Source organism: Elephas maximus, chromosome 17 (genome assembly GCF_024166365.1).
Source record: "Elephas maximus indicus isolate mEleMax1 chromosome 17, mEleMax1 primary haplotype, whole genome shotgun sequence".
NCBI classification, from domain to species: domain Eukaryota; kingdom Metazoa; phylum Chordata; class Mammalia; order Proboscidea; family Elephantidae; genus Elephas; species Elephas maximus.
Genome location: NC_064835.1, coordinates 65,145,823 through 65,286,106, shown reverse-complemented (window position 1 = coordinate 65,286,106; position 140,284 = coordinate 65,145,823). Strand labels below are relative to the sequence as shown.

Here is a 140,284-nt window from a genome sequence, read left to right as displayed (position 1 = left end):
AGGAGAATGCCCTTGTTTATTGGAAATATACACAAAATTAAGGGTGAGGGGGTATCAGATTGACAACTCACTCTCGAATGGTTCAGGAAAAAAGTTCTTTGTTCTGTACTCGCAACTTTTTTATAGGTTTATTATTGTTTCAGAATAAATTTTTCATTTTAAAAAAGAATTATTTAAATGTAGGAGGCTAAGAAACCCTTGACAAAACTGAGGAAAATCCCTGCGCTCTTACCGTCAGGTCTTGGAAGACAAGCATGAGGTCAAGGATGCTTGACAGAGTTACAGACTCGTACAGAAATCTCAAATACTAGATCCAGTCTTTGTTCATTCCCAGAATTAGCATACTCTACCAATTAATCACTTAAACTTGGTTAGATAAAAGATTAAAAATTGAGTGTGTCTTGTTCCCTCTTTTTTAAAAGACAATTCCACTCAGAACTTTCATTTTTTACTTAAAACTGTTAGTCCTCATTTAAATTGCTTTACTACAGATGGCCTATTCTCAGGGTTGATTATCCCTGGAAACAAGGACCCCCAGGACATCCTGGCTGCTGTTGCAGAGAGCAGGCCTGCTGGGCTACTGCTTAGGTTCCTCACCCAACCCAGGCCCTACAGGACTGGCAAGAAGGTATAGCCTCGTTGCTCACCACAAGAAAGAAATGGTAATACCGACCTGATAAGGATTTTGTGGTGGTTGTTAGGTGCCGTCGAGTCAGTTACGACTCCCAGCAGCCCCACGAGCAACAGAACGAAGTACTGCCTAGTCCTGCGCCACCCTCACAAACGTTGCTATAGGATTGGTAAGGATTGGTGAGGACTAAATGCAATAAGATCCTTACCTTAATATCTAGTACATATGAAAACCAACATTTGTAGAAGCATTATTGTTATTAACTCACACAGCCAAGCTCAAGGTTCATCTTGGGTCATTTCTTCACTCTTTCTGTGTGCTCAGAGCTGATATAGAGTCATGTCAGCTAATGTACTAGCCTGTTGTCAAGTTGATTCTGGCTCATAGCAACACCAGGGGTCCAGCTTATGTACTAGCAAGAGGAATTCTGTCCCCTAAGAGCTGACTGGACCTCTGGTGGCGACATGGTTAAGTGCTATGGCTGCTAACCAAACGGTCAGCAGTTCGAATCCGCCAGGCGCTCCTTGGAAACTCTATGGGGCAATTCTACTCTGTCCTCTAGGGTCACTATGAGTCGGAATTGACTCGATGGCACTGGGTTTGGCTTTTAAGGGCTGACTGGACCCCTGGTGGCGAGTGGTTAGGAGCTCAGGCTGCTAACCAAAAGGTCAGTAGTTTGAATCTACCAGCTGTTTCTTGGAAACCCTATGTGGCAGCTCTACTCTGTCCTAGAGGTTTGCTACGAGTCAGAATCGACTCAGTGGCACACAACAAAAACAAGGGCTAACTGGCTAGGAAAGGTTTATGTCCCAAATGGCCAGAATGTGACAATCTAGACTGAGCATAGCAGGATCCTTAGAAAACAGTTATCAAAATCAGAAATGAGAGCCAAGGCTGGCCACCCAGCAGGAAGCCTAAAGATCTCAAGCTGGAGTGGAGCTTTGGTGGAAGCCAAGTGAGAAAATCCAAAGCAATTGCTATAAGCAGAGCTGAAGTATCTATGGCTTATTATTGATTGCTCGCTAATCAATATTGATTTCTCATGGTGAGTCAAGCAAATTTAATAATACCTGTTCCCCTACAGCTGCTAACCAAAAGGTCAGCAGTTCGAATCTACCAAGCACTCCTTGGGAACTGTATGGGGCAGTTCTACTCTGCCCTAAAGGGTTGCTATGAGTCAGAACCAACCTGATGGCAACAGGTTTTTTTTTGTTGTTGTTGTTGTTCCAATGGAACATTGACATGCCAGGTACTGTGTTAGACAATTTACTGACAAGACGTCATTTGAAACTCACAGACATCTTATGTGTGAGGTAGGTATAATTATCATTCCCATTTTATAGATGGGGAAATTGATGATCAGAGAGATTAAGTAGCTCACCCAAGGTCATACGGCTAGCAAGTTTGGTTTGAACCTCCGTAGTCTGCTCCCAGCCCAGAGCTTACACCCAAGCTACTGAGGCAGGCAGGCTCCGAGTACAACCCTTCTGAGAGACACCTGCTCTGGTTTACCCTCCTACACAGAGCCAAAACAGCTGCACGTTCTTCTAAAATCGTCCTTGACAAGATAACCACAGAATGGGCCATAGATGGTCTCAACCCACCTCTGAATACAGACTTTACATCCTAATGAAAGAAAATCAAATTCTTCCTCCATCTTGGGGATCGAACCCTTGTCTAAAGAAAATGCATAATCATCCCCAAGCTCTGAGCACCTGCATGAAGGTCAATCCTGAATATTCGTGATGAATTTGCATTTCCTTGTCTGCTCTCTGTAAAAGCCCACCTCCCCAAGATGCCTGTGAGCAGTCTTGAAGGCAATAGCCTCAGATTGTTCCTTTCCTTGTACAATGAAATAAAAGATGTCTTTCTGATCTCCCACCTCGGCCTCTTGTTTATTGGCTGTAACAAGTCACGCCAAGCAAAACCTGGGTTTTTCACCAGGCAACACTATTATTCTAAATCTCTTCCCACCATCCATCATTTATGGCTCCACAGGGTTCTCCTCCCCCTTACATAATCTGCTTGTTAAATTCACTTGGTTCCCCATTCCTACAAACCTTTCTTGTTTCAATAGCCATCATGTTGCAGGGTCTCATTTGTGTAACACTGAGCCATAGTGAGGGCAACAAAGTCCAACCTTCTAGCTTTAGAGAACCATGTTGCTCTTCCAGGTGCCTTGTCAGTTTAGCAAAATAATAAGAGCTGCTACAATAAACTCCTTTGTTATTATTGAGAAAATAAGTAACAACGCTGTCTGCCAACAGCCAGAACAACCACTGCCATCATGTATCTTTATGTATGGCCAGCTACTTTTTTTTTTTTTTTAATTATCACCACAGAAGTCCAGAAAATCTTAGAATGTATTAATTAGAGTCATTAAAATATAAACTCAAGTCTGTGGGGGGTGATTCTGAGGAAGTTTTCCCTCCACTTGAACATCGTGCCAACTAATTTGGAAACATAATAACAGAAATAATAGATTTCCAGACTAGCAAGCCACACCTTCCCCAGAGAGGTGCTGTCAAAAAAAATTATCTTGTTCTAATCATGTTTTAGCATGGAGATGCCATGCCTCGAGGTATACATTCTGAGTTTTTTTTGACATCATTGTGGATAGTTAAGAAAGAATACTTTACCGAACTCCTGATGGGGGAGATAACAACTCCAGTTGTAGACATCATACTCTGGTGACAAGTGTAGGTCCACTCACCACTGCCACCATCTGCCCAGGGCCCTTCCTCCTCTTTCTTCAAGCCTATGGCACAGTTGGTATGTTGGGTGATGTTTCTCGATAGCTCTCTAACCAAGGACACATGTGGCTCAGAAGTGTTGTTGCTGTAGTTCTGATCATCTGTATCTTGTTTCTAGAAACCGTATTTGCCAGACAGTATGACAGTCAGAGGATTAAGATTTAAAATATACTTCTAAGTTTTAACTGATGAAGTTTCATTTAAGTGATAAAGGCAAAGTTTAAGTTATTATGGAGTGAAGAGTATTGTTAAATAGACCTTAACCTTAAAATGTTCTGCAGGGGTCAGCATTAAAAGGACTATGGCATGGAACAGATCCTGCATTTTATAATGAATGCGGAACAGGAAAAAGTACTTCTGTTACACAATTAACAGGCAAGGAAAAACTAAGGCAGCCACCTGCACGTGCCCATGCCACAACGCAACTGTCTAATTTGGCCACTAGAACAATCCGTCCACCTTTGCAGGATGTACTCACCCAGCAGACTCCTGACTAGGACTATTGGACAAGTAGAACAAAAAAACAATTCATTAGCACCACCATATACCTGGCTCAGTCTGTCCTAGGTTCCCAGAATGATTCTGCTCCTTTTCTATCTTCCCTTCTCTTCGGTCCTTAAACGCGATCACATCACTACTTCTTTTGATCTAACGGCTTCCCTTTCTTCCATTCTTTCGATCCCTTTCTCATTTCTCAGACTTCCAAGTTGAATGGGCTTGAAGTTTGCCAATTCCCTCTATTTGACTCCAAATCTTAATAATGCTCCCTCTAACCCCTACAAGTTGACTTCTAGCTTTCAAGTGCTAGATCTAGTTGCCTCCCCCTGGCCTTCCTTGGTCTCTCTGTAGCTTCTCACGATACTTCCCACCCTTGGTTTCTCAGGACCCCCCTCTGTGGCGTTATGACCCCATCTTACTCCTTCCTTCCAGCTTCTCTCTGATGGCACCTTCTTCCTCTTGCCAACAGGTGTCCCAGAGGACTCACTTCTAAGGCCCCTACTCTTGTCTCTTTACATCTTATCTCCCCTGGTGATTGATCCATTTTCATGCCTTCGATGTTTACTTCTCCATAAAACGCCAGCATGCACCTTCCACTGCCGAATGGACTAACCCTCCCCCTGCAACAGTGGTGTTACTATGGTCCCTCAGTTTGCAAGGCAGGTTCATTTACATTGTTCACCTGAATGGTCACAAATTCCTGTGAGACTGGTATTATCAGGCCTCTGGCTGAGCTCTCCAGCAGAAGTGATTCCCCAGGGAGGGCTTATGGGTGGGCCCCTTAGAGAAAGAAACACCTCTTCCTTTCTGTGTCCTGTCTGATGTGTGCCCTATTAAAGGGCAACAACCACCACAGAGCATTTTAGAGAAGCCTCCCCTCATGCCTCACCTGTCAGAATCCTATTAAAGATTCAGCAGTTAGGGTCTAGGTGTCCCTGAACTTGTTTGCTCAGAAGCGTATAGATGGTTAGGAACTTGACTCCAAAGCTCATACAGACCTGGATTCAAACCCCAACACTGACACCTTAGCTGTGTGTGGTCTTTAACTCTATTTTGCTTTCATCCTCTATAAATAAAATGGGGATCATAAATAGCTCAGGGTCATTATAAACACTAACTGGAAAGTACATGTAAATTGTTTGTCAAGTGCCTGGTACATAGAAAGGCTCAATAAATTGTGACTATTGTTTGAAATTCTTAAACCTTTACCTCAGAGTCTTTGGTTTCTTCCAAAACATCACTGAGAACTTGTATGTACTCAGTTGCACCTTTAAGGATATCGACTTTGCTAGGTTTCCTGCTTTGTGGAAGAAAGGGCACAAGTGCCTTCAGTTTGGCAAAGCCATGATTGAGGTTTTTTATCTAGAAAACAAAAAGGCACAATGACACAAAGAAAAGCTAATTTATATGGATATCCCCTCAAACCACAGAAGGGGTTGTGAAGGCATGTTTCTTTTATCTAGGTGGCGAATCTAAACAGCATACACAAAGAGTTGTCCTTCCACTGGCAGAGCAGTTCATGGCAATGAAGAAGGGGTGGCATAAGCTTGGCACAGTCGGTGGTTGGGCTGGAAGGTTTACCCACATTGGCACTGACCTCCCCTCCTCCTCCTTTGAGAGATTACTTACTGCATTGTAATGTAGCAGCAATAGGGAAAAAAAGTAGTGGTTAATAGCTCTGCATCAACTACACCCAGGGTTAAAACCCTGCTCCACCATCTGCTGGAAACCCCGGTGACGTAGAGGTTAATTGCTACGGCTGCCAGCCAAAAGGTTGGCAGTTCAAACCTACCAGGTGCTCCTTGGAAACTCTATGGGGCAGTTCTACTCTGCCCTATAGGGTCACTATGAGTCAAAACCCACTTGACGGCAATGGGTTTGGTTTTTGGTTTCCACCATTTGTTAGCTTTACAAGAGTGTGTGGGATACTAAATATCGCTAAGCTTCAGTTTGTTCATCTGCAAAGTGGGAAATACCCATCTTGTAGCTTTGTGGTGATTAAGTGGTGCAATGGACACACAAAACACTTCACCCTGACACACAGAAGTCCTCAATAAGTGCTACTGATGATGATGATGAAAAAATGTACAAACACTTGTCTGCTCAAGCACTGTGCCATAAACCCTTCGATCTCTTTCCTAGCTGAGTTAATGATATGCAGTCAAGTATTAGAGTCCAAAGAGTCAACACGTTGGCGAGACTTGAAAGGTAGAGGGCGACTTCTCATGTTTTTTGTTTGTCAAACAGGCCAGAGGCCCTGGGCCGTCAGCACCCCATTCTCCAGGGTCTGACCCCCAAGTTCTGAAGGCCTTTAGCTCTGGTGACCCTCCCCATAGGGGTACAGGCTCTAGAAGAACTGATCCCCACTGCACCATAAAGCCAACAGACTCACTTATAATGAGAGCTCCCTCCAGCCCCAGAGCAAAGTGGAAAATGGACATAGTCAGCCAATTCACAGGAGGACACAATGACCAACACATGGATGAAAATGCTTAAAATTTTAACAATCAAAGAAACATAAATGAAAACAGGAATTAGACTCAATTTTTCATCTGCCAAGCTGGCAACATTTTTGTTTTGTTAATCACACCCTGCATTGGGAAGAGCATGAAAAAGGAAACAGTCCTATAGGCTGTAAAAACCAAAAAACCCATTGCCAACAAGTCGATTCTGATCACCTATAAGATGGATAAAAATTGGCACACCTTTCTAGAAAGTAATTGGGCAATTTGTATCAAAAATCAAAAGATTGTGTATGTTCCGTTGTTTGCTGTTGGTGGCAGTTGCCTGTGAGTGGATGCCAGCTCATGGTGACCCCATGTGTTGCAGAGTAGAACTGCTCCATAGGGCTTATTTGGGCTGTAATCTTTTTTTTTCTAATCTTTACAGGAGAAAATTGCCAGGCCTTTTCTTTCACAGTACCACTGAATGATCTTGAACCACCAGCCATTTGTGTCACCTAGGGACCTTGTATATTTCCTACATCCCAGTAATTCCCAGCATTTTATTCCAAAGCAATTGTCAAGATATGCACATAGGTTTATGTACCAGCAAAAAAGCTGCGAACAGTGTACGTGCCCAACAACAGGAGACTGGATAAATTATGTTTCATCTAGATGACAGACTTCAGTTAATTGTTGCTCTTTGAAACCCAAAACTCATTGCTGTCACATCAATTCCAACTTATAGCAACCTTATAAGACAGGGTAGAACTGCCCAACAGGGTTCCCAAGGCTGTAATCTTTATGGAAGCAGCTGCCACATCTTTCTGCCATGGAGCAGCTGGTGGGTTTTGAACCACCAACTTTTTGGTTAGCTGCCAAGCGCTTTAACCACTGCGCCATCAGGGCTCCTTGTTCTTTGAAAAAAATACTTAACATGAGAAAATGTTTTTGACAACGTGAAATAAAAAAAATGATAAAGATGTACCGGATGATCACAGGTTTGTAAAGTAATATACGCACGCATACACTAGGAAAAAAAAGACTGGGAAGTTATACATAAAAAATGTTTATGATAGTTATATCTCTCTTTAGTCATTCTATGTTTTCCAGGTGGATTAGTTTTATCATTATAAAGGAGAACAATAAAGGTCAATAGCTTTAAAATAGTAGACAAAACCAGGACCAATTCTCTGCAGAAGGCAATTCTTTCCTGGTGGGAAAACCCACTTAAAGCACAAACTATTGGATCAGAATCTCATTTTAGGGCCACCAAACAAATCACAGGATTATATTGATAAAGGCTCTACTGCCTAGTAAGAGCACGCTTCTCACTCTTGCAGTTTTCCTAATTTTCCCCTAAGTCTTCTACTCTCCCTCCGTTCTCCTCACACGTTAACCCTAACACAAGCTCCTAGTCGACTCACGTGCTACATTTCTAAAGGACCTGGGGTGTTTAGAACAGCCCTCAGAGGAACTGCTCCAAGTTCCAGGCCGAAGAGTGCGCTCCCCCACTCTTCCACTAGCTCACCCTTCGCTCTCTGGGATCCACCTCTGCAAACACCTGAAAGGAGAAAACAACCTAGTTTGGGACCGAGCTTAAAGATACTAAAAGCTACCAGCAGATGTCGTTCAAACAACAGCTCACAGGACCATTCCAGTCGGTGAGTAATGGCGTGTACCCCATCTGTTCGGGAAACAGTCTCTGTCTTTCACTGACAAGTGATTGAGTGGAATCCTGGAGGCATAACGGGGCGTGGTGGGTTCCTTATTTAAAAATAAAAAAAAAAAAGGAACTGCCGCTAGCCTTCCTTCTTCTCCCACCTATTTGCATTTATGATGAGATGTAGAGGACAGGGGAAATAAGGGTGGGGGTCCCCTTATGCCCCAAATACTCTACCAGCACATGGTGTTAGGAGATTTAATCCAACTCCTATGCCTGATAGATAAGCTTTTACAAAACACCTGCCAACGGAGGCATTTTTGAAGTTGTCAGGGGCCTCCTCTGCCAGCGTCTCAGACCCGGTTCCCGCACAAGTCCAGGTGCTTAAGCAGCCGAGGAAACCATCCCAGCAGCGCGCAAACGAGTGGTTGGACGACGGTGGAGGGTGACAAGGCCACTGACATTCCCCCAACAAGCTAAGGACAGCAGTGGGCTGTGGGCCCCGAGGGTGGGCGGTGAGTGGGTCCACCAGGTATTCACCAGGTGTTTGGTGGTGAGGGAGTCGGCACCCTCGGGGCGGGCTCGAGGGGCTGCCGGGCAGAGGTGGCCCTGGGGGCCCACGCCGGACAAGGCCTCACCCGCTCGCGCTCCTTGGCGTTGGCCGCGCGCCGCCGCTCCAGCACCAACTGGAGGCCCTCGGTGGACGAGTAGCCGCCCGAGGGCAGCCGCTTGAGCCGGCAGATGGCGGCCAGCTGGTGCAGCGGCCCGAACTGCTCCCGCAGCACGTCCTCCAGCACCTCAGCCTGCGGGGCGCACAGAAGGCTGGGCAGCGCCCGGCCCGACCCCAGAGGTGAGGGCGCAGAGTCGTCCATGGCGGTGCGCAGAGGCCAGGGCCGCCCGGCCTTTCACCCGGCACCTGCGCGGCGCACGAGGCCGGGGGCGCACGGGAGGGGCAGGTGGGAGGGGTGCGGACCGGGACCACCTGCCGCCTATTCCCGGCTGGGTTAGAACAAGCGCACAAGCCCGGGCCCACCGGATCCGACTCTTTGGAGCCTGAGTCCAGGAATCTCTTTTTTTACCAGCTCCATAGCTGATACTATCCGCACCGGATTACAGCACCTGACTGGACACTGGAGTCACCTGCGGTTCTCAAACTTGATTACACACTGGAATCACCTCTGGAGTTTTTTAAAAGACCACCTGCCTGGGTACCAAGCCCCTAAAATTCTGATTTAGCCTAGGTTGAGGCCTGAGCTCCTGGATATATGTATGTATACACGTGCAAGTAAGTATATGTACGCAAACACTGAACGGCGCCACATAAACCTTTAAAAATTCATTTTGAAATAAACAAAAATTGCAGAAAAAGTTGCAAGGACAATAACAAAGAGCTCCTGTGTCCCCTTCACGGAGATTCTCACTTGTTAACATTCTATCACATTTGCCCCATCACCTTTTTCCTATGAATATTCTCATGTTTCTTCTTCTGAGCTAGTTGAACTATTTCTGAACTGTTTAAGTTGTAAACATGATGTCCTAACATCTCTAAATACTCATTGTGTATTTCCCTCTAAACAAGGCCACTCTCCTACAGAACCACAACAGAGCCATTTAAACTAGGAAACCAGCATTGATACAGCCCTGCCATCTAGTCCACAGGCCCCATCCAGACCCCAGCAGCTGTCTCAACAATGTCTTTGTCTTTTCTGGTCAGAATTTAATCCAGCATCACATGTTTCATTTGGTTGTCAAGTCTCTTTATCCTCCTTCATTCTGGAACATTCCTCAGTCTTGCCCTGTCCTCATAATCTTGGGAGTTTTTAAAGAGTACAGGCTTTTCATTCTGTAGGATGTCTCTCAGCCTGGGTCTTTCCAATGTTTCCTCATGTCCAGGCTCAGGTCATGCCTTCTTGGTGGTGATTCCATAGAAATAATGCTGGCTTATCTCCACGCACCACGTCATCCGGAGATGCATGATGCTAACCTGTCCCGCCAATGGTGATGCTGACCTTGATCACCTGTCAAGGTGGCGTCTGCCAGGTTACTTCACCCTAAATTAACTCATTTTTCCATTGTAACTGATAAATATTTTGTGAGGAGTTACTGCTTAGCATCCATTGTTGACTCCTGCCTGAATCAGCCACCACCCTGATGATGGCCAAATGCTTCACATTCTACCATGAGGAAGAGCTTTCCCTTTTTCCCACTCATTTCTTCATTTTTTATTTATTTCAGATGCACTCATAAATTTTTATTTATGAGTATGAGCTTTATTTTATTCAACAGATTGTAATCCATTCAAAACATTTTTTTTATTGTGATGCTCAAATTCTCCCAGATTTGGCCAGTGGGAGCCCCTTCAAGTTGGCTCCTGTGTCTTTTGACATGCCTCCGTCATTCTCTGAGCACTTGTTTACTTTCTGGCACAACGTGATGTTCCGGACTCATCTTGAACTTTCCCAACCCCAGCCCTGGAATCAGCCAATTCTCCTTTTAGTAGAAGATGGAATTTAGAAATCAAGATCTGGATGCTTTATTGTTCATTCCTTTTGGGATATCATTGCTTCCAAGCCCTTATTGGAAACCCTGGTGGCGTCGTGGTTAAGAGCTACGGCTGTTAACCAAAATGTCAGCAGTTCAAATCCACCAGGCGCTCCTTGGAAACTCTATGGGGCAGTTCTGCTCTGTCCTGGAGAGTTTAAGGTCGTTATGAGTCAGAATTGACTCGATGACAACAGGTTTTAAGCATTTATTTGCAAGCAGTTAGGAAATATATGTAGGTATGCACACAAGCTTATACACACATACAGTTATATTGATATATCCATATCTATCTATCTATATAAAAATATATAGTTTTTGAAAACATAAGTTTACATTAATACTTCCAATGCCAATCCAACACCTTGGGTTTGTAGTCCTTCCCCTTTCCTTATTTTGTAATTCACTTCTCGAATAGTGAAAAGCCCTACTCCCGTTATCCTCAATATATTTATTTTCCCAATCCCTGTGTATAACTAATATCCTAACTGCACTAGCCCACTCCTTGGCCCCCTACCCCACAGCCATCTCTTTGACCTCACCTCCTCCTCAGATCCCAGCCATGCCACTGCCTCCAAGAGAAGGGCAAGGGGAAGAGAAGAAGACACACCAAATGTTTCACAGAGGTTCCCCTGGGCAGTGGGTCTGAGAGTGAGGAGGTGAGATCTGTGTATCACAGCTTCTATGTTGTTTGCATTTTTCACAAGAAGCATGGATCATTTTTGTAATTTTTTTTTTAATTTTAAGAAGAAAAACCATTTTGTTTTCTCTAAGTTCATTTGGTGTTGTCTGCTGGCAGGCAGATAGAAGGCAGCCAGAGCAAATGTGTGAGAATGAAGCTTAAAATGGAGATAGTTTACATAGTCACTTTACTTTCCTCAAGGGTAGCAAAAAGGACATTATTCTATTTTATTGCCAAATCCCGAATGGGCAAGCTGGGGTACATCAGGAGCCCAGGATGAGAGCCCCAGACTTTATTCCTTCATACCTGCTCCCCAGTGGTAACTTTCTGGCCTCTTGTCTATTGGATTTTGTTATTAAGCCCTCAGTTCTGAGGGACAGCAATCACGTAAACTAACTCGAACTAAGGCATTAAACCTGATACTGACTTGGAGCTGATATCTTGCCATCAGATAGCATTTTACAGTTTACACAACATTTTAATGTCTATAAATCTCACTGGTTCCTCACCACCTCGTGCTAAAGGCAAAAGAGGTACTGTCACTTATATCTAATATATTCATCCATTCAATGTGTTCATTGATCAATTATGTCAGACATCGTGTTAGCATGTGGGAACACAAAGGGCTATTAACCCTGCCCTTGAAGAGTTTGAGGTCTACTGAGAGAGGCCAACCTGTAACTGGTAATAACCCTTTGACATGATGCAATCTTCAAGTGACATAAATAAGGAAGGAAGGGACTGGTATCCTTTGTGCATAGGAAGGGAAGTCAACAGTCAAAACCTATGATGGGTAAAAGCTCAGATTCTGAAGTCTGACATTAGCCAAGTGACCTCAAACAAGTCACATATTCTCTCTGAGCCTCAGTTTTTTTTCCTACAAAATGGACAGTATCACCTACCTTGTAAACATTTATGGGACAATGTGCTGTAGTAGGAAACCCTGGTGGCGTGATGGTTAAGTGCTATGGCTGCTACCCAAGAGGCCAGCAGTTCAAATCCACCAGGTGCTCCTTGGGAACTCTATCGGGCAGTTCTACTCTGTCCTCTAGGGTCGCTATGAGTCGGAATTGACTCAACGGCAGTGAATTTTTTTTTTTTTTTTTTTGGGTGCCGTGGTGAGTGCCTAATAAATGATAGTCCTAATGGGAAATGAAGAAAGGCCTTGCCCTGGAAACCAACAATCCTTAAGCAAAGTAACAAACTGACACAGGCAGGAAATTGTGGGCTGTTTCTGGCTACCTGAGAAATACCAACTCTGTATCTTCAGCCTAAAGCCCTGTCTTGATTTTCGGATGCCTAAATTCAGCTGCTCCTGGGCCCTCTGGCTTTCAGTTGGATTTGACCAATGATGGGCCCTGTGGGTCCTGGAGGAAAATCCAAGGGAGAAAGGAGGTGAGGTCAAGGAACTTGCTCTCCTGGCCCTTCCTTGAGGGCTCTCCTTTAGCTGGCTATGTCCCTTGACTGAAGTTCACCCCTCCTTTCAAGCTGGCCCACTCCACGTGATTCTTTTTCTTCCTCCTCTGGTTCCAGCACCATCAGCCCCAGAGTGGTAACAGGTCCACCGCTGCTAGCCTCTTTCCTGCGCTGCCCCTTGTGGTTAGCCCATACCCCACCACACCTTTGTAATTAGTCCTTTTCTAAAGAAACCCTCCTCAAACTATCTTAAGTGTGCCATCTGTTTTCTATTGGGACCCGGACTGGCACAGATGTCTTGTATCACCTCAGATCCACTATGTCCCCCCACCAAACTCCCTGTACTCCAACAGGGTCTGCCCTACCCCACAACCTCAATCTGCTCCTCCTCTGGGGTCCCTGTTCAGTGACCAGGACCACCATACCTCCAGGAGTCCAAGCCAAAACCTGCGAGTCTCCTGCACTTCTCGCTCACCTTCCCCCTGACATGCATGCATTCCCCTGCCCTCCATTCTCTGCCACATCCCTTGAGTACCACACTCACTCAGATGTATTCACCAGGCTCCTTTCTGGGCTCTCCACAGCACTGCCTTTCCAGCCCAGCCCCCTTATGCAGCCAATACTCTCTCTTTTAAAGTATAAATTGGACCTTGTCATTCTCCTGGTTCCATGGCTTCCAAGGCCTTCAAGACCTGACCCTGACACCCCTTTGCATGCCCATCATTCCAAGGCCACCCTTGCTCTCAACGTGTTCAATTCTGAAATCACTGGATCTCTTACCTCTAGGCCTTAATACACACTAGACATTATCCTTCCCACCTAGCCCCACCCTCCCATAAGTAAGTGCTCTGTCTTACAGTTTCAGCTTAGCTGTCACTTCCTCCAAAATTGTTTCCCAGACTCCTCAAGGCTATGTTATTCAGGTAAAACTAAGCTTCGGTACAAAGAGACCCAAGAATGCAATGGCCTAATGAACAAAGTTCATTTCTCTGTCTTTTAACAGTGTGAAAGGTGTAAGCAGTAAGGCTCTGCTCCCCATGGTCACTCAAGGGGCTCAGGTTCCTTCCAAATCATTGCTTCTCCATCCCCCGGAGTCAATGACCCAGGGCATTGTCACCATCTCCATGATTGAGGCTGGGTAGGTACTATGTCTGGGTTCTAGCCAGGGAAGGACTAGGATATGCCACTGTCTTAAGGCCCTGACCAGAGGTGGCACAGATCACTTCCACTCACATTCCATTGGCAAGAATTTAGTCACATGGTTTTACCAACATCAAGGGAGTTTGGGAAATGTACCCTAACTGAGTAGCCATGTACCTGGCTACAATTCTATTAGAATGGTGTCATGAATTTAATTGTGTCCCCCAAAAATTGTGTTAACTTGGCTGGCCATGATTCCCATTATTGTGTGATTGTCCACCATTTTGTCACCTGATGTGATTTGCCTATGTGTTGTAAATCCTATTTCTATGATGTTAATGAGGTAGGATTAGTGGCAGTTATGGTAATGAGGCAGGACTTAATCTACAAGATTAGCTTGTGTCTTAAAGCCAATATCTTTTGAGATATAAAAGAGAGAAGCAAGCAGAGAGAGACAGGGACCTCATACCACCAAGAAAGCAGTGCCAGAAGCAGAGTGAGTCCTTTGGACCCAAGGTTCCTGCTCAGAGAAGCTAGACCAGGGGAAGATTGATGACAAGGACCTTCCCCCAGAGTCAACAGAGACAGAAAGCCTTCCCCTGGAGCTGACATCCTGAATTTGGACTTCTAGCCTATTAGACTGTTAGAGAATAAAATTCTGTTTGTTGAAGCCATTCACTTGTAGTATTTCTGTTATAGCAGTAGTAGATAACTAAGACTAATGGGGAGAAAGTTTTTGGCTAACAACAGCAGCCTCTGTTGTAGTGGCCTCCTCTGGGCTCCCATCATGCCCTTAAAGCTGCTGTGAAGGCACTTATTTCTGCTCCTTGAAGGAAGAGCATGTCTCATTGGCCATGGCATCTTTAGCACCTACCACTTGGCCTGGCATATGGTAAACCCACTGCCATCGAGTCAATTCCAACTCATAGCGACCCTATAGGACAGAGTAGAACTGCCCCATAGAGTTTCCAAGGAACGCCTGGTGGATTCAAACTGCAGACCTTTTTTGGTTAGCAGCCATAGCACTTAACCACTATGCCACCAGGGTTTCCACTGGCACATTGTAGACACACAATAAACATTGGTTGAGTGAGTGAGAGAGTGAATGAATGAATGATGCTTGCAATGAAATAGAAAAAAATCTGCTTTGGCATGAGTAAAACAGGAATTTGATTGTTTAGGCACTCTTTTACCTTTTGTCACAACTACCCTGGACCTGTAATATGTATTTGTTGAGTAAATGAATACGTAAATAAACAATGAATGAATGAGGCATACCCAAGAATACATAGACAGTCGGAAGGCTTCTCTGCCATGGAGAATTGGAGGGTAAGTATCCTCTTATATGCTGATGGTATAATTGGGTTGAGTACACATGTCCTAGCCCAGTTACATTCATTGTACTGATCTACTGGCCCAGATGGATTTTCTCCTTTCCAGTCAGCGTGAAGTAAAAGAGCATCCCTAAACCCCAGAGTGCATTTCTTTCCTTGTATTTGCTCCTGCCAATAGCTCTCGCTTTGTGGGACCGGACCTCTCAGGATGCAATTGATGCCATCCTCTATTACTGCCTTTTGTTTTGAGTCCCTGAGCCCCTATAGCCAGGTTGGTGGAGTCCATTCTTGAAGTAAGTATGGGGACACAGCTATCTCAAAATACAATGCTCTTGCAGAAAAGAAATAACTGCCTAGTTGGCTGGTTGGTATAGATGCTGGGTCTCCCAGCCAAGGGTGCAGAAAGCAAGGCAAGGCCAAACATCTTTTACTTAATTTTTTGATCTGCCAGAGCTGCTCCGTTTCAAAAAGGAAGACATGTGTTTGCTCTAAATCATGTTTCTTACTCCAGCTCCACAGTTGGTAAAATTTCTTTGGCAATTGAGTTACTGCCTGTCTTGGCTTCTGTCGCTGCTGTCAGCTTTGTCTTTTTCTTTGTCTTATTAGGTATTTTAGAGAGATATGAAAAGACTGCTAATCAGATGCCGTTTTAAGCAGAAAGTGTCCCTAGCACAGACTTTAAATGACACCTTTTTCATTTAAAATTAAGAAAACTGCATCTTCATTTAGGTAGAATTAGGAGGCAAGCAGTGAGACATAACCCTAGGCCTTCCCTGGGGTGAGCTGATGAGTTGGGCTTTGACACGTGGCGTTGTCATTATTAATTGCCACTGAGTTAGCTTGGACTCATGGCAACCTCATATACAATAGAACAAAATGTTGCCCAGTCCTGTGTCATTTTCATGACTGTTGGCATATTTGAGCTCATTGTTATGGCTATTGTGTAGTGCCTTCCAGCCCAAGGGCTCATCTTCCAGCACTTTATTGGAAAATATTCTGTTGTAATCTATAGGATTTTCAATGGTTAATTTTTGGAAGTAGATCACCAGGCCTTTCTTCCTAGTCTTAGCCTGGAAGCTCCTCTGAAATCTGCCCACGTGGGTGACCCTGCTGGTATTTGAAATACTAGTGGCATAGCTTCTAGCATCACAGAAAATGCAAGCCACTGCAGTACCACAAACTGATAGACAGGTGATAGTGGCACATGGTAGAACTCGTTGCCATTGAGTCAATTCCGACTGACAGTGACCCTATAGGACAGAGTAGAACTGTCTCCACAGAGTTTCTGAGGAATGCCTGGTGGATTCGAACTGCTAACCTTTTGGTTAGCAGCCGTAGCTCTTAACCACTACGCCACCAGGGTTTCCTGGCACATGGTAAACACTAACAAATGTTACCATTATTGTCATTATTTCTCTTCCTAAATAAGCTGTTTTTTCTATGCTTATGGACATCTAAAGAAAGGTCAAGATTGCTCTCTTTACTCAGGGACAAATAACCAATGTCCCCTACTCCTCCCCAACCCTTACCCTGGGAGGAGGGGTCAGGAACAGAAGGGAAAGAGAGAGAACCTCAACATTACGAGAACTCATGCTCTAGGCAGAGGCTTTAATGTCAGAGGCAGAGAGAGGAAGAATCTTTGAAAAGTCAGGGAATTAGACATCTGAATTTTAAGAACTTGAATTTTTGTTTGTTTTTTAAGCTGTCAGAAATTCTAGCCTGTTTCATTCAGAGGGGGCTATGACTGTATCCCTAAAGCCAGGAAGGGAGTGATCATGTTGAGCACAGTCAGAAATTTCCAGGTGTTATGGATTGAATAGTGTATCACAAAAAGATATATTGCAGTCCTAACTTCTGTGAACATGACCTTGTTTGGAAATGGGGTCTTTGAAGATGTTATTCCTTAAGTTAAGAAGAGGTCATACCAGAGTAGGGTGGGTCCTAATCCCGCCTGAGTGATGTCCTTATATAGAGGACAGCAGACACAGAGAGACACACAGGGGGATGATGGCCCTGTGAAGATGCACCTACAAGCTATGGAATTCCAAGATACGAGAGCATGGCCCTGTCTACATCCTGAATTTGGACTTCCAGCCTCCAGAACTATAAGCCAATAAAATTTGTTGTACCCACAGGAGCCATAGGAACTAATATACCAGGGGTTTGATTTTTTTTAAAGCAGAGAGCGTCCTTAAAAACCACCCCTTCCCACTGGAAGTTCCTACTCCAGGTGCCCTCATCTCCCCAGCCCTTTGAGAAGGGGGTTAGGGTGATGAGGTAAGTTAAATGTCATTTCTGAAAATGGAGCTGTCCCCTTAGAGGCCCTCTGCCATTGTCGGTGACTGACAAGGACTTTGCTATGCAGCCACAAAGTCCTTAGGCCACTGAACCCAGTCCAGATTCAGCACAGGATCAGGAACTGCCCTAGTTATTTCCAGCAGATTCCAAGGGATTTAATACCAGGATCTCAGTGCCTCCCAGTCATCGAAAGAGCTGGGGGAACTGGCTGCCGCTGGAGCTCTGAGCTCAAGAACACACTGCCACAGCTGCGGGCCTGGGATCAGGGAGCCATTGCCACTGCAGCTGCTGTCGACACCCACAAAGCTGGTGACCAGTACCTGGAACACTGCTCTGAAGAAACTTCCAGTCTCCACCACCTTGCTCATCCACAGAAAACAGACAAAAGGACAAGGGGATAAGCTCTGCCTCACATCTACCTTCTCAATCTCACAAACCAAACCAAACCCACTGCCATCACGTCTATTTCGCCTCATAGTGACCTTCATAGCTGTAAATCTTTATGGAAGCAGACTGCCACATCTTTCTCCTGCAGAGCGGCTGGTAGGTTCAAACCACTGACCTTTTGGTTAGCAGCCAATCGTTTTAACCACTGTGCCACCAGGGCGCCTTCAATCTCACAAAACTGCTACTAATTAAATCATCTTAATTGGCATTCAGAACTCTGGTTACAAGGGATTCTGGGAAACAAGCTTTGCCCTTCCTGCCTCTGCAGCTCAGAAAGGCAGCCTACAGTGGGGGAACTGAGAAACACAGCCGTGCTGTGGACACCCTGCTGCTTGGGGCCTTGTTCTGCAGAGGGAAGCTGTGTAGCCTCCACGTTTTCCTCCATCTGGAGACACAAAGAGATTCCTCCTCACTCCATCTCATGCCACAGCAGGTAAACCCCATCAATCATTCATGACCCTGGGCCCAGCTAAGGAACACTCCCGTGCTGTGTCTGCCATCATGGGTGCTCTACAGCTCCTCATCACACTGACCAGAACGTTGCTCAGATATATTCCTTCCTCTCCTTAGCTCAGTTAAGACATGAAAGAGCTTCTAAAAGTCAGCTTCAATAAGGGACTCCAACAGATACTTACACACCAATGCTCATTGCTGCACTATTCACAACAGCCAAAAGGTGGAAACAACCCAAGTGTCCATCACCTGATGAACAGATAAATAAAATGTAGGATATACATACAATGGAATGTTATTTAGCCATAAGGCAAAGTGAACCCCTGATACATGCTACCACATGGGTGAATCTTGACAACATCATGCTAAGTCAAAAAAAAAAAACCTGCCATAAGAGCACAAAGACTGTACGATCCCACATATATGAAATATCTAGAATAGAAAATGAATAGAGTCAGAAAGTACATTAGAGGTTACCAGGGGATGGGGTGGGGAGACGAGGAGTTACTGCTTAATGAAAACAGTTCCTGTTTGGGGTGATGAAAAAGTTTTGGAAGTAGATAGTGGTAATGCTTGCACAACATTGTCAGTATAATGAATGCCACAGAATTGTACATGTGAAAATGGTTTAAATGGCAAATTTTATGTTACATATATTTTACCACAATAAAAAAAAAAACTAGCTTTAGTAAGAGAGGGCAAAAACGACATAGAAAAGGAATTAAAAACAGAAATACATCTATATTGCCCAGAATCCCTATCTAAATCTGTCTGGCATTTCATATTATTATTAACATATTATATATTTTATTTTACACCACTATGCCACCAGGGTTTCCATATTATTTCATTTCACCTCACCGCATTTCTGAAAATTAGACTTTATTTCCAAAATGCAGATGAGGAAATTGATGCCGCAGAAGTTAATGACTGGCCCGGATCACAGCGCTGAACAGAGGCAGAGCCAAGTCTAGCACTCAGGTTTGCTGTCTCCACAGCAGCTCTTTCCCCTACGAGACCTGCATGGCCTCCATTCCTAGATCACTTGTCCACCAGACACACGGGCCCTGCTCCTCCCTCGGGCCCTGCTTATCATGCTCCATATCTCACTCCCTTGGGGCCTCTTCCTTCTCCAATACACCAGGCATGAGCAGGGCTTAATGTCTTGGTCATACCACCAGCAGGGTTCACAGTGGGTCAAAAGAACTTCTCCACAAAGAACAGAGAAGAGAAACAGACCCAGAGGCACCCCCCCTTGGTCTTCATCTCCAGGAAACTACAAAGGTTATTTCTACACAGAGACCCTCAACTCAAGACCTTCTCATGTTTGCTGCCCTGCTTCAGCAGCAGCCAGTACACCTCAAGCCCTGGCAAGACGCAGATAGATACCTGGCAGCCCCAGGAAGAGGCATATGGAAGCTTGGAGCCCCATGTGTCGTGGAGGCCTTGCAGAATAGCTGAGACTTAAATAGGGCTGATGACATAAAACAGGGCTACAGAAGGTTCTGTTTGTGGCACAAACAGTTTGATCTTGGCTACTAACTAAAAGCTTGGAGGTTCAAATCCATCCAGTGGTGTCGCCTAGAGATCTATTTTCCTAAGATTACAGCCACTGAAAATCTTATGGAGCAGTTCTCCTATGACACACGTGAGGTCATCACGAGTCAGAATTGACTCAACAGGTCTGGTTTGGGGCTACAGAATGAAGGTTATAACAGAACCTTCCTCAGAGAGTTGTAGCAAGGAGTCAATTAGACTATCAAGGTAAAGGTAATAACTAACACCTGTACACTGGGGTCCATGTGCTAGGCACTGTCCTAAACTTCTCATATACATTAACTCTCTTAATTCTTACAACTGCCCCCAAAGAGAGGTACTATAATTATCCCCGTTTCACAGAAAAGAATACTGAGACACAATGGTCAAATAACCAGCTTTCCCAGCTAGTATTCGGCAGAGCTGGGAATAGACCTAGACAGAGCCTGAGTCCACAGCCACCAATCACTCCTGCTTCATGGAACCTTGCCTTATTGTAAGTGATGGCTACAATAGTTATGACAATTTATAAACTAGATAGAAAGTCCAGAAACCTATTTATTGTAGAGATAAATCCCAAGAGACCCAAGCAGAGAGATGGCCTGGCAATAGTGCAGAAGCTGAAATCAAAGAAGGTTGAGGGGACATGAGATGCGTGACTCAGTTCCCACGACCCCATAGAAAAGATGTGATGAAAGGCTGCTTGGGATCACCTTGAAGAGGCCTGGAATCCCAGTCCTGGGTCCTTTACAAGTGGAGTGGAAAATGCTTGTCAGATCTAAGAATGACAAGAACGCGAAAAAAAAAAAAGCAAGGCTTTGGGGGAGATTCAAGAGGCGGTGGGGCAGAGGCTGCTCTCGGAGGGCAGGAGGAGCTGAGAAAAAGAGCTGTGCTATGGACACCCTGCTGCCTGAGGCCTTGTTCCGCAGAAGGAAGTTTGAAATGACCTCCCTCTTGGGGCCTAGCTGCCAGAACCTTCTTCTCTTCTAAATCATGTGGGCCCTTGCAGCCCCCAAGAGCATCCCAGGCCTCCTCACTGGGGCCTGGAGCTTCACTAGGGGGGTGCGAGGCCCTGGAGTTTGTTGGCTTTGAGCTGCATCAGGGATTGCTGGCAGCAGAGATACAGCCCCTGGCTGTTATATGTGAGAACAATACAAAAAGGAGAGGGCCCTTCTGGTAGCCATGGTACAGCCATGGTATAGACATGCAGCCAGTTTCCTAGGCTGCCTGGAACTTGCCCAGGCTCAGATTTGGGTGTGAGGGAAGCAAGTGTTGTAAGAATTCTAGAGCACTGAGGGCTGAGGCTCAGGTGGCAGAGGATATGCAAAGTTGCTGACTATAAGTACATGCACATTTTCCTCTAAACTAGTGACCTCCCTCATCCTCAAAATGAGTTACATCTTCCTCCAGAATGTAAATTTCCTTTACTCTCTTGACTTAGAAGCTGCTCCCTAGCCCCATAAAACCAGGCCTGGGAGGTCATTTCATGTCAACTAAAAAGTCTATGCCTTGTTTTTCCTCTGCTAGGGTTAGCCTTCCCCTAAATCATAAAGTGTTTCTATCAGGTTCGGTCCTCATACCAAGAAAGACTGAAAACCATGGCTTTGGAAGAAAAGACTGTGAGCACCAAGGTGTCAACAGCACACCCGATGTGGTGGAAACTGACACAGTCAAAGCTGTGACAAGGCTGTGACCTGTCACTGCCAAAGCACTCCAATGTCACAGAGAATGGCAGTCATTCCCACAGAGGAGGCAGGGTGGGGCTGGTGCTCCAGAGTGACAAGCTGACCACTTCCTCCTAGGTCAACTGAGAGCTTCACTCTGCCTCCCCAGATGGCTCCAGTCAGTCTGTACAGAACTTAATTCCTCTGCTTCGCTGACTTTCTCTTTGGAAGTTGCCACCTTTAGAACCTTCTCTGAGAATTGGCCCTGGGCTGTCAGCAGGTGGGAGTCTTGTTTACCTGTGCCTGTTCCATCACTTCTCCCTTATCTCCAGGCCACAAGCCATGGTCGGCTGGATCAAGGATGAGAAGCGGCCTGCTACTCCAGAATTATGCTACCCCAGGCTTCTAGCTCCACAGGCCTCCTTCCTGTGGCTATGTGAAGGGACTGGATGTCCCAACTACATCCTCTCCCTACTAGAATGTGGCTTCATGAAGGCTGGGCATTTTATCTGTTTTGGTTCACCGTTGAATCCCTAGGACATAGAGGAGTGCTTGGTACATAGTAGAAGCACAATAAATATTCTTTGGATAAATAAATAGTGATAAAAAGTAAAATTAAGTAGATTTAATGTTTATATACCTGCAGACATTAAACAAACTGACACTGAAATATATAAAGCAAAAGCTATTAGAAGTACAAGGAGAAAGTGACAAATCAATAAACATAGTGGAGTTAAAATATCCTCTCACAGAAATTGATTGACTGAGTAGTGTTGGGAAATGCTACACAGCTATATGCATCCCCTCCCTAATGCAATCAGCTTTGCTCTTCCCTGAAGCGTGCTGGGGATGAATTCGGGATGGACTCGGGCTCAGGTACAAGGCCTGGAGTGGCATGAGTGGGTCAGTAGCCAAGGCCGAGGAATGCATTAGCAACAAGAAGGAAAACATCTGGGCCTGGATGTAAAGTCCCTGGGAACACTGACTGCCCAAGGGTGTGGGAGAAAAAAGATGAGCCTTGGTCCCAAATAGAATGGTATATAAGTTTGGGTCCCTTACTAGGCGGTTGTGGAAAATACTCCACCCGGCGACCGCTGGAGAGAGCAGCTGTTTGCCCCTGTCAGTAAGTTTCCCTGAACGCATGAATCTGGAAAAGGCTATGTGTCAGTTCTTTGGATTATCTGCCAGGACGCACAGTGAGGGCCTTTCCTTGCTGGGGCTGTCCCCTGACAAGTGGCTTAGTCAGCAGGATTCCGGAAAGCACACCACGCCTTCCCAGATGGGTGGGGAAAAGCGGGCTCTGCTGGGGGAAATCCCAGAGTGGCCAGGGACGCTTGCCCTGGGACCACTAGCCCTGGCTGTTGATGCCTGGGGACCTGTGCGTGAGAACAAGGATGCCCCGAAAACGCCACAGGGATTGTTGCAGTTACTAGAGTCCTTTTATGTTGAGAAAGAAGGGTGTTCGTGTTTTTGTTGCGGGAGTTCTGTGGCGGCTGTTGTGGGCATGGCAATATTCATGGGAGACCCCAAAGCAAAAGCCAGATTGCTGTGCTGAGGCAGTTTGTGTGGCGTGGCTTCCACCGGCAGCATTGAGAGGGGCGTCCCAAGTGGAGCCAGCCGCTAGGGCCCTAATTAGGCAGCTGGGAGCAGAGCTGCAACTGGAGGACTTGGTGCGGCATATTCCTCCTCCACTGAAACATTTGTGCCTGGTGTTTGGAGCCAAAGAGGCATCTTCGGGGGAAATCCCAGGGTGGCCAGAGACCTCCATGTGGGGAGGTCTGGCCCATTTGCTTTTCTGTGGGAGAAATCCCACGGTGGCCAGCGAAGCCCTGCTAGCTCAATTGGTAGAGCACGATACTGAAGCTAGTTGGAGGGCCTAAACAGGTCCCTGGCGCTAAGAACACCGTGTAACATCCAGTGCAAAGCAAGAGTTAAAACAGCAGGGAAAAAAGAAAAAAAAAAAAAGAGTAAAAAGCCCTTCAAGATAGCTTGTGTTGGGTGACCTTGAAGAGACCTCAGAATTCTCTGAGAGCTGCCCCAGCCAAGGTAACTGAACAGCAACCTAGTTGCAGCTGCAGTGGTAAGCGGAAAGTTAGAAGGGGGGGCCACCTCCAGGTTACCAGGCAACTGGGCTGGACCCATGCTTGCACTTGGTGTGGTGGAGGCGTGGCCCCACAAATGAGTGAGGGCTCTGCCAACTTTTCCCAGATCTTCTTTCAGAAATAATCAAGATTGAGAATTAAGCCTAATTTCTCTGTCACCAGTGAGGAGCAAAGGCCTTGTGTTACAATTAAAGTCCAGTGAGGTACACTTGGGGTCTGAAGTCACTATCATTGAGACACTTGCCCCAGCCTGACTATGGGTAAGTTCCTTGGGGCCCCTACAAATCCTTAATGTATGTACTGATGAAGTTAATGTACTAATGCACACCTTTGTAAACTTTTGCCTCCAAGTCCTGATGGGAATTGCTGCAGTTAGAGCCGTTTTTAGAGGGGCACAAGGAAACTGTGACGTGGGCTGCAGCTAATAGCCTGGCCATTCAATCTGGCCACTGGCAACCCTTGGACTGACATATAAAGCAACCCCCTATAGAAATGACACATCTGGACAAAAAGTATATAACAAAATCAGTTCTGCTCCTGAGAAGCTTTTGTTACTTGTGTGGATAGTCATCAGAAAAGCCCGTATGCTGAGAGTGGAAAACAGTCAGTGAGCAGACTGGTCTTACCAGCTGACTGCAGAGGCTGAAGCACTGCCTGCTCCAGAGCAAAGAAATGTGGAATCGACTACCTTCTGGATTTAAGAGAGGACCATGGAGATTCACACACCGTCCTAGACTGGACCTACATGCATGGACTGCCACTTGTCATCAGAAAACGCTGGACAGCACAGGAAAGCTGACCCGCTTACGAGACCCTGGCCAAGGCTAACACCTGTGCAGAGACACCAGGGTATTCTCGGCATGTAAATCATGTTGGGGCTTTTTATCCCATACAGAGGCTTCCACTGGATCTTGAATGAACTCTTCACACTCTTTATCACCCCAAGACATAGGGGCAATTGAATACTTCAACGGATAGGTTTAAATGGCTGATGGGAGGGCACAAGACAGCCCCAGCCTGGACCATGTATCTCAGACAAGCAGTCTGGGGTCTCAATGCAACAGTTCCCTGCAAGGACATTTCTTATTTGTGCCGTATGTTTGATCAAACTGTCTATCCTATAAAATGTGTTTCTTTGGTGTAGAATTGTTCCTGATAAAAGATCTGGTTTCCACAAAGGCACTGACTGGAGCCCATGAGAGGAGGACAAGTCTACGGCTTCCCTCACCGAGGGGTGGGAGTCTCCTTCACCCCTCAACTAGAGGTGTGGCCAAGGTGTACCACAGGTGCAGGAAGCCCTCTGCTGGGTGACAGGGGACGAGAGGCCACACATTGAAATGATCATACACTGGAGCTTCACAAACAACCATTGATGGGTATGAGGGTGGGGCCAGCGGGGTGTGCCAAATCAAACTAGTGCTGCAGATTAGAAACTACCCCCAAAGGCCTACAAAGTATACCTAGCCCCGATACCAGAATACATTCTGGGCAGAGATATCTTGTTGACGCTGGAGTTGCAGACCTCCAGTGAGTTCCACCTGCAAGTGAGAGCCATAAAAACTGTAGCACAAGGTAATGCTAAATGGTCCCCTGTGCAGTTGCACTCCCCAGCTTGGGTTCTGGCCCTTAAGCAGTACTGCCTCTGTGGCAGGCACCAAGAAATCACTGAGGCCGTGCAGGAGCTACACCCAGTGGGTGTTTTGAGATCAGCCAAGAGCTCCTTCAAGAGTCCTGTCTGGCCAATGCGTAAGCCAGACAGCTCCTGGAGAATGATGGTAGACTACTGGGAATTGAATAAGGTGACTCCCTCTTGTTTGCAGCTGTACCCAACATCGCACAGATGATGGGGCAAATGGGGGAGGCATTGGGCACTTACCGCTTTGTACTCAACTTGGCTAATGCTTTCTTTAACATCCGTCTACACTCAGAGAGCCAGGACCAGTTTGCTTTAAGTTGGGAGGTGAGGCAGTGGACTTTCACTGTGCTTCCACAAGGGTACTTGCATAGCCTCACCATACGCCATGGCATGGTTGCCACAGACCTCAAGCGGTAGATTCCCCCTGCTGAGGTGGCTGTATTCCACTATACTGATGATGTCTTGCTGACCTCTGACTTGTTTGCTTCTTTGCAGACTGCAGCTGGTGAAGTAGTCACACACCTCCAGTCGTGGGGATGGGCAGTGAATGGGGGAAAAACTCAGAGGCCTGGTTTGTTGGTCAAGTACTTGGGTGTTATCTGGTCGGGTAAGATGCAAGTGATGCCTGAAGCGGTGATAGATATAGTCCAAGATTACCCCCACTCAGAAACTGTGAAGCAACTACAGGCATTTGTCGGGCTCCTAGGGCATTGGTGCCCCTTCATACCCCATGTAGCCCATACCCTACAGCCCCTATATAGGTTAGTGAAGAAAGAAAGTGAGACTGAAGGAGAGAGAAACAAAAAGATGGGATGAGAAAGTGATATGGGGGGTGGCTAGAGGGGAAGAGAATGAGTGAGAGAGAGAGAGACAAGTGAAACTGGGGAGAGTTCTAGAAAGTGAGGGTGTGAGAAGAAGAGAAAGCCCATAAGAACAGAGACAGAGAATGTGAAAAAAGGAGCAGTGTGGGACTGTGAGACAAAGGGGGAGGCCTTCCAGCAGGCGAAGATCGCTGTAAAACAAATACAGGCTTTAGGAGAGTTAATACAAGGTCAGCTGTGCCAGTTGGACACAGCCTGTTATCCTGAAGGGTATGGGCAGGGCCTGCGGCCATGGCAAAGCAACAAGAAAGTGCCACTGGGATTTTGGTCCCAGTTGTGGCGAGGAACAAAGGAGAGGTACAGCATGTTGGAGAAAGTCACGTGCTGTATACAATGCCCTACTGTAAGTGGAAGCAAGTTCTTATAAAGGGCCAAGTTCCTCTTTATTGGGAGTGTCATAATGGGACTAACACCTCTTGTCCTCTCAGGGTGATGAGTTGGAACCCTGACAACAGTGTGCTAGAATCCTGCTAGTTGTTGCCAATAGTTGGTTAGGGAAGCAAAAGCAAAAGCATACCCATCGCCCAAGGGGTGGCTTTGGACATATGGCTTGCATGGGTAGCCATACCAGCCCTGCTACTGGGTGGGGCACTGCACCTGGGGGTGGCTGTACATAGCTGCTAATATTTATACCACCCTTTCCAGTGTTCCCAGCAATTGCCAAACTGTAACACCCCAGCACAGATACCAGCACACATCATGGTGGTTTTGCCCTTGTCCCTGTTCTTGCCCCAGGCCACCACTATAGATGTGCAGTGGCAGGTAGAGGTGCTAGCCAGATACACCACAGCTGCACTTAACAACACCAGGTGGGCTAACACCCTTCTGGATGTGGAGACTCAACAAATACAGAAGTTTGTCCTTCAGAGTTGGATGGCCCTTGACATCCTGACTGCTACGCAGGGTGGCACCTGTGCCATGATAAAAAACTGAATGCTGCAGGTATAGCCCTGATGCCTCTAAAAATGTGTCTTTGGCTCTGCAGGACTTGCAGCAACACATCACTGCTGGCAAAAAATGATGCCGCTGACCCTATCTCCAGCTGGCTACAATCCCTGTCGTCCTCCTGGCAGACAGGCTTCTGGGTGATATTGGGACTCTTTTTCCTGTGTTGCTGGTTATACGGAGTATGTGGTCTGGTTTTGCAGTGCTCCTCTGCATACCAAGTCCAAGGGCTATTGCAGAAGAGGGGGCAGTAAGATTATAAGGTCATTAGGAGGGTATGCAGGGGTGGACTGTAGGGTAATGCTATTCAGCTATATACATCCCCTCCCTAATGGGATCAGCTTTGCCCTTCCCCGAAGCATGCTGGGAATGAATTCGGGATGGACTCAGGGTAAGGTACAAGTCTGGGAGTGGCATGACTGGGCCAGTGGCCAAGGCTGAGGAATGCCTTAGCAACAAGAAGGAAAACTTCTGGGCCCGGACATGAAGCCCCTGGGAACACTGACTGCCCAAGGACGTGGGAGAAAAATGATGAGCCTTGGTCCCAACTAGAATGGTATATAAATTTGGGTCCCTTACTAGGTGGTTGTGGAAAATACTCCAGCCGGCCACCACTGGAGAGAGCAGCTGCTTGCCTGTATCAGTAAATTTCCCTGAACTCATGAATCTGCAAGTGGCTACATGTCAGTTCCTCAGATTTTCTGCCAGGATGCACAGTGAGGGTCTTTCCTTGCTGGGACTGTCCCCCGACAAGTAGACAAAATATAAATGAGGATATAATAACAAATACAAATAACAAAAATTAAAAGCCTAATCTAATGAATAGGCCTGCGGAATACTTATAAACGGTAAATACGTATCCATACTCATGCCATCGAGTAAGTTCCAACCCGTAGCAACCCTAAAATAGGGCACAAAGAAAACCTCAATAAATGCTCAAAAAGTGGGACATGTTATTTAACGCCAGCTCCTGATGCTACAAAGCTAGCAAAACCCTAAAACAAAGAATAGAAACACATACAACGAAAATGATAAATGCATCTCACTTATGGCTATATATGCAAAAATCAATGAATAAACTATCAGGAAATCAAATCTTGCAATTTTTAAGAAGAATACCGTGACCAAATAGGTGTCTATTCAAAAAATGCAAAGATACTTGATCCTTAGGAATTTTTTGTGTGTGTGTGCTTTAGTGCAAGTTTACAGTTCTAGTTTCTCATACAAAAATATACACACACATTGTTATGTGACCCTGTTGCTCTCCCTATAATGTGACAGCACACTCCTCCTTGCCACCCTAGATTTCCCATATCCATTCAACCAGCTTCTGTCCCTTTCTGCCTTTTCATCTCACCTCTGTACAGGAGCTGCCCGTTTAGTCTCATGTATCTACTTGAGCTGAGGAGCACACGCTTCACAAGTACCATTTTACCATTTTATGTCTTAGAGTCCAGTATAATCTTTGAAGAGCTGGCTTCGGGAATGGCTTTAGTTTTGGGCTAACAGAGAGTCCAGGGGCCATGTCTTCCAGGGTCCCTCCAGTCTCAGTCAAACCATTAAGTCTGGTCTTTTCACTAGAATTTAAATCCTGCTCCCCACTTTTCTCCTGCTCCATCAGGGACTTTCTGTTGTGTTACCTGTCAGGGCGATCATTGCTGGTAGCTGGGCACCATCTAGTTCTTGTGGTTTCAGGCTGATGGAGCCTCTGGTTTATGTGGACATTTCTGTCTCTTGGGCTCATAGTTTCCTTGTGTCTTTGGGGTTCTTCATTCTCCTTTGCTCCAGGTGGGTTGGGACAAATTGATGTATCTTAGATGGCTACTCATTAGCTTTTAAGACCCCAGATGCCACTCACCAAAATGGGATGCAGAACATTTTCTTAATGAGCTTTGTTATGTCAGTTGACCTAGATGTCCCCTGAAACCGTAAGTCCCACCCCCCCATCCCTGCTACCCTGTCTCTCTAAGTGTGTGGTTGTATTCAGGAAACTTCTTAGCCTTTGGTTTAGTCCAGTTGTGCTGACTTCCCTTATATTGTGCATTATCCTTCCCTTCACCTAAGATAATTCTTGTATACTATCTAGTTAGTGAATACCCCTCTCCCTCCCTCCTCACCCTCATAACCAGCAAAGAATGTTTTCTTTTGTGTTTAAACCTTTTCTTGAGTTCTTGTAATAGTGGTCTCATACAATATTTGTCCTTTTGCAACTGACTAATTTCACTCAGCATAATGCCTTCTAGATTCATCCATTTTATGAGATGTTTCGTGAATTCATCATTGTTCTTTATCATTGTATAGTATTCCATTGTGTGAATATACCATAATTTGTTAATCCATTCATCCGTTGATAGGCACCTAGGTTTTCTCCATCTTTTTGCTGTTGTGAACAGAGCTTCAATGAACATGGGTGTGCATATATCTATTCGTGTAACAGCTCTTATTTCTCTAGGATATATTCCAAGGAATGGGATTGCTGGATTGTATGGTAGTTCTATTTCCAGCTTTTAAAGGAAGTGCCAAATCAATTTACAAAGTGAGTGTACCTTTTTACATTCCCACCAGCAGTGTATAAATGTGCCAGTGTCTCCACAACCTTTCCAACATTTATTATTTCGTGTGTTTTGGGTTAATGCCAGTCTTGTTGGGGTAAGATAGTATCTCATTGTAGTTTTGATTTGCATTTCTCTTTTTTTTAATGGCTAATGATCATGAGCATTTCCTCATGTATCTGTTAGCTGCCTGAATGTCTTCTTTGGTGAAGTGCTTATTCACATCCTTTGCCCATTTTTAAATTGGATTATTTGTCTCTTTGTTGTCGAGGTTTTGTAGTATCTTGTAGATTTTAGAGATTAGACACTGATCGAATTTGTTGTAGACAAAGATTTTTTCCCAGTCCGTACATTGTTGCTTTACTCTTTTGGTGAAGTCTTTGGATGAGCACAGGTGTTTGATTTTAAGGAGATCCCAGTTATCTAGTTTCTCTTCTGGTGTTTGTGCATTGTTAGTAATGTGGTATATTCTGTTTATGCCATGTATTAGGGCTTCTACTGTTGTCCCTATTTTTTCTTCCATGATCTTTATCGTTTTAGATTTTATATTTCGGTCTTTGATCCATTTTGAATTACTTTTGTGCATGGTGTGAGGTATGGGTCTTGTTTCATTTTTTTTGCAGATCTATATCCAGTTATGCCAGCACCATTTGTTAAAGTGACTGTCTTTTGCCCAATTAATGGACTTTGGGCCTTTGTGGATGAATAATAGGTGGATGAATTTACATCTGGATTCTCAATTCTGTTCCATTGGTCTATGTATCTGTTGTTGTACCAGTACTAGGCTGTTTTGACTACCATGGCAGCATAATAGGCTCTAAAATCAGGGAGTGTGAGGCCTCTCACTTTGTTCTTCTTCAGTAATGCTTTACTTATCTGGAGCCTCTTCCCTTTCTGTATGAAGTTGGTGATTTGTTTCTCCATCTCATTAAAAAATGCCATTGGAATTTGTATCAAGATTGCATTGTATCTGTAGATCGCTTTGGGCAGAACAGACATTTTTCACAATGTTGAGTTTTCCTATCCATGAGCAAAGTATGTTTTTCCACATATGTAGGTCTCTTTTGGTTTCTTACAGTAGTGTCTTTCATCAAGAAATTATTAATGTGATTTATTATGTTAACAGATAAAAAGATAAAGGTTTTTATTAATATTCTGTTAGATACTGAAAACCATTTGATAAATTCAAAATCCAGTATATAAAAAATAAACTCCTGGTGATTTGGAATTGGAGGAAATTTCCTTTACTTTGTAAAGAGCAATTATCAAAAATCAACAGCAATCAACATAATAAATAGTGCAAAACTAAAAATAGTCTGTTAATGTCAGGACCAAGATAATAATGACTGCTTTCACTACTACTGGTAAGCTCTGGTATACAATAACAACAACAACAATAAAATGGTATAAATACCAGAGCAGAACCATTACAGTTATTATTACTTACAAAAATTTTGTTCACCCAAAAAACTCAATGCAATTAACTAGAAAAAAATATAAGAACTAATTAAAAGTTCTTAGATATCTATTCATAAGGTAGCTAAATACAAAATAAATACACAAAAATTAATAGTTTTCCTTAATATCATAATGTCTTGTTAGAAGATATAATGAACTTCCAGCTAAAAGATGTAGATTAAATGTACACATTCATCTCTGCTTCCTCTCAAAACCCACTATAATGTTGGCAAAAATAAAAAAGAGAAAAACTCATAATGACAAAGAAAATGTAAGAAGAACCAAAAGCAGACAAGAGAAGTCAACAAAAATTAAGAAGCTGTGGAGATGGAGCTTCAGACCATATGCAGCAAAGACCGGAAAAATTAAGTAAAACAGATACAAACGTCAATCTTGGAAAAGGCTCATGCAATTGTAGAGGCTGGAACGTCCCAAGTCCATGGATTAGGATGGAGGCTTCTCTTGATTCACATAACTGCAGGGGCTGGCAAACCCAAGACTGGCAGGCCAGAGAGGAGGGCTCTCACTCTCAGGCTGTGAAGATTGAAGAATCCCAAGGTCTGTGGATAAGCTGGTAGCTCAAGTCCCAACAGCCAGAGGTCAGATGAACAGGAGGCAGCACAGGATCCAGAGAGAGCAAAAAAGCCAGAATGTCTGCTTATATTTGGATGCATGCCACACCCCCAAGGAAAATCCCTTTCAACTGATTGGGTACTTACAGCAGATTCAATCATGGGAATGATCACATGTAAAAACTGAGAATCATGGCCCAGCCAAGCTGACACAGAATCTTAACCATCACAGTATAGGAGAGGAAGTCAAGGTAATATCAAGTAATAAAAAACTCGTTCAAACTTAGGAAGATAAGCGTAATTTCAAGGTAACTACAAAGAAAGTTAACAAACCTACTCATCAAAATAAAAAAGAAGAAAAACATAAAGACTCAGTAAACACCAAATCTATAATAATGAAAGAAAAGAAAATCCACAAACAAAAGGAACTCAGGAAAGTAAGAGGAACAAACAAAACATCAGCACCACAAAAAAAGAAGCACAACAATATGACAGCAATAAACTCATATCTATTGATAATCACATTGAAAGTAAATGGCTTAAATGCACCCATAAAGAGACAGACAGTGGCAGAATGGATTAAAAAAACACAACCCATCATGATGTCTACAAGAGACACAGCTTAGACACAAAGACATAAGTATATTAAAAATCAAAGGATGGGAAAAAATATATTAAGTGAACAGTAACAAAAAAAAAAAGCAGTAGTGGCGATACTAATCTTATATAAAATACACTTTAAGGCAAAATCAACCATAAAAGACAAGGAAGGACATTACATAATGGTTAAAGAGACAATTGACCAAGAAAACATAACCTTGATAAATATCTACACACCCAACTACAGGGCACCAAAATACAATTCAAAAACATTGAGGGCATTGAAAACAGAAATATACAGTTTCAAGATAGTAGGAGAGTTCAACACACCACTCTTGGTAAAGGAAAGAACATCTAGAAAGAAACTCAACAAAGATATACAAGACCAAAGGCCACGATCAACCAATATGACCTCATAACCTATATAGAACAATCCACCTAACGGCAGCAAAGTATACACTCTTTTCTGACACACATGGAACATTCTCCAGAATAGACCACATTTTAGGCCACAAAGCAACCCTCAATAAAATCCAAAAATTGAAATAATACAAAGCATTCTCCCTGATTACAATGGCATTAAGTAAAAATCAATAAAAGGAAGAGCAAGGAAAAATCACATGCATGGAAACTAAATAACACCTTGCTTAAAAACAACTGGGTAATAGAAGAAATCATAGAGAGAATTAAAAAATCCTTAGAATCAAATGAGAATAAAAGCACATCATACCAAAATCCTTGGGACACAGCAAAGGCAGTGCTCAGAGATCAATTTGTAGCAATTAACACACACATCAAAACAGAAGAACAGACTAAAATCAAACTGTTAGCCCTAAAACTCAAATAAATAGAAAGAGAACAGCAAAAGCCCACAGGCATCAGAAGAAAGGAAATAATGAAAATTAGAGTGGAAATAAAAGAAATAGAGAACAGAAAAACAGTAGAAAGAATCTACAAGACCAAAAGTTGGTTCTTCGAAAAGATCAACAAAATCAACAAACCATTGGCCAAACTGACAAAAGGAAAACAGGAGATGAAGAAAATAACCCAAAGAAGAAGTGAGAAGGGGGACATTGTAACAGACCCAACTGAAATAAAAATGGATCATAATAGAATAGTATGAAAAATTGTACTCCAACAAATTTGAGAACCTAGAGAAAATGGACAAATTTCTAGAAGCACACTACCTTACCTAAACTAACAAACGGAGATAGAAAATCTGAACAGACCTTGTCTTAGTCATCTGGTGCTGCTATAACAGAAATACCACAAGTGAATAGCTTTAACACAGAGAAATTTATTCTCTCACAGCCTGTTGTTGTTGTTAGGTGCCGTCAAATCTGTTTCAACTCATAGCGACCCTATGCTCAATAGAACGAAACACTGCTCGGTCCTGAGCCATCCTTACAATCTGGTAGGCTACAAGTCCAAATTCAGGGTGTCAGCTCCAGAGGAAGTCTTTCTCTCTGTGTTGACTCTGGAGGAAGGTCCTTGTCATCAGTCTTCCTTTGGTCTGGGAGCATCTCAGCGCAGTCACCTCAGGTCCAAAGGACACGCTCTGCTCCTGGCACTGCTTTCTTGGTGGCATGTTCCCCATATTTCTCTGCTCGCTTCTCTCTTTTGTATCTCAAAAGAGATTGGCTTAAGACACTATCTGATCTTGTAGACTTCATCAATATAACTGCCACTAATCCATCTTATTACAGCTTAGTGATAGGATTTACAACACAGGGAAATCACATCAGATGACAAAATGGTAGTCAATTATACAATACTGGGAATAAAGACCTAGCAAAGTTGACAGATATTTTGGGGGGACAAAATTCAATCCATGACAGACCCATAAGAAGAGAAGAGATTGAAGAGGTAATTTAAAAAGCTCCCAAGAAAAAATCCCTGCCCTGGATGGCTTCCTTGGAGAATTCTACCGAACATTCAGAGATGAACTCCCACCAGTATTACTCAAACTATTTCAGAGCATAGAAAAGGAAGGAATACTCCTGAATTCATTCTATGAAACCAGCATAACCTGATACCAAAGCCAGGCAAACATACAACAAAAAAAAGAAAATTACAGACCAATATCTCTTATGAATATAAAAAATTCTCAACAAAATTTTAGCCAATAGAATTCAGCATCATATCAAAAAAAAAATAATACAGTACAACCAAGTGGGATTCATACCAGGTATGCAAGGATGATTCAACATTAGCAAATCAATCATTGTAATCCACCATGTAAATAGAACAAAAGAAAAGAATCACATGATCATCTCAATGATGAAAAGGCATTTGATAAAATTCATCACTCATTCCTGATAAAAAAATCTCAATAAAAGGAATAGAAGGAAATTCCTCAGCACAATAAAGGACATCTATACAAAACCAACAGCTAACATCATTCTCAGTGGATAGAAGCTGAAAGCATTCCCCCTGAGAACAGGAACAAGACACAGATGTCCTTAACCACTACTCCCATTTAACATTGTACTGAAAATCCTAGCCAGAGCAATAAGGCAAGAAAAGAAATAAAGGGCATCCAAATTGGAAAGGAAGAAGTAAAACTGTCCCTATTCACAGTTGATATGATCCTATACATAGAGAGCCCCAAAGAGTCCACAAGAAAACTACTGGAACTAATAGAAAGATTCAGCAGAATAGCAGGATACAAGATCAGAAAAAAAATCAGTTAGATTCCTATACACCAATGGAGAATTTCAAAAAGGAAATAAGGAAAACCATACCATCTATTGTTTTCTTTTATCTAAAAAGATAAAATACTTAGGAATGTATCTAACCAAGGATGTAAAAGACCTATACAAAGAAAACTATAAAACACTATTGCAAAAAACCAAAAGAGACCTGCATAAATGGAAAAACACACCATGCTCATAGATAGGAAGACTCAATATTGTGTTTAATGCATCAATTCTATTCTTGAGATGGTCTTTAAACACAGGTGGGATATATTCAAAGTTGTGCTTTGGCTCTCATGGACTTGTTTTAATTTTCTTCAGCTTCAACTTTAATTTGCAAATGAGCAATTGATGGTCTGCTCTGCAGTCAGCCCCTGCACTTGTTCTGACTGATGATATTGAGCTTCTCCATCCTCTTTTTCCACAGATGTAGCCGATTTGATTCCTGTGTATTCTGTCTGGGGAGGTCCATGTGTACTGTTTCCATTTATGTTGTTGAAAAAAGGTATTTGCAATGAATAAGTCATTGGTCTTGCAAATTATATTGTGCAGTCTCCAGCATCATTTCAATCACCTAAGCCATATTTTCCAACTATTGAACCTTCTTCGTTTCCAACTTTCTCATTCTAATTACCAGTAATTATCAACACATCTTGATTGCATGTTTGATCAATTTCAGACTGTAGAAGTTGGTAAAAATCTTCAATTTCTTCATCTTTGGCCTTAGTGGTTGGTGCGTAAATTTGAATAATAGCCTTATTAAGTGATCATCCTTGTAGGCATATGGATATTATCCTACTGTTAGTAGCTGTTTCTTCTTGTTTTGAGTCGTTCCACAGCAGCAAATGCAGGTCCGAAAGCTTTACTCCACCCACATCATTAAAGTTGACTCTACTTTGAGAAGGCAGCTCTTCCTCAGTCATATTTTGAGTGCCTTCCAGCCTGAGCAGGTGGCTTATCTTCTGGCACTATATCAGATAATGTTCTGATGCTTTTCATAAGGTTTTCACTGGCCAATTTTTTTTAGAGGTAGATCGCCAGGCTCTTCTTCCTATACCGTCTTAGTCTGGAAGTTCCACGAAAATCTCTTCACCGTGGGTGACCCTGATGGTATTTGAAATACTGGTAGCATGGCTTCCAGCAACACAGCAACACACAGGCCACCACAGTACAACAAACTGACAGACGAGTGGTGGTTAATATATTGTCCTCCTATATAGGGGATGTATCAGACTTTAAATTGATAAGAACACATCTTACACTTAGTCTTAGCCAAAAGGCCAAGAAGATTATGATTTAGATTTCTATTTTCTTTAGTTCTGTACATCAGTTACCACTCATCCAATATTGCAACTTCTAATTTTTTTTTTTTTTTTTTTTAGTTTCAGGTGAATGTTTACAGTGCAAATTAGTTTCTCATTCAAAAATTTATACACAAGGAGAGGGGTGGCCAAGATAGCGGAATAGACAGACTCTTCTGGTGAGCCCTCTTGCAACAAAGACCTGAAAAAACAAGTGAAACAATTATATTTATGACAAGTTAGGAGCCCTGAACATCAAATGCAAAGTTAGAAAATGGACCAAGTGGTAGGGGGAGGAAGAGACGGTCCAGAAGCTCGGAGGAGTTACGGACCTGAATCACCGGGGGCTCTCAGGCACCATTCCCAGGAGTGGCTGCAGTGGGCTGGTACTAGCGTTCGGTCACAGTTTCCTCAGGAAGAAGCAGCCAGCCATACAGACTACTAACGCCTCCGGAACCAGAGAAGAACGTGCTCTCGGCAAAAGCTAAGTACTTGGGTATATTTTACCTTGCCCCACCCCCCAAGCTGGCTTCAGTGGCTGTTGATTTCCCTGAGCCTGAGATAGGCCCTGTTGAGCACCTAGAGCCATCCTCCTGGCCTTGGAAAAGAATAAATTTGCAATTGGGGGGAAAGATAATTTGCCACCTCCACTAACCTGGGGCACACAGTACAGAAGTGGCTCCTGTCCAGACATAAATGGTCCGTGGACTTTGAGTACCTTTTTCCCCTGCATGGACCTGTGTGGGCCTATTTCAGGAGAATAAGCCCTTGTTGGCAGACTACAACTGTTTCAGATGTGTGGTAGAGAGGGGGGAGTTTGATGTTTGACACCACTTTGCCTATCAAACAGGGTCCTCACCTACCCACATCATGGGCCTAAGGACTGGTAGCTCCACTCAGGTCACCCAGCCACCAGCGACAGGGGTCCAAGGATAACTGGTACCCCCCAGTCCTTACAATCAAAAACATTGGGTGCCCATGGTCCATCTGCAGAACCCACCCACTTGTAAGCTCTAGGGAACAGAGGCCTGCTTTCCTCAGAGACACTTAGGGGATGATTCTCAGCCCCCTGCCTTGTTCAGAGTGTGACTCCCTGTTGCAACCAGATACCAGTACCTACACCAACCACCACTGCCCCTTTAAGACTGTACAAGAGAGCCTATTCCACACAGTTGATGACCAGCTACCTGGACACCTGAGCTGGATTAATACAAGAAAAGTGAATGGACTTCTAGACTGATATACCTGATAACAGCTCTAGCCATCTAGTGACAGGACGTCAGAGATTCAAAGGTGAAAATAATCACGCTAGCTCACTCAAGCAACCCAAAGCAAGAAGCTATGATACAGTAAGCAAACATGAAATAAACTAATACAATAACTTATAGATGGCTCATAGACAACAGTCAATATCAAATCACAGACCATGATCGCTTCAACAAGCTCTCAAAACAAAGAATCAAGAGATCTTCTAGATGAAAGTCCCTTTCTAGAATTACCAGATGCAGAATACAAAAGATTAATATACAGAACCCTTTAAGACATCAGGAAGGAAATCAGGCAATACGCAGAACAAGCAAAGGAACACACAGATAAAGCAGTTGAAGAAATTAAAAAGATTCAGGAACATAATGAAAAATTTAATAAGCTGGAAGAATCCATAGACAGCAAGCAGAAATTCAGAAGGTAAACAATAAAATTACAGAATTAGACAACTCAACAGAAAGTCAGAAGAGCAGAATTGAGCAAGTGGAAGGCGGAATTGATGAACTTGGAGATAAAGCACTTGGCACCAAGATATTTGAAGAAAAATCAGATAAAAGAATTTTTAAAAATGAAGAAACCTTAAGAATCATGTGGGACTCTATCAAGAGAAATACCCTACGAGTGATTGGAGGACCAGAACATGAAGGGATAACAGAAAATACAGAGAGAATTGTTGAAGAGTTGTTGGCAGAAAACTTTCCTGGTATCATGAAAGATGGAGAAGATATCTATTCATGATGCTCATCGAACTCCACATAAGGTAGATTTTAAAAGAAAGTCACCAAGACATATTACAATCAAACTTGCCAAAACCAAAGATAAAGAGATAATTTTAAGAGCAGCTAGGGATAAACAAAAAGTCACCTACAAAGAAGAGTCAATAAGAATAAGCTCTGACTATAGGGTCGCTATGAGTCAAAATTGACTCAACGGCAATGGGCTTGGTTTTTTGTTTGTTTGTTTACTCGGCAGAAGCCATGCAGGCAGGAAGGCAATGGGATGAATTATATAAGAAATTGAAGGAAAAAAATTACCAGCCAAGAATCAGGTATCCAGCAAAACTGTCTCTCAAACATGAAGGTGAAATTAGGACATTTCTAGATAAACAGAAGTTTAAGGAATTCATAAAAACCAAACCAAAACTACAAGAAATGCTAAAGGGAGCTCTTTGGTTAGAAAATCAATAATATCAGGCATCAACCCAAGACTAGAAGACTGGGCAGAGCAATCAGAAGTCACCCCAGACAGGGAAATCACAAAAATAAATCAAGATAAAAAAAAAAAACACTCAAAACAGGGAAACAGCAATGTTATTATGTAAAAGAAGACAACATTAAAACAATAAAGACGGGCTAAGAAATGTAGTCATATATCTTTCATGTGGAGAGGAAGACAAGGCAATACAAACAAATAAAATTTAGATTTAAATTTAGACAAATAGGGATAAATATTAAAGGTAACCAAAAAGGAGACAAACTATCCTACACATCAAAATAAAATACAAGAAAAAAATAGAGACTCAGCAGAAACAAAACCAACAACAACGAAGAAGAGGAAAAGACAATATATAAAGACAAACTACTCAGCACAAAAAATTAAGTGGAAAAAAGAAACTGTCAACAACACACAAAAAAAGACATCAAAATGACAGCACTAAATTCATACCTATCCATAATTACACTGAATGTAAAGGGACTAAATGCACCAATAAAGAGACAGAGTAGCAGAACGGATTTAAAAAAAAAAATGATTCATCTATATGCTGCCTACAAGAGACACACCTTAGCCTTAAAGACACAAACAAACTAGAACTCAAAGGATGGAAAATATATATCAAGCAAACAACAACCAAAAGAGAGCAGGAGTGGCAATATTAATTTCCAACAAAATAGACTTTAAAGTTAAATCCACCACAAAAGATAAGGAAAGACACTGTATAATGATTAAAGGGACGATATACCAGAAGGATATAACCATATTAAATATTCATGTATCCAATGACAGGGCTCCAAGATACATAAAACAAACTCTAACAGCATTGAAAAGTGAGATAGACAGCTCCACAATTATAGTAGGAGACTTCAACACACCACTTTCAGTGAAGGACAGGACATCCAGAAAGAAGCTCAATAAAGACACAGAAGATCTAAATACCACAATCAATCAACTTGACCTTATAGACATACACAGAACACTCCATCCAACAGCAGTCAAGTATCCTTTCTTTTCTACTGCACATGGAACATTCACTAGAATAGACCACATATTAGGTCATAAAGCAAGCCTTAGCAGAATCCAAAACATTGAAGTACTACAGAGCATATTCTCCGACCATAACACCATAAAAGTAGATATCAATAACAGAAAATAATAGGGAAAAGAAATGAAACACTTAGAAACTGAATAATACCCTGCTTGAAAACGACTGGGTTATAGAAGACATTAAAGATGGAGTAATGAAATTCATAGAATGCAATGAGAATGAAAACACTTCCTATCAGAACTTTTGGGACACAGCAAAAGCAGTGCTCAGAGGTCAATTTATATCAATAAATGCACACATATAAAAAGAAGAAAAGGCCAAAAGCAAAGAATTATCCCTACAACTTGAATAGAAAGAGAGCAACAAAAGAAACCCTCAGGCACCAGAAGAAAACAAATAATAAAAATTAGAGCAGAACTAAATGAAATAGAAAACAGAAAAACAATTGAAAGAGTTAACAAGACCAAAAGCTGGTTCTTTGAAAGAATTAACAAAATTGATAAACCATTGGCCAAACTGACAAAAGAAAAACAGGAGAGGAAGTAAATAACCTGAATAAGAAATGAGATTGGCTGTATTACAACAGACCCAAATGAAATTAAAAGAATTATATCAGATTACGATGAAAAATTGTACTCTAACAAATTTGAAAACCTAGAAGAAATGGATGAATTCCTAGAAACACACTACCTACCTAAACTAACACAAACAGAGGTAGAACAACTAAATAAACCCATAACAAAAGAAGTGATTGAAAAGGTAATCAAAAATTCCCAATTAAAAAAAAAAAAAAAAACCCTGGCCCAGACGGCTTCGCTGCAGAGTTCTACCAAACTTTCAAAGAAGAGTTAACACCACTATACTAAATGTATTTCAGATCATAGAAAAGGACGGAACACTCCCAAACTCATTCTATGAAGCCAGCATATCCCTGATACCAAAACCAGGTAAAGACACCACAAAAGAAGAAAATTAGACCTCTATCCCTGATGAACTTAGATGCAAAAATCCTCAACAAAATTCTAGCCAGTAGAATTCAACAACATATCAAAAAAATAATTCACCATGACCAAGTGGGATTCATACCAGGTATGCAGGGATGGTTTAATATTAGAAAAACAATTAATGTAATTTGTCATATAAATAAAACAAAAGACAAGAATCACATGATTTTATCAAATTTATGCAAAAAAGGCATTTGACAAAGCTCAACACCCATTCATAATAAAAACTCTCAGCAAAATAGGAATAGAAGGAAAATTCCTCAACATAATAAAGGGCATATATACAAAGCTAACAACCAACATCATCCTAAATGGAGAGAGTCTGAAAGCATTCTCCTTGAGATTGAGAACCAGACAAGGATGCCCTCTATCATCACTCTTATTCAACATCGTGTTGGAGGTCCTAGCCAGAGCAATTAGGCTAGATAAAGAAATAAAAGGCAGTCCAGATTGGCAAGGAAGAAGTCAAAGTATCTCTATTTGCAGATGACATGATCTTATACACAGAAAACCCTAACGAATCCTCAAGAAAACTACTGAAACTAATAGAAGAGTTCAGCAGAGTATCAGGATACAAGATAAACATACAAAAATCAGTTGGATTCCTCTACACCAACAAAAAGAACATCGAAGAGAAAATCACCAAATCAATACCATTTGCAGTAGCCCCCAAGAAGATAAAATACTTAGGAATAAATCTGACCAGAGATGTAAAAGACCTATACAAAGAAAACTGCAAGACACTACTGCAAAAAACCAAAAGAGACCTACATAAGTGGAAAAATATACTTTGCTCATGGATAGGAAGACTTAACATTGTAAAAATGTCTGATCCAAATTCCTACGGCATTTTTTAATGAGATGGAGAAACAAATCGCCAGCTTCATATGGAAGGGAAAGAGGCCCCAGAGAAGTAAAGCACTACTGAAAAAGAACAAAGTGGGAGGCCTCACTCTACATGATTTTGGAACCTATTATATCACCACAGTAGTAAAAACAGCCTGGCACAGATACATAGACCAAGGGAACAGAATTGAGAATCCTGACATAAATCCATCCACATATGAGCAGTTGATATTTGACAAAGGCCAAAGTCAGTTAAATGGGGAAAAGACAGTCTTTTTAACAAATGCTGCTGGCATAACTGGATATCCATCTGCAAAAAAAATGAAACAAGACCCATACCTCACACCATGCACAAAAGCTAACTCAAAATGGATCAAAGACCTAAATATAAAATCTAAAATGATAAACATCATGGAAGATAAAAAAGGCACAATGTTAGGAGCCCTAATACATGGCATAAACAGTATACAAAACATTACTAACAATGCAGAAGAGAAACTAGACAACTGGGAGCTCCTAAAAATCAAACACCCATGTTCCTCCAAAGACTTCACCAACAGAGTAAAAAGATTACCTACAGACTGGGAAAAAGTTTTTAGCTATGACATTTCCGATCAGCACCTGATCTCTAAAATCTACATGATACAGCAAAAACTCAACTGCAAAAAGGCAAACAACCCAATTTAAAAATGGACAAAAGATATGAACGGGCACTTCACTAAAGAAGATATTCAGGTAGCCAACAGATACATGGGGGAATGCTCACAATCATTAGCCATTCCAAAACCCACTGTCATTGAGTCGATTCCGACTCATAGCGAACCTGCAGGACAGAGTAGAACTGCCCATAGAGTTTCTAAGGAGCGCCTGGTGCATTTGAACGGCTGACCCTTTGGTTAGCAGCCATAGCGCTTACCCACTACGCCACCAGGGTTTTCCATTAGCTGTTAGAGAAATGCAAATCAAAACTACAATGAGATTCCATCTCACTCAAAAAAGAAAAAAAACTTACTCAAAGGCTGGCATTAATCAAAAAAACAGAAAATAATAAATGTTGGAGAGGTTGTGGAGAGACTGAACTCTTATACACTGCTGGTGGGAATGTAAAATGATACAACCACTTTGGAAATCAATTTGGCGCTTACTTAAAAAGCTAGAAATAGAACTACCATATGATCCAGCAATCCCATTCCTTGGAATATATCCTGGAGAAATAAGAGCCTGTACACGAACAGATATATACACAGCCATGTTCATTGCAGCACTGTTTACAGTAGCAAAAAGATGGAAGCAACCAAGGTGCCCATCAATGGATAAATAAAGTATGGTATATTCACACAGTGGAATACTACTCATCGATAAAGAACAATGATGAATCTGTGAAACATTTCATAACATGGAGGAATCTGGAAGGCATTATGCTGAGTGAAATTAGCCAGTTGCAAAAGGACAAATATTTTACGAGACCACTATTATAAGAACTCGAAAATAGTTTAAACAGGGAAGAAACTATTCTTCAGTGGTTACGAGGAGGGTAGGGAGGAAGGGAGGGAGAGGGGTTTTCACTAATTAGATAGTAGATAAGAACTATTTTAGGTGAAGGGAGACAACACACAGTACAGGAGAGGTCAGCACAACTGAACTAAACCAAAAGCAAAGAAGTTTCCTGAATAAACTGAATGCTTTGAAGGCCAGCATAGCAGGGCCGGGGGTTTGGAGAACATGGTTTCGGGGGACATCTAAGTCAATTGGCATAATAAAATCTATTAAGTAAACATTCTGCATGCTACTTTGGAGAGTGGCATCTGGGGTCTTAAACGCTAGCAAGTGGCCATCTAAGATGCATCAATTGGTCTCAACCCGCCTGGAACAAAGGAGAATGAAGAACACCAAAGATACAAGGTAATTATGACCCCAAGAAACAGAAAGGGCTACATAAGCAGAGACTACATCAGCCTGAGGCCAGAAGAACTAACTGGTGACCGGCTACAGCCGATGACTGCCCTGACAGGGAACATAATAGAGAACCCCTGAGGGAGCAGGAGAGCAGTAAGATGCAGACCCCAAATTCTCTTAAGACCAGACTTAATGGTCTGACTGAGACTAGAAGGACCCCGGTGGTCCTGGCCCCCAGACCTTCTATTTGCCCAAGACAGGAACCATTCCCAAAGCCAACTCTTTAGACAGGGATTGAACTGGACAATAGAAGATGATACTGGTGAAGAATGAGATTCTTGGAACAAGTAGACACATGAGCCTCTGTTGGCATCTCCTGTCTGGAGGGGAGACGAGAGGGCAGAGGGACTCAGAAGCTGGCCAAATGGATACGAAAAGAGAGAGTGGAGGGAAGGAGTATGCTGTCTCATTAGAGGGAGAAAAGTTAGGAGTATACAGTAAGGTGTATATAAATTTTTGTATGAGAGACTAACTTGATTTATAAACTTTCTCTTAAAGTGCAATTAAAAAAAAATTTATACACAAATTGTTTTGTGACATTTGTTGCAATCCACATAATGTGTCAGTACTCTCCCTGTTTCCCTTTACACCCCACTTCCTCAAGTCCATTCATCCAGTTTTCCTGTCCTTCCTGCCTCGTTGGCTTTTCTTTTGGACAGGTGTTGCCCATTTGGTCTCATTTACTTAATTGAACTAAGAAGCATGTCCCTCGTGTATGTGATTTTTTGTTTTATAGGCGTTTCTAACTTTTCTAATCTTTGGCTGAATGGGGGACTATGGGAGTGGCTTCAGTTCTGAGTTAGCAGGGTGTCCTGGGGCCATAGTCTAAAGAGTTCCTCTGTGTCTGTCAGACAGTTAAGTCTGATCTTTTTTTGTGTGTGTGAATTTCAATTTTGTTCTACATTTTTCTCCTGCTCTGTCAGGGATTCTGTATTGTGATTCCTGTCAGAACAGTCAGAGGTGGTAGCCAGTCACCATCTAGTTCTTCTTGGCTCAGGCTGGTAGAGGCTGTGGTTCATGTGTCCCATTAGTCCTTTGGACTAGTTTATTTGCGTTTTTGGTTTTCTTCACTCTCCTTTGCTCTGGATGGTATGGAACCAGTAGATGTATCTTAGATGATAGAATTTTGCAAGACCGAAGACTTATTCATTGAGGACTGGAGAAAGACTCATTAACAACCTGCCATATGCAGATGACACAATCTTGCTTGCTGAAAGTGAAGAGGACTTGAAGCACTTATTGATGAAGATTAAAGAATATAGCCTTTAGTATGGATTAAACCTCGACATAAAGAAAACAAAAACCCTTACAATTGTACCAATATGCAACATTATGATAAATGGAGAAAATATTGAAGTTGTCAAGGATTTCATTTTACTTGGATCTACAATCAACACCCATGAAAGCAGCAGTCAATGACTCAAACAACATATGGCATTGGCCAAATACGCTACAAAAGACCTCTTTAATGTGTTAAAAAGCAAAGATGTCACTTTGAGGACTATGGTACACCTAACCCAAGTCATGGTATTTTCAATTGCCTCATATGCATGTGAAAGCTGGACAATGAATAAGGAAGATCAAAGAAGAATTGATGCATTTGGATTATGCTGTTGGCAAAGAATATTGAATACGCCATGGACTGCCAGAAGAACAAACAAATCTGTCTTGGAAGAAGTATACCCAAAATGCCCTTAGAAGCAAGGATGGAGAGGCTTTGTCTTACGTGCTTTGGATGTGTTATCAGGAGGGACCAGTCCCTGAAGAAGAACATCATGTTTGGTAAAGTAGAGGGTCAAGTAAAAAGAGCAATACCCTCAACGAGATGGATTAATACAGTGGCTTCAACAATGAGCTCAAACATAGCAACAATAGTGACGATGGGGCAGGACCAGGCAGTGTTTCATTCTGTTGTACATAGGGTTGCTATGAGTCAGAACCAACCTGATGGCACCTGACAACAACAATAACTGGCAGTAGTTGGTGAGGGAGGCAGTGAATTAAAAGCAGAACAACTCGTGCTGTAGGACCCCAGTAAGCTCACAATTCAAAAGTACCTGTTACCTGTAAAGGCAGGAATGCAGGGCAGAAGAGAGGAGAACTGGCTGAAAGTTTTATGCATACCATTTAGAGCGTACCCATCCCCTCCTCCATCTCCTGTAAGCAGGCAATAGGCCCTACAGCTCACTGGAGGGAGGTTTATATCCAGAGAGGTTTGCACAGCCAGACAGAAAGCAAGGAGATCCAGGGGACACCTCTATAACAAACAGTGAGATGCCAGCCCTCTTCCCCCTACTTGGGTCCCTAGAATGCTGGCAGCTGAGCTTCTATTTCCCAGGCTTTAAAGACAGAGATTGGAGAATTCCTTTGTGAGGAAACTGGCTTACGAGAAAAGACCTATAGATGATGAAACATGGGTACGTTCCAATGAAAAATCCAGCTAACCACCTTATGCCCTTCAGTGAAATTCACCAATCACCGTGCCCTGTACTATAGAGCTAGGAGTTTTTTAAAAAGACAAAGGAGGACTTGTCATACTAAATAACAAAACATACAAAGCTACAATACTTATAATAGTGTGGTTCCAATAAAGGAAAAGAGAGCTCATTGGAACTCAATCAAGAGTCCAGAAAAAGCTCATAAATTTAATATTTGATAAAGTTGGCTTTTCAAATGAGTGAAAAAGAAGAATGGGTTATGATATAATGATAAGTGAGAAAAAGTACATGCCTACTTCATGTTGTTGTTGTTATTAGTTGCCATTGAGTCAATTCCAACTCATGGTGACCCCGTGTGTGCAGAGTAGAACTGTTCCATGTAGTTTTCAAGGCTGGGAACTTTCAGAAGCAGATCACCAGGCTTGTCTTCCAAGGTACCTCTGGGTGGATTTGAGCTGCCAACATTTCAGCTAGTAGTCGAACACGTAACCATTTGTACAACCCAGGGACTTTTTTACCTCATAATAGTCTCAAAACATGTTAATATTAATCCCAGATAGATTATTTATGGAAATATAAAGAATACAATATAAAAGTGCTTATTTTTTATAACTACACCAGTACCAGTTGCCCTCGCGTCAACTCCAACTCATGGTAACCCCATGTGTGTCAGAGTAGTACTTGTCTTCAGTGGCTGATTTGTTTCAGAAGTAGATCACCAAACCTTTCTTCTGAGGTGCTCGAGTGAACTCAAACCTCCAACCTTTCGGCTAGTAGCTGAGTGTATTAACCATTTACACCACCCAAGGGGAGTTTCTAAGACTGATAAAAATTTAAGAAGCCATAAAGGAAAAGGCTGATAAATACGAACAGGAAAGAGTTAACATCCTGTTCAGCCAAAGATATCTTAGAAGATAGAACAGAATTCCACTTCTGGTCATGAGGAGAAGGTAAACCAGCCTTTTAAGCAACTAGAAAACTAGACCAAAAAAAAAAAAAAAAACCATGAAACAATTGTTCCCAGACATGAAAACAGGCAAAGCAAAACAGTAACTCCTGAGTTGCTGAAACAGGGAAGAAGATGGTGGGTGGGGGCAGGGGAGGTGGTTTACTATGACCCCCTTGGTTTCTTCCTGGAGGGGCCTTCTAGACCACAACACAGGAAGGGGGTCCCAAACAAGGCATGACAAGCTTGCTGAGCTGAGCAGAGAGATGAGCATTTGGGGCGACAGAGAGTACTAGACTCAGGGCAGAGTGTGAAGGAAAGAGCTCTGTAGAGAAAGAGCTCTAGAAGTCTGCATCAGGTGCCCTGTGCATGCACAGGAAGGGATCCACAAGGCCAGGCCAAGAACTGCTCAAGGAATTCCCATTCTAAGCTGAGTTGGCAGAAAGCTGAGTTCCTGGAAGGATAAATGGAGAGCCCAAAGCCAGAGACCCAACTCTGGGAGCTAACAGTGTGAAGATATGATAAGGCCAACCCACATGACAGAAAGAGAAATAGGTCTTTGGAGTGGATTAAGAGTCTCTGGTTGGTACAAATGGTTAACGCACTCAGCTACTTACTAAATGATTGGAGGTTCAAGTCCACCCAGAGACACCTCAGAAGAAAGGCCTGACCATCAATTTTTGGAAAATCAGCGTTGAACCTCTATGGAGCACACAGTTTTACTCTGGCACATATGAGGTTGCCAAGAGTTAGGATCAACTCAAAGGCAACTGGTTTACTGATTGGAGTGGGTTAAAGGACTAATAAAATCTAACTCCAGTCCATCTGCACACAAAGGAAATCCAGGGAGCAACCAGGGTGGCTAAGACTTCCTGGAATGTCATAATCCCTACTACTTGTAGCTTGTCAAATCTCTGCTGTTTTTCAAGGAACTAACTAAAAGTTACTAGCTGTGAAGCCCTTAAATAAAGGCATGCCCATTTCAGGACAGAAGGGATACTAAGGGAAGGAGAACCAGTCCAGGCAGAAGACAGCGGTAACCATCACAGAGACAAGCAAGCACAAAGCTTTCATTAATTCAACAAGTATTTATTGAGGGCCTGCTGTCTGACAGGCCTGTGCTGGTTGCTGAGGGTATTCAGAGAGGTTCAACACGGTCTTCCCTTGTGGAACCCATGACCCCTCTGGGCTACAAGGCAGGAAACACAGAAGACAAGTGGAATGTCCCAGTAGACAATTCGAGTCCAGGGGCTCCCAAGGCTTTATGGAAGAGGGAGACCTCTCACCCCTGCCCTGCCCTCAGATCACACCCTGGCCGATGGGCTTCTTGCAGACCCAGTGGTAGGCGGCATCACAGTACATGTCATTCCACATCTGCTGAATGTGAACACAGTCCTCTGTCTGCCCATTGTGGTGTAGCCAGTTGTCCGGCTGATTTTTATCCCAAAACCTGGAAACCAAAGGGCTTTATTTAGCTAGATGAAGGAAGTGGCCCTTCTCCCTGCTGGGGCATATAGAGCTAAAGTGACGTGGGTCCCCAACTCCTTGTGGGCACAAGATGGGGGAAGAACTAGGACCAAGAGTGTCTTGAGGGTGACTCTGCTGAGGTCACCCTCAGCTACTGAGGACCCAGGGTCAGGGAGTGGAAGTGTGGTCTATGAAGCTGCAAGTTGGGAAAAGGAGACAGTGTGGGCCCTCCCTTTCAGCCCCTACCCTGGACTAGCACTCAGATTTCTTCAGACAGGGCCCTTTGCAAACAGGCCTGAGCAGGTAAAAGGATGGGGGGCAGGAAGATTCACTCACAGGCTTCCTGCCAGCTCCACTCCTAGAACCTACCTCCTCCTGACACTTCTCTGGGAAAAGGTCCAGCCGAGGATCACACTAGGCCTGTGTACACCCGCACATGCATGCACATACACATGCATACACATATGCATGCATTCATTCATGCAAGCACACATACACACTTATTGGGCAGGGATATACACAGAGGATAGGAACACACACCAGACAGCACTGGACTCACGCTCTGCTCTGGATGGCATTGAATGGAGTCCCATCTGCCCAGCGCCAGGAGCCTTCCGTGCCTCTATCAGTGAGGCCAATCCAGTGGTAAGAGGTGCTTGTGGACTTTGTCAGGAAAGCCTGGAGAGAAAGGCAGGGTTATTGCCTGCTAACAGTATGCGAGGAGCTGATTCTCTATATGGTATGGAAGAGGAGTCAGTGCCATTCACTCCCTGGTCCTAGGAACATGAGCCCACATCTCTGCAGCCAGGCCCCTCAGGGGAAATCCAGGTTCTCCCGTGTTGACCGTCCCTTGATAATCCTAGCCCTTGATGAGGAGTGCAATTTTACTGGGAGGAGACAGATCTGGCCACAGCTTATTAAGATGTGTTTGACAAAGTAGCATATCCTTTGACAGACCTGTAACAACAGTCTCAAGAGAGTCACAAGGGGTGAGCAGTTTGGGTTGAACTGGTCCTTTTATAACCCCAGCAAGTTCTGATGAGGATCCTCAGCAGATGGGCCTTCCTGGGACTATACTGCCTTTGGTGGTCCTCAAACTCATATCCGTGTGCCTGGCATTCCCAAGAAGCGTGGATCTCCTGCTCACAGGCTCTGCATGGCTACTGGATTAACCAACATTAAAATCAAGATTGCTGACTGGAAAGGAATCCTGAGAGGAAAATGAGGGAGTAGGGGGAAACACATGCTCCCCAGTACTTTAAGGGCAACTACTCGGCTCCAATTCCTTTTGCCTTTCCTCAGTGCTGACATCTGTTGCCCTCTGACTATCTCCCTCATTCACTGAGGACATTGGAGTTTGCTGTCAGTGCTTCTACCTCTAGTGCAAGACGTTCAAAGGAATTCAAAAAATATTTGCTCCCTGACTGACAGAGGAGACATGGAGGTCTCTGCTGTGTCCTCTCTGCAAGAGAAAAGTTGACAGCACCAAAGTCTCTCATCACACACCAACTCCATCGGAATCACCTCAAGCCCTCAGCTCTGACCTGCTCTTCCTCAGACGTCACTGATGCTAGGTGGGCTCCCTGGGACACACAGAACTTCTCAGCCTCATTCCAATACTTCTTGTCATTAGAAAAGTAATACAAGCTCCTCCCGTAGGCCACCCAGCCTTGCAGGATCAGCTGGAGAAGTTGATCTGGAACAGAGGTTGGGGAAGGGAGGGAACCAGGGTAAAGGCAGATATCTGAAGCTGACCTTCCTGACCTCTCCTGGAGCTGACCACTGAGATTCACAATCCCGTGCAATCCTTGATGCCCAGTTCTCCAGGGGCAAGGCCTGCTGAGGCCATACCCCCATTCCACTACCCAATACTCCAGGGAGCAGCAGCTCCAAGACATGGGCTCAGTCACTCCTGGGACACTCAGACAGCCGTGATACCCAGACAACACTGTTTTGAGACTCATACTTTCTAGCCTTCCCACCCTCTTTACCAACTCATAGCTGTCACTTTACAGTCCTCTCCACCTCAATTCCTGTCATCTTTCTGGGAGATTTTACATCCATCCCATAGCCTCGTTCATTTCATTGACTTCATCTCCATCCTCTCCAGCTGCTCACACCCATGACCATACCTGAAACTTTGTTATCACCTAGTCTGCCTAACCTCACAATTTCCAAATTCTAATAGCTCATTCTGTGAGCACAAGCCCCAATTCTCTCAACTCTTTCATCCCTCCCTGCCACTCTTTCATATCACCTATACCACAGCTATTTGAAATGGGGCCACAACAGACTCACTGATTCATTCAGTTGTTCTTTTGTTTAGCATTTCCCAAGGATGCAACCCTACCCAGCCCAGCCCCCTGCCCACCACTTACTTTGGGTCTTTTGCAGCTGCTCCTGCGAAGCAAAGGCAGTGCTGAGCATCTCCAGGCGGCTCTGCTCCCCCTGGATTTTGGCAGTGAGATTTTTGGTGTTCTTTAAGTCACCTTTTAGCCTCTGGATCTCAGCACTGGCATTCTGCAGGCTGCTTCCTAGGGTCCGGGTCTGAGCTTTTAAGGCCTCAGTATCCCTCATTCCTCGTTTTAGAGTCTGTATTTCTCTGCTGGTGTTTTTCAAGCGATCATTTAACACCCTAATCTGAGAATTTAAGGCTTTGGCAACTTTCAGCTCTGCTTTTAATACTTGTACCTGAGCATTTGTCTGCTCCAGACTGCTGTTTGCCATTTGGCACTGGGCTGTGGCCATTTCCAAACCTGTTCTTATGGAGTAAATCTCATCACCAGCCCTTTCCAATCGACCTTTTAGCAACTGAATCTCAGCACTGCTCTTCTCTAAGCTGTTACTCTTTGCCAACAAGATCTGGGCATTTGCCATTTCCAAGCCTGCCTTTAACATCTGAATGTCAGTGCTGGCATTTTTTAAACCTCTGCTTAACACGTGGAGCTCAATGCTGGTGCTTTCTGTACTGCTTTTTAAGAAGCTCCGGGTCTGGGAGTTTAAAGCATTTGCATTTTCCAGATCTCCCTTAAGCCTCTGGATCTCAGCACTGGCATTCTGCAGGCTGCTTCCTAGGGTCTGGGTTTGAGCTTTTAAGGCTGCAGTATCCCTCATTCCTCGTTTTAGGGTCTGTATCTCACTGCTGGCATTTTCCAAGTGACCATTTAACACCTGGATCTGAGAATTTAAGGCATTGGTGACTTTCACCTCTGCTTTTAATACTTGAACCTGAGCATTTGTCTGCTCCAGACTGTTATTTATCATTTGGCTCTGGGCCATAGCCTTTTCCAAATCTGTTTTTAATGAATGCATCTCATCACCAGCCCTTTCTAAATGACGTTTTAGCAACTGAATCTCAGCACTGCTCTTCTCTAAGCTGCCTCTTACAAAGGTCTGAGTCTGGGAATTTGCAGCATTTGCATTTTGAAGACCTCCCTTAAGCTTCTGGATCTCATCATTGGCTCTTTCCAAACTACTTCTTAAAGCCTGGCTCTGGGTCCTTAAAATGTTGACACTGTTTAGATTGCCTCTCAAAAGGTAGATCTGAGCATTAGCATTTTTTAAACTACTGTTTGCCAACAAGATCTGGGCATTTGCCATTTCCAAGCCTGCCTTTAACATCTGAATGTCAGTGCTGGCATTTTTTAAGCCTCTGCTTAGCATGTGGAGCTCAATGCTGGTGCTTTCTGAACTGCTTTTTAAGAAGCTCTGGGTCTGGGAGTTCAGAACATTTGCCTTTTCTAGATCTCTATTGAGCCTCTGGATCTCATCACTGGCTCCCTGTAAGGAACTCCTTAATACCTGGATCTGGATAATCAAGGAGTTGGCATCCATTAGCTCTCCTTTTACCGTCTGGATGTCAACACTGGCATTCTCCAGGTGACTGCTGAGCATCTGAATCTGAGAACTGATATTGACCATACTGCACTTCAACATCTGGATCTCTACACCCCAAGTGCTGAAGTTCTCCACATAGCCTTTCAACATCTGGGTAGCCTCTTGCACATCTGCCACCCTGGCAAAATGGTAGGGACCTGGAGTGGAGGAAATGGACAAGTCAGCCAAAGAGAGTATTTACATAGGGAACTGTTGCATAGGCCAATCAGAGCATTCTCAAGATTTCCAAGGAGAAATGTCTACTCCACAGCCCTGAGCGCTCCTCCAGTGGCCTGTTGGTCACTGCAGCCTCTCTGACCCTGGGAATGGGCCACCTGAGAATATGGGCCCAAAAAACAAGACTAATTGGCTATCACATATAAACTAAGGAGTCTGAAAGGTTGAAATATTTACCTACTGTAAACCAGCTAATCATCAAGAGTCATGCTGGTAAGGCTTTGAGTATTTTGCCATTGTAACTGAACTTGAAAGTAACTCATTATATAATTTAGAGCTATTGAAGTTTAATTTCACTGAAATTTTACCATTAAGTGGGTCATTATGAAAAAGAAAATAGATATGGATAAAATCCATGTTTAGGCCTGTACCAAGCATGGACTCTTTTGGTTCATCTTTGTTACTTCCTAAAAACTATATAGATTTTTTTTTAAAACATGTAAGTTTTCTGATCACAAATTCCATGGGAAAAAAAAAAAAGGTGCCTGTGGGTTCAACCCACAGGGCTAGGATGAAAGCCCACCACACCCTCCAGGAGACACTGGGCCACTGAGCTGAGCTAGCCTTTTAAAGGGCTGCCTGTCCCCACCACATATTACATAGGGCAAGAGTCCCTACAGAACAGTTTGGAGATATGGGAGCTCTGGGTGAAACACCTTGTTCACTGGGGTCATTCGAGGTAACTGCAGCACCTTTCATCTGTAGAGTCTTTCCCACCAACCCCACCTGCAGCTGTCCCTGGTCCTACTATCACCCTTTGCTCACCTCATGAGCTAGCACTAATCTCAGATATTTGTGGTTACCTCCTGATTCTAGTATCCCCTCAGGAATAGAGACAAGAACCCAAGTGGGTAGGGACCCTTTCTGGAGGATCCCTGTCCTGTTCCCTAAGCCTCGGCTAGGTGGGTATATGAGATCTCAGTCACTGTGCTGAAGTCAAGCCAGGCAGGGCCAGATAACCTTTAAAGGTGTGGAAAGTCCAGTCAAAGATTCTGCCTTGTAAAGATAGACAATTAGATTGATGGAAGAGAATAAAAAGTCCAGAAAGAGATCCGCACATATACAGACAATTGATTTTCAACAAAGGTGCAAAGGCAATTCAATGAAGAAAGGGTAATCTTTTCAACAAATGGTGCTGGAATGATTAGATATTCAAATGCAAAAAAGATTAATTCAGGACAGACATTTTATTGTTAAACAAAAATTAACTCAAAATGAATCATAAACCTAAACATAAAACTAAAAACTATAAAATTTCTATAAGAAAACACAAAAGAAAATCTTTGCAACCTTGGGTTAGGCAAAGATTTGTCAGATATGACACCAAAGGCATAATTCATAAAAGCAAAAAGATTGATAAATTGGACTTTACCAAAATTTAAATCTTGTCGAGAATAAAAACACAAGCCACAGATCGAGAGAAAATATCTGCAAATCACATGTCTGACAAAGGACTTGTATCCGGAATATATTAAGAACTTTAAGAACAGACTATATTAAGAAATTTTAATAAGAAGAATTGAATAATAAAATATGAGCAAAATATTTGAACAGACACTTCACCAAAAAAGATTTACAGATGGCAAATAAGCACACGAAAAAATGTTCAAATCCTTAGACAAATGCAAATTAAAATCACAGTGAGATACTACTACACACCTATTAGAATACCTAAACTTTTTTTTAATGACCAAGCCACGCGTTAGGAAAGATGTGAAGGTACTGGAACTCTTATACACTGCCAGAAAGAGTATAAACTGTACCGCCACTTTAGAATTTGACAGTTTCTTAAAAAGTTAAACATACTCCTACCATGTGATCTAGCCATTCTATCCCTAAGTATTCACATCTGAGAAAAGAAAGGTTATGTCCATGAAAAGACTTGCACATGAATGCTCACAGAAGTTTTATTTGTAATAGCCAAAAACTGGAAACAATCAAAATGTTCATCAGCAGGTGAATGGATAAACAAATTGTGACATATTCCCTACAATGGAATCAAAACCAAACCCGTTGCCGTTGAGTCGATTCAGACTCACAGAGACCCTATAGGACAGGGTAGAACTGCCCCATAGGACTTCCAAGGCTGTAATCTTTACAGAAGCAGATTGCCACATCTTTCTCCCTTGGAGTGGCCCGTGGGTTTGAACTGCCAACATTTTGGTTAGCAACCGAGTGCTTAACTATTGCACTTTCAGGACTCCTCACACAATAGAGTACTGCTCAGCAATAAAAAGCAATGAACTACTGATACGCACAACATGGATGAATCTCAGAATAATTTTTCTGAATGAAAGGAGCCAGACTAAAAAAAAAGAGTACCTGCTGTGTACAACTTTTTTACATAAAACTCTACAAAGTGCAAACTCATCTATAGTGACAAAGTAGATCAGTGGCTGCCTGGGAATGAAGGGGGGAAGGGAGAAGTAGGTATTACAAAGGACCACAGTAAACTTTGTAGAGGGAAGGACGATGAATATGTTCATATCTTGATTGCAGTGATAGTTTCACAGTTCATATATATGTCAAAACTTATAAAATTGTACAATTTAAATACGTGCATTTTAATATGTATCAATTATACCTCAATAGAGATTTAAAAAAAAAAAAAAAGATTCTGTGAGGAGGGTGAAATCCATTCAGGGGCCTGGAGGTGGTAGGTAGAGGCTTGTCCTCTTCTGGGCATCCCAATGCCCCAGCTCCCTCCCAGCCCCCACCCCACCATGGCTACTCACTGTCTGGGCCCACAAGCAGCTGTCCAGTGGTACTGTACCCTTCTTGAAACTCTTGGAATGATGGATCTGCCTCTGGTGTAGGTCTTGGGTGCTGTAGAACTGAGCCCCCCCCCCATTCCTGGTCAGCACAAACTCTCAGTCCTGGGCCTGGGGTAACAGGCTGTCCCACGCCAAGTTAGGGTTCTAGAAGGAGGGAGTTGGCACCAAGGCCCCTTTCAGAGTCTTCTTTCACGGGCCCTAAGTTCTGGGGAAGATCCTTGGTCAGTGACCTCTGTTTGGTCCCAGGAAAGGTCTGGACTGGGCCTGGGGCTGGAGGAACGGTGACCCTCTCAGAGCAGAGGGCCCCAGAGGGTGTGTGTCTAGGTCACTTTTGGGGCCTTTATGCAGAAGGAAGGAGGAAGAGTCAATGGGGTTTGGGTTACCTAGGAGCTTACCCACAACAATGAAAGCCACAAGGAAGGAGACGATGATCACAGCCAGAAATACCAGGGCGGCCTGGGCAAGCCTTGGCATCTTGGGGGCTGCAGGACCCACTGCGTCAGAGTCCATGCCTTCAGAGGACAAGAGTGTGCTGTATCACCTGGGACACCTGGCACGCTTATCATAAAGGGTGGTTATGGAAAACGAAAAGGAGACACCTTGAAATGCTCATGAGGACTAATTGTGGGGTACTGTAGCTACTCAAAGCCAAGTGGTACAGCCAAGACCACAGCTCTCAGAAAGTGGAGGAGGGTTCAGTGGTGCACAGGGCACAGAACCTGGCACAGTTTTATTCCAAGGGAGGGAGAAAGAAGCGAGGGACGGAGGAAGGGAGGAAGGGAGAAAGGAGGAACAGAAGCCCTGACCCTGGAGTCCAGTGCCAGCCTCACTCATGGATCCTGACCAGAGCAAGACTCACAGTCTTTTGGAGCTGCTGCTTACATCACCAACTGTCATGGGATCCCTGAAATGCGAAAGGGTGCTTTTCTCTTAAACGGTCAGTCCTGGAGCTTCGCTCTGTCAGGGTCAGAATGCCCACAATAGGTGGTCTGAGAAGATCTGTGCCTGAGGGTTCTGAGGCTGTGTACAGGGAATCCTCTCAATGGTGGAGAGATCTCAGCCCAGAGGCCTCATGGTCCATCCCTGTGTACAGAGCTGGAATTCAAGGCCAGGTCCTTCTGAATTCAAAGTTCATCCCTTTCTTTTGCCAGGTTGTCTTCCCCAACCTGGGGGATGGAGAAGAGTTCAGGGGGATTTCTTGTGGGGACTGAGGATCCCCATCCTCATTCTGACCTAACTTTGCCTTTGCCTATTTGTTCTGGAGGCAGGGAGAGCTACAAGCAGAGCTCAGGCCAGCCAGGGAGGGGCTCAGAGAGATGGTAGAGGACAGGGCACAAGAAGTCCAGTCCACAGTTTTCTTACCCCTGGGATGCAGGGAAACACATTGGTTGTCTGTGCAGAAATAGGCCTTGTCACCATTCATCTCTCCTTCCTTCATCCTTCAGTGCTGCTCCCTGCCCCTCAAAGTGCTGTCCTGTGGGCCAGTAGTAATGGGAGGCAAAGCTGAGATATCACCAGACTTATATGCTCCTGACATAGGTCCTGACCACCCCGGAAGCTCTGACTCCCTCCCCCTGCTGACTCTGTGGAAACTAGTCTCGGCCTTGATAGTCCCTCCTCTCAGAGGCTCCAAGGCGCCTGTCTGCCCAGGGCCCTATCGTCTTCTGCCTCCCATTGGCACCTGCCCCTCCTCCTCCCCTCAGTCTCATCATCCCAATCTCTGCCTCATCCAGCATAGCTCCCAAACACCAACCTCTGCCTCAAAGTCACAAACTCATCATTTCTCTTCCCCTTTTCGTTGAAGCTAATATAGGGTACAGAACCCTCCCACCACATTACAAAAGTGAGAGGAATTAATGTACATAAGCTGCTTCCAAAATTGAACACACATTTCATAATACATTTGATAATTACAATTATTATCAGGATAACTCTTCTGGTTTTCAATAAAGTTCTCAGCCATGATCCTATTCTTTGTGGTAACTAACAGAATAAATCAGAAAATGAAGGTACAGCCACAGAAGGAATGAAGTGAAACAAACTGCTTGTTAGTGTGCTTTGTGAATGTCTTCCTCCATTCTTCCAGTGGTGTTAATAAAAGAGTAATAGGGGGTTCCTCCTATAGATTGAGACAATCTGACAAGGCCAGAGCCCAGAAGTTCTTCCTCAGCTTTGCAGAGAAAACATCCTTGTGACTGTGACTGACCCTTTGTCCTAGCCCCAGTCCCATCCCTCTTAATTAAAAGGAGGTCAGAGTGAGGGAAGTGTGGCTGGGTCAGTGTAACAAGTGTTTGCCAGTCAAAGGTAGGGTTAGGATGACTCACGGCCCACTCAGAACCCCACAACTGGCATTGCAGGAAAGGCCCAACTTGATCCAATATCTCTCCTTTAGCTGAGTAGATCCTTACCCCTCAAATTGATCAAGTTTTCAGGGACTAACTCAAAAGAAACTTATGGCTAAGACAGGACCAATGTGCTACGTTTCAATGAGACCCATAACTTCAGGGAGTTCCTGTGGCATAGTGGGCCAAGAATTAGAATAAAGTGAGGAATCAAATGGACAACACCAGGAGTTGTGCTGGCCTGATGCCTCATCCCCACATCAGGGGTAACCAGCAGAACAATGTTTCCGTTGGTGGGTCAATGACCCCACCTGTTATAGGAGAAAAGACTCCAGACTCAAATTTAATTAAAAGAGATTTTTATTAAGCCAAGGCAAAGACAAAGACAATCATTGCAATGAGGAATTCTGCCAGTGTGCACCAGGCACAAGAGACTAGCTGAACACACTGAATCACAATAGGGAGTTTCTAATATACTGTTACAGAAGGAAGTAAAGACACATGGTTGTCAAAGGCAAGATAACAGAAAAGTAGGACCTTAATAATGATTGGTTTACAGAGCTTTGTTGACTAGTTACCAACTTAGTGTCATTACATTGATTGGTGGCTTACAGGTTTTAAGACTCCTTGAGAATGAACAATAGGGACAAGCTATTTGGGTTAAGATTCCTTTGGAAATAAGCTAACAAAATTCTGATTGGTGCTTGGTGAGGTCAGATAGCTTCTACTTAGTGATATGGATGTTTTGTTGAGTAGTTGCCACTTAGTTCCCATAAATAGTTCACAGAGTGGTTACAGTTACATAAAAACTCCTTGGCTTTGTTACAAGGAAAAACCACATTCTTTTAGATATCAGATAACAGACAGAACTGACCTAACCAGTTAAGTGTTTTGGCTCTACAGGTTTTCTTACACAGAGTGAATTTCAAGCCTGGACCTCACTTTAGCTTTTCTTTCTCAGAACAGACACCTCAAAATAATTTTTAGAAACCTTATATCACTCCCTCCTTTTGATCAAGTATTTTGTTGAAACATCCTTTGATCACACTTATGGGCAAGCTTTCTTCTGCATGGGTTTTTGCTATGTTGCTTCCAGAGGGTGACCTTCATGGTTTATGCTCGTTTTCTTACTGGTGTTGAGCCTTTTCTACATAAAAAAAAAATTTTTTTCTACATAGTCAGGGAATATTGGTTCCTTGGTTGTAGGGCAGCTTCAGGAATTTCCCATACTATGTCTGAGCAGATGTCTTCAGTAATCTTATTAGATTATGTCCTTAGTATGGTCTTTATATCCTAGAGAGTGGTCTGTCCAGCTTCAGGCCTTCAAACTCACGATTTTAAACTTATTTATTTGGATACCATCTGGTTCTTTGCCATGCGTCTTGTCTGGATGTTGTTAGCTGGGAAGGTAATGATTCAGAGACCTAGACCAAATTGGAAGAATATTTGACCTTTTCATTGAAGCTAATATAGGGTACAGAACCCTCCCACCACATTACAAAAGTGAGAGGAATTAATGCACATAAGCTGCTTCCAAAATTGGACACACATTTCATAATATATTTGATAATTACAATTATTATCAGGATAACTCTTCTGGTTTTCAATAAAGTTCTCAGCCATGATCCTATTCTTTGTGGTAACTAACAGAATAAATCAGAAAAAGAAGGTACAGCCACCGAAGGAATGGAATGAAACAAACTGCTTGTTAGTGTGCTTTGTGAATGTCTTCCTCCATTCTTCCAGTGGTGTTAATAAAAGAGCAATAGGGGGTGTCTACCATAGATTGAGACAATCTGACAAAAGTGTTATCTTTTCAGGCCTCAGTGGTTATTATGAAGCATAGTAACAAAGAAATTAAGAAAATCTTCATAATGGAGGAAAACAGACTTGAAGAAATAAACAAGAGTAATTAGCATATATTAGACCCTTTTAAACAAGGTCATATATGAGTAAACAAGAATGGGTGCACCAAATAACTTAATGATTATTAAAATACTAGTAAGAAAAAATATAAAGGACAGTTTTTTAAGTTAAAATACACAGAAAGGCTTACCTGTACAAATCTTCCTTAACAATTAATAAAACGTAATTGACAAGTCAAAACTACTTTAAAACAATGAGGGTTAGGCAAGAAGCAACAATTTCAATAACATTCACTCACCCAGGGAAAGTTGTTAGCGCACAGACCTTAAAAGTATGTAAGACAAAAGGATAGCAAATACTAGAATAAGAAATATTCAAAGTTCAAGAAATGTATTTCTATTTATGTGTTGCAGTGTTTGGGAATAAACTGTTTATAGGCCTGGTCCTGGATAAATTGTCCATGCCAGATTTTGTCTTGTTTTTATTCTGGCAATTTTTGAATTTTAGTTTGAGTCCTTCAGTTGGTTGAACTGTCCAGGTAGGAGCAGCAACTTTATTTAATTGGGAGAGGAGCATCCAGGTCTTAACTCCCTGTAATTTAGTGGCACAAGGATTAGCAAAGAGAGCTATGTATGGTCCGTTTCAATGAAGCTCCAGGGAATCTTTTAATTGATGTCTTTTCTAATATATATACATACATGTATATATATATATATAGTCATTTGGAACAATATTAAGCAGATTTGGGGATTTGGGTTTTTGGTTGTCAAAAGTTCATTTAACCTGTGAAAACATTCTTTAGAACTAGCATAGTGTTATTAGTTCTTGATATAGCTGCTTCTTATATTGAAAGAGGAAAAGAAAAATAAAAATGGTTTCCTATATCTAGAAATCAGAACACTGAACATCAATAATATTTTCTTAAAAACCTTATGATAATTCTGTTAGTTTACTCAGTCCCATATAGATAATTTTGGTTCCATATTATTCTGGATCAGCAGTAACTTGAAAAACTCTGTCAGTTTCTACATAAGAGTTTTAAAAGCTTGATTTAGTCCAATTGCATTTATGTTCAAAGTATTATAGTCCTCTTTATACATCTGATACAGACCATTTTGTTGCATTTTCAGTGAATTAGTAAGGTAAAGCTTATCTCTGAATTATAAAGTTAAAATGGTTATGTTAATTTATAATAATAATTCTTAAAAGTGAAAAACTTGATTGGCATTAATTACAAAAGTAATGTAAAACCAAATAAAGTTAACTAAAAATTTTAGATAAAAATATCTTTAAACAGAACGATCATTCTTATTTCCAAAGAGCTTTAGATATAACACATAATAATTTTGAGACATCCTACCATATAACTATGACATATTAAGACTATATTAGACTAAACATGTGAATGGTAATAAAACCTATGAGTAAGCTGAATTCTTTAGTTGAAACAGTCGGCTTTGATGATGCCAGATTTAAAAGGAAACAAAGTTGTGACCAAGTTAGTAACTGAAATAATAAAATTATATCATAATATCATGTGCAGCATTAGGTAAATATTATTGACATATAAATTTTTTAATTTAAAGAAAATGTGACACTTTTCCTGATTTTGACAATACATTTTATGTAATTTATAACATATTAAATAAATCCTTTTTTGCATTTTTCTTTTTTATGAAACAGAAAAATTATTTATGATTTTCTGTGAAGCTTCCAAGTTGTCAAGAACTTATGAGAAGTAATACTTAAGCTATTGAAAGCAAAGATCTTAAAGGTTTAAACCTTAGCTTTTTTGTTTGTTTGTTTTTTGTTTTTTTAACTATGCGGCTTTGATTCAAGAATTAATTTTGTTGAACCTTTGTTTTTGAGGAAGATTGCAAAAAAAATTACCCTTTCAACCTATTAAAAAAGGAAAATTGTTATTTTAACTGTGAGAAGCCTGATTCGTCGCTTTATATGTTATTTGACATCAAGCTTTTAAAACTTTTTATGAATTAATCCATTAAATTTTACTTAAAGTAAGCCAGAACCTTGATTATAATAAACAAAAATCTTTAATAAACCTTTTAAATTTCTTGTCTTTGTTGCATATTCCTTATAGTATAAGCCTTTAAGTGACATAAAATGAGCATATTTATTATCAGATCTAAATATATATATATATCCTTTTTCTGTGGCATGCAAGTAAGGGTCCATTAACTCTAATTATGATGAATGCCTATTAAATTAGTTTAATATTAATAAGTTAATTTAAGTTTACATATATTACTAATATATAATATTAATGTATATATTACAAAATATAATTGTTGTAGGAAATTAAACCTTTCTTCTCATTCTGGAATTAATGAAATTATTCCTTTTCTCTAGAACATATTTTATATAATACTTAGCTTAAATTACTTAGAAAGGTTTTGCTTTTAAGATTGACATATTACAAAACATAAAAATCTTAATTAGAACAAATTTTCCTTTATTAATTCTTGGAAATATTTGGACTATTAAACTTATACAAATACTTATTTATTATTAAATCAATTACAGTAAGTTCTTTGAGGAAATATTACAACTGAATTTAATAATATCATCTGGAAGTAAGAAATTATTATATTTTCATAATTCTGGAGTTTTTTGACGCTTCATAGGATCCTTTAGAGAAAGGAATTTAGAATAATTTGTTTCTTGTTATATCAATCAAAATGAACAATTTATCTTTCTTAGTGAACCTTTTTTAAAATAAACTAATTCATATTAAAGGTTTTTTTTTTTAGAGTAGCTACTGAAAGCCTAACGCGTAACACAGACACAAAAAGTAGTTTTATTTGGAGCCAAGATTTTCAGTGACCTCAAGGTGGCTCACAGAAGGAAAAAAAAAAAAGGAAACCCAAATTGAATGCACTCTCTAGATTAGAACCGAAATCCTCAAGGCAGAATCCTATGCACCTTTCAAGGTGACTTACCACAGATTTTGTCCAACCGGACATCGTCTTGGTGAGAATTACACATTCAGTGAGTCTCTGGAACCAGTTCAAATAGCAGGCTTATAAGATCTCTGCTTGTGTTTTTATTTATGATTTTCCATTTTATGATGATCGACAGCAGCATAACATTCTTAAAACAGTACAAGACAAAACACACATACACATAATTAAGCTACACAGTTTCAAGCTGTTTCAGTGAGGTTGACCTATCTTAAAATTACCAGACACCTCCCTCTGATCTTTGCCCCAAACTTGGAGAAGTAACCTTTGCATCTAAACCGGAGCAAGTATTTTCTGAGGCCCTTCTCTGCAAGTTAGAAATTTTAAAACCAGTGTCCCAGACCAAAACATCTACAAGAAAGCAGACAGAAAAAGAAGTTAAAAATGCTTGCTAGAGCACAAACAGAAACAAAACCCTCCTTAAGCTTTACTTGCCTCTTTTCTTGGCAATCAGAACAATGAGAAATTACATAGAAGGTAGGTTCAAAGGATTCCTTATTTTACCGGTATTTTTCTAACAAGAGAAATACTTTATCTCTTCTTAAATCCAAGGATAAGCGAAAATTCTGAATTATGGGACGGCATAAATAATTTGGTGAACAATTTTCTATTAGGTCTTCACTAACCTTTAGTTGTTGAGTGCTGGTAGTACACAACTTCCTTCTAAATTATGAGTTCTTTAGGGATTGCTTGTTGATAATTAAAAGAACCCACTGTTTAAAAGCCAAATTAGTAATTCCTTCTTTGTTTAGTCTGTAACACTTGGATTAAACTAGAGTGTTCAGTAAACAGTTTGGCTAAATGATGAACAGTTTTCCTTTCTTCTCTTGTTTGTAGTTTTGAACTCTTGCCAATTAATTTTTCTTGGAAAAAACCTTAGGGAGGCATTTTAAAAACTTAGCTACTGGCTTTGTTTCATATAGTAATTCAGTGCTTGGAGCACTGGGTTTAATCATTAATGACTTTTCAGGGTTTTTTCTTTTTTTAATGTGCATCTTCAGCCTATTGTTTGGCTTTTCATTTAGCTGCTAACCAAAAGGTCAGCAGTTCAAATCCACCAGCCACTCCTTGGAAACCCTATGGGGAAGTTCTACTCTATCCTACAGGGTCACTATGAGTTGGAAACAACTCAACGGCAATGGGTTTGGTTTTGGTTTTACTAACATATTAGTTAATTAAAACAAATTTTGATAAACTAGGTTTACAAGTTTTCATACAAAGGTGCCATATCTACAGGTGTTATAACTGTAACTATTCCCTCCTCTTTATCGTGACCATGAGTGGAATTATGCATTCATAAATGAGGTGGCATCCTTAAAGGGTGATTGGGAACCTTTTGACAACGCAGGGGGCTTTGCTTTGACCAGAGAGTAAAAAATGACTGTAGGAGGTTTATCTTTTTTTTTTTAATGGGTATTTTATTTTAAAATGCATTTCAAAATGAAGTTTTCTCCCTTTCTTAACAAGGCAGTCAGGTTTAGAGTCTTAATAGAACTCATTGCTATTTCTAGGGCTTATTTAAGTATTTCTTCAGCTGTTTTGTTTTAAAGTAAAACTGGCCTGGGCATCTTTCCAGCCAGTGTGTAATTTCTCACTTGGCTGACTTTGTAGTTGTGACATGCAGCTGTAAGTCATTAACTTACTTGTCAAGAGTTTCTTTGGCTGGAGATAGCTTATGAGTCAAACTTGTTAGTCTTGGCAGGTGGAGTGATTTTTCAGTAGACAGAAAAATGGGAGGCAAAGACACAAAAGAGAACTTTTAATAGGTACCTGAAAACTTGACTTTGTTGATTATTCTAGGGACTTTTTTTTTCTAAACAACTGCACAGAAAAGTTAATTTTTACTCTCAAAATTTTCCCAGACTTGCCACTTGGTTTGAAACCATCTTTGGTAAGGGCATGCCATTTTAATGTTGCCCATAAGCAACATTCCCCCATCTTACGAGAGTTTCAACATATGCACTACTCAAAATGGAGAAATTGCATATACAACTAAGTGTCACTAGATGGTGTGCAAACTTTGCCTTTGAGCAGTCCCAGAAACACCTTGTACAAATAATTACCTACAGCTTCACACAAACCACACTGAAATATTCCTTGAAAGTAGATTTACCTTTGTATTGACTAGGATGCTCAAATTTAGACAACACAAACAAGTGAAAGCTTACCAAATGTCTGAGAGAGCCCAAACAGAAAAAAAAAAAATGAAAGCTTACGAAACATCTGAAAAAATCCAGACAGAAAAACAAGTGAAAGCTTGCTGGGGTGTTCGAGAGATTCCGAACAGAAAAACACAACACGTGAAAGTGCTGAAATATCTGAGAAAAGGCAGGCAGAACACACACAAAAAAAAAGCTTAATAAAAAATCTCAGAGAACCACTCCATAAATTGCAGGGCTCAAATCCAAGAAAGCTTACCAACCATGGGGTCCTTGGGGTCCAAGGAAATGGTAGGGAACAAGAGGCCCTGTTGTTGGTGCCTCTTCCAGTCCTCAGTTCCTCAAGGATCCTGTTGGAGGAAGGCAGCTTTGAATCCCTTCCTCATTACCAGAATGTTGTAGGGAGAAATACCCCAGACTCAAATTTAATTAAAAAAGATTTTTAAGCCCAGACAAAGACAATCATTGCAATGATGAATTCTGTCAGTGTGCACCAGTCACAAGAGATTAGCAGAATACATTTAAAAAAACCACAATCAGGGAGTTTCCAATATACTCTTTCTTAAGCTGAGTTCTGTAGAGAAGGAAAGCCAGTGAAGAGGACAGAGAGAGAGAGATTTATGTCAAGGAAATGGCTCATGTGGTTGTAGAGGTTGGGAAGTCCCAAGTCCATGGTCAGGCTGGAGGCATCTCCTAACTCACATAGCTGCAGGGTCTGGTGAACCCAAATCAGCAGGTCAGATGGCGGGTCTCTGGCTTGCAGGCTGCAGAGGCCAATGAATCCCAAGATTGACAGGTAAAATGGTAAGCCATAGGCTACAGAGGCAGATTAATCCAAAAAACAGCAGGTGTGATGGTTAAGGATGTGTGTCAACTTGGCTGTGCCATGATTCTCAGTGGTTTGGCATTTACATTATAGTCTAACACCTATGTAATGATATGATCACCTCCATAATAAGATCTGATATAAGGTAATCACATCCATGATGAGAACTACTATGAGCAGCCAATCAATTGAAAGGAATTTTCCTTTGGAATGTGGTCTGCATCTAATACTTGTGGTATTTCTGGAAAAGCTCCCTGGCTTTTTCTCACTCTGGATCTTGCAGCTGGCTCCTGTTCATCTGACTTCCAGGTTTTGGGACTTCAGCTAGTGCCTTACCTGCCAATCTTGGATTCGTCAGCCTCTGCAGCCTGTGAGCCATTGGCCTACAATCTTAACTGTTGATCTTGGGATCCATCAGCTTACACAGCCTGTGAGCCAGTGGCCTGCAGTCTGACCTGCCGATCTTGAGTTCAGCAGCCCCTGCAGCTACGTGAGTCAGAAGTGACCAGCCTGACTCACAGACTTGGGACTTTCCAGTCTCTACAACGACCATATGAGCCATTTCCTTGATTTAACTCTCTAAAAAAAAAAAAAAAAATTTTCTCTCTTTATATATATATATGTGTGTGTGTGTGTATAGATAAATATATATATATATGCTTCAGTGGTTTTGCTTCTCTAGAGAACCCAGCCTAAGACATTTGGTACTGAGAGTGGTTCTACAGAAACAAAATTGTAAGGATGAGTTTTCTAAATTGGTTCTCAAGTCTGAATAGTCTTAAAGATGTTGATGACTCTGCTCCCAGTAGTCCGTTAATCCATGGCATGGGGTGGCTATAGAAATATGCAAAATATCACCACCAATGGATTAGGTATTGATGAGAGGCAAGACTCTGAGTCATTGCATGTTTGATACCTTTCCACAATTTTGTCATAATGAGGAGTATTAGGAATCTGGTTGATGGTCCTACTTTTGCTAGATAGAATGATGAAAGAAAGAGATGAGCTCAGGACTTCAGAGTCACAGCTCAAGCAGTGCATAAACGACCTCAAAATAGTCACTTGTGCTTTGAAAGAAACCTTATTTCTTATAGTAACTGGGTTCATATTGCCGGAAACCAAACCCAGAGTCTTATCGTAAAAGTAGCTGAATTGAATGAATTCCCAACCTCAAATGGTGTCTGAAGTTAAAGTCAGGGTATTAATCAGAAAGAAATGGAATCCTGAAACTTGGAATGGGGACATATGGGAAGATAATCAGGGAGCTGGGGACACTGATCCCCAAATTCCATTGAATCACTCATGCCAACAGAACCAGCCTCACTTCCATCTGAAGAGATTACTCCCTCTTTGTCTGCTAAGCCAGCCTCCCCAGTAAAACCATTAACCCCTCCATCCCATCTGATAAGATTAACCCAGCTGCTTCTGAAGAGCCTTTGTCTGAGATATCATCTTCGGCTATGTCTGAGTCATCACCTAGGGAGGCTTCTGAGTCATTGTCTGGAGCATAGTCTGAGGCAAATTCCTTGCAAGATGTTGCCAAATGTTCTCAGAACACATCCCCACCACTCATTTTTGCTTCTAGACCTATAACTAGACTTGAGTCCCAGAAAGCCCCGAAACGTGAAGTACAAAACATGACCCAGGAGGAGGTACGCTACACTCCAAAAGAACTGCTTGAGTTTTCTAATATGTACAAACAGAAACTTGGAGAATATGTGTGAGAATAGCTATTAAGGGTGTGGGATAACCATGCAAGTAACATAATGTGGGATCAGTCTGAGTTTATTGATAGGGGCCCATTAAGCACAAATTCTTCATTTAGTGTTTCAGTACAAGAGGTTAGGAAAGGATCTAATAGTTTATTTGGTTGGTTTGAAAAAACACGGATCATACAGTGGCCCACACTAAATCAAGGTGAAGTGCCAGATCTGCCTTGGTATACTGTAGAAGAAGGAATCCAAAGCCTTAGGGAAATTGGCATGTGTCTTAGGCTGGGTTCTCTAGAGAAGCAAAACCAGTGACATGTCTATATACATATACAGAGAGAGAGAGAGATTTATGTCAAGGAAATGGCTCTTGTAGTTGTAGAGGCTGGAAAGTCCCAATTCCATGGATCAGGCTGGAGGCTTCTCCTGGCTCACATAGCTGCAGGGGCTGGTGAACCCAAGATCAGCAGGTCAAACAACAGCCCTCTGGTTCACAGGCTGTGGAGACCGACAAACCCCAGGATCGGCAGGCTTCTGGCTCACAGAATACAGAGGCTGGTGAATCCAAAGATCAGCAGGTAAGCTTCTAGCTCAGGTTCCAAGAACCAGAGGTCAAATGAACAAGATCCAGCTGCAGGATCTAGAGAAAGCAAAAAGCCTGTGAGCTTTGCCATTAAGTCCAACTATATTGGATGCAGGCCATACCCCCAAGGAAACTCTCTTTCAACTAATTGGCTACTCAAAGCAAATCCCACGCATCATAGAGGTGATCACATTATATCAGATCTCATCATGAAAGTGATTACATCATCACACAATTTCCAGACTACATCATAACTGCCAAACTGATCAGAATCATGGCCCAGCCAAGTTGACACACAATCTTAACAATCACAGTCCAGCCCTTGTCAACATGGCACCTGTACAATCTTAAACCATAGATAATCTCTGGATAAAGACAATTATACTTGCACCTAACATGATACAACTAACACATGTACAACCAAAAACACACTAGCCCTGTTTACATCTTATATTTTATAAGTGAAAAAAAAAAGAAGGTTTCATGCACACACACAAGGAAGAAATACTCATAACAATTGCAATCCTCATTTCTGCAACATGTCATGTGGCCATAGCAGGTATTTAGAACTACTTTCTTCCACCACCCATTCCGTATTCCCTTTGCACTCAGCAAGCACCTCAGCTGGTCATTGTTGTTTGCCTGGTGGGGTGACCCAAACCTTCATCCCCAAAGAGCATGTGCCATTAGTAGTCACTTTGGAATTGGGTTGCTGTAGTTTTCCATCAACTCTAATCACATGGCATGGTAGTCCTAAAAGACGCCCTAAGGGATTTCCTGCACTCCAGATATATCCATCTTTACCTCCATTATGTAATATCAATTTGATTTCCTCTTGATAATCACTCACGCCAGCCAATATGTAATTCCCTTCTTTGTCTATTGATCCAGAGGCATAAGGAGCCCACAGTGGCCAGGTGGCATTCTTAACTTTCAGTTCAGCAGAACCAGTGATGTGTCTCCAGGTGGGAGCTTTCCTCTCCTTGGAACTAATACCTCTAGACCAACAGAGCATAAGGGTTGCAGGGCAGAAAGCAAAAATTATCTGAGTGGGTCACTAGAGGTAATAGTGAGTGGTGCCACTCCCATCTCCACCCCTTCATTCCTGGACCCATGAATCCTGGCTATGTGAGAAATAGCACCACAAACTCTGGTTTAGAACATATACAGCCTCCTGGAGAATATTGCCTCAACCCAGCAAGGTATTGCCACCTAACTTGTCCTGTAATTGTGTCTTTTGAAGGCTATTCCACCATTCTGTCAAGCCAGCTACTTCAGGATGATGGGGAATGTGGTAAGACCAGCAAATTCCACGAGCATGGGCCCATTGCTACACTGTATTTCCTGTAAAGCGAGTCCCTTGATCTGAGGCAATGCTGTGTGGGAAACCATGATGGCAGATAAGGCATTCTGTAAGTCCACAGATGGTAGTTTTGACAGAAGCATTCCATGCAGGGAAGGCAAATCTGTATTCAGAGTAAGTGTCTACCCCAGTAAGAACAAAATGCTGCCTTTCTATGATGAAAGCAGTCCAATGTAATCAACCTGCCACCAGGTTGCTGGCTGATCACTGCAAGGAATGGTGCCATATCAGGGACTCAGTGTTGGTCTCTGCTGCAGGCAGATTGGGCACTCAGCAGTGGATGTAGCCAAGTCAGCTTTGGTGAGTATAAGTTCATGTTGCAGAGCCCGTGCATAACCTCCAACCCTGCCACCATGGCCACTTTGTTCATGAGCCCATTGGGCAATGACTGGAGTGGATGGGGGAAAGATGATGACTGGTTTCCACATAAAGTCATCCAATCCACTTGATTGTTAAAATCCTCCTCTGCTGACATCACCCTTTTCTGAGCATTCACGAGACACCAATATCTTCACTTCTTTGGTTCATTCAGAGATGTTCCCCATACCTCCTTGTCTCCAGTTTTCCAATCATATTCCTTCCAAGTCCATATATATGTATGTACGTGTGTATATATATATATATATATATATATACACACATACACACTTATATACATACATATATATATGTATATATACTTCTCCTCTAGAGAATGCAGCCTAAAACTAGTGGTTACAGAGTTGGGCAATACGGAGGGAGGAAAGAAGGCATCATTGCTTAGGGAACACTGAGCTTTTATTAAGGAATATATATATATATATACACACACATCTCGTTGAGGAAGACCCTCAAAGAGGTGGATTGACACAGTGGCTGCAACAATGGGCTCAGGCATAACGATTATGAGGATGGTGCAGGACCAGACAGTGTTTCATTTTGTTGTATATAGGGTCACTATGATTCGCAACTGACCCAATGGCACCTAACAATGACATATATACATACATATATTTTTTTAATGTCCCAGGAGACGTAGAACCTAGATTGCACAATGAGCCATGTGTATATATCAACCTCTCCTTAGAATCTTCCGGCATCAGACCAAAGCCTGTAAAAAGTTTCTCCCAATGCCCCCCTTCACTGAGATGTCCCATGGCCCCCCCTGCAATGCACTCCTCCTTGCTGCAGAATGCTTAAAAAACCTATCATTTCTCATCACAGGTGTGTCTCTGGTGGTCCTTGGTAGGTGGGCTTCAGGAGTTTTGATTCTGGCAATCTAAATATATACTGTAGTCCTTTAATTGATTTTAGGTTGGGAGTTATCTAGATAAGTGATTATAACAGCTAATGACTTTCTTTTTCTGTAATAACTATTTTAGCCTTATTTTGTTGCGCTGGTCAGACGTTCCTAAACACTGTTTGAAAATTAGTTGTTATCTTAGTCACCTAGTGCTGCTATTGCAGAAATACCACAAGTGGACAGCTTTAACAAAGAGAAGTTTATTCTCCCACAGTCCAGTAGGCTAGAAGTCCAAATTCAGGGTGCTGGCTCCAGTGGAAGGCTTTTCTCTGTCTATCAACTCTGAAGGAAGGGTCTTGTGATGCATCAGTCTTCCCTTGGTCTGGGAGCATCTCAGCTCAGGAACTTCAGGTCCAAAGGACACCCTCTGTTCCCAGCGCTGCTTTCTTGGTGGTATGAGGTCCCCCATGTCTCTCCGCTTGCTTCTCTCTTTTATACCTCCAGAGAGATTGCCTTAACAAACTAATCTTGTAGACCTCATCAATATAACTGCCGTTAATCCATCTTATTACATCATAGTGATGGGATTTACAACACATAACGAAATCACATCAGATGATAAAATGGTAGATGATTATACAAGGGAATCACGACCTAATCAAGTTGACAGATATTTGGGGGGAATACAATTCAATCCATGACAGTTGTCTTATAAAATTTCTTTTCTAACCTATTTTGTGATTAATTATATGAATAGATTTTTTAACATTAAGCCATCTTTAAGCAAACTGCCCCTTCTCATCCTTTTCTTTGAGCTCCCACAAAACTGAGCATTCACACAAAACCTTTGTAACAGTATACATTTTATCAAGCAGTCTGTGAATTCTTGCCCCATTTGCTTAGTAGGTGGAAGATAGAAGAAGAGCTGTGAAACTACACCCCAAGTCCATCTTACTGCCCAACAATGACTCATCTCTCCTTCTTCTCTCTGGCTTTTTCCCCACACTGTGCCCATCCACACCAGCTTTCATCTTTTATGCAGGTCAATTCTGTTGTGTTCCTAAATTTCCAGATCCCACTTGGACTAGCTGGTTTTCAGTAACATCAAAAAAACCTCTATTAAAGCAGTCTCTTCTTCCTTTGAAGACTCAGAAACCACTCACAGTTACGCAGGCATACTCTTTATGGCTTTACCCCTCGCAGTTCATGCAGTTGTTAAATTATTTCTCCCAAACATACACAGCACTCTCCCTGAAAGTAGTTCTGGAAAATACTACCTCTCCCTCTTTTTAGACCAACCAGCCAGTTGCAATGGACTCAATTCTGACTCATGGAGACCCCAGGTGTTAGATCAGCATCCCTGAAATAAACCCTTACTGACCATTGTGTTTTATTCTTTTACTGTGCTGCTGGATTCTATTTCCTATTTTAAGTTTATAAATGCAAAATTGTTTATGGTTTTCTTTATTGTGCTCTTTGTCCGGTTAAACCCTCCAATGGCTTATGCACTTTGCATAAAATGCAGTCTCTTTAGGTCCTGTGTGAACTAGCTTTCTAAACTGGGGGTCAGTACATTTTTTCTATTAAGGGCCAGATAGCAAATATTTTAAACTCTGGGGGCCATATGGTCTCCATTGGAACTACTCAACTTTGCCCCTTGTAGCATGAAAGCAACCATAGACAATACATAAATGAATGGGCAAGGCTGTGTTCCAAGAAAACTTATTGCAGTAAAACCTGTGGCAGCCAAAACCTGTGTAAGGCAGAAACCTGTCAGAGAAGAAAAATTCAAATATTCTCCACTGATAGAGATAGACAAGTGGTAAGACTGCACCCTGTCAAAGGCAGAAAACTTATGAGACCTGGAAAAACAAGGCAGTTGAGTTCCAGCTCTCGCTGTTTTCAGGCCTGGCAATCTGTTTCCAAAAGGTCACAGCCTTGAAAACTCTGTGTATGAAGTGCGGTTCTACTCTGTACATATGCGGTTGCCATGTTCATTGTTGGAAACTGAGAAAATAAAGCATAAAAAAATCCACCTATAATTCTACCACTGTTAATATTTGTGATCATACTGCATTATATTGTTTGTATTCTGCATTTTCCACTTAGTATTACATCATAAGCATTTCTCCATGACATTAGTCCTTAAAAGGGAGCTACTTTTAACATCCATATATAGTCAAATTCTATAATAAATCCTGGAGTAGCCATATTTGATTTTGTTGGAATTTTTATTGACCATTGCTAGAAATATAAAAGCAACTATCAGGTGCCTACATATGGGATCTTGCTTAACAACTCTAGGGGTAGGCATCATCACCTCCATTTCACAGATGAACAAATAAAGACTGAAAGAAGTTATATAACTTGCCCAGTGTCACATAGCTCGTGAATAATACAATAGGAATTGCAGACCAGGTAGACATTTAAAATAAAATTCAGCGGTAGAAATTATGCAATGGAGAATGAGTGAGTAATTACTGTTGGTCTTTGTAATAAACAAACCGGGGGGGGGGGGAGGACCTTATTATGTTCCAATAAAACTTTATTGTATTCCAATAAAACACAATAAAGCTTTGCGTAAAAACACTGAAATCTGAATTTCACATAATTCTTACATGTAATGAGGTATTATTCTTCTGATGTTTTTCAACCATTTAAATTTGTTAAAAACCATTTTTAGCTAACAGTCCATATGAAAAAAAGTGGTGGGCCAGATTTGAACCATGGGCCATAGTTTGTTAACCTCTATTCTAATCACGTTTCACATCATCCCCCTCCTCACTCACCACCCACCAGTCACTATGGCCCTCTGTAAGGTCTTTCCCACTTCAGAACCTTTGCATATGGGATTTCCTCTCCTGGAAACTTGAGTGCAGAGCTGTTGTGCTTGCCAGCCCAGCATCTCCCTTCTTCAGGTATCAATCTTCTGATTTTTTTTGAGAACTACCCTTTCCTCTTGTTCAGTCTCTCTGGTATGGGCAAGGCTGAACCTATACTCAAACCCCAGCTCTAGGAATAAGCTTGTGGCTCAATCAACATCTAATTGGCTTCTATTACAGGTTCAGGGATAGGCATGAGACCCAAGTCAATCCAATGAGACCCAATCCCAAATTTTTGCTGAAACTGTTGGCAAAGAGAAACTCTTTCCTCCAAAATTGCAGAGCTGTGAAGTTGCAGGCTTAGAGTTATTGGAATCACTCTTAGGGAAAGTCTGCTTAACACTAAAGCCAAACAGAGGAAGCCAGAGCAAGGAAATGAAAGGCAACTCCTCTTTGACATGATGTGAGCACCTGTATCCAGCAGTACAAAATGTCCTGATTTTAGGCCAGCATATCAAATCTAACAACAACAATAAGAATATCTGTCATAGAAGAAATCTATTCAGGCCTTGAAATTAAAATTCCAAGGATTTATTCAGCAAAAAGATTCACTCAAATGAAGGAAACCACCATTTCACACAAGTGAAAACTTGGAAATTCCAGTAAGAGGGTTTCAGAACAAAGGCTAATATTGGGCTAAGACAGGAGGTTACAACAAAATCAAAATTGGTAAGTTTTCAATTGAGGTCATAAGCAGGGGAAGGGTTTCTGTTGGGTACATGGATACAAATACGCTATGTAATTGGTTACAGGGGCTAATCACAGAAATTTAGGTTGGCACAGAGATTACCAATCATAGTCACAGGTTGCTCACTATACGCATTCCCATGATAGGTCATAAAAGTGTCTGGTTTGATGTGAAACACTCCTTGGGGCTGCCATGTTTGATGTAAAACATATCTTGAGGATTACCTGGTACTGAGACTTTGTGATAAATTTGGCTCCAGGACTCCCTCCTTAGACACATTTCTTCCATCTTTGCTAGGCAGATAAGAGACCTGAAAGTCAGGCATTGTTAACTTCACCTTTTAATTCTGCTGAATGAAATATGGATTTTAGTTATACATTTTACTCTGGTTGAAGCTTTACTAAAAATTTCTCTCTTACGTATCACACATTAGCAGACATTTATACAAGCCACTATCATCTCACCAGACTGTAATTAGTGTTCTGTTCTTCTCCCTGCTTCTCATCTTGCCCTTTCTCCAGTCCTGTTATCATATCACAGGCATAAACATCTTTTCAAAACACAATTAGTTACACGTACGTATATTTCCTTGCTCTGTCATCTTAGAATGCCTAGGAGCAATGACACCCCTGTAACCATAAACATGCCTAGTGCCTGGATCTTGTTTTCTAATACCATTCTACAATAAAAGAAATTAAGACTTCTTGGAGAAATGGCTGATTCTAGGACTGGGTCATGAAATATACAAGATAAGCCTATAGTGCCAGAAAGTAAGGAAATACTAAACACAAACATGCACAATGTTGAGAGGTATATCCAAGAGACAGAGAAGTCAACTAAAAGAGCCCCCAATGGCCAAAGCTGAACAGTTTGAGAAAGAAAATAAATAAAAGAGCATTGATTTATAATGTAAAGTATGAAATACAGATGGGTCCATACTAATATGAATGAATAAATAAATAAGTAAATGGAGAAGAATAGCTACATCTCTAATGAAGAACAAAGCCAAATAATTAATATAGATATACTGTCCTCAAGGAAGTGAAACAGAACTCTCTAGTGCAAACTACATATAGTGACTTCCTTCCAAATAATACATTATGGAAAGGGAAGGAACCTGACAAACACTTCTTCAAGCCAGATGATCAAGGTTAACATCAACAGTGGTAAATCACATTGATAAACTATACCCTTGATGTGATGTGATTAGAATGGCATTTTACCTCTGTGGACTTCCTCAAAAATCTATAGCCCCAGTCTTATGAGAAAAACATTAATCAAATCCCAACTAAGGGACATTCTACCTGGTCAGTATTTCTCAAAACCATCAAGATCACAAAAAACGAAGAAAGTCTGAGAAACTGTCAAAATCAAGGGAAGCCTAAGCACTAAATGTAATGTGGTATCCTGGAGCAAGAAAAGGACATTAGGGCAAAATTAAGGAAATCTGAACAAAGTATGGACTGTGGTTAATAATAACGTATGGATATGGGTTTATTAATTGCCACAAATATAAACCACGCTAATGTAAAATGTTAATAATCTGGGAAATTGGGTATGGGGCATACAGGAACTCCTTGTATTATCTCCACAATTTTTCTATAAATCTAAAACTATTCTAAAACACAGTTGTTTTTTTTTTTTAAAAAGACATTAGGTAGTTTACAGACTCTCAGAAGACAAAGAGTCAGGCTGTGGAGTCTGTGCTGGCAGGAACAATGCTCCAGCAACATTGAGATGATTCTAGAAGTGACAACACCAAACCCCGCCTATGCCCTGGACAAACACCAGGACCAAATCAAAGGTCTCTCCTGGTTGAATCTGATTGGTGGGGCCTGTGTCACACGTCTACACCTTTCTGCAATGAAGGCTACAAATATTAATTCTGCTTCTAACTTGAGAAGGTGGGAGTCAAAACATAGGAAGTTACCTAAAACTAGTGCAAAAGAAAGACCACAAAAGTATGACAAATGCTTACTCCAGTGTCATAGCTCTTACGGCATGTTTGTGGAGCTTGTTATTCCTAAAAGTGTTCGAGCTTGTAGGCATAGCAAATAATTTGTCATTCTTCTTCTTTCAAAAGAAAAAAAAAAAAAAATCAGGATCATGTCACTCTTCTGCCAAAACATTTTGAGGACTTCCCCTTGTGCTTTGAATGAAATCCAGAATCCTTCACCTGACTTTGAAGCCCTCCAAGACCTGGCCTCTGCCCATGCCTCCTGCTTCATCTCACACCACACTCCTGGAAGAATGGACTGCTCTGGGCTCCTCAAACATGTCCCACTATCTCTTTGTACTTTCTGTTCCCTCTACATGGAATTATCTTTCCTTGTTTCTGTCCCCGCTCCACTCACTGCCTAAATCCTTCTCATCTTTCAAGACTCCACTTAAGTGTCTGTTCTTCAGAAAACCTTTTTAAGCCTCTTTGCTTTAGGCTCCCATGGAACAATAAAAATTCACTTTTAAAAACACATTGTATTTACAATTAATTGAGTAATCTGTGTTTTCAGTGACACAGATAATCAATCATTGTCAATCATTCTGTGACCAGAAAAATGGAAGTTGTCTTGGGACAGAGAGGACAGGAGGCTTTTGGAGGTCTGGAGTGGTAACACAAGAGGTAGAAGGAAAAGAGGGTCTGAAATCCATGAGATAAGCAACTCGTTGCCCTGCTGGGGGCAGCCTGGAGTCCTGACCAGGTGAGACCCGTATGGGAGCCAGTGGCAGCTCCTGATTCCAGGGCCCAGCCCCAACCAGGGCAACAGGGTTAGGAACGATTCTGACAAGGGAAGCTGAGTGCTTTGTGAGGGAAATGGAAATAAGTAGCTAGACAGCCAGAAAACAACAAAAACTATATAAGAGCTTATTTCCCAAACTCAAAAGCCAAACCAAACCCACTGCCATTGAGTTGATTCCAACTCATAGTGACCCTATAGGACAGAGTAGAACTGCCCCACACAGTTGCCAAGGAGTGTCTGGTGGATTTGAACTGCGGATCTTTTGGTTAGCAGCCGTAGCTCAAAACCACTATGCCACCAGGTTATAAAAGTAAAGAAAACATAGCCCATGTAACACTAAAACCAAAAAACCAAACCTGTTGCCATTGAGTAAATTCCAACTCATGGCAACCCCATATGTTACAGAGTACAACTGTGTCATTGGGTTTTCTTGGCTGTAGTCTTTACAGAAACAGATCACCAGGCCTTTCTTCCACAGCACTATGGGGTAGGTTCAAACCACCAACTTTTCAGTTAACAGCTGAGTGCTTAATTGTTTGTGCCACCCATGAACCTCTATATGTAACACTCAAGAAAAAAACCCAAACCCATTGCCATTGAGTTGATTCCAACTCATAGCAACCCCACAGAGTTTCCAAGGCTATAAATCTCTATGGAAGCAGACTGCCACGTTTCTCTCCTGCAGAGCTGCTGGTGGTTTCAAGCTGCTGACCTTTTGGTTAGCAGTCGGGAGCCTTAACCACTGTACCACCAGGACTCATATGTAACACTAAACAGCTAAAAAAAGAAGGAAGAAAGGAAGACAATAGGTAGATAGGCAGATAGGGAGAGAGTGAGGCAGGGAGGAAGGAAGGAAGGAAACAGAAAAATAAAATATCATAGTACCTGTTCACCAGAGCTAGCATCAGTCAGTCAGTAGGGGTGAGTCAAGTGTTTTTGGTTTTTTTATTTTTTTTCCTCTCCTTTTTTATTAAAATGAGAAAATACAGATTTTTCAAGAGCATTTTATTACAACATTGAGAGGGCATGTCAAGCATCATCAGCCTACTGATTCAGAAAAAAATTAATACAATAAAATAAATGCACAAGTTGAATAAGACAAAGTTCTCACCAGCCCCTGGCTCCCAACTTTCCATCTGACAACAGAAAAATTCCCAGAATTTTATAAGAAACATTTTGGGGTCCATGACTTGAGGAGTTGCCTACAGACTGATGACAATGCCACGAAGACCCACTTGCTCACTTCTCCGAAGGAATGCAACCCCCAGTTCCCCAGGGGCTCCCCAGGAATGTTGTCCCAGATTACAGGTCCTGACCTAATTTGTCAGGCCAGTAGGAACGTCCAAATTCTGTCCACCATTTCCTCCCATCTTAACTCAAGTTCTCCTTTCCATATCAGCTGTCTCTATGGAGTCAGAGAACTACCAGCAAGGCAGCCGGACCCCAGGATGGCTTTGGGACAATAGTGAAGCTAGAAAAATGAAGGTGTGGAGTCAGCCTGGAGGATGGAAGAGAGGGAGGTAGTTCCTCCAGTGTGACAAGCATTGGCATTCAAAGAGTGAGTGAGGGGGCCAGTCCTGTCATGGTTCTGATGGGATATACAGCTGCTTACAGATGAAGGGAAGCGTATTGTCACAGGAGGCATCATTCCAAGACTGAAGTGAAGCCATCCTTATATGGGCACAGTGTTCACTGTACCCACTATTGTTGGGTTCACCTGGAATCCAGAACCTACCAAGAAGGACAACAAAGCAAAACACATTTGCAAAGTGGAAACAAAAGAAAAAAATATTTCTAACAAAGAAATGAGATACTTCAATTCTGGATTTGGTCCTAGATGATAGCGTAGAGAGTTTCTGCACTCAAGCCTAAGAGGAAGGGAATTGGTGAGCCTTTAAGCCCTAAACCTTCCATCATGCCCCAAGTTAGGGCCAAGCCAGCACACCATTCACACGCCCTAACACAAACGCACATGGCAAAGACCTGGACTTAGAAGAGGATCCCTGCAAAGCTGTGTGCAAGGCTGTGCTGCCGAACTCCAATGGCACCAAGAGGCCCCTGGTTTGTCCCAGTTCCCCCAGACAGTTAGTAGCAGAGGTGAGTTAGCTCTCCATTCCAACACTCCTGCCACACTGGGATAGGGAAGAATCACAAGCCCCATACTTGCCCTTCATGCACTGGCCCAGGGGAGTCAGGTTGGGAAGGAGGTTACGGGGCTTACTTTGCACTTTGGACCTTATTGAACGGGGTGTCATCTACCCAGGACCAGTCCCCTTCACTCCCTGCTTTGGTCAGGCCGATCCAGTAGGAAATTCCTCCCGCTGTCTTGTATAGAAACTCCTGTAGGGAAGACAGAGTGAGTAGAGGGGCTGCCATGGCTCAGAGTCTGAGCATCTGTCTGAATGTTCTTCACCTGTCCTCTAGACAGCCCCTGAACCCAACACACACTGCTCACACTGACCTCGCTCAAGCCTCTTCCTGTCCTTGCCAAAGCCCAGAATACATCTTCCAAATTCTTATTATTCATTGCCCTGCAACTAATAGACTCAGGCCTTAGGAAGGGGCGGGTGGAATTCAAGAAAGACTCAGCTAAACCCCAGAGCAGAGACCCCAAGAGGATGGCCCAGATAATAATAGCCAAATTTACTGAGCTATTAATATGTCTTTTTTTTTTTTTTTTACTATGCTAGCCCTGGTGATATAGTGTTTAAGCGCTTGGCTGTTAACTGAAAAGTCAGTGGTTCGAACCCAGTTGCTCCATAGAAGAAAGATGTGACAGTCTGCTTCTGTAAAGATTACAACCTTGGAAACCCTATGGAACAGTTCTACTCCATCCTATACGGTCACTATGAGTCGGAGTCTACTAAACGGCAATGGGTTTTGGAGGCACTATGCTAAGCCCTTTATGTGTACTTATTCATTTATTCTCTGAGGCAGATACTATTACCATACATGTTTCGTAGATAAATAGGCTGAGGCCTGGCGAGGATAAATAACCTACCCAAGGCTATAGGACTGGTTAGGTGGCAGCATCGGGACTCCATGCTCTGACTGAATCTAGAGCCTATGCTATTACCCACTCTGCTATTCTGCCTCCCAGATGAAAGGCCTTTGTTCAATATTCTGTCTCACCAGGCAGATTTCCTGGGTCATGTGGTACCATTAATACTGTTCACAAGTATTTCTGTTTTCTTGGCATGTGAAAAGATTGCACCTCCCTGCCCTCTTTGAGGGTCAGGGTTCTGTGTGATTTGCTTTGGCCAGTGAAATGTGAGTAGAAGTGATGTCTGTTGTTTCCAGGCAGAAGCTTTAAGAGCTAATGAATAATTTGCCATCTTCCATTTTCCTGCCTCAGCTATGGTGGCAACACATGTTGAAATGAAGTCTCCTTCAACCTAGATCTTTGAGTAGCCATAATGAATAGAGCCCTCTTGCTGGCCCTCACTAGACATGTAGCATAAATGAGAAATAATCCTTTGTTGTTGTATCACTGATATTTGGGAATCATTTGTTATGTAGCATAATCTTGCCCATCCTGACTGATAAAGGCCATGAGCTGTTAACACACCCCCTTCCCAGAACCCATAGGAAAATACTCACCTGTTCACTCTCTGAGGTCACTGAAGTCAACTGCGAATTCCTGGACTTACAGAACTGCTGGGCACTGTACCAGGTCTTTTGGACACGAGAAAAGTAATAGAAGTTCCCCTTGAAGTACTTCCAGCCTTGAGAAACCATCTGTAGAATGTCATCTGGAGAACAAGGGCTAAAGGTGAACACTGCTGTTCCTGTTTTCTGTGGGTGCTGGCTAGGTGGGGGTACTTGAATGGGATGCCAGAGAGAGTAATGAATTAGGCTGGGCCTGGGGCTACTGGGTTCTCATGTAGGGGTTTTGGGATACTCTCAGATTTTGAAAGCCTGACTGAGACTAGTAGAGCCTTTGGGCTAGAGAGAAGAAAGGGAGAGAGGATGGTTCAAGGATTTTTCTCTACCGTGGGCAGAAAACAATTCTCCATTGGCCATCACAAGTGGCTGAGCCTGTGGGATCTAGGTTAGGAACTTACTGGGAAATGGCTGCTTTGGGCCAGGACAAAGACTCCCTAATGCTTTTATATTCTGCACCTTGGTATGGGAGCCCTAGCTGGTCCCTGGTTCCTCCTCTCCTGAAAAAAAAAAAAATCTCCTGAGCAGTTCCTAAATCCTTCCCACCCCAGTGCTGAGCCCTCTCTTCTTAACTTTCTCGCCTGTGCCAGCCCTGCTCCTTTCCTTTTCTCTCCTCAACCACAGGCCAAACATTCTCATGTCTGAGATGGGCAAGGTCCCAAGCGCACTGGTGGGCTTGCAATCTTATTTGCTGAGACACTTACTTTGTTGTCTGAGTGACTTGCCCATATTCTCCAAACTGCTCTGAAGTCCCCGGACCTTTGCATTTAAAACACTGGCTTTATCCAAATCTCTTTTTAACTCTGGGATTTGGGCATTTAGAGCATCGACTTCCTCCCAACTTTTTGTTAGCATCTGAATCTGTGCATTGGCTTTCTCCAGACCAGTTTCCAACGTCAGAAGCTGAGAGTGCACGTGATTCAGGCTGACATTCACCCTCTGGATCTGAACACTGGCTGTCTTCAGGCCACCTTGATTCCTCTTAATTTCAGAACCTTCTGTGCTGATGTTGTCCACACGCCCTTTCAGCAACTGAGCATTGATCCTTACATCTGATATTGTGCCCAACAACCAGGAATCTGAATTGGAGAAATCAAGAGGTCAACTGAGGGGACCCCTGGGGGTGGGGTGATAAAAGGAAGAGAAGGGAAGGGACAGGCTCAAGCTTCTCAAGGAACCAAGCCAGCCCAAGTAGCTCCCTCCTATCTCCATTCATTCATTAATATATTCATTCAACAAACATGCAGTGGACACCTACCACATGTCAGGAGCTCTGGTGGATGCAGACAATACAAAAACTGATAAAAACATAAACTGTTTGTTAGAAGAACTCACAGGCAGGCAAAAGCAGGGATTAGAACCCAGTCTGAATTTTCTTTGAACATTAAGGGCACATTTATAAAGGGATGTCTTCAATCACTCCCTCATCACCTCTCCACATCCCTCTGGGTCCTATCACTTGATTCCCAACCTTCTCTGATCAGATACCCCTGCAGTGGCTGTTGGCGGGGGCACACCTCCCACATCTGCCCACATAGGGAAGGCCAGCCATGCAGCTTCCTAATCTGGAAGTGGTTTCTTCTCCACAGAAACAGAAAGGGAGAATTATGAAACCACATCTCCCCTTCCCTTGCCCTTTCACACTCAACTCATGTCACAGTCTTGGGTACCTTGAAGGGGGAACAGAAGGAAACCAAGAGGGTGCAAAGGAAAGCCCTGTGGAAAAGGCAAATTAGAGACCAGGGGTCTCGGATAGGGCAAGTGGTGGCGAGAGGCTCTGCTCAGAGGCTACAAGTCTGAGCCCATATGTGCCTCAAGGCCACGAAGAGAGAAGACAATCAATTCTCTCCTTGTGCTTCTGGAGACCTGGCAGAAGGAAGAACTCTCAGCCAGTTGCAGAGAGCATGAAATTTGCAAAACCAGAAGAGGAAGAAAGGTATATTACACATCCAATGAATGAGTAGGAAGATTCCCATGAAGTGATCTCACGGGGACAGGAGAATGAAGAGAGCATGAAGGAGTCCTGGTGAGGGGTGTCAAACAGTGGAGATTTGTGAGCTCGTTGGCCATCCAGTCAGCTGGGGCTGAGGGCACATGTGGGACTCAGTTCCTCATGAGGCCAAGAGACATTTCACTTGCCGCTGGGGCTGCTCACAGGCTCTGAATCAAAGGGATGCATAGTTCAGGGAAGAGGGATGAAGAAGTAGGTGAACATTTCCTGGGGACAAACAATGCATATCCATGAGCACAAACATGCAATCACTGATCCCAGTCCGGAAAATCTCCCAGGAATTTGGAAGGAAAGTGCAGCGGCTCATCTTACCAGGCCAGGTGACCCTGTTACTACACATGGAAAGAGGAGAAACAAGACAGGTGGAAAAGTCAGAGGAAGGGGGTCCACCGAAGGGCAGACAAGGGAGGGACTGGGCCTCAAGAGTGCCACTGGGTAGTGAAGAAGGGCTAAGTGCAGAAGATAAAGCCTGAGGACTCACAGAGGATACTCTGCAGTAGGATGGAGGTAACCAGGACCAGAGTCAAGAAGGTCAACACGGCACACAGGGTAGAAGGTTTCCTCAGAGCCAGGGGCCGATCCATCTTGCTAGGAGGCTCTGTTGGGAGAAGAAGAAGCAAACACTTGTTGAAGGACCAGCAAACAACTGGTTTGGGTGCAGAGCAATGAGCAAGGTTGAGACAGTGGCTGATGCTTGCCTCTGGGCCAGAGGGAGATGTTCTGTTTATCTACTTCAAAGTGTGCACAAGGAAGCTCCTCTCCACCTGTCATCCTACACGGCTCACCCTCTCAGTACAGGTGCCTCCAGCTGGCCATCTCCCCAGGGACCTTTTATCTAGAAGAAAAGGGAAGTGAGTCTGGCAGGAGGTCACCCACATCATCCCAAAGTTCCTCATTCCTGGCTTAGACACTGCCTGGCCTGGGCCACAGCTTAGTCCCCTCCTCAAATGTCTGAGCTTTCAGGAAAAGGCAATTTATCTTCTTCTCTGGGGAATCTGTTGCATAAACACCTTGTCCCAAAACTATCTCGTGCCTCTTATAAGATTACCCTCTTCCACCCATCAACCTGCCCATCCATTCATCCCACAAATGCATATTGAGTGTTTCTGTATACCAGACGCTGTACTAGGCACTGGGCCAGAAAGATGAAAAACTCATCATCTTGCCCTGAAGCATCTCACAGTGTGGCAGGAAAGACAGACCTGAGGAAGTAATTACAATACAGCTGATGAGCATAGCAGTAGATGGATATGCACAGTTCAAGGGAAGCACAGAGAAGAGAGTGATTAGCATATTGAATAGTATGGGGCATGGTCAACACAATACTGAGAAGAACAGACTTGAAAGACTGACAGTATCCAACTTCAAGGCTTATTATAAAGGTATAATGATCAAGACAGTGTGGTATTGGTGAAGAAAGAGACAAATAAACCAATAAATAGAATAGAGAGCCCAGAAATAGGCTTATACAACTGATCTTTGACAAAGGAGCAAAAGCAATTCAACTGAGAAAGAATAATCTTCTCAATAAATGGTGCTTGAATGACTGGACATCCACGTGGGAAAAAAGGAAGCTAGACAGAGAGCTTACCTCTTTCACAAAAATTAACTCAAAATGGATCATAGACCTAAATTGTAAGATGCAAAACTATAAAACTTCTGGAAGCTAATATAGGAGAAAGTCTAGGTGACCTCAAGTTTAGCAATGACCTTTTAGATATAACATCAAAAGCACAATTCATTAAAAAAAATTTTTTTTATAAGTCAGACTTCATTAAAATTTTAAAGTTCTGTTCTGCAAAAGACACTGTTAAAAGAATAAAAAGACAGACTGGGAGAAAATATCTGCAAAACATATCTGATAAAGGCCTTGTATCCAAAACATACCAAGAACTCTTAAAACCCAACAATAAGAAAGCAAACAACCCAACTGGAAATGGCCAAAAGATCTGAATGGAAATGACCAAAGTAGATATACAGAGGGCAAATAAGCATATGAGAAAGCGCTCATCATCAAAAAAAATGTTATTAGGGACTTGCAAATAAAAGTATGGGGCATAAGAGAACATGGAGTACTTGGCGGATTATAAATAGTTTGGAGTTGTTGGAGTATAAAGTATAGGAGGAGGCAGGGCTTGGGGCGCAAGAAACACCTCAGGTCAGATCAGGAAGATCCTTTTGGATCCTGCTAAGGACCTCGAACTTGGGCTTCTGGGTGACACAAAGCCAGTGAAAAGTTCAGACAGGGGAGACACGTGGGGAGGGACTTTTTTTTTTTAATAATATTGTGAATAATTTTTTCTGAAAGTGAGCAGGGACTTTTTTTTTAAATTGTGCTTTAGGTGAAAGTTTACAAATCAAGTCAGTCTCTCATACAAAAACTTATATACACCTTGCTATGCACTCCTAGCTGCTCTTCCCCTAATGAGACAGCACACTCCTTCTCTCTACCTTGTATTCCCTGTGTCCATTCAATAAGCTCCTGTCCCCCTCTGCCTTCTCATCTCTCTTCCAGACAGGAGCTGCCCACATAGTCTCACTTGTCTACTTAAGCCAAGAAACTTACTCCTCACCAGTATCATTTTCTGTCTTATAATCCAGTCCAATCCCTATCTGAAGAGTTTGCTTCGGGAATGGTTCAGTCTTGGGCTAACAGAAGGTCCAGGGACCATGACTTCCAGTGTCCCTCTAGTCTCAGTCAGACCATTAAGCCTGGTCTTTTTACTAGAATTTGAAGTCTCCATCCCTCTGTTCTCCTATTCCATCAGAGGCCCTCTGTTTTGTTCCCTGTCAGGGCAGTCATCAGTTGTAGCCTGAACAGTGACTTTTTAAAAGATTATTCTAATCATGAAGAGGAGCATAGATTGGGGTAGTGCAAGCCTGGAAACAGGAAGACTAGTTAGGAAACCAAAACCCATTGATGTTGAGTCAATTGAGACTCATAGCAACCCTATAAACCACTGCAATAAAATATTCCACTTTCTGTTATTAAGGCATCTTAGCTGATACACTGTCTTTTTTTTTTTTTAATAATTTTTATGGTGCTTTAAGTGAAAGTTTACAAATCAAGTCGGTCTGTCACATATAAACGTATGTACACCTTACTCCATACTCCCATTTACTCTCCGCCTAATGAGTCAGCTTGCTCCCTCCTTCCAGTACACTATGTCTTTTTAAAATGCTGCTTGAGGGTTAAAAATGTAAATATAAGACTTGGGTTCTTCTCCCTGCTTTCTGCAGCTTGTGAGCTTCCCCAAACCAGAAGGCTCAGAAACATGAAACCAAGAACTTTTTATTCTTTGTCTCTTTTCTCTTCTTCCCTTGGTCCCCACCTTCCCTCTCCCTCCCTGCATCCTTTTTTATACTTGTGGGAGTTGCTCAGGGCAGAAAGGAACTCATTTGGGGCTCAGTGAAGGACTAAATTTTCTACTGGGCAACCTCTCATGCTTTTTTTTTTTTTTTTTTTAATTGTGCTTTAAGTGAAAATTTACAATTCAGGTCAGAGTCTCATAAAAAAAATATGAAACGCTTCACAAATTTGTGTGTCATCCTTGCTCAGGGGTCTCAAGCTTTGAAGAAGTCTGCCAAACCTGAGAAATCTAGCATATAATAGCAGACCCTAAACAAATATTTGTTGGAAGATAGGAAAGAGGAGAGGGAGAAGAAAAGGCAGGGAAGGAAGAAAGTTGGTCCAGGTAATTGGATGGATGAAGGATCAGTGGATAAACAAATAGATGGAGGATGGAAGAATGAATGTATGGATCCAAACCAAAAACCAAACCCAGTGCCATCGAGTCGATTCCAGCTCACAGCAACCCTATAGGAAGTGCCCCGTACAGTTTCCAAGGAGCGCCTGGCGGATTCAAACTGCCGACCCTTTGGTTAGCAGCCGTAGCACTTAACCTCTACACCACCAGGGTTTCCAAATGTATAAATAGATGATAATAAATGAATGGGAGATCTGATGACTGATCATGACTACTATGAAGTCTGTGGACTGGCATCTGACTTCCAAAAACTACTGCTTCTTCCCACTGCCTCCAGCAGTTTTCATCTATTTCCAGAGCCAAGGCATAAGAAAAGTGTGATTTATACCTTACCTAGAAATGAAATAAAGCTCCAGCCACATGACTAGAAAGCTGGCCTGGCATTACTGAGTCTGAGCTGGTGGTTAAATGAGCAGGGCCAAAGAAATAGCAACCTATACTTGCAGGGGCTTCAGCTGCTTTTGATATTTGAGATCTTACCTCCCTGCTGCTTAAAGCCCCTCACTGCTCTCTCTCTCCACACTGATTGGGCCTCAGACTAGAGCTCTTTCTCTGACTGCTTGAGGGAACACACAGAAGACCCCACGCCACACTTTCCAGGTGCTGGGGAGCCAAAGCTGGTCACTAAGATGGAAATAGTCCTGGGTGCTGGTGACCCATCCATCCTGTCTCATTTGCCCCATCTACATTCTGTCTGTAGCTTCCAGACCTGCTTTCTGCTCTAACCTTTGACACCAGCAACCCCAGAAATGGAGGGCCTCACTCCAACTCACTGCCTGTGTCTGAACTTTTATAAATATACCCACTCTCTCAGGCTGCTCAGATGGTTGCAGAGCCTTGGTTTCACCAGGCTTAGAAGGGATTAGAATGTTCTGCTTCTGGGTTCTCATGCTTGGTAGTCTAACCCCAAAGTGGCCTCAACTCTTCTGCTCCAGGATCCTGGCCCTACATCCACAAACTCTCATACTCCATGGCCTGGGACAGAGAAGAATCAAGTTACTCAAGACCCTGGTAGAAGAGGCCCTTCAGAGGTCCTGGCCTCCTCCTGGGGCATTTGAGGGAGAGAAGCTGCCACAAAATACACTTGGGAGTGTGCAGTACCCTCCCTCTCTGTCAAGGAGTTGACAATTCCCAAACTTCTGCTGGCTTGTAGCATGAAATATGGATAGAATCTCCATGTGCCCACTCAGTGGTCCAGGAAAGCATCAGGAACCCTCGCCAAGCTGGAACCTATTGCGTAGGAAGAGGCTGGAGTTGGGGAGCATTCACTCTGAGTGATGGAAATGGAGGCCTCAGGTACACATGCTGCTGATCACTGGGCAAAAGGCTGATCAAGCATGAGGAAGGAGAGCAAGAGCCCACCAAACTCCTAGAGTGGACTGCGGGCCCTCTGGGGTGTCAGAGGTGGGTGTAAAAGTCCCAAACCAGAAGGAGTTTCATTTCCCACATGGAGGGAAAGGGGTGCATCACAAGCTATTTTCCTATGGCCACATTCGTCTGCATGGGATATTTACTGAGTGGCTTCCCTGTGCGCCCCTCAAGTTGTCCTATCTGGCCCTGGCCCGACAGCATGAGAGGAGAAAATACAGAGCAGGAGGCAGGTGCCTCGGCTACACTTCCAGGCCAGCAAACTTGGTGGTAGTTCTCCTGGACACGCAGGAGATGCCCAGCTCTCCCAAACAGAAGAGGAACTTTGGGCCAGACCTAGAGTGACCAAAGCTCACTGCTGTGACCAGAGAAAGGGAAGTCTGTGCTCATTTTTCTGTTTCCCCACTCCCCATGCTCCTGGGCTTCTAAGACCTTCTCTAGATAAGGTGGAGGAAGAAAATAGCTTGGTCACTTTTTTTTTCCATTGTACTTTAGATGAAGGTTTACAGAACAAACTAGTTCCACATTAAACAGTTAGTACACGTATCATTTTATGGCATTGGTTAACAACCCCACAACATGTCACCACTCTCCCTTCTTGACCTTGGGTTCCTTCCCTGTTACCAGCTTTCCTGTTGCCTCCTGCCTTCTTGTCCTTGCCCCTGGTCTGGTGTCCCCCTTTAGTTTCATTTTTTTTTTTTTTTTTTGAGGGCCTGTCTAATATTTGACTGAAGGGTGAACCACGGGAATGACTTCATTACCAACCGAAAAGGGTGTCTGGGGCCATAGTCTCAGGGTTTCTCCAGTCTGTCAGGCCAGTAAGTCTGGTCTTTCTTTGTGAGTTAGATTTCTGTTCTACATTTTTCTCCAGCTCTGTCTGGGACCCTCTATTGTGATCCCTGTCAGAGCAGTCAGTGGTAGTACCCAGGCACCATCTACTTGTGCTGGACTCAGTCTGGTGGAGGCTGTGATAGATGTGGTCCATTAGTTCTCTGGACTAATCTTTCCCTTGTGTCTTTAGTTTTCTTCTTTCTGCCTTGCTCCCAGAGAAGGGGTAAGACCAGTGGAGTATCTTAGATGGCCACTCAGAAGCTTTTAAGACCCCAGATGCTACTCACCAAAGTAGAATGTAGAACATTTTCTTTATAAACTATGTTATGCCAATTGAGCTAGAAGTTCCCCAAAACCATGGTCCCCACAGCCCTCAGCCCAGCAATTCCTTCCCTCAGGGATTTTTGAAGTGTCTATGGAGCTTCCATGACCTTGCCTGGTACAAGTTGTGCTGCCTTCCCCAGCATTGTGTACTGTCTTACCCTTCACCAAAGTTACCACTTATCTATTGTCTATTTAGTGTTTTTCCATCCCCACCCCTCCCCTCCCTTGTAACCATCAAAGATTGTTTATTTTTGAGTGTAAACCTTTTCCTGAGTTTTTACACTAGTGGCCTCATATAATATTTGTCCTTTTGTGGCTGACTTATTTCACTCAGCATAATGCCCTCCAGATTCATCCATGTTATGAGATGCTTCATAGATTTATCATTGTTTTTTATCATTGCGTAACACTCCATTGTGTGTATGTACCATAGTTTGTTCATCCATTCATCCGTTGTTGGGCATCTAGGTTGTTTCCATCTTTTTGTTATTGTGAACAATGCTGCAAGGGACATGGGTGTGCATATATCCATTCATGCGACCACTCTTATTTCTCTAGAATATATTACTAGGAGTAGGATTGCTGGATCGTATGGTATTTCTATTTCTAGCTTTGTAAGGAAGCGTCATATCGTTTTTTTCCAAAATGGTTCTATCATTTTGCATTCCCACCAGCAAGGCATAAGAGTTCCAATCTCCCCACAGCCTCTCCAGCATTTGTTATTTCCTCTTCTTTTTTTTAATTCGTGCCAGTAATGCCAGGGTGAGATGGTATATCATTGTGGTTTTGATTTTCATTTCTCTAGTGGCCGGTGACCACAAGCACTTCCCCATGTGTCTGATGGCTGTTTTAACGTCTTCTTTGGTGAAGCATCTGTTCATTTCCTTTGCCCATTTTTTAGTTGAATTATTTGTCTTTTGTTGTAGAGATCTTGGATTTTCCTATAGATTTTAGAGATTTGTCTGATTTGTAATAGTCAAAAATTTTTTCCCAATCTGAGTTCTCTTTTCACTCTTTTGGTGAAGTCTTTTTTTTTTTTTTTTTTTAATTGTGCTTTAAATGAAAGTTTACAAATCAAGTCAGTCTCTCATACAAAAATGTATATACTTGCTATGTACTCCTAGTTGCTCTCTCCCTAATGAAACAGCACACTCCTTCTCTCCACCCTGTATTCCCCATGTCCATTCAGCCAGCTTCCATTCTCCTCTGCCTTCTCATTTCCCCTCCAGACAGGAGCTGCCAGAGTAGACTCATGTGTAGACTTGAGCCAAGAAGCTCACTCCTCACCAGTATCATTTTCTATCTTATAGTCTAGTCCAATCCCTATCTGAAGAGTTGGCTTTGGGAATGGTCCCAGTCTTAGGCTAACAGAAGGTCTGGGGACCATGACCTCTGGGGTCCTTCTAGCCTCAGTCAGACCATTAAGTCTGGTCTTTTTATGAGAATTTGAGGTCTGCATCCCACAGTTCTCCTGCTCCACCAAGGATCTCTGTGTGTTCCCTATTGGGACAGTCATCAATTGTAGCTAGGCACCATCTAGTTCTTCTGGTCTTAGGCTGATGTAGTTTCTGATTTATGTGATCCTTTCTGTCTCTTGGGCTCATAATTTTCTTGTGTCTTTGGTGTTCTTCATTCTCCTTTGCTCCAGGTGGGTTGAGACCAATTGATGCATCTTAGATGGCAGCTCGCTAGCATTTAAGACCCCAGACGCCACTCACCAAAGTGGGAAGCAGAATTGGTGAAGTCTCTTGATGAGAATAAGTTTGTAATTTTTAGAAGATCCCAGTTATCTTGCTTATCTTCTAGAGTTTGTGTGTTGTTGGTTAATGTTGTGTATTGGGGTCTCTAGCATTGATCCTGTTTTCTCTCTATGAACTTCATAGTTTTTGGCTTTATATTTGGGTCTTTGATCCATTTTGAATTAATTTTTGTGTATGGTGTGAGGTATGGGTCCTGTTACATTTTTTTGCAGATGGATATCCAGTTTGTTAAAAAGGCTGTCTTTTCCCCATTTGATGGACTTTGGGCCCTTGTCAAAGATCAGGTGACCATAGGTGGATGGATTTACATATGGGTTCTCAATTCTGTTTCATTGGTCAATGTGTCTGTCACTGTACCAGAAGCAGGCTGTTTTGACTACTGTAGCTGTATATAAGTTCTGAGGTCAGGTAGTGCAAGTGCTCCTACTTTATTCTTCTTCTTCAATGGTGCGTTATTTATCTGGGGCTTCTTCTCTTTCCATGTAAAGTTAATGATTAGTTTTTCCATTATTTTAAAGAATGGTGTTGATATCTGAATCAGGATTGTGTTGTTTTTGTAAATTGCTTTGGGTAGAATTGTCATTTTCACAATGTTGAGCCTACCTACCCATGAGCATCTTATGTCTTTCCATTTATGTAGATCTCTTTTGGTTTCTTGCAGTAGTGTTTTGTAGTTTTCTTTTATATGTCTTTACATTCCTGGTTAGATTTATTCCTAAGTATTTTATTTTTTTAGGGGGCTGTTATAAATGGTATTGTTTTCCAGATTTCCTTTTCATCATTCTCTTTATTGGTGTATGGCATCCAGCTGATTTTTGTATGTTCATCTTGTATCCTGCTACTCTGCTGAATCATTCTATTAGTTCCAGTGATTTTCTTTCAGGTTTTCTATATATAGTATCATATCATCTGTAAATAGGGACAGTTTAACATCTTCATTATCAGTTTGGATGCCCCTTATTTCTTTTTCTTACCTTATTGCTCTAGCTAGGATTTCCAACACAATGTTAAATAGGAATGGTGATAAAGAGCATCCTTGTCTTGTTCCTGTTCTCGAGGGGAATGTTTTTAGCCTCTCTCCATCAAGAATGATGCTGGCTGTTGGTTTTGCATAGATGCCCTTTATTATGTTGAGAAATTTCCCCTCTATACCTATTTTATTGAGAGTTTTTATCAGGAATTGGTGTTGGACTTTGTTGAATGACTTTTCTTCATTGATTGAGATGATCATGTGATTATTTCCTTCCCTTTTATTTATGTGGTGGATTACATAGATTGATTTTCTAATGTTGAGCCACGCTTGCATACCTGGTATGAATTCTACTTGGTCATGCTGTATCTTTTTTTTATATGATGCTGAATTCTGTTGGCTAGAATTTTGTTGAGAATTTTTGCATCTATATTCACGAGAGATATTGGTCTGTAATTTTCTTTTTTGTGGTGTCTTTACATGGTTTTGGTGTCAGGGTTATGCTGGCTTCCTAGAATGAATTTGGAAGTATCACTTCCTTTTCTATATTCTAAAATAATTTGAGTAGTACTGGTGTAAGCTCTTCTCTGAATGTTTGGTAGAATTCCCCAGTGAAGTCAACTGGGCCAGAGCTTTTTTCTTTGGGAGTTTTTTAATTAAATTTTTAATCTCTTCTCTTGTTATGGGTCTGTTCAGATTTTCAACATCATTTTGTGTTAGTTTGGGCAGGTCTTGTGTTTCTAGAAATTTGTCCATTTCCTCTAGGTTTTCAAATTTGTTGGAGTATAGTTTTTCATAATACTCTGTTATGATCTTTTTTATTTCAGTTGGGTCTGATGTAATGTCCCCCTTTCATTTCTTCTTCTTTGGGTTATTTACATCCTTTTATCAATTTGGCCAGTGGTTTGTCAGTTTTGTTGATCCTTCCAAAGAACCAACTTTTGGTGGTTGTGTTGATTCTTAGTTGTTTTTCTGTTCTCCATTTCATTTATTTCTGCTCTGATCTTTATTATTTCCTTTCTTCTGGTGGCTGTTCGGGCTTTTTTCACTGTTCTTTTTTCTATTTGTTTGAGTTGTGTAGCTAATCTTTTGATTTTGCCCCTTTCTTCTTTTTTGGTGGGTGCATCTATTCCTATAAATTGTTGGTCACATTTTGCCTTTCTCTGGTTCGGACCAGTCTTATGCTTGGAGGTGAACAATGGCCCCAATCACCAAGGTTGCCATGGTCAGAGTGGAAAAGAGAACTGGGTTGTTCAAAATGACCCAGAAATGCTCAGAATCATCTCCGAGGAATGGCAATTCAAATCCCTCCAGTCAAGACGTGGAGAAAACTGGAGTGAAAACAAACTTGGTAGGAGGGTGGGAGAAGAAGAGAGGGAAAGCAGGAGAGTAGTGAAGAGAGGGAGGGAGAATGACTATGAAATGAAAGAGGAGATGGCTATTACACAGGCCTCAGAGTGAACTTCCATATATAATGCTATGATGAAGGGTCTGATCTGCATACCTCAGGTCTCCAAGGAATTCCATGCCACCATCTAGATGCATGCCTTAAGAAAAGAGGAGAAAAACCAAGAAGAAAGGAGTAGAAGGTGAGAGCATTCATTCATTCCTCCAGTATTTATAGAATGCATGTTACATATCGAGTACCAGGGACACAGCAAGGAAAAAGACAGCCATAGACCTTGCCCTCAGAAATAGCGTTCCTCTTGTTGAAAAAAATGGCATCTTTAAATGACGAGAAAGGAAGACAGTCCCTTTTCAGAACTGAGGACAATATTATGGATTGAATTGTACCCCAAAAATATGTTGAAATTCTAACCCCTGTACCTGTAAATATGACCCTGTTTGGAAATAGGTATTTTTCTTTTGTCATGTTAATGATGTCATACCAAAGTGCAGCGGGTCCTAAACCTAATCACTTCTGAGTTATAAAAAGAGCTAAATAGACACAGAAACACACAGAGGGAAGACAGACACCAAGAAACTAGGAGCGAAATTCACAGAAAAGATTGACACAGCCAAGATCCTGATTTGGACTTTTAGGTTACAGAATTGTGAAAAAATAAATTTTTGTTCTTTAAAGCCACCCACTTGTGATATTTCTGTTACAGCAGCACTAGCAAACCAAGATATGGCCTCCCCAGGTCTCTCAGAACTGACACAGATATTAGAGTTAGCAGATAAGACATTAAAACAGACATTATTCTGTATTCCATATATCAGAAAAGTTAAGTAGAGACACAGAAGATATAAAAAGATACAAATTGAGCTTTTAACAATAAAAACTACAATGTCTGACATGAAAAATACGCTAGAAGATAATTCTCATAAAAAGGCCAGACTTAATGGTCTGACTGAGACTAGAAGGACCCTGGCAGTCATGGTCCCCAAACCTTCTGTAGGCGCAGGACAGGAACCATTCCCGAAGCCAACACATCAGACATGGATTGGACTGGACAATGGGTTAGAGAGAGATGCTGAGGAGGAGTGAGCTACTTGCATCAGGTGGACACTTGAGACTATGTTGGCATCTCCTGTCTGGAGGGGAGATGGAAGGGTAGAGGGGGTTAGAAGCCGACAAAATGGTCACAAAAAGAAAGACGGGAAGGAGGGAGCAGGCTGTCTTATTAGGGAGAGAGTGATTGGGAGTATGTAGTAAGGTGTATATACGTTTATAAGTGAGAGGCTGACTTGATTTGTAAACTTTCACTTAAAGCACAATAAAAATTCTTTTTAAAAAATACACTGGCACACCCATGTTTATTGCAGCTCTGTTTACAATAGCAAAAAGCTGGAAGCAACCAAGGTGTCCATCAACGGATGAATTGGTAAATAAATTGTGGTATATTCACACAATGGAATACTACTCATCGATAAAGAACAGTGACGAATCTGTGAAACATTTCATAACATGGAGGAACCTGGAAGGCATTATGCTGATCGAAATTAGTCAGCGGCAAAAGGACAAATGTTGTATAAGACCACTATTATAAGATCTTGAGAAATAGTATAAACTGAGAAGAACACATACTTTTGTGGTTACGAGGGGGGGAGGGAGGGAGGGAGGGAGAGGGTTTTTTATTGATTAATTAGTAGATAAGAACTGCTTTAGGTGAAGGGAAGGACAACACTCAATACATGGAAGGTCAGCTCAATTGGACTGGACCAAAAGCAGTTTCCGGGATAAAATGAATGCTTCAAAGGTCAGCGGAGCAAGGGCGGGGGGTTGGGGACCATGGTTTAAGGGGACTTTAAGTCAATTGGCAAAATAATTCTGTTATGAAAACATTCTGCATCCCACTTTGAAATGTGGCATCTGGGGTCTTAAATGCTAACAAGCGGCCACCTAAGATGCATCAATTGGTCTCAACCCACCTGGAGCAAAGGAGAATGAAGAACACCAAGGTCACACGATAACTAAGAGCCCAAGAGACAGAAAGGGCCACATGAACCAGAGACCTACATCATCCTGAGACCAGAAGAACTAGTTGGTGCCCGGCCACAATCGATGACTGCCCTGACAGGGAGCACAACAGAGAACCCCTGAGGGAGCAGGAGATCAGTGGGATGCAGACCCCAAATTCTCATAAAAAGACCAGACTTAATGGTCTGACTGAGACTAGAGGAATCCCAGCGGTCATGGTCCCCAAACATTCTGTTGACTCAGGACAGGAACCATCCCCGAAGACAACTCATCAGACATGAAAGGGACTGGACAATGGGTAGGAGAGAGATGCTGATGAAGAGTGAGCTAATTATATCAGGTGGACACTTGAGACTGTGTTGGCATCTCCTGTCTGGAGGGGGGATGGGAGGATAGAGAGAGTTGGAAGCTGGCAAAATTGTCACGAAAGGAGAGACTGGAAGGGCTGACTCATTAGGGGGAGAGCAAGTGGGAGTACGGAGTAAGATGTATATAAACTTATATGTGACAGACTGACTTGATTTGTAAACGTTCACTTGAAGCTCAATAAAAGTTAATAAAAAAAAAATACACTGGAACATACTAACACCAAGTTAGACATCTCAGAAGAAAATGTTAATAAACTTAAAGCATAGCAATAAAACCTATCCAAAATAAAACATAGAAAGAATAAAGAAGAGATCATCAGTGAATTCTGGGACAACTTTTACAGCCTAATATACATGTAATTGGAGTCCCTGAAGAGGGGAGAGGAGAAACAGAAAAATATTTGAAAAAATAATGCTCAAAATTTTTCCAAACCTAAGAACTACTGATTCACACGATAACATGGATTGGTGCATTTTACATAAGCCAGACCCAAAAAGCTACAAATTGTATATTTCCTTTCATGTGGCATCTGGAAAAGACAAAGCTGTAAGAATGGAAAACTGATTAGTGGTTGCCAGGAGTTAGGGGAAGAAGGAGTGGTGACTACAAAGTTAACGGACAGGATAATCTTTAGGGTGATGGATTTCTTCTGTATGATAATGGAGTGGTAGACGTACGACTCTATGCATTTGTCAAGACCCATAGAACTAAACAACAAAGAGTGAATTTAATGTAGGAAAACTAGAAAATAAATCAATAAATAACCAGGATGTTGGGTATCCCAGGATGGAAGCTTACAGACTGTGACAAGTAAATCTAACTTTATTATAAATGTATGACATAACTGCACTGAAGTGGGGGAAGGCACTGACCTAAGTAACTTTGCAAAATGTTGTTTTGACTGTACATCTAAAGACAAAAGAAATTGTGCATAAGCACTGTAATCTAATTAGTAAATTTGCTTCTCACAGGAGTATGGGTTTACAATTCTGAAACAGCTTTATATGTATACTGGGATTGAACAGAGAAGTAAATGGATGGTGAATAATGGGAGCCTTGTTTCTCACTGTTAAAAAGAAAATTACAGATAAGCAAGAACAAAAGGCTAAAATAAACCCTGTGGCACTGGATTAGAGTCAGAGATATCAGTACGAACTCATGTTTACCTCGATATAGATATATACAGATGTATAGATATGTGTGTATACATGAGCTAGGTAGTATAAATATATTACCTAGTTTTGTTGACTGAGAGCCTAAAAGCACTGACACCCCAGTAACAACAAGTACACCCAGCACTCAGACCTTGGTTTCTAAATAATATTCTCCAATAAAAGAAAGGATTCTTCAGAGGATTCTTTGGAGAGGTGGCTGGTCCTAGGACTAGGGCAGGGAAAATACAGATGAGCCTAGAGCATCTTGTAGTAACAAAAAGTGAAGAAGTCCTCAAAAACAAAACAGTAGGGCATGTCAAAAAGGACATGGGAGCCATCTTGAAAGACCTCCCAATGGCCAAACCTGGAAAAATTTGAGCAACAAAATAAATAATGTAACATTGGATTATAACCCAGAGAATAAAATAAAGTACATGAGTCCATACTGATATAAATAAATGATAAAATCAATGAATACCTGGAGCAGAAGGTATAGATCTTCCTACAGGAGAATCTCAAATAATACATGTAGATCCTCCCTTCTCCAGGAGGTGGACATTAATTCCTCCCCTCCCTTTAAGAGTACACTGGACTTCTAAGGAAATAATAGTAACTTTACAATGAAGACACCTTGCAAACACTACCTTAATCAAGTGATAAAGTTTAACATGAACAAAGATGTGGCTATCAGGTACCTTCTGATATGATGTGATGGAAAAAGGGCATTCTGCCTGTGAGGTACTCTTTCCGAAAACCGAGTCTTATCATGAGGACAACATCAAACAAACCCAAATTAAAGGACATTCTAGATAAATACCTGACCAGAACTCCTCAACATTCTCAAAGTTATGAAAAACAAGGAAAGACTGAGAAACTGTCACAGACCAGAGGAGACTAAGGAAACATGACAACTAAATACAATGTATCCTAGATTGGATCCTGAAACAGATAAAGGGCATTAAGGGTTAAACTAGTGAAATCCAAATAAATTCTAGAGTTTAGTAAATAACATTGTCCCAATGTTAGCTTTTTTAGATTTGACAAATGTGCCACAATAATGTGAAATGATACAGCAGGAAAAATGGAAATTGGGTGAGGAGTATATGGGAACTCTGTACTATCTTTGCAACTTTTCTGTAAATCTAAAATTACTACAAAATGAAGTTCATTTTAAAAATTGTCCAAATTTCATGAAAACTATATACCCACAGGTTCAATGAAGAACCTCAACAAACCCCAAGCATAAGAGACATTAAAAAAAAAAAAAAAAAAAACTCACACAAGGACACATCATAAGCTATACTGGGATTTCATCATCTGGTGGTAAGGAAGAACAATTCAGAAAAGCAAGTTTGAAGGGGAAACGATGGTAAATAATAAATTGTTTTCTACCTAATCCAGCTCATTCAGTAAAACAGTTATAGTCCAGTTAACTTTTAAGAATCCCCAGAGCTCGAAGAGGCTGCTTAGGTACAACCAAACATCTCACGGAATCTGGTTTCTTGATTTGGAGATTTAGTGTCATGGTTTCATGGAGATCTCAGTTAATTGGGCTAATAACATGTTTATCTCTTCTGCTCTACCTCCTAGTTTGTTGCATAGTGCCTGGGGTCTTAGAAACTCACAAATGGCCATCCAAGCACAACAATAGATCTCTATCCTCCTGGAGCAATAGAGGAAGGAGAGTAAGGAATAGGGGGAGGGAGTGGAATATGTGGTTAATTGCTTCCATGAAAAACTACCTCCTTTGCTATGAGACCAGAACTGGATGGCGCCTGACTACCATTATAGAACATTTTGATCAAAAATTCTACAGAAGAATCCTGATCCAAAGGGGGGGACTATAAAACAGAATTTCAAATTCTCGTGGAATTGAGGCTGGATGAACCCTGAAACTATTGCCCTGAGATAACCTTTAAATCTAAACCTAAACCAAAAATGTTCCCTGAAGTCTTCTTTAAATCAAGTATTAAAAAAAAAAAAAAATTAGTTTAGCTTAATTAGTAAAGAATGCCTCCCCTGAGCGCTGAGCTCTTTTAAAGAACTATCCGTATGGAATCAAATTGACAACAGCAACTCAAAATTTAGATAGGAAGCTTAGTGGTCAATGATTTTATGTTAATGGGGGAGGAGGAACTCAGAAAAGGAGGATGAGAAGGGTTGCACAACTTGAAGAATGTCACTAAATTGTATATGCAGAAATTGTTGAATTGGTGTATGTTCTGCTATGTATATTTTCAACAACAAAAAATAAAATATGTATATATATTTAAAAGTCCTCAGAGCTGTAGAGCCCACAGACCCAACGTGGGATGAGAATTATAGCCTCCCTCATCCACTCCCACAGTCCCTCCATTCTACTCAGGACCACACAACACTTGAGCTTCTGTAGACAACTGCCAACTATTGCCTTTAACGAGAAAACCACAAGAGGTGAAAATGGGTATAGCCTCGGCCTTTATGGGGAAAACTTGTCATGCAATACCCATATGAGAATCCCTAGAATCTAAGCTGCCCCTTTAACCACACTGGTCAGGAGGCAGCACTAATTGCCTAGCAAGGAATAACTTAAGATGACATCATAACCTGTGATTTATATTTTATAATTAATTCATCTATATTCCACACTGCCTTTGGATATGGTCCCCTTCCTATGAGAGCTAACCTCTCACTTCCATGTATAATGTACAAATTCCTTTTATAATAATCACTTAGTCTTTGACCATATGAATCCTGTTTGGCTATTACAGTCAAGTTCCCAGTGCCCAGACTATATAAAATCCATCAAGTGTACAGGTTCTGTCTTAAGGGGACTTTTTTTGTGCTGCATGGGCTACCCATCAAACTTGCACCCAGACCTACAAAAAAGAACAGAACATCAGAAAATATAAAATCTCACAATAATATCTTTAATACATTTTCTCCTCTGCAAATTAAAATCATTAAGCTAATAAATCCCGGAATCTCAACATATACCCACCTTCTAAAGACTCTACTATATACACCAACTCCCGGTACAGTTCCCTCCATCTTTCCTTTTCTATTTTGAAAATAGGTTTCTTTTCCCAAACATTTCCATTTTGCTTTTTCAGTCAGTAATGACAACTTTTCTCTTGGGTACAATTTTATGCTTTTGGTTTCTTTTCCCATCTCATTAAGGTTGCGAACTCCTTGCAGGAAATAAAAAATAAAGTGTGTCCTTGATTAAGCTTAATCCCCCTCCAAAAAATGTAATTTAGAGTGGTAGACAACATAATGACATTTTTCCAAATTACTTTTATTTAAAAGCACAGTACAGAGATCACATGGTTACATGCTTTTATTTCCCGTAAATACATCAGTTTCTCAAAATATATCTGATTCTCAACTGGTCAGCCCAGCATGAATTACATGCTCACACTGCCCTTGCCCAGAGTCTTCTTCCCTGGGTCGGGTGGAGATAGAATGAGAGCTACATATCTGGGACTTATTGCAGTGGCTCTCATCCCTAGTGGTACTTCTGTAAAAATGCTAGTGCCCCACCCCCAGAGATTCTAATCTGATCAGTGTAGGGTGAATCTCCAGCATCGGTATTCTTAATTACTCCCCAGATGAGTTCTACGTGCAGCCAGGGTTGAAAATTACTGATCCAGTGGAAAGATATGAGAGCTGGGGTAGAATCCTGGTTTTGCCACATACTGGTTGGATGGATGATTTGGGGGAGTCTCCATCACCTGGAGTGATGTCCAAGTGCCTCATAATCAGAGTTGCTCAGTCTAGACATATTGGATGAAAATGTCAGCACAGCCTACCCAGAGTTAATGATCTTGAACCAGAAAGGGAAGAAAGGAACGAACCACTTTGTAGCCAAAAAATAAACCTCAAGACTGCGTAGTTCAATTGCTCTAGGGCTGCAAGTGTGTGTGCATGGGGCCTTGAAGAGTCATCACAGTCTGTCAGTCAGACACCTAGAACAAAACACATTCACAGAGAATCAAGAATACACAAGGAACCTCTCACCAGAGACAGTCATTCAACATATGTTTGCCTCATACCTTCTGTCATGGGTTGAATTGTGTTCCCCCAAAATATCTGTCAACTTGGCTAGGTCATCATTCTCTTGTATGATTTTATGGTTGTCTACCATTTTGTCTTCTGATGTGATTTCCCTAAATATTCTAAATCCTATTATAGCTATGATGTAATAAGATGGATTAGCAGAAGTTATATTGATGAGGTCTACAAGATTAAGTAGTGTCTTAAGCCAATCTTTTTTGAGATATAAAAGAGACAAGCGAGCAGAGAGACATGGGAACCTCATACCACTAAGAAAGCAGCGCCGGGAGCAGAGTACATCCTTCACAGCTGAGGTTCCTGCACTGAGATGCTCCCAGACCAAGGGAAGATTGATGACAAGGGCCTACCTCCAGAGCTGACAGAGACAGAAAGCCTTCCCCTGAAACTGAATTTGGACTTGTAGACTACTAGACTGTGAGAGAGTAAGCTTATTTTTGTTAAAGCCATCCCCTTGTGGTGTTTCCGTTATAGCAGCACTAGATGACTAGGACACCTTCTCTTTGCCAGGCCCTGCAATACAACACAAATAAGTACATCACATGCTATGTTGAGTGACATGAAGGAAAAGTACATGGAGCAATCAGAGTATGTAAAGGACAAGCTGACTTTGTCTGCTGGGATCCAAGAAAGCTTCCCTGAAATGTGACATTTGAGCTGAGATGTGACAGAAAAGTAGGAGTAAACTTTCGTGGCAGAGAAAAAGCTTTCCTGCAAGACTGGGGTCCTAAGGGAGTGTAGCACATTGGAAGAAAGAAGGTCAAGAAGACTGAGACGCAGAGATGGCACAGCATGGTGTTTAAGAAAAAAGGATCTGGAGCCAGAACCCCTGGGATCAGATCTGGGTTGGCCACTTTCAACGTATAACCGTGGGAAAATTACTTACCTTCTCCGTACTGCCAACTGCCTCATTGTAAAATTACTGTGATAACAGTACCTACTTCACAGGGTTTTGTTAGGGATTTAGTGAGTTAATACAAGTAAAGCACAAATGTACAGTAAGTATTCAATATATGTTATTACTTCCATACACCTGCAGGGGAACAGTCATCTGCCTAGCAGCATGTTGAATATCTTGGGCCCTTTCCAGCAAGGATGGGGCAATGAATGGACCTAGATTGTGAAAATATTTGTGTCTTATGTGAATATTCACTGAAGAGCCTCCTTTGAAGAGGAAGTTCCGAACAATCAAGTGAACCAGATAATTCTGTAGATAAGAAGTGGCCTCTTTGGCTGGCCTCTTCAGTAATTGCTCAATAAGCTCAAGTTCAAAGCATCACGTATGAAGTCTACGCATGGGCTCAACAGCACAGACTTCTCCTCTCTAAGGCTGCCACTGCCGAGTACCCAAACTACCAACAACGCAGCTAACTCTGAGCCCTCAAAATGCTACCATTCCCTGGGTGGATCAAAGAACCACCTGATGTCAAGTTGACTGCATTGGACCCTACCATCATGGAGAGATCAGTGTTTTGTCCTCATTGCAATAGAAACTTATTTGGATTTGGATTTGCTCTCCTTGCTTGCCATGCTTCTGCCAGAGACATCATCCATATTAACTTATTGGATGCCATGGCATCCTATACGGCATAGCCTTTTTCTAAGGAATTCACTTTAGAGTGAAAGAAGAAAGGCGATGGGATTATGTCCTTGGGATTCTCTGGATTTATCGTGTACCCCATCACCCAGAACTAGCTGGCCTTACAGAACAGTGGACTGGTCTATTGAAAAGTCACTTATACTACCAGCTGAGAGAAAACAGCTTGAAATGTTGGGGAGCTGTTCTGCAGCATGCAGCATATGCTTTTAAACAGTTTTTTTTTCCAATAAATGCATGAATTTGGGAACCAAGGAATAAAAATAGGGTAGTATCTCTCACATTGACATGTAATGACCTGTCCTCAAGAGTTTTACTTCCTGTTTCTGAAACTCTGGGTCTGCTGACTTAGTGTACCCAGACGAGGGATATTTCCACCAGGGAAGACAACAATGATTTCACTTACTAGAACCTGAGCCTGCCTTCAGGCTATTTCAGACACCTCATGCCACCAAGAAAACAGGCTTTTTATAAGTGGTCATACAATACTAAGGGTTGGTGAGAATGAGGAGAAACTGGCTGGAACCCTCATATACTATTGGTGGAAATACAAAGTGAGAGAGCTACTTTGGAAACTAGTTTGGCAGGTTTTATTTTTTTAATATAAAGTTAAACATATGCTTACCAAATGATGCAGCGTTCGCACTCCTAGATATCTACTCAAAAGAAATAGAAATATGTGTGTACAAAGACTTGCATGTGAATATTCATAAAAACACTACCCATAATAGCCAAAAGGTAGAAACAATCCGATAATCCATTAACTAGTGAATAGTTAAAAAAAAAAAAAAGTTCATCCATAAAATAGAAAGCTATTTGGCAATAGAAAGGAGTGAAGTATTAATACAAATGCAGGTGAATCTCAAAACCATTATGCTAAATGAAAGAAGCCGGGCATCAGACACTATTGTATTCCTTCATTTATATGAAATGTTCAGAAAAGGCAAAACTACAGAGATAGAAAGTACATCAATGGTTGCTGAGTGCTGGAGGTGGGAGTGGGAATTGACTGCAAACAGGATTGAGGGAAATTTTGGGGATGATGGAAGTATGCCAGTACTGGATTGTGGTGATATTTGTACAACTCTATAAATTTACTAAAACTCATTGAACTGTACACATAAAATGGGTGAATTAATGGTATGTAAATTAGACATCAATAAAACTGTTAAACACTTTTTATGATAAAAAATAAAATGTGGTCATAGATTTGGCAATATCTCAGACTGGGTTTTTCAAAAGCAGATGCTGAGATGAAGTTTGTCGGGCAGGATATTTAGGAAAGATGAACATTTGTTGAAGGGAGGAGGAGCAAGCAGGATTGGGCAGAGAGAGAAGCTGAGCTATAATGCAGGTCCAACACAGAGGGCTAAAATGGCCAGGCCTGATAAGTCCCAACTCAATAAGTCATTTGATATGGCCACCCTGGGAAGGACTTGCCCTTGGGTGAAAGGATCTCCATAACTGGGGCTCCCTGAAGAATTTTATGGCTGGAAGCCACCTGCTGATGGCCCTCCAAAGAGGTGGGCTACAGGCACTTCTTTGAAGAGGTATCTGGGAAGTGTATCCCCATGTCCACCACAATGGAAGACTTATCCTGACTACCAAGGGAAGAAAATTCACTAACACACAAGCCAGGCATGGTAGACAGCCTTTAAGATGGCCCCCAACAACCACTGCCTCCTGGTATTCATACCCTTGTGAGCTTGGATACATGCCCCCACCCACCCCAGTCAAGCCTTCAGATGAGACCACAGCCCAGCCCGAGCAGACAGCTAGACTGCAACTTTATGAGGCATTCAGCTAAGCCACACCTGGATTCCTGAACAAAAAAAAAAAACCTGTGATATAATAAATATTTGTTATTTAAAGCCACTGAGTTTTGGGGTAATTTGTTACACAGTAATAGACAGCTAATACAGGAGTCAGGGAGGATTATGACAGGGAGTCAAGAGATAGATAACCTGGGGTATCTTCCAGTTCAACCAGTAAAATTTGGAATTCTCCTAAAACTCTTGACAAGCAAGATGACCAATAGACTAAGATTCATTAGAAATGAAGTTGTGGTTCTTCCTACCAAGTAAAGAGCCCAGAAAGCTGGTGTGTTTACTAAAGGGAAAAGGAAAACGGAATAAATGGCTATGGAGAGAAGTTATATGGCCTCATAACTATAGTGGAAACAAGGGCTAAAGCCACTACCTGTACTTCCCTTCTTGCGGTGCTGTGTGTATTTTTCACGTTTTTTATTTAATTTCACTTTTCTTTCCTCTTCTTTTCCCTTACCACTGGATAAAACTGTTCAGAATATACAAATTGGATCATGACAGAACTAGAGTAGGAAGGCCTGTCACTCATTGATCCTGAACTTGGAGCTCAGCGAAATAACTTAAAGCACATTAGGTTGTCTACTATTGGAAAAAGATTATGTTTTCAGTTGAATAAGATATAGCTGCACTAGGTCAGTTTTGGAAACCCTGGTGGCATAGTGGTTAAGTGCTATGGCTGCTAACCAAAAGGCCAGCAGTTCAAATCTGCCAGGAGCTCCTTAAAAACACTGTGGGGCAGTTCTACTCTGTCCCATAGGGTCGCTATAAGTCGGAATCGACTCGACGGCACTGGGTTTGGTTGTTTTTTTTTTTTTTAGGTCAGTTTCTGGAAGTGTCAGTATGAGAAAAAGTGTGTATATGAATACTAGACTATAAAGAGAGTTGTTCTTTTTTGGCTATTCAGGTTATGAATACCCTTCCTAATACAAGTAAGTCTCAAAATCACTGGTAGACAGGAATTCATCTCCTATTAGAAGATAGAGAGGATCAGATATTCCCTCTTTCCAACTCCCTGGCAGCTTGGTCTCAGAAACATTATCCAGGCTAAGACATGGTTAATATAATAACACACAGTCTCAGAGGATGTCTGAGATTCTTTCTGGAACATCTTAAGAGTCTTCTCTAATACCTACCCTTCCTTGGTCTTGCCCCATTTTCCAAGCCTTCCCATTGAGTCTGATAGCAAATTGTTAACCTCCGAATACATTTCTCTTGTGCTTCACTCATGCAGACGTTAAGTTTGCTATTTCCAAGCAAGAATCCTGGGTAATATTTCCTCCAAGCTATGGCTACCCAACCTTCCCAAAGTGTGTTACATGGGACACTAGTCTAGAAATGTGCTCTGACTAAAAAAGTATAAATAAGTTTGGTAAATACTCCATGCTATATGCCTTTTGGGGAGATTCATGGTAACTGTGGGCATGTTAAAGTTTCTGAGAATTCTTGTGCTAAGGAAAACTGTTTAAAATTGTTTATACAAGGGTTTGTATAATTTCTTTTCTTTTACAATTACTTAATGGACACTTGTCACTCTGAGCAACACTGGCCAGAATCCAAGAAAGGAAGAGTCAGAGGAAGACTGCAGTTCCCTCTTTCTGATTTCCAAGTTCCAGTTTGCTGTCTGAGGTCTTGTCACTTCCCCAGTTGAATCACACAAACATTCATCGTCTTCTTCAAAGGAAATCAAGCTAATGCACAGAATATCAGCACCATTCTGTTGAATAATATCTTCCTCCTCCATTCACTTCTGATGTTCCCTTTGACATTTACAAAGTGTTTTATTCTGGGTTGTTAGGGGCCTCTCTGTTCTATTTCAGTGAGCTTTCCATTTTCTTAACATTACCAGACTAATAATTGCTTTATGAAACTTCTTAAAATAGGGCAATTTCTCTTTTTAACATTTTTTATTAAAGTTTTCTCCACCATTCTTAACTTGCTCTTTCAGATTGCCTTTGACAAGTTACAAAAACAAAGTCTTATTGAGATTTTAAATGGAATTTTAGTAAAACTATAAAATAATTTAGGAATATTTGATGTCCTTAAAATAGTCTTTACATCTAGATGCACATGGTGTTCCACTATTCCTTTTATCTGTCAGTCAACATTTGTGAGTTTTCTTTATGTAAGTTTCAACTTTCCTTTTTGAAGGGAAGAATAAAAAGTTATTAATATTTGTAGATTATATGATTTTGTTTTTTAACCTTTGAAACCGAAATGAAGCATCTGGAAAAGTAACTCAAATTGGTAAGAGAGTTCAATGATTATATGAACAAAAATTATCCACATGAACAACTTTCCTATATACTAAAAAGAACAACCCTTTAGAAAATATGGCTATGGAGAGAAATGGGGGGGGGGGAGGTATTCCAGATATATTTAGGAACAGAAATTAAAAGGACTTGGTAGTAGATTTGATGTAGAAATGTTGGGTGGGAATAACAAGGAAATGTTTCAGAATTTTGTATGGCTTCCTTTTGCCCCACTATCACACTATGTGAGAAGAACCATGTTGGAGAATACAATCTTCTTTCCATTCTAGAGTCCAAATTTTTGCCTCTAGATGACACTTCTCAAGGTTCTTGGCACCCTGAGTTTCAGCACAACTGGTGTGAAGTTTGCTACTTTTATTCATTTTGTTCTTTTCAAACAAAAGGGTGGGAGGGGGTTCAGTTAGCTAGCCAGCTCATATCCCACCACCATTCCCAGAAATCTGCCTGGAGGGTTCTCTATGGCTATTTCCCCTTAGTCTTTTCTGATTGTTTTGATGAAGTAGGGGGAAAAGATCTGCTGGAGCTAAAAGAGGGTTGCATAGGAGAACTAACTTCTCAGAGGAGTGAAGATTTAGAATAGCAGTGGAGGGAATTTGAAGAGGAAGCTCATCAAAGACAAGGAAAGGGACCAGCAGCCCTGAGACCCATCAAAGACCTGGGTTTATTTTACCTCCATGCATGAAGGTAGGCAAGGGAAATACCAAAGCTCCTTTTCTAGACTAACCAAAAAACTTGGAAGCTATACCTTCAAAAAATATGCATATGTATTATATATATATATAATATATATATATCAGTGTAAACATTACTAGCAGGGCAACAAATTAATGAGTGAAAACCAATCAGAACTATGGATTTTATTACATTTTACAGTACTGTTATGGAATGAATTGTGTCCCCAAAAAATATGTGTCAACTTGGCTAGGACATGATTTCCAGTATTGTGTGGTTGGACTCCATTTTATGAACTGATGTAATCATTCTCCATTTTGTGATGTGCTGTAAATCCTAACCTCTATATGTTAATGAGGCAGGATTAGGGTGGAGTGTATCTTGAGTCACCACTTTGCAAGAGAGTGTGACTCAGGTCACACCCTTACTCGTTGTATCCTTACCCTTAATCAAATCACACATTTATTTGGTCACACCTTTTATCTCACAAGAGAGAAAAGGAGAGAGAAGCAAGCAGAGACAGGGTACCTCACCAACACCAAGAAAAAAGAACTGGGAGCAGTTTGTGTCTTTTGGGCCCAAGATCCCTGCACTAAGAACCTCCTAGACCCAGGAGACAGAGAGCTGTAACACTGAAGACAGTGCAAGATTGTGAGAAACGGTGGCAGAGAACCCACAGCAGCAGAACCAGGGGACCAGCAGGAGATGACACAGTGCCAACCCACGGAGTGAGAGAGCTGAGCGTCTTTGGGCAGGAGGCTTACTGGTGGAGTGGGGTGCCTCCAGGCACTTGTTGATGGAGCTAGGCTTACCGGCCCACAGAGGTAGAGAGCTGAGCGCCTTCCAGCTGAGGCTTACTGGCATGGTGGGGTACCTCTGGGCCTGTATTGATGGAGCTGAAGAGCTTTATAACACTAGCCAGAGCAAGGCAGAGGTGGGGCCAGGCTGAGGGGCTGAAGGGCCAAGGTCTAAGAGAGAGAGAGAAAGAGAGAGAGGCAGGCATGGCTGAGAAGCTGTCCTGATCAAAGAACTATATCATGAATCATTTCTGATGCTGAATTATAACCTGTTATGCCAAAACACATGGAGATCTCCAGGGAACACCTTGCCCACGGATGCAGAAAGGAGACAAAGACCTTCCCCCAGAGCCGAGAGAGAGAAAGTCTTCCTCTAGAGCTGGCCCCCTGAATTCGAACTTCTAGCCACCTAAACTGTAAGAGAATATACAAGGGTAAGTCAAAAAGTATTATTACAAAATCATAGAAACCTTTATTAAACAAAAATATCAAGATGTGAAGCTATTGTTTCTTGACATATACTCCTTCTAGATTTATACACTTCTGAAGGTGGTGTTTCCATCTCTCTAACCCTTCCCCAAAGAATTCTGTACTCTTTGAATTACACCACATCAAAACAGCAGGTTTGGCAACCCGAGGGACAAAAATCATGTTCCTTTTAAATGTTCTTTGAGTTTGGGGAACAAAAAGAAGTCTGAAGGGGCAAGATCAGGGCTGTAGGGTGGATGGGGTAAAGTTTCCCAACAAAATTCTCATAGGACTGCACTTGCTACTCTCAAAGAATAAGCAGGTACTTAGTCATGATGGGAAAAAATTCCTCTGTGCAAATTTCCCAGCCTTTTTCTCACCAATGCAGCTTTCAATATTCTTAAAACTTCTTTATAATAAGCTTCCGTTATCATCCTGTGTCTTCAAGAAAATCTTTCAAGATTATCCCTTTAAGTAGACAGTACACAATACTGGGGAAGCCAACACAACTTGTCCAAGGCAAGGTCATGGACGCTCCATAGCCACTTTGAAAATCCCTGAGGGACCAAATTACTGGGCTGTGGACTGTGGGGACCATGCTCTTGGGGAACGTCTTGCTCAATTGGCATAACATAGTTTATAAAGAAAATGTTCTACATTCTACTTTGGTGAGTAGTGTCTGGGGTCTTAAACGCTTCTGAGCCATCTAAGATACTCCACTGGTCTCACCCCATCTGAAGCAAGGGAGAATGAAGAAAACCAAAGACACAAGGGAAAGATTAGTCTGTATGACTGATGGACCACAAGTATTACAGCCTCCACCACGCTGAGTCCAGCACAGCTAGATGGTGCCCAACTACCACCACCGATACTCTGATACGGATCACAACAGAGGGCTCCAGACAGAGCTGGAGAAAAATGTAGAACAAAATTCTAACTCAGCAAAACAATAAAGACCATACTTACTGATCTGACAGAGACTGGAGAAACCCTGAGAGTAGGGCCTGCTGGACACCCTTTTAGCTTATTAATGAAGTCATTCCTGGGGTTCACCCTTCAGCCAGAATTAGACAGGCCCACAAGACAAAACAAGACTAAAGGGGCACACCAACCCAGGGGAAAAGACGAAAAGGCAGGAGGGGACAGGAAAGCTGGTAATAGGGAACCCAACGTTGAGAAGAAGAGAGTATAGATATGTCATGGCGTTGATAACTAATGTCACAAAACAATATGTGTACTAATTGTTTAATGAGAAGACAGTTCATTCTGTAAAACTTCATCTAAAGTAAAATAATAAGAAAATAAATAAAGAGAAAGATTATCCCTTTGGAATCTCAAAAAACAGTCACCATAACCTTCTGAGCAGTCTTCTTCTCTTGGTTCATCTTTGAGGTCTTCCCGACCTTCCTTAAAACACTTGATCCTTCTAAAAGCTGTTGTTTTATGTGGGGCAGCATTCTCATAGACTTATTGCAAAGCTTCAATGATTTGGCAAGATGTCCACTTGAATTTTAGTATTAGCCCTGATCTCAAAAATCGTTTTTTTTCATGGCACAATAAGTTTTCTTTTTTTTTTTGTGAAGGCACCCTAGCCAGACTAAGACAATTTATTACTGAAAGAATTTGTCTGCAGCCATCCACTGATCACAGAGACATGTTTAAACACTTTTTTTTTGTTTGGAATAAACCCATGCATCTATGAACGGGAACCCTAGTAGTAATACATTTTTACTTAACGTCATATTTCTGCTTATTAAAGCCATTCATTTGTGGTATTTCTGTTATAACAGCACTAAATAACTAACACAAGTACATAACAACAATTTCTGAAGTCCAGGTATCTTATACGAAAACAGAATAGAATTATACACTTTTACCTATGTGTCCCCACTGGGCAAGAGAGTAAAACTGATGCTCTTTGTGAATATTCACAATACACTTCTCTATCAGAACTTAGTTTAAATTATGCCTGCTTTCCTATAGTTTGGGGGAGGGGACATTTTCTCCTTATGTTTCTAAGATCTTTTTTATAAGTGATATTCTTAAGACTAAGCCTATTCTTAAGGTTAAATCCATTAGTCCAAGAGAAAAGTCCTTTAAGACTTCAATGTGGAAAATAAAAGGTAGAAGAGAATCTTAAATAAATGGAATATGCAGTGGTAAGCTCACAGATGTTTAACAACTGGCCCTCTAGTTCTAGAGGGGAAAAATTGTAGCATTTGCCAATTGCCATCATGTAAATATTCCTACCATGGCAAATTTCAAGCTACCAATATGATGTCACTGAAAACAGAGTTGAGAAGAGATGTACACAACTGGCTCTTGAGAGCTAAGAGCTCATTTCCACACACCACTGAGGGGCATGTAATGCTTTCCTCCTATGGCCCCAGTCTGTCCAATTAGGTGGTTTTTCTCCAACCTTGCTCTCCCACTTGAATGTAGAGTGGGCACGAATCTAGAAGGGAATTAGGCCATAAGTTTGGGACAGAAGGATGACAGACACTGTCAAATGCTATCAGGGATACCCAGAGTGGGGCAAAGATACAGACTCCAGTATTAAATGGAAGGAGTGAGCCCCCATCCATCTTGGGAATTCTCCATTCTGAGAACACATTTGTCCATTCCCACTAATTTCCATCAACAACATACTGTTGCTTGTGTTAAGTTCTGTCTGTAAACTCTAGAACTAACTGTTCCTCTTCCCTGACCACAAGAGGCCTGGCAGCCCCCCAACACCACACCTCCCTGACACAGGCATGACTCCCTTTCCTGAGAGTGGGTTATTAGCCATCAAGCACTGCTATAACAGAAATATCACAAGTGGATGGCTTTAACAAACAGAAGTTTATTTTCTCACACTGTAAGAGGCTGTTGTTGTAGTTGTTACTTGCTGTTGAGTTGGTTCTAACTCATAGTGACCCTATGTACACCAGAAGTAAACACTGCTCGATACTGGGCCATCCTCATAATCGTTACTATGTTTGAGCCCATTGTAGCAGCCACTGTGTCAATCCATCTAGTTGAGCCTCTTCCTCTTTTTTGCTGATGCTCTACTTTACCAAGTATGATGTCCTTCTCCAGGGACTGGTCCCTCCTGATAATATGTCCAAAGTACCTGAGATGAAGTCTTGCCATTCTTCCTTCTAAGGAGAAGTCTGGCTGTACTTCTTTCAAGACAGATTTGTTCATTCTTCTGGCCACCCATGGTATATTCAATATTCTTTGCCAACACTATAATTCAAAGGCATCAGCTCTTCTTTGGTCTTCCTTATTCCATTCTCCAGCTTTCACGTGCATATGAGGTGATCGAAAATACCATGGCTTGGGTCAGGCACACCTTAGTCCTCAAAGTGACATCTTTGCTTTTCAACAATTTAAAGAGGTCTTTTGCAGCAGATTTGCCTAATGCAATGTGTCATTTGATTCTTGACTGCTGCTTCCTTGGGAGTTGATTGTGGATCCAAGTAAAATGAAATCCTTGACAACATCGATATTTCTCCATTTATTATGATGCTGCTTATTGGTCTAGTTGCAAAAACTTTTGTTTTCTTTATGTTGAGGTACAATCCATACTGAGGCCTGTAGTCTCTGATCTTCATCAGTAAGGGCTCCAAGTCCTCTTCACTTTCAGCAAGCAAGTTTTTGTCATCTGCATATTGCAGGTTGTTATTGCGTCTCCTCCAATTCTGATGCTGCGTTCTTCTACATATAGCCCAGCTCCTGAGATTATTTGCTTAGCATACAGATCGAATAAACATGGTGTTAGAAGTCCAAAATCAGAGTGCCGGCTGGAGGGGAAGGTTTTCTCTCTCTTCTGGTTCTGGATGAAGGTTCTTGTCTCTTCAGCTTGTTTCCTAGTTCCTTAGAGAGCTCCATGTGTCTTGGCACCTATCTTAACCCATCTTTCTCTCTGCTCACTTGTTTAATCTCATTTAGTCCTCTTCTCAGCAAGTGTGGCTTGATGGGAAATCCCCTGGTTCCTGGGTGCTTTTCCTGGAGCATGAACCACCAGGACCACAAAGACCCCATGTTTGGGCCCAGTAAGGAAGAATTTAAACACTAGGAACATTTTCTGGGTATATGGAGAGAAACGGGAGGAAAGATGGGATTTTAAAACATAAACCTGATCATGTCAGCCTCTCATTACCCTGAAAAGTAAACCAAAAATCTTTATACTCTTTAACAAAATTCTCTAGGATCTGACACCTGACTCTCCACATTCTCACCTGAAGTCAAGGAGGGTTTAAAAGCACCAAGACTTTTGAAAGTTCCTTATAAACTGTGAAATGCTACCCAGTGCCCCGTGGCTCCAAGCTCACTGGTCCGTGCCCCAAGTCCCTGCCTCCCTGTGTCTCCAGCCTTGGGCCAGGGCAGCGCAGCCCCCAGCACAGAGGCAACGCCCTTCTGCCCAGGCCACACCTTGCAAACTGCTAAATGCTATATAGCGTTCCCACAACATTCAAATCATATAACGTCCTCTTTCACAGAATGTACCCTGGAGGTTAAGAGACACAAAACTGTATATATGTATGTGTGAGTGTGTGTGTGTGCGTGTTGCACGCACACATATGTGTTTTTTCTTGCTGAATCATTTGAAAGTAAATTGCAGACAACTGGATATTTCAGCATTTATCACCTAAGAACAAGGACATTCTCCTCCATATTCATAATACCATTATCGCACCAAGGAATTTAACATGGGTACAGTAATATCTAATACTGTATATAAATGTCTATAAACAGTTTCCTACAGCCGAGGTTTTATTCCCTGACTCCAGAATCCAATTAGATTTGATACATTGCATTTGATTGTGATGGCTCTTTAGTTTCCTTTAATCTAGAACAGACTTACCACCACCACTACCACTCATACACATCTCTTTTTATCTTTCATAACACTGACATTTTGAAAAGTCTGGGCCAGTTGCTTGCAGAATGTCTCTACATCTGGATTCATTGATTATTTCCTTGTGATGGGTTATGGCTGTCTTTTAAAAGAAACTGTTAGTGCAGCTTGATGGCTCCTCATGAACCCAATACTGAATGGTTTCCAGCCTGGGAGCCCAGTAATGTGCACCAACCATGGCCCAGCCTGGCCTCCAGGTGTACCCTGGAGTCCACAGCCCTGATCATGCTCAGGTCCTGGGCCCTCCTGGGTGGGAAGATAGAGAAGAATTGTCTGGGTCAGCAAGTACTCTCTAGAGTTCCTGTTTTTTGTCTTCTGATAGTGGTACCTGAGCTCCTGGAACAAACATGTCTTGCTGGAGAACATTGAAACTAAAAAGTGACACTATCCAGAACCCCCCATCCCAGGGACCCCTGACCAACACTAAGAGGATACCGCACTAGACAGAAAGACTGTTTCTTGCCAGTGTTGACCACTGCGGGTATATCCTTGAGGACTCCATTGTCTGCCCACAGAACCAGACATATCACCTTCACCTGTAACACCAACCTCGCCTAGATGATGTGGGGAGGAACAATGCATTTACTTTAAGAACTGTGAAACAGGAGCTAGACGCAAATCTACTGAGATGCCCTAGGATTCACTAAGAGCATCCCTGGAGCCATCCAGTAGTTTGGGTCGGCCTATAAGGTAGCCATGAGTTAGGGTTGACTCAACAGCAGCTGACAACAGCAGTTCAGAACGAAAGTGGTCTAACAAGGACATTTGCTTCTGGCCGAGATGTAGAAGCAGGGACTGTGTTTACCCACCCTCTTGGGGGAAAAAACCAGACAGCATGCAGGAAGCAATGGTTCTAAGACACTGGGCATCGTGACGTAAAGGGCAGCGATCCCTGAGATAAAGAAAATAAAAAAGGTGAACCCTATGATTGGCCTAGCTTAGCACAGGGAAGAAGGACAGGCAAAGCTCAGCAGGCTCGCTGAGTTGAGGAGACAGAGCTGAGAGTCCAGAAAGAACACGGCAAGTAGAGTTTATAGGACAGAGTACCAGACAGGAGAGACCTGTACAGATATAGAGCACCATAGAGCTGCAGCTGGTCCCCCTTGAGTATTTATCAGAATACTGATCAGTGTGTGTGTGTAAGGTAAGTACCTGAGGAAGAATAATTTGTAAGGGTTAAAAATAACAGCAGCTGGTGCTCACTGGCTAGCTGCAATAGTGCCTGTTTCCACCAGCCAGACTGGAAAAATTCATAGCTCATGCAGTATTGGGTAGTGTTCTTAGGAAGAACTCATTTGTAGAGAATAATTAGCCCTAAACTGGGCACCGCTCTGAATCTGCCTCACAAGTCAGAAAAGCTAGACCTGAAAGAATCTAGCTGTTTCTAAGTAATTTAACTTCATCAAAGAATAAAGCTCAAGGAAATTTATAAGAATATAAAAATATCCAGCACCTGAAGAGGTGAAATCACAATGTCCAGCATCTAATCAAAGATTACCAAGCATGCAAAAAAGCAGGAAAACAAAACCCCTATGAGAACAATAATCACTTGAAATCAACCCAGAAATGACAAAGACATTAGAATTAGCAGAGAAGGACATTAAAACAAACTTTACAACTGTATTCTGTATGTTTGAAAAGTTAACTAGAGACGTGGAAGATTTAAAAAAGAAAAAAAGATTCAAATCAGACTTCTGGAGATGAAAACTACAACGTCCGAAACAAAAAAAATACACTGGGTGTGATTAACAACGGATTAGACATCACAGAGATTAGTAAACTTGAAGGCATAACAATAGAAACTATCTAAAATGAAATACAGAGAGCAGAAAGAATTTAAGAAATGAAAAGAGGATCAGTGAGCTGTTGGACAACTTTAAGCAGACAACTGGAGTTGCCAAAAAAGAAGGGGGAACATGAAAAATACAAAACAAGAAAAATGGCTGAGAACTTCCAAAACTTAATAAGAACTGTGAACTCACATGTCCAAGATGCTCAACAAACACCAGGCCCAAGAAACATGACGGAACTACACCAAGACACATCATATTCAGGTTGCTCAAAAGTAACACGGTCAATATTATCAAGGGTTTTTCATACACCCTAGCCAAGCTACAAGGTGAAGAACCTCCAAGATACTTGTCAGGACAGCCAGGGAAGCCTTGGGGAAAAAGGGACAAAGATGATGCTAGCTAGCATCTATGAAGTAGGTCAAGAACTTCTCCAGTCAGACCACCACCAAGCACCTGATATGGCTGAAGCCCTCACCAACACCACTACCACAGTACATCAGGCAATCTGGCATTGAACCTTGACCTCCCTTGCCCCTAGCCCTATGCCCTAATTGTACATTATCACTAAAAGTCAATTCCCACGAGAATGCAGAAAAACTGGAACTCCTATCTATTGCTGATAGGAATACAAAATCATACAGCTATTGTTGAAAACAGTGTAGCAGTTCCTAAAAAAATAAAAATAGAATTACCATATGACCCAGCAATTCCACACCTACATGGAATTTGGAAGTAGAGACTTGTACACCAATGTTCATTACGGCACTATTCACAATAGCCAGAAGGTAAAAGCAACTTAAATGCCCAACAACAGATGAATGTATAAACAAAATGTGGTACATACATACAATGGAGTACCAACCACTCAGACAGTAGAAAAAATGAAGTCTTGATACATGTTACAATATGGATGGAGCTTGAAGACATTATGTTGAATGAAATAAGTTATTACAAAAGGACCAATATTATATGTCCTTACTGATATGAAAAGACAAGAACAGGCAAATGTACAGGGACCAAAGTTGATGAGTGGTTACCAGGGGTGGGAAGAAGCATGGCACGGGGATTTTTTTGCTTGAGTAGACGTACAGCAGTACATCTGTGAGAAGGCCATGTGAAGGATGCTCTCCACCCCAGTCAAATGATCCAATCCCAGTATGGTCTCAGTCCCCTCTGAGTTTTTTCTTGCTTGCGCCTCACAGACAGCTGAGCAACATCAAGGTCAGTCATCAACGGTAGGCAACCAGAAGACCATGTTGGAACACGCATGGACAAAGGTCATGAACTTGGGGTTGAACTAGAAACATGTGATGGGACCTGTGTGTTTTCCATCCAACACAGCTACTTTGATGCCGCTCTCTCCATTCCAGACGTGGATCTTGCCATCCTCTGAACCAATCATAATAAACTGGGAGTCTGGAGTAAATGAAGCCTCCAGTGTGAGAGTTTTGCTGTTGGCATAACCCTCAAATGCGTGCATCACCACTCCCTTGAATGCATCAATGAGATGGATGAAGCTGCCATTGGTGAGGGTGAGGATGAGTTTGCCATCCTTGCTGAACTTCAGTCCTATCCACTCACAAGTCTGATTGTATTGTACCTTAAACGTCGCAAACAGTCCCTCATCAAAAGAATGAAGATCGTAAAGTTTGACCATTCCAGAATTAACACCTGCAGCAAAAATTAACCCTTCTGGATCAAAAGAACAAACTGGCTTGCCCTGAAAATGCATGAGGCCCTGGCAGTTAGGAGACCAAAGGTCCCAGGGTCTAATGGTTTTATCGAGAGACCCAGAAATGAAAATGTCACCCCCAGGTGACATGGACAAGGCTGCCACCCTTTTGTTATGTCCAGGAAAGTATCTGATGTATTTGTTGTCACGCAAGGTCAGGTAACAAACAGTATCATCTATTTTCTTAGAGCTGTAAATGACTGGGTTTGCCTCATGTGTGTATCTGATGAGGTCCACACCGTATCTCTTACTGTACAGGGTTCTCTTTGGTCTTTGAATGAGGATATACACCTCCAGCCTCAGTTGCCAGGGAGAAGTTGTAATCTTTGCAGAAACATTTAACATTTCAAGTAAGCCAGCTTCAAATTACTTCTGGCTCCAGGACCCCAGACTCTCACCTCCACCCCAGCTTTAAATGTTACCCCCCTCTTCTAAGCTGATTCAAGTGGCCAGACCTGGACAGGAATCCATCTATTAAAGAAATAATGAGGACTCAAATAACTCAGTCTCAGTCCAGCTAACAATTCCCTCTCCCCCAGGACCACCACTGCAGGCTACAGAGTCAATTCCATAATACTTTCTCATCAGTCTCTGTGCAGAAAAAATTAGGGAAATGTAACATTATAGCTCAGATCAAAATAGCACTGCTTTAGATAACCAAATTCACAAATAAAGGGAAAAGTTCCAAAACAAAGTTTATAAACACCAGTTTAAAAAAAATGCAGAAGAAGCACCTGGAGAATTAGGGAAAATAGATAACAAAATAAGAGTCTGACAAAGCCAGTAGCCACCGAATTAAACCAAACATCTAAAAGCCTGTTTGGAGAGGGTTCCTGAGGAGAAATCAAATTTAGCTTAAACCAGTTTCTGCCCCAAAGGAGCTCACAACTTAGCAGGAACTTGGAGAAAGCAAATCCACAGGGACAGGGGCGAGGCAAGGCTACCAATAAGCAACATCATGACAAATGGAGACAAGACTGAGTTTGTCAAAGATTTCACTTCACTTGGATCCACAATCAACACTCATGGAAGCAGCAGTCAAGAAATCAAACAACGCATTGCCCTGGGGTAAATCGGCTGCAAGAGATCTCTTTAAAGTGTTAAAAAGCAAAGATATCACCTTGAGGACTAAGGTGCACCTGACCCAAGCCATGGTGTTTTCAAACGCCTCATATGAATGTGAAAGCTGGGCAATGAATAAGGAATACCAAAGAAGAATAGACACCTTTGAATTGTGGTGTTGGCGAAGAATATTCAGTATACCATGGACTGCCAAAAGAACGAACAATCTGTCTTAGAAGAAATGCAACCAGAGTGCTCCTTAGAAGCAAGGAGGGCGAGACCATGTCTCATACACTTTGGACATGTTATCAAGAGGGATCAGTCCCTGGAGAAAGACATCATGCTTGGTAAAGCTGAGGGTCAGTGAAAAAGAGGAAGACCCTCGGTGAGATGGATTGACACACTGGCTGCAACAATGGGCTCAAGCATAGCAATGATTGTGAGGATGGCGCAGGACTGAGTAGTGTTTCGTTCTATTGTACATAGGGTCACTATGAGTTCGAGTCGATCCGACGGCACCTAACAACAACAACAGGGGTGGGAGGGAGGAGGAAAGGTAGATGTTAATGGTGATGGAAAAATCAAATTGATTAAGGGTAGGGTTTCACAGCTGATTATTGCAATTGCTATCAAAAAGTTGACAAAAGTTGTGTGATAGACATACTTATAACAACAACAAAAACAAAAAAGAGTAGCTGCTGAAACTGCTTATGTACAGCCAAAAACCTCATGGGATTTGCTTTCTTGATTTGAAGGTTGAGGGTCATGGTTTCATGGACAACCCAGTTAACTGGCCTAATAACATGTTTAGTGCTTCTGTTCTACCTCCTAGTTCTTTGCATGGTGCCTATGGTCTTAAAAGCTTGCAAGCTGCCATTCAAGGCACAAAAACTGGTCTCTGTTATCCTAGAGCAGCAGAGAAAGAAGGAGAGTCAGAAAAGGATGTGGAATGTGTGGCTAATTGCCTCCATGAATAACTGCTTCCACTGCCATGAAACCAGAAGAACTGGATGGTGCCTCCCTACCACTACCAAATATTTTGATCAAAGATTCTATAGAAAAATCCTCATCAAAGGGGGGAAACGCAGAACAGAAGTTAAAATTCTCATGGAATCCAGACTTTCTGAAGTCACGGAGGCTGGATGAACCCCTGAAACTTTTGCCCTGAGATAATCTGTAAACCTTACACCAAAAATGTTCCCAGAAGCCTTCTTAAAACCAAACGATAGTTTAGCTTAACAAGTAAAGAAAGTCTGCCTTGAGCATTGTGCTCTTTCAAGATCATATATGGGATCAAATTGACAACAGCAACTGGAAAGATTAGATGGGAAACTTAGGGGGCAGTGAGTTTATGCTAATGAAGGAGAAACAACACAGAAAAGGAGGGTGAGAAGAGTTGTACAACTCGAAAAATATAATCAATGTCACTGAATGGTACATGTAGAAACTATTGGATTGGTGTATGTTTTGCTATGTATATTCTCAACAACAATAAAATAAAAAATACATATATTTAAGTCTATTTCCAGTTCTATATCCTATTTAGGGGCTGTCCTGTTTTGTACCTACAGCATACCACACATTGCTACACAGCCTGGTTCCACCCTAAACAATACCTCTGAGCTGGACCTGCTTAGCCCTCACGGAACAGGTAAGGAAACAGAAAAAGAGAGCCACAGTGGTTTGCCCAGGGTAACAGACAGTGTGTGGCAGAGCAGAAGTTCCAACTCAGGTCTAACTCTGGAATCAACAATTTTCCTGGCAAAGGAATTAGGTAAGACATAATAAAGGTAAGATACAATAAACCCTAGACTATAAGCTCAATGAGGGCAAGAATCTTTGACTGTTTTGGTGTCTGTTGCATCCCAAGTACCCAGAATAATGTCAGACACTCAAATAAATATCTGTTGCATAAATAAGCAGTTCTGAAGTTAGATGACTTTAGTTCAAATCTTACCTCCACTCTTCGCTAGCTTTATGATCTCAGAGCAAGTCGTCTCCGCCAAAGAGGGCTAATAATCTGCAAAATAGGGTTAAAATAGTACCTACCTCACCGGGTTGGAAGGATTAAATGTGGAAACCCACAAAATGACAACCAGTATCTAGTGCAATAATCATTCAGTAAATATTTTTAAAATCCACAGTAAGTAAACAGAGAAATCTTGTGAAGTTTCCTTAGCCACCTATCTTTCCTTTTTGTTTCTTGTTGGAAAGTTTTAGGTCTTCATATCCTAAAACTTAAGCTACGTGGTTCCTAACTTTTCTGTGAAGGGGGTCTCTCTGCAAAAAGGGAGGCTGACAGTGGGGAGGAACGGGGTCAAGAAAGGAGTAGAGATTCCAGGAAGCTATTGGAGGCTCCTCCCAGTCTCTTATTTACCCACCACACCAACATGAGGCAGTTTAGGGAGAATGGCTGAAGTCAAAGAGCAGTGAGTGGGGGATGAGGAGGCAGACAATACATACAGATGGACTGCTGCAGTCGTCCATGGTGAGGCCCATGGCAGACCAGTTGCTTCACTGACGAAAACAAGTTCTCTTGGCTTCAGAGGTCCTCATGAGAGGAAGGAGAGCCAGCCTCATCCCTGGAGTGCTGAGCACTTCTGAGGCCTCACCTACTCCCTGTCACCCCTCACTGCCAGGTGGGGGTGGAAGATCTGGAAGAGTCCAAAGGGAGGTTTCCATTCTTGAGCAAGGAAAGCATGTCAGTCCAGGTCCTCCAAGAAGCAGATACCCCAAAAAAAAAAAAATTTTTTTTTCAGGATTAAAAATACAATTGATTATTAGTGGAAACGTCTATGAGGGAAAATGGGAAGGGAACTGGAAGACCCTGAGAGTCTTCAAACATGATGCAAGTCTGACTCCAGTGAAGGATATAGGAGGAGAAGTTTGATGGAAGCTCCCTAGACTGCTGTGCAGTCCCAGAAAAGTTCAACAAGCTGGATGGGGAGTCCTCAAGCCACAGTCACCAATCAAGATAGTCCTGTGTCTCTCAGGACTGGATCTTCCTTGGTATCCCCACCACGTTCAGTCACTGGCTGGGAGTACCCATGACAGAAAGGGTCTCAGCACCAAGAAGGTGATGAATTTTAGAACATAGTGACTGAGGTCTTCGGTTAACTACACTCTGTAGTTGGAGATCTGAGAAGTGTGTCTTCATAGTTGACACAGGGAGAATATGGAGTCCCTAGGTGGTGCAAACAGCCAACATAACCAAAAGGTTGGTGATTTGAGTTCACCTAGAGGTAGAGGTAGGTTAGAAGAAAGACCTGGCAACCTACTTCTGAAAAATCAGCCGTTGAAAACCCTATGGAGCACAGTTCTACTCTGACATACATTAGGTTGCCATGAGTTAGAGCAACTCGACAGCAGCTGGTTCACATGGAGGATCTAGCAAAGGGTGGAGGGTAAGGAGAGGAAGTGGATAAAAGAGCCTTTTTATAAACTCCACAGGGAATAATACTTCTCTGAAGGTTGATGTAAGCTTCTCACTAAACCAGCCTCTATCTTGTTCCCCTTGTCCCCTCTGCTGCCTCCTCACAGGCTTCACTCAAGAGTGAGGACACACTTTGCATCCTCTCTGTCTCCTGCCCTTAGTCCTTCTAACCCAGGCCCGTCTCTCTCCTCACTCACACTGTTGGATGACCCAACCCAAATCTTTCTGCCAAATCTAGGCTCCTTCTCTCCATTCTGGCTAATTGTTCTTTCTAACTACACTACTCATTGCCAAACAAGTTGAAAGTAGTTCCTCTTTAACCCTTTCATGGGTGAACTTTTCTTTTTTTGGAATTTTTTGGAATGTTTTTTCACTAATGGAATGGACTCTGAATCATTGTTTGCTGGTAGTTTTTTATTATTTGAAAACCTGGGGTGTCAACTGCAAGTGGGCCATATCGGTCCCATGTTCCATGAAGCACATCTCACATGTGGTACATATTGCTACCATGACCCAGGCAGTGCATCACTAACCATTTTTGCTCTAAAAATAACCCACTTATTTTAATAACAATAACTGAATAACACAAAGGGAAGAGTAAACACACTTGCAAGGCTTATCTCACTGTACAGAAGCCAAAAGAAACAAAGTTTCACACAATCTCTCCCCCAGGAAGCATTCCCTCATAGGAATGGTTCTCAACATTCAAATGTGGTGCCGACCAACTTCCTTGTTTGTTATCCACCACAATGCCAGAACATACTAAAGTGGGCTCAGATGCCTGCCAATAAACCTCCAGGAGTGGAAGATGTAGCTGGAATATATATATGCCATTGCTAAAGAGTTAAAAGTAAAAACAAAACAAAACAAGATCTTTGACTCTTACTTCTTTACAGTGGACCCATCGCTTTTCCGTATGGCTCCCATCCAAGAGACCACTGGGCACACCCTTTACTCCACCCATCCTGATCCCTGTGGGCAGCATGTAAAGTCTCTGAAGCCTAAAGCTCTGCCCAGATACCTCCACCCCTGGACTTTTTTACTCCCTTTTTGTCTGCACCTTACGTGGATAGCCCATCTTTCCAAATAGCCCCGAAAGGAAACTTAAAGCCATAGAGGATGGGTGACTTGTTAAATGTCACAGGCGAGATAAAGGCAGAAGCAGGGCTAGTAGCAGAATTTAGGACCCTAGAATCAGAGCCCTGCTGACACAGAGGTTAAGAGATTGGCTGCTAACCGTAACATAAGCAGTTCGAATACACCTGCCACTCTTTGGAAACCCTATGGGGGCAGTTCTCTGTCCTATAGGGTCGCTATAAGGCAGAATTGACTCGATGGCAATGGGTTATGGGTAAGACCCTAGAGGTAAAGGCAACAATAATCAATGAGTAACCCTAAGGGCAAGTGATTCTAGGGAAGAAGTTAGGTCTGAGTGATTCAGTCTCCTGCTCCCATTCAGAACATTTTTCTTCCTGAGCCAACCTTGGAAGCCAGGGCATGTTCCCAGGGAGGAAACGGTTAGCACTTGTCCACACTCCTGGCTTCCTCTCCTTCCACGTGATGAATTCCCAGCACTGGGATGTCAGCGCTAAGATGCTAAGGCCCAAATCCTCCCTTGTGGACTTCCCTAGAGCTGCAGAGAAAGGCAACTGACCAAACAGAGGAGGACTGAGAAAGAGAAGCTGTGTCCAACAGGCACCCCAGGGGGGGACCCTGCAGGGTGCACTTTGGGGAAGGAGGCAGGCGGAAAGTGAAGCAGCTGGAATCCCTGACCAGACTGCCCCTCCTGTCCCTGTGCCCTGGATTGGCCTGCTCCAAGGACTCCCCCAACCTAGCTCCCACCCTAAGATCCCTAGAGAAACAAGCAGGACTCCTGTCTGGGGTTTCAGAGACTTACTCTGCACTCTCTGGTGCCAGCAGAACTGGAAGGCAGGGCCTTCACCAGGGCTCGCAGCAGCCAGCTGGCTATGTTTCATCAGATAGGCACAGCCCTGCCCCCACACCTCCCAGGGCAATGCACAGGTAGAAAGTGGTATCTACATTGGATGGGTGTCACTGGAGTCCCCCCCACACACACTCATCCAGCACCTAGTCTTTCTTCCAATGAAGCATGACAGAGAAGGGGTAAAAAGCCAGTGCCCAGGTAAGAAAGGTGGCACTGCCTTCTGGAGCATTATATCAGGACACAGTGACCTCAAGGGCACTGGGAAAAGAGACCAGGAGAGAGGGTATCTGACCCAAACTCACTCCAGTCCTCCATGCCCCTCTCCTCCTCACTCACAAACCCTCCCCCTGAGCCAAGTCCCCAGAAGCTAGGCCAGGAGACAACACCTGTATGGACTCTGGCCTCGCAGTCATTGCCAGGTCTCTGTCCATTACCCTTGGGAAGACCCAACCTCCTCCTTCCAACCTTCTCTCCACTCCGAGCTATCATGGTCTTTCTAAAACACAAATAAGACCATGTCACTTCTCTGCTTAAAACATTTCCATAGCTTTTCATCCCCCAGAACCACCTGGCAACTAAGGACCTGAACCCTGCCTGCATTACTTCACAGAGCAGTCGTGGGCAGTAGCATCACTAGGGTTGTTGTCACCTAGTGCAGTAACTCATGGTGTCACCGCCCCCCCAGGACCTTTTTCTGTACCAGACCATACAGAATCCTTAGTAAAGTTTTTCGTACTGTTACTCCTAAATCTGAATTCCCACGTATCACTCCTTCTTTTCCTTTAATTACTACTTCGTTCTCAAAAAAAGTTATTGATATAGGTTCACAAATACTAATGACCACAATATTGTACCTAAAACACAAGAAAGTTTGACAAAATCAGCAACTACAAAAACATCAGCAACAACGAAAACAACAGCATTTGATCGCAGCGCCTGCAGATGAAACTACGTGATTGAAAGCATCATTGTAGTTGGGTAATAATGGCAGCTCTCACCTGAGCGCTGGAGCCCTCATGGCAAGGTAGTTAAGAGCTATGGCTCAAATCCACCAACCGTTCCTTGGAAACTCTGTGGGGCAGTTCTACTCTGTCCTAGAGGGTCACTATGAGTCAGAATTAACTCCACAGCAATGGTTTTGGTTTTGACTTGAGGGCGTTAGAAGGTTCAAACAGCAAGTTAGCATAGGTTTTTTAGCATTCTAGGTATATTGATATATGTAAGCAGGGCTTATAAAAAAAATGTTTTGTTGTTGTAACTAACTACAGGGACATTTTTATAAAAAATAATAAATTCCTACTGAAACACTGCACAAAAATTTTATAGACAAGCCATTTTGGTGTCACCCCCTCCGACAGTGTTACCCAATGTGGTCCACATCCCCTGCACCCCCCTAGTGATGAAACTGGTCATGGGTATCAAGACGGTAATCAAAGCCATCAATAAATGCTTATTTTATGGTTTTCATGCTCCATTTGAAAAAGCAGGGAATGTGTAATGCATACTAGAAAGACGTGGAGCAGATGTTGGTGGCAAATGCCAGAGAACAGGACAGTGCAGTGGGTAAGAGCTGGGGTCTGGAGTCAGACCACCTGGGTTGGAATCTTGGCTCCCCCAAGCTGTGTGGCCTTGGGCAACTTAACAAACCTCTCTGTGCCTTGGTTCCCTTATATATAAAATGGGAGCTAAGATAGCACCTACCTCACAAGATTGCTGTGAAGGCTAATGAGTTAATATGTGATTTATAATGCTTAGGAGAGTGCCTGGCACTTGTGAGTGAGTGTTGGGTATTATTAGATAACTGGGACACAGGGACTGACTGTCCGAGCTGCATTTTGATTGCAACCAACGCTAAACTTCTCTCCAAGCACATACTCCTCCTCCACCACTCCTTTTGTTTTATTCTGAAACAGAATTTATACATAAGGTTCCCCTTAACACTGCATTTGTAGGACACCGGCATCCACAAGCGTGATCTGCCCTCTCCCTAATGTTCACCCAGTGGTGGTTCAGTGGTAGAATTCCCACCTTCCATCCTAGAGACCCGGGTTTGATTCCCAGCCAATGCACCACATATGTGCTACACCGCCTGTCCGTCAGCGGTGGCTCACATGTTGCTATGATGTTAATCTACTTCTGAAAGTCAGCCAGTGAAAGTACCCTATAGTACAACTGTCAGCTCCCTACTCCATCATAGGGGCGGCACGAGATGGGCGGTGTTTCATCCTGGGTTGTATACAAGTCAACAGCAGCTAGCAACAATTCACACCCAAGTTTCTGTCTTAGGCAACCTGGAACAGAGGGCCCAGGCTCACATACTGGTCCATCCACCTCTTGCATTGTTTTCAAACATCAGGCCGTTAAACAAAATCGTGTCACTGTAGAGTTCACTTCTCTCATTAATCAACGGAAGAGCACAGAATCCAGTTCCCAAAGCCCTGCCACTGCCGTTCCTGTTACCAGCTACAGTTATCAGTTATCTCCTTCAGTGATCCATAGATGGCGCCATTACCTAAGGCTGGGCCAAGGGACTTTCCGCGGTGCTTTTATTGTTTACATGCATGCGGTGGGAAACCCTGGTGGCATAGTGGTTAAGTGCTACAGCTGCTATCCGTAAAGGTCGGCAGTTCAAATCCACCGGGCGCTCCTTGGAAACTCTATGGGGCAGTTCTACTCTGTCCTATAGGGTCGCTATGAGCCGGAATGACTCGACAGCAATGGGTATGGTTTAGGTTTGCTTATGCATGTGGTCCACCTTGGAAATTTATAGGGCTAGGATGATAGTGGAACCCTGGTGGCGCAGAGGTTAAGAACTCAGCTGCTAACCAAAAAGTCGGCAGTTCGAGTTCACCAGAAGCTCCTTGAAACCCTATAGGGCAGTTCTACTCTTTCCTGTAGGGCCACTGTAAGTCAGAATCAACTCGAGGGCAACAAGTTTAGGATAATAGTTATAATGGAATCCTGGCTTTCCAGGGACTGTAGACCCCTTCAATAAATGCTACCTGGTCGTAGTAGTAATCCCCACCCCTCTCCGTCACTCCCTAGGCCAGGACCCATGAGACCTCAGTAAATGCATAAAGTTGCCAAATTCTTTGAACAAAGAAATAGTCAGGTGAGGGCTTCATGGAAGGCAGGCACTTGTACTTCTATCAGCCATACCTCTTAACTTTTATTCTAAATTTCCTATTTATTTACCCTTCACTGCTTCCTTCTGGGATACTTCCTAAATTTGATCTTCCAATGCACTAATTAGTCCTTCTGCTGTACCCACCCCACTATTTAATTCCTTTGTGGTGCTCCTTATTTCAACTATTATGTTGTTCACCCTTAACATTCCCTCTTTGTTCTTTTTTACAATTCTTTGTTCTTTTTTCATATTACTGATATTGTCCCTTGCCTTCTTAAGTATATTTTTTCAAGCTTATTTTAAATTATTGGTACATCCGTTCTAAAACTTCAGAAGGTATATACCGTCTACTTTGTTATTTAACTTTTCAGATACTTGTTATCCTCAGGTGTCTAGTTATTTTGCCCTGTGAGCTATATATTCCCCTCAGAATCTCAACTGCTTCATCTGATGGTGAGTTTGGAGAACAGTCTAAAGACCAGACCCTAGTCCATGTCGGCACTGTGAGCACAGAAAGAAGGGAGGGGTTGAGCCTGAGTGATAAGCTTCAGAATCACATTCCATCACCTCATCAGGAAATGTCTCAAGTCAAGGCTTCAATGTCAGACCTCAGGGAGAAGCAGCATGAGGTGGAGGTGGTCTCCCTGGATTTTGATCCACCAGCCCTGGGGACATGTAGGAAGAGGAGGAGAGGGTAAATGCACGAGGCCCATCAGTTCCCAATGATTTTCTCCAGTTACTCATCCCAGCAGGACCTGTGTTCTGCTCTCATAGAACCCCCAGGGACACCTGTCCAAGCCTTTGGGGCCATTTTCATACACTGAGGGAGCACTCAGTGGTTGTCCCAAAGGGCGAAATCAAAATTAAAAGAATAGTCTGCCCATTGTTGCAGCATTATTTACAATAACTAAAAGGTAAAAACAACCCAAGTGTGTATCCACAGAGCAATAGATAAATAAAACTTGGTGTATCCATGCAATGAAATATCATTCATCCATCAAAAGAGATGAAGTCCTGATACAGGCAACAACATGAATAAACCTTGAAAACATGCTGAGTGAAATAACTCAGACATGAAAGGACAAATATTGTATGATCTCACTTATATGAAATTTCAGAATATTCAAATGCATAAAGACCAATGATTATTAGTGGTTACCAGGAAGAGTGAGAGGGGAATATGGGGAGGTATTGCTTAAGGGGTACTCAGTGTCTGTTAAAGGTGGTGAAAAACACTGGAAATGAATATTGGTGATGATTGCACAACACGGTGACCATAATTAGTGTCACTAAGCTGTACACAAAAAAGTGCTCAAAATGGCCAATGGCCAATGTTTTGTTATATACACTTCACCACAATGTCTTAGGCTGCGTTCTCCAGAGAAGCAAAACAAGTAAAAAAGCAGATAAATATACAGATTCATATCAAGGGAACGGCTCACGTGGTTGTAGAGGCTGGAATGTCCCAAGTCCATGGATCGGGATAGAGGCTTCTGATTCACGTAGCCACAGGGGCTGGCTAACTCAAGATCAGAGGGTCAGAGAGCAGGGCTCTTGCTCACAGGTTATAACGACTGATGAATCCCAAGATCGGCAGGCAAGACCGCAGGCAAGCTGCTAGCTCAAGTCCCAAGAACCGGAGGTCAGATGAACAGGAGCCAACTGCAGGATCCAGTGTGAGCAAAAGCCCACGAGCCTTGCCAGAACGTCCACATATATTCAATGCAGGCCACATGCCCAAGGAAACTCCCTTTCAACTGATTGGCTACTTACAGCAGATCCCATCATGGAGGTGATCACAACATCATACAACTGCCAAACCACTGAGAATCATGGCCCAGCCAAGCTGACACACAACCTTAACCATTATACTGTCCAAAGATAAACTAACATAACACATCCACCTCTTTGGAGACTGACATTGTCTGTAGCTGGTAATGAGAGAGTTGTCGGGGGATAGTCCTAGTTACATTGCAAAAATCACAGGATCCTGTTCATGACTTCAGTGGGAATTTAAGCTATTACAGATTTTCATAACTCTAGATTTTTAAACTGCGTGATTTTTTTAAAGTTAACTAATAGCTCAAACACATACACACATAGTGACTGACCTTCGGGTTCCAGGGACCCCTCCCAGTCTTTGACCCTGATGTCTTGGATGGGCACACAACTTCCCTACCAACTCACCCATTTTATACAACCCATGGAAAACATCACTTCCTTCATTACAGTAAACCTCCCAGCACTACAGCAGGAAGGGTCTCTTGCTCCTCTGAACTCCCAGGCCACCGTGGAGGTCTATTTGAAGGGACTGATCACTTTCTGCCATAAAATTTAGTTACTGGCATTTCTGTCAAAACTGCTTTACTCAATCCTTCATTTGTCCTGAGGAATGCTACATTGTGAAGAACGCCAACATGGGCCCAGTACTTCAGACACCACAAGTGCTGATGGCATCCTCCAGGCCTGTGTCAGATGATTCTCACACACAGGCCTGGCATTTGCCCGTCTGAACACCCCCTGGTAGATATTGTCCTGGTCAGGGCTTCACCACATGCCAGGCCTTTGTCCTGAGGAGCACAGGGATTCCCTGTTCAGACAAACCAATAGATTAATGGCCAAGGGCAATGTCCCTCAACCTTGCAAATACAACAAAACTAAGCACAGAAGTCTGCAATCCAAAGTGGCCAGATTTAGGACTGAGAACAGCAGACTCTGACCCTCCCTTAGCAAACGATGTCCCTTCCATGGGACAGGACAGGTGGGAGTGGGAAAGGTCTGTCATCCTCCTGAGCATAGGGAGTCCTACACGCCTATCATGTACCTGAAATTCCTGTTGTCATGTTTTATCTGTTCAGTTAAAGGTAATGATTGTCCTCTTACTGAAGCTGGCCATCACAGTAGAGAAGAACTATCACCCCATGGTCTGGACAGGCCTAACTTCCAGCAGCCTTTCTAGAAGTAAGGCAGGAAGCTCAGGAAAGAGACAGGTGCAGCCTGGAACAGAGCAGACACTTGGTGCACAGATCAGAATCTGCCCGCAACACTTCTCTTGCCAGGGTCTTTCTGCAAAGGAAAAGCCCACCTAGTGGATGCCTATAGATTCTACTTAGACCTGCTCAGGCACAACTTCTTGATGACCCCTGATCCTCCTAGTACCAGGCTTGTACTTTACAGTACAGTTATTCTTGCATATGTCACCCTGTATTGTTTGCTCCTGTGCCTGTCTCCTCTACCAGACACTTGAATGGCCTCTAGTCACTGAAAGGATGGTGATGTTGGCTATTGATTGCACGTCAAGCACAGGGGCAGCCAGGGGTAAGGATGCTATTGATCCCTACAGCAAAGGGGTGTTTTCATCATTCTTGTACTCCCAGTACAAGGAAAGTTTTTCAGGAACAAAGCAAGCAAGACTCTGCCGCACTGCGGAAGGGTGGACTGGCAAAGGACTGACAGCAGCAGAAGAAGAAAAACTGGAGCTAACCTCAGGATAAAATCATAGGAAAACCGGGGTGTGACATAAGTACACATGTCTGGCCCAGGTCCAGCTGTTCCTGACACCCAAGAACGAGAAGTTCTGTGACCCCCTCATATCAGTACTTCATAGCAGATCAGCCGTGTGGTGTCTTGCTCTAGCAAGCCGGCCTTACCCTGAAGCCAAAATATTTTTATCACTCTGAGCATTTACCCTGTGACTCTGGACAAGTTATCTAACTTGTCTGAGCTTCGGTTTCCCCATCTGCTAAATGGAGTTATAGAGCCCACCTCTTTGGGTCATTGTGGAGCTCATAAGCACGCATGTAAGTGCTTAATGAATGTTAAACTTGTCAACCAGAAACCATAACCAGTTGAGACCAGCCTAAGGTGCTTACACCTATAAATGTTACTAAACTGATATTTTCCAAACCCACATCTTCTTGAGACTTGGTCAAAGTAAAGCCAAGAAGCCTTGCACCTATTACAAACAAAAGAAGGGACGCATGGCCAAATCACAAACTTGCCCCCCACCTTTAAAGAACTCACCCTTGCTTAAATGACAACTTTTTAGAGCCCTGGGGGCAAAACAGTTAAGCATTTCACTGCGAACCCAAAGGTCAGCAGTTGGAACCTACCCAGGAGCTCCCCAAGAAAGACCTGGTTTTCTGCTTCCTAAAAATTACAGCCAAGAAAATCCTACATGAGCAGTTCAACCCTTTCACATGGAGTCTCTATGAGTCAAAACTGACTTGATTACAGTCAACAACATCCCTTTTTTTTTCCAACTAACTTCCCCAAATCTTCTTATAAAAAGAGATCACTATCTATCTCAAGCTGAAGCCCTTGGTACCTCCTCTTGAGTGCCAGGCTTCCTTGCTGCAGCAATTTGGTTTACTTCAAATAAAATCTTTGTTAGTATTTTTATAACCCAACTCTAGAATCTGTCATTTAACAACCCTTAATCACTACTTTTCTTATTACATGTACTTGTCTGTCTATGCGTCTCCTCCCTCCACTATGGGGTGACAGGAGGCAAGGCAGAAGCAGGACACTGGTTACACACAGGAAGATTGATCAAATACATAAATATATTGAGGATAAAGGGAGCCAGGTTTCCCACTTCAGAGAAAGGAATTTCAAATACATAAAAGAATAAAACTAGAAAGCCATGTCTTGTTAGATTCAAATCTGAGCAATTGGTGTGAACTTAGGGATTTTAGTAAATATAAATGTAAATGTGAGTGTGGGTACAAATATATTCTTTAGCTCTGTCCATTAACAGGGTCTTGTAGCAGTGACCCCAATAACAATGGCCATTGGAGGATCCAAATCTTGTCTTCTACATAACATTACCCACTAAAAGAAATCAAAACTCCTTGGAAAAATGGCTGATTCAAGGGGCAGGGCACAGAAAGTACAAGGTAAAGTCAATGCATCTTGTCCCAAAAGAAAGGAAATGCTCAAGGAATGATGAGGACATGTCAAAAAGACACAAGAATTTTGACAATGGTGTCAAAACATTTCAGTAACAATTTAATTCAAAATAATTCCATAGTCTCTTTAAAAATGGTGCTGGTACAACTGGACATCTTCATGCAAAAGAATGAAGTTGGATCCCTACCTCATAAAAAAAAAAATATATAAAAATGAACTGAAAATGGACTAAAGACCTAAACGTAAGAGCTAAACCTATAAAACTCTTAAAAGGAAACATAGGTGTAAACCTTTGTGACCTTGGTTTTGGCAATGGTTTCATAGATGTAACACAACAGCATAATCAACAAAAGAAAAATAGGTAAATTGGACTTCATCAAAATTTAAAAAAAAAAAAACTCCCATGCGTCAAAGGACACTATCAAGAAAGTGAAAAGATAACCCATGGAATAGAAGAAAATATTTGCAAACCATATATCTGATTAGGAACTTGGATCTAGGTATATAAAGAGCTCTTACAACTCAATAATATAAGCACAAATAACCAAATTTAAAGATAGGCAAAGAATATGAAGAGACATTTCTGCAAGGAAAGTACACAAATGACCGATAAGCACATGAAAAACTGCCCAACATCATTATTCAGGAGGAAATTGCAAATCAAAACCACTTCGCACCCACCAGGATAGCTATAATTTTAAAAAGTAGATAATAACCACTGTTGGTCAAGATGTGGAAAATATTAAAACCCTCACACAAGTGGCAGGCCCAAAATGGAGGAATAGCCAGATGCTTCTGGCAATCTCTCTTACAACAAAGGCCCGAAAAATCGAGGGAAATGATTACATTTATGATAAGCTAGGAGCCTTGAACATCAAAGGCAAAATTAGAAAATGGACTGAGGGGCAGGTGGAGAAAGAAACTGTTCAGAAGTGGAGAGGAGTTGCCGGACCTGAATTGCTGGGATCCCTCAGGAACCATTCTCAGGAGCGGCGACAGCGGGCCGGTAGTAGAGTTCAGCCGCAGTTTGCTCAGGGAAAAGCAGCCAGCTGCACAGCCTACTCACACCTCTGGAAACAGAGAATAATGGTGCTCTTGGCAAAAGCTAAGTACTTGTGTATATTTTACTGCACCTCCCGCCCTCAAGCCGGCTTCGCTGGCTGTCGATTTCCTGGGCCTGATATAGGCCCATTTGAGCTCCCTGAGCCATGCTCCTAGATGTGGAGAAGGAATAAATTCACAACAGGGGGAAAAGATAATTTGCCGCCTCCACTAACCTGGGGAGCTCAGGACAGAAGCGGCTCCTGTCCAGGCATAAATGGTCAGTGGACTTTGAATACCTTTCCCCCCTGCACAGACCTATGTGGGCCTATTTCAGGAGAATAGGCCGTTGCTGGCAGACTGCAACTGTTTAAGTGGTGTGGTGGAGAGGTGGGTATTTGATATTTGACAAAGATTTGCCTATTAAGCAGAGTCCTCACCTACCCACATCAGGGGCCTAAGGACTGGTAGCTCCACTCAGGTCACACAGCCACCTACAACAGGGATCCAAGGGTAACTGGTACCTCCCAGTCCTTACAACCAAAAATTTTAGGTGTCCATGGTCTGTCTGCAGAACCTACCCACCTGTACGCTCTAGGGAACAGGGACACACTTTCCTCAGAGGCACTCGAGGGATGGTTCTCAGCCCCCTGCCCAGTTCAGAGCGTGACCCTCTGCTACAACCAGATACTGGTACCTACACCAAACACCCCTGCCCCTCTAAGACTGTAGGACAGAGCATGTACCACACACTTGATGACCAGCTACCTGGACACCTGAGCTGAATCCACACAAGAAAAGTGAATGGACTCATAAGCTCATATACCGGATAATAGCACTAGCCATCTGGTGACAGGACATCAGAGCTCCAAAGGTGAAAATAATCAAGCTAGCTCACTCAAGCAACCCATTTGGGCATATCAAAACAAAACAAAGCAAGAAACTAGGATACAGTAAGCAAACATAAAATAAACTAATACAATAACTTATAGATGCCTCGGAGAAAACAGTCAATATCAAATCACATAAAGAAATAGGCCATGATCACTTCAACAAGCACTCAGAACAGAGAACAAAGGATCTTCTGGATGAAGGTGCCTTCCTGGAATTACCAGATGCAGAATTCAAAAGATTAATATGCAGAACTCTTCAAGACATCAGAAAGGACGTGAGACAATATGCAGAACAATCCAAGGAACACACAGATAAAACAGCTGAAGAAATTAAAAAGTTTATTCTAGAATATAATGTGAAAATTTTAATAAGCTCCAAGAATCTATGGAGAGACAGCAATCAGAAATTCAGGAGATTAACAATAAAATTACAGAATTAGGCAACTCAACAGAAAGTCAGAGGAGCAGAATCGAGCAAGAGGAAGGCAGATTTGGTGAGCCTGAAGATAAAGCACTTGGCAACAATATATTTGAAGAAAAATCAGATAAAAGAATTTTAAAAAATGAAGAAACTTTAAGAATCACGTGGGACTCCATCAAGAGAAATAACCTACGAGTGATTGTAGTACCAGAACAGGGAGGGATAACAGAAAATACAGAGAGAACTGTTGAAGATTTGTTAGCAGAAAACTTCCCTGACATCGTGAAAGATGAAAACATATCAATCCAAGATGCTCATCCAACTCCACATGAGGTAGATTTTAAAGGAAAGTCACCAAGACATATTATAATCAAACTTGCCAAAACCAGAGATAGAGAGAATTTTAAGAGCATCTAGGGATAAATGAAAAGTCACTTACAAAGGACAGCCAATAAGAATGCTCGGACTACTCGGAAGAAACTATGCAGGCAAGAAGGCAATGGGATGACCTATATTAAAGCATTGAAGGAAAAAAATTGCCAGCCAAGAATCATATATCCAGCAAAACTGTATCTCAAATATGAAGGTGAAATCAGGACATTTCCAGATAAACAGAAGTTTAGGGAATTCATAAAAACCAAACCAAAACTGCAAGAAATACTAAGGGAGTTCTTTGGTTAGAAAATCAATAATATCAGGTATCAACCCAAGACTAGAACACTGGACAGAGCAATTAGATGTTAACCCAGAAAGGGAAATCACAAAAGTAAATCAAGATTTAAAAAAAGCTCAAAACAGGGAAATGCAATATCATTATGTAAAATAAGACAACTATAAAATAATAAAGAGGGACTAAGAAATGTAGTCATAGATCTTCATATGGAGAGGAAAACAAGGCAATATAAAGAAATAAAAGTTAGGTTTAAACTTAGAAAAATAGGGATAAATATTAAGGTAACCACAAAGGAAACTAACTATCCTACTCATCAAAATAAAATGCAAGAAAAAAATAGAGACTCAGCAGAAACAAAATCAACAACAAAAAAGAGGAAAAAACAATATATAAACATAAACTACTCAGCACAAAAAATTAAGTGGGAAACAGAAACTGCCAATGAGACACAAAAAAAGACGTCAAAATGATAGCACTAAACTCATACCTATTCATAATTATGCTGAATGTTAATGGACTAAATGCACCGATAAAGAGACAGGGAGTGGCAGAATGGATTAAAAAAACACGATCTGTCTATGTGCTGCCTACAAGAGGCACACCTTAGACTTAGAGACACAAACAAACTAAAACTCAAAGGATGGAAAAAAATATAACAAGCAAACAACAATCAAAAAGAGCAGGAGTGGCAATATTAATTTCTGACAAAACAGACTTTAAAGGTAAATCCACCACAAAGGATAAGGAAGGACAATATATAATGATTAAAGGGATGATATACCAGGAGGATATAACCATATTAAATATTTATGCACACAATGACAGGGCTGCAAGATACATAAAACAATCTCTAACAGCATTGGAAAGTGAGATAGACAGCTCCACGATTATATTAGGAGACTTCAACACACCACTTTCAGTGAAGGACAGGACATCCAGAAAGAAGCTCAATAAAGACACAGAAGATCTAAATGCCACAATCAACCAACTCGACATTATAGGCATATACAGAACATTCCACCCAACAGCAGCCAAGCATTCTTTCTTTTCCAGTGCACATGGAACATTCTCTAGAATAGGCCACATATTAGGTCATAAAACAAGCCTTAGCAGAATCCAAAACTTCAAAGTATTACAAAGCATCTTCTCTGACCGTAAGGCCATAAAAGTAGACATCAATGACAGAAAAAGCAGGGAAAAGAAATCAAACACTTGGAAACTGGACAATACCCTGCTCAAAAAAGACTGGGTTATAGAAGACATTAAGGATGGAATACAGAAATTCAGAGAATCCAATGAGAATGAAAACACTTCCTATCAGAACCTTTGGGGCACAGCGAAAGCAGTGCTCAGGGGTCAATTTATATCAATAAATACACACCAACAAAAAGAAGAAAGGGCCAAAATCAAAGAATTATCCCTACAACTTGAACAAATAGAAAGAGAGCAACAAAGAAACCTTCAGGCACTAGAAGAAAGGAAATAATAAAAATTAGAGCAGAACTAAATGAAATAGAAAGCAGAAAAACAACTGAAAAAGTTAACGAGACAAAAGCTGGTTCTTTGAAAAAATTAACAAAATTGATGAGCCATTGGCCAAAGTGACAAAAGAAAAACAGGAGAGGAAGTAAATAGCCCAAATAAGAAATGAGATGGGTGATATTACAACAGACCCAACTGAAATTAAAAGAATCATATCAGATTACGATGAAAAATTGTACTCTAACAAATTTGAAAACCTAGAAGAAATGGATGAATTCCTAGAAACACACTACCTACCTAAACTAACACAAACAGAGGTAGAACAACTAAATAGACCCATAACAAAAGAAGAGATTGGAAAGGTAATCAAAAAACTCCCAACAAAAAAAAAAGCCCTGGCCCGATGGCTTCACTGCAGAGTTCTACCAAGCTTTCAGAGAAGAATTAACACCACTACTACTAAAGGTATTTCAGAACATAGAAAAGGAAAGAATACTCCCAAACTCATTCAAATAAGCCAGCATATCCCTGATACCAAAACCAGGTAAAGATGCCACACAAAAAAAGAAAATTACAGACCTATATCCCTGATGAACTTAGATGCAAAAATCCTCAACAAAATTCTAGCCAATAGAATTCAACAACATATCAAAAAAATAATTCACCATGACCAAGTGGGATTCATACCAGATATGCAGGGATGGTTCAACACTAGAAAAACAATTAATGTAATCCATCACATAAATAAAACAAAAGACAAGAACCACATGATTTTATCAATTGATGCAGAAAAGGCATTTGACAAAGTTTAATACCCATTCATGACAAAAACTCTCAGCAAAATAGGAATAGAAGGAAAATTCCTCAACATAATAAAGGACATTTATACAAAGCCAACAGCCAACATCATCCTAAATGGAGAGAGTCTGAAAGCGTTCCCCTTGAGAACAGGAACCAGACAAGAATGCCCTTTAACATCACTAGTATTCAACATTATGTTGGAGGTCCTAGCCAGAGCAATTAGGCTAGATAAAGAAATAATGGGCATCCAGATTGGCAAGGAAGAAGTAAAAGTATCTCTATTTTGCAGATGACATGATCTTATACACAGAAAACCCTAAAGAATCCTCAAGAAAACTACTGAAACTAATAGAAGAGATCAGCAAAGTATCAGGATACAAGATAAACATACAAAAACCAGATTCCTCTAAACCAGCACAAAGAACATCAGAGAGAAAATCACCAAATCGATACCATTTACAGTAGTCCCCAAGAAGATGAAATACTTAGGAACAAATCTTACCAGAGATGTAAAAGACCTATACATAGAAAACTACAAGACACTACTGCAATAAACCAAAAGAGACCTACATGAGTGGAAAAACATAGCTTGCTCATGGATAGGAAGGCTTAACATTATAAAACTGTCTATCCTACGAAAAGCAATCTACACATTTAATGTAATTCTGATCCAAATTCCAATGACCTACTTCATATGGAAGGGAAAGAGGCCCCAGATAAGTAAAGCATTACTGAAAAAGAGGAATAAAGTGGGAGGCCTCACTCTACCTGATTTTAGATTATACTGCCACAGTAGTCCAAACAGCCTGGAACTGGTACAACAACAGATACATAGACCAATGGAAAAGAATTAAGAATCCTGACATAAATCTGTCCACGTATAAGCAGCTGATATTTGGCAAAGGCCCGAAGTCAGTTCAATGGGGAAAAGACAGCCTTTTTAATGAACGATTCTGGCATCACTGGATATCCATCTGTAAAAAAAATGAAACAAGATCCCTACCTCACACCATGCACAAAACTAACTCAAAATGGATCAAAGACCAAAATATAAAATATAAAACAATAAAGATAATGGAAGAAAAAATAAGGACAACTCTAGGAGCCCTAACACATGGCATGAACAGTGTATAAAACATTACTAACAATGCAGAAAAGAAACCAGATAACTGGGAGCTCCTAAAAATCAAATACCTATGCTCATTCAAAGCCTTCGCCAAAAGAGTAAAAAGATTACCTACAGACTGGGAAAAAGTTTTTAGCTATGACATTTCCGATCAGTGCCTAATCTCTACAATCTACATGATATTGTAAAAAGACAAATAACCCAATTGAAAAATGGGCAAAGGATATGAACAGGCACTTCACTAAAAAAGACATTCAGGTAGCTAACACATACATGAGGGAATGCTCACGATCATTAGCCATTAGAGAAATGCAAATCAAAACTACAATGAGATTCCATCTCACTCCAACAATGCTGGCATTAATCAAAAAAAACAGAAAATAATAAATGTTGGAGAGGTTGTGGAGAGACTGGAACTCTTATACACTGCTGGTGGGAATGTAAAATGGTACAACTACTTTGGAAATTAATTTGGCACTTCCTTATAAAACTAGATATAGAACTACCATACGATCCTGCAATCGCACTCCTTGGAATATATCCTAGAGAAATAAGAGCCTTTACACGAAGAGATACTTGCACACCCATGTTCACTGCAGCACTGTTTACAATAGCAAAAAGATGGAAGCAACCAAGGTGTCCATCAAAGTATGAATGGATAAATAAATTACAGTATATTCACACAATGGAATATTATGCACCGCTAAAGAACAATGATGAATCTGTGAAACATTTCATAACGTGAAGGAATCTGGAAGGCATTATGTTGAGTGAAATTAGTAGCTGCAAAAGGACAAATATTGTATAAGACCACTATTATAAGAACTCAAGAAGTAGTTTAAACAGAGAAGGGAACATTCTTTGAGGGTTATAAGAGGGGGGAGGGAGGGATGGAGGGAGAGGGGCTTTCACTAATTACATAGTAGATAAAAACTATTTTAGGTGAAGGGAAAGACAACACACAATACGGGAGAGGTCAGCACAACTGGACTAAACCAAAAGGAAAGAAGTTTCCTGAATAGACTAAATGCTCCGAAGGCCAGCATAGCAGGGGCAGGTGTTTGCGACCATGGTTTCAGGGGACATCTAAGTCAATTGGCATAATAAAATCTATTAAGAAAATATTCTGCATCCTACTTTGGGGAGTGGCGTCTGGGGTCTTAAACGTTAGCAAGCAGACATCTAAGATGCATAAATTGGTCTCAACCCACCTGGAGCAAAGGAGAATGAAGAACACCAAGGACACAAAGTAATTATGAGCCAGAGAGGCAGGAAGGGCCACATAAAGCAGAGACTACATCAGCCTGAGACCAGAAGAACTAGATGGTGCCCAGCTGCAACTGATGACTGCCCTGACAGGAAATACAACAGAGAACCCCTGAGGGAGCAGGAGAGCAGCAGGATGCAGACCCCAAATTCTCATAAAAAGACCAGACTTAATGACCTGACTGAGACTAGAATGACCCCAGAGGTCATGGTCCCCAGAACTTCTCTTACCCCAAGACAGGAACCATACCCAAAGCCAACTCTTCAGACAGGGATTAGACTGGACTATGGGATAGACAACGATACTGGTAAAGAATGAGCTTCTTGGATCAAGTAGACACATGAGACTATGTTGGCATCTCCTGTCTGAAGGGGAGATGAGAGGGTAGAGGGGGTCTGAAGCTGCCCAAATGGACACGAAAAGAGAGAGTGGAGGGAAAGAATGTGCTGTCTCATCACGGGGAGAGCAATGAGGAGTATATAGCAAGGTATTTATAAATTTTTGTATGACAGTCCGACTTGATTTGTAAACTTACACTTAAAGCATAATAAAAATTAAAAAAAAAAAAACCCTCACACACTGCTAGTGGGAACATAAAATGGTGCAGCTGCTTTAGAAAAGAACCTCGTGGTTCCTCAAACATTTGCACATAGAGTTACCATTTGGCCCAGCAATTCCACTCCTAGGTATATACCTAAGAGAAACAAAAATGTATATCCACACAAAAATTTCTTTATGAATATTTATAGCAGCATTATTCATAAGAGCCAGAGTGGAAATAACCCAAATGTCCGTTAACTGATGAATGGATAAACAAAATGTGGTACAGCCATACAATGGAATATTATCCAGCCATCAATAGGTATGAAGTACTGATACATACTACAACATACATGAACCTTGAAAACATTATGCTAAGTAAAAGAAGCCAATCACATGAAAGCACATAGTTTACGATCCCATTATATAAAATGTCCAGAATAAGGAAATCTATAGAGACAGATAGTACACAAATGACCAATAAGCACATGAAAAACCGCTCAACATCATTAGTCATCGGGAAAATGCAAATCAAAACAACTTTGCACCCACTAGGATGGCTATAATTTTAAAAAGTAGATAATAACCACTGTCATTGCTTAGGGTTGGGAGTTGAGGACCAGAGGAATTGGAGGTGGTAGCTAACAAAGGGAATGGGTGTTTTATGGAAGGGTGATAAAATGTTGTAAAATTGATTGTGCTGTTGATTGCACAACTCTGTGAATATACTAAAAACCATTGAACTGGACACTTTAAATAAAGGAATTGTAAGTACATGAATTATATCTCAATAAAGCTATTACCCCCACCCCACGTGTCTGTCAGTTCATTGTATTGTGGGGGCTTGCGTGTTGCTATGATGCTGGAAGCCATGCCACTGGTATTCAGATACCAACAGGGTCACCTATGGAGGAGAGGTTTCAGCTGAGCTTCCAGACTAAGACAGACTAGGAAGAAGGACCTGGCAGTCTACTTCTGAAAAGAAGAAAAGACCAAGACGATGTCAGAGGAGATGCTGAAACTTGCGCTCAAACATCAAGCAGCTAAAGCAAAAGGAAGAAATGATGAAGTAAAAGAACTAACAGAAGATTTCAAAAGGCGGCTCCAGAAGACAAAGTAAAGTACTATAATGACG

At 42.1% G+C, this 140,284-nt stretch overlaps 3 protein-coding genes and 2 pseudogenes across 5 annotated transcripts in view; all 5 read right to left on the bottom strand.

Annotated features, from left to right (window-relative positions):
* FIGLA (folliculogenesis specific bHLH transcription factor) overlaps nt 1–8,858 on the bottom strand; it is a 16,480-nt gene extending 7,622 nt beyond the window's left edge. The window contains exons 1-3 of the mRNA XM_049856365.1: nt 8,625–8,858; nt 5,092–5,244; nt 3,271–3,498 (exon numbers count right to left, since the gene is read on the bottom strand). Of these exons, the coding sequence (XP_049712322.1) occupies nt 3,271–3,498; nt 5,092–5,244; nt 8,625–8,858 (615 nt within the window). The remainder of the gene's footprint in view (nt 1–3,270; nt 3,499–5,091; nt 5,245–8,624) is intronic.
* A 27,268-nt stretch (nt 8,859–36,126) lies between these two features.
* LOC126061261 (uncharacterized) lies at nt 36,127–36,231 on the bottom strand (annotated as a pseudogene).
* An 11,913-nt stretch (nt 36,232–48,144) lies between these two features.
* Nucleotides 48,145–64,938, bottom strand: CLEC4F (C-type lectin domain family 4 member F). 2 transcript variants are annotated; one of them, XM_049856926.1, is made up of 8 exons: nt 64,925–64,938; nt 56,676–56,787; nt 55,709–55,825; nt 55,275–55,373; nt 50,805–52,460; nt 49,971–50,122; nt 48,986–49,104; nt 48,145–48,409 (listed from the first exon to the last, which is right to left on the bottom strand). In XM_049856926.1, exons 2-8 carry the CDS (start codon nt 56,749–56,751, stop codon nt 48,259–48,261), a joined length of 2,370 nt encoding a protein of 789 aa, XP_049712883.1. In that variant the 5' UTR covers nt 56,752–56,787; nt 64,925–64,938; the 3' UTR covers nt 48,145–48,258. The 2 variants fall into 2 exon arrangements, with proteins under 2 accessions (XP_049712883.1, XP_049712884.1); XM_049856927.1 differs by lacking the exons at nt 55,275–55,373; nt 55,709–55,825.
* A 7,372-nt stretch (nt 64,939–72,310) lies between these two features.
* CD207 (CD207 molecule) lies at nt 72,311–83,139 on the bottom strand. 2 transcript variants are annotated; one of them, XM_049856865.1, is made up of 6 exons: nt 83,045–83,139; nt 82,828–82,944; nt 81,040–81,414; nt 80,273–80,424; nt 74,159–74,244; nt 72,311–72,371 (listed from the first exon to the last, which is right to left on the bottom strand). In XM_049856865.1, the coding sequence occupies exons 1-6, from the start codon at nt 83,115–83,117 to the stop codon at nt 72,359–72,361; spliced, it is 816 nt and encodes a 271-aa protein (XP_049712822.1). In that variant the 5' UTR covers nt 83,118–83,139; the 3' UTR covers nt 72,311–72,358. The 2 variants fall into 2 exon arrangements, with proteins under 2 accessions (XP_049712822.1, XP_049712821.1); XM_049856864.1 differs by lacking the exons at nt 72,311–72,371; nt 74,159–74,244 and adding exons at nt 77,679–78,403; nt 78,894–79,012.
* Nucleotides 83,140–115,917: 32,778 nt separating this feature from the next.
* On the bottom strand, nt 115,918–116,772 carry LOC126060286 (WD repeat-containing protein 82-like; annotated as a pseudogene).
* Between the last annotated feature and the right edge of the window lie 23,512 nt (nt 116,773–140,284).

Bases quoted from the DNA above. Each gene is read 5' to 3' on its own strand.
- CD207 (XM_049856864.1), bottom strand. From the start codon at position 83,117: ATGACAGGTGGAGAGGAGCTTCCTTGTGCACACTTTGAAGTAGATAAA. The intron at 80,425-81,039 runs GTAAGTGTCTCA...CTTGTTCTCCAG, and splicing joins CAAGTCACTCAGACAACAAA to ATGACATTCTACAGATGGTT. The intron at 78,404-78,893 runs GTAAGCCCCGTA...CCTTCTTGGTAG, and splicing joins AATAAGGTCCAAAGTGCAAA to GTTCTGGATTCCAGGTGAAC.
- CLEC4F (XM_049856926.1), bottom strand. From the start codon at position 56,751: ATGAAGGAAGGAGAGATGAATGGTGACAAGGCCTATTTCTGCACAGAC. The intron at 55,826-56,675 runs GTAAGAAAACTG...TGTCCTCTGAAG, and splicing joins TGTTTCCCTGCATCCCAGGG to GCATGGACTCTGACGCAGTG. The intron at 52,461-55,274 runs GTGAGTAGCCAT...CCTCCACTCCAG, and splicing joins GCTGCTTGTGGGCCCAGACA to GTCCCTACCATTTTGCCAGG.